We start from the raw sequence: 144,179 nt of genomic DNA, 5'->3' as shown, positions 1-144,179 counted from the left end.
CTTCAGGGGATGAAGACACTAAGAAGCAGACAGAAATGAAATGATCACACCGCGATGACCACAAGCCCACCGCAGAAGAGGGCTCAGCTGGAATTTGGAAGGGAGGGCAAAGGGACTTGCTGCTATAGGATGCTTGTGCATCCCCAAATCCCACATTAAGCCTGACCCCTCAGGTGTTAGCCTTTGGAGGTGAGTGCTTGGAGGTGATGAGGAAATGAGGGACTTTCGTGGATGGAATGATGATTCCTGCGGTACCGGGGATGGAACCTCACACGTGCTGGGCCAGCACTTTACCCCTGAGCTGTGGCCCCAGCCCATGAGTAGGATTATTACCCTTTAAAAAGAGGCCCCATCAGGGCAGGGTGGTGCACGCCTGTGACCCCAGCAGCTAGGGAGGCTGAGGCAGGAGGATCGAGAGTTCAAAGCCAGCCTCAGCAACAGGGAGGCACTAAGCAACTCAGTGAGACCCTGTCATTAAATAAAATACAAAATAGGGCTGGGGGTGTGGCTCAGTGGTCAAGTGCCCCTGAGTTCAATCCCTGGCACCAATAAATAAATAAATAAATAAGGCCCAGAGAGCTCCTTTGTCCCTTCCTCCATGTGAGGACACAGCAAAATGACAGCCCTCTGTGCACCAGGAGCCGACCCTCATCAGACACTGAACGGACCCTCAGTGGAGGACTTCAGCCTCCAGAACTCTCAGAATAAATCTGCAGCTTATTAGCTGGGTGGCCTATGACCCTGTGCTAAAGCAGCCCGAATGCACTCAGTGGCTAATGGGTTCTAGAAAGAAAAAGGCCAAGGCTTGTACCCAGCTCTGCCATCTGCCACCTGAGTGGCCCCAGGTGATCATGTCACCCCTACAGGACCAGGTCTCCCCGTGGACAGCACGCCTTTCATGGAGTGGCTGTGACAACCAAGCAAGGAAATGTAGGAAAGGATGCGAGGGGACAGGGGAAGGTCCTCGGGAAAGAGACACGCTGGTCCACGGCCATTAGGGGCAAGCTGGCTGTGACTGCCGTGACCTACTCTCCTGAGCCCGACACCTGTCAAAGCAGCAGCTCAGCAACACCCCGCCCAACCCAGGGGCCCCGCCCTGCACCCGTGAGACACCTGTGACTGGTTTTGCAGGAAATCTGCCTCCAACATTCAGATGCCAATTGATACTAATGTTCAGATGAAGAAGGAGGGCCACGCCCTTCGTGCCCCAGATCAGCTGGCACGGCCACCCCAAGTCTCTCAGGGCCAGCTCCTCAAGGAGCAGTGAAGGTCTTGCCCAGGGGTCAGCCTTCAAATCCAATCCAATTCAGCTGGAGCATTCGTCTGCCCAACACGGATTTGTCCGAGCCTCCGCATGCAGGGTGGGGCTGGGGGGGTCACTGTGGGATTCAGAATGTCCTCGAGGGTTTCGTCCCCCTCACTGCTTCTCCATCGTCACCAGTCCCCGTTCATCGTCCTGGTTGCATCCCTCGGGACAAAATTCAGATCCACCTCCTTGTGGTGACCTCTCCTGATCCAGACACCCCGCCACTGTGTTCCTACATGGCCCCACCATGTGATGTGCTCTGTCCTGAGGTTGGCTTCCTGGGTGGCAGCCACATGCCTCCTGGTCTTCCTGTCTCACTAGAGTGACCTTCCTGGGAGGTAGGTAATGGCCTTTTACACACACATATGCACACATATGTACACACACACACACACACACACACACTGCCAATCCAGTGCTGCAAAATAGAGTAAAAGCTTCATAAGTATAGGTGGCGTGGTTATTTTTAAACCCAGTTTCCCAATTACAGATTCAAAAAAAGTGCTGAATCTGAAAACTTGGTCCTGAATATACAGACAAGAGTCCCTGCTCTCTGTTCTAAAAATATCCAGCCAAAATTGTCACAAAGGCCACGGATAAAAAATACTCTGCAAAGCAAAGCACGAGGCGGGACTGGTGTCATTGCTGGGGGTGGTGTTGCTGGTGTCCTTTGATGGTGAAGATGATCATGATAGAAAGGCACTTACGCTCGGCTAGAAGAGGGGAATGGCAGGCAAGAGACCTGGATTTGACTTTTTTTTTTTTTAGAGAGAAAATCTTTTCTTTTTTTTTTTGTAGATGGACACAACACAATGCCTTCATTTTTATGTGGTGCTGAGAATCGAACCCGGGTCCCACCCATGCTAGGCGAGTGCTCTACCGCTGAGCCACAGTCCCAGCCCTGGATTTGACTTTCAACATAACACTAAGGCCTTGGACCGACCCTGTCGACTCCAGCAGCACGGCCATCTGTAAACCAGGAGCGGCATCCCATCCACCTCTGAAAGCCTTTGCAAGTCACTCTGACTTGGTGGCAAGCCTGGAGTCCCCATCACACCTTCCTTCCAGACCCAAGTGCCAGTTGAGTTCAATTCTGAGATGGGTCAATAGCAAGAGCCAAGCCTCCAGCTCCGCAAGTGTGTCCTTGAAGATGTCCCCAGTGCTCCTCCACATATGTTCTCCGGACACTCATTCCCTCACACACCCTGCAAGGCGCATGCCGGAGATGACCCCGCCACGACTCTTAAAGCAAGGCATACAGTCACCGTGTTGCTGATGCTCTAAGTCACTGTCACCCCTCAAAGAGCCCCAAGCTGTGGTTCACTGTGAAGAGCCACATGGAAGTGGCCTGGTCACGGCGTGGCACACATAACACAGTGAAACACAGGCTGTTAGCATGCTGAAAGCAATACACACTGGGGGTTCCCCAGCTAAAGGAAATAGCAATCCCATACCTCACCCCAGAGGCCAAGTTTTCTGGGTCATTTGGCCATGGGAGCCTGGTCTCACCCCACTCTGAACACTCCCTCCACCCACAAGGGGTGCAGGGGAATGGTGGAGGACACGTGGGCATGCATCTCTCTGGTGGATCCCAGCCAAAGCATCACGGGTCCACTGGAGGAGACGCATTGGCCCCTGGGCCCAGCTCGGGAGCTCCTTGTGTCTGAAGGGGTAGGAAAAGCGAAGAGGAGGAGAAGTATTTCAAAGCCCCCAGTAGACTTAGAGCCAAGCAGACCCTCCCATCCCCCACCTACCCTTTACCAGGTTCCTCCAGGAAATCTCAATGACCTCTCCCAGACCTTTCTGCAAGGCTCTGATGTCACCTCTCACTGCATCGTGATGGCTCGTTGTGCGCCCATTCCCTGTTTTAATCACTTGCCATAAATTAGAGAAATTCGGAAATAGAGTCAAGTCAGAAAGACGTCTTGGCTTGGGCATAGCAAGCAGAATCGAGAAGTCATGCACCATTGAACACGGAGGGGTTAAGTGAAGATCTATGAGGGGAGGCTTCCACACACCCACGTGCCCTTCGCTTCTCGAACATTGACAGGCAGGTTTGGTCTGAAACCCTGAGGAGCCTTTGCTGGGGAAATCAGTCGGAGAACCCAGATCAGGAGAAAAGATCACAGATACTATATTTGGAGGCTTTACAATGAGACCCATTTGTCCTATAGTGATACTCACTGGTCAACAAGCTCCACCCACCAATTTTTTAGTGCCTTGTCCTTAAAGATGGATGGGCAGCCAAGGAACACCAGCCATTTAAGAAAGTTCTTCCACAAGCCAGACAGAGACCAGAACAAATCCCACGAAGAAACTCACAGGGAGAGACAATTCAGAGAGCAGAAATAAACTTGAAAGTCCACAAACACTATCTCAGTGGTAAAAAGAGAGTAGAATGTACCCATGGAAAAAGAACAGGATGCTTGAAAAAGGAACACTCAGAATAGCAAAACAAATACAGCAACCGAACTAAAAAAAGAAAATGAAAAAAAAAAAGGCAGGAAAAATCATTAAAGAAATAATAAGAAGAAAATAGTTGCCAAAGAACAACATTTTTAGATTTTTAAAGGCTAGTAAACAATTCATACATTTTAAATTGAGCCCCATTCTGAGTAGCATGATGACATCTCCTGCTGTCTCACTCTATTCTGCCCAGGATGTGAATCATCCCCTTGTCCAGGGTATCCACACTGTATATGCTACCCACCCATTAGTCACTGAGTAGTTATGTCAGTTATCAGAGGGATTGTCGTGGTATCTCAGGTTCAAGTAACCTTTATTTGACTTAATGACCCCAAAGCACAAGAGTAGTTATGTTGGTAGTTGAGCTATGCAAAGAAGATATAAAGTGATTCCTTTAAATTAAAAAAGGTAAATATACAATAACATTTGAGAGAGAATCACATTTACATAACTTTTATTACAGTGTACTGTGATAATTGTTCTATTTTAGTATTAGTGACTGTTGTAATCTCTTACTGTGCCTAATCTATAAACTTTATCATAGGTAAAAAAAATATAGAATGTATAGAATTTGATATTTTCTGTAGTTTTAGGCATGCATTGGACATTTTAGAAGGTGATCCAATAGATAAGGTGGGATCTCACCCCTCCCTCCCCACCGCCCCCCTTCCCTTCTCCTTCCCTCCCTCCCTCTCCCCACCCTCCTCACTGCTTTGAATCCATCATGTGGCATCTTCCATCAGCACCGCCCAGTCCCTCGGCTCCAGCAAGCCTGGCTCTCCACATCTCTCCTGGGGAAAACAGTAGCCTCCTGCTCGTGCAAGGCTCACCTGGCCTCTTAGCTTTACTGTCACTTATGTGACCATTCTCCTCATTATTCCCTCCATTAAGAAGGCAGCCTCCTTGGCCTAACCTACTTACTTCATATCACTATGAAAAATGTTTTTCAATTAAATTAAAATATTTTAAACTTCTAGAAGGACTGACAGTTCATACTCTAAATTAAAATGAAAGTCACTGCCCCAACAATACCAGTGGGAGGCCCAGTGAGACAGACAGCCAACAGGCCACACCCCATCCTCGGGCAGAGGCCACCCTTTCCTTCTCCCACCCTAGAGCCCAGCACAAGGTCCCTGCCGGATGGCGGGTCCTAGTGAACGCAGGACAGATGAGACAGGGCCATGTCAATGGTCGGGGTCCAGGACTTGGTGACACAGGCCAGCACCAACACATCCTCTTGGGGCCCTTCAGGCACAGGCCACTGGAAATGATCTGGAGCCTTTCATCCATCAGCCCAGGGCTCCCTAAAAACTGGGTGTCCTGCTCCACGACCCTCGTCCCACTTCCTGGGCCCAGCCTCCTGCACGGGGGAGCCAGGCTGCTCGAGGGACTGGAGGTGTCTGACTGGGGTCTGAGACAACACAGGCGCTTCCTCTTCTCCTTACCCCAAAGAAAACCGCGAAGTGCCCCCGGGCAAGTGGGATGCAGCGTGCACTGGTGAGGATAAGGTTGAGCCTGTCCCCTCTCCAGGGCTTTGTAAAAAGGGAAGCAGCCTCTTCCTGCAGCGAGTGACAAGACACAGTGGGCTCTGTCCACCCCCTATCTCCTTCCGTCCACATCAGTAAGAAGCAAGCTGCGAAGCCCAGGGCGTTGACCCGCCTCCTCCTGACCCAGGGGTCCTGCTCCTGTTTAAAGATGAGAAAGAAGAGCAGGAGGAAAAGAGAGGAGGAGAGACCCCCGTGCAGTACAGGCGCTGGTGGGAGTAGGGTCATTTTTCATTTCTTTCTTCTTATTTTTTAAACCAGGACTGAGGCCCCGGGGCCTCGTGCTGCTGAGCCCAGGCTGCACCACTGACTACCCCAAGCCCTTTTCTTTCACTTTAGTTACATTCATTTATTTGCCTATTTGTGGTTTATAGTTTGGCACAAAATATAAAAAAAAAAAAAAACCCTCTGGAGTTTTACTTGTTTGTCTTGTGCATGAAATGAAGGGGCAGAGGGAGGGATTTCACCGTCAACCCTTGTTGGCGTTCATTTCTTGAACCTGAGGGCAGTTTTTCTTCTGGTTTCTTCTTCTCGTTTACATTGTCTTCTCCTTCTCCTGTGGCTTTGCTTGATTTCTGAATAACAACAGAATCTCCTGTGTGTTGTTTTGAAGATATGAGGAGGGCTGGGCCACACCAGAATCTAAAGTGCTCATCCCTGAGCGGTAAGATCTGGGCACTCTTTTCTCTTGTCTTTTGTTCATCTCTATTTTCCAAATTTCAACCTTGAAAAGTGATTTCTTGCATCAGAAGGAAAATAGAGGCCTGTGCATCTCACTTCCCTCTAGCCACCCTGCCATGTCTGGAACACCCCAGATAGTTCCCCAAACTCCAGCAAGACCCTCTGAGCTCAGGGCCCTCTGAGCAATTGCCTCAGATCCTCTCTCCTCCCTTTCACTGTTGCAGAGGGAAACAGAGCAGAGTGGCTTTGGAGGGCCCAGCCCGCTCTGGAGTTCTATTCTGCTTCTGAAAGGACTTGGAAGTTCAGTTCTCCCTGGTTCTTGGTTGGGTTGTAAACTGCACTTAAGAAAGCTTTCTGCAACTGTTTTTGGTTTTTTCTTTTTAGTTCTGATCAACACGTTTATTTTCTCAATAGATTGTAGGATCTTTGAGAGAGGAACTATTTCTGAGTCACTTTTTTAAACATCTCTCATACTGTCTATTAATTTACCTGGAACGGAAAAAAGTGCTTCATCAGTCATTCAACAAACCTCTACTGGGGGACCCACTGAGTGCACCTAATTCACTGAGACCCTGGGCAGTCCTCCAGCATCTTCATGCATGCAACTATTTAAATGGATTAAAAAATCCAAGCTCACCTCCTAACCTTATCCTACTGGAACCTGGGACCGACTGGTAGGAGCAGAGAGATGGCATTCATATAAAAAAGAAAAAAAGACTTTAGAAGCATCCTTGCTGATTTCTGGAAACCTGATTGGAATCCTCCATGAAGCTCCTGGCGATGACACATTCCTGCCACGTGCCATGTGGAAAAACAGAGGCCGTGGCTCGGGTCCAGGGTCCTAATTCCTGCAGGGCCTCAATTGTAGGCCAATCACTCATCCTTTCCACAAATATTGATTGATTACCTACCATGGGCCAGGCGCAGACTTGGCTCTGGAGGCGCACAGATGAAAGCTGCGGTCAGTGGACAGAGAGAAATACAAGCGGCCAATTATGCAATATGAAATCCCTGGGAAGGGACGGCCAGAGAGCACGGCGGTGACAATAAAGGAGCCCTCTGGGGCTTTCGCGGAGTTGGCACAGACAGGGCTGCAGCCCACAGCATGTAAGGAGGCTTCCTAGCTGAGTCTCAGAAGGAGGAGAGGAGGGGTACAGGGGAGAGAGGACCCCAGGCAGACAGCACCGTGTGCAGGGGAGGCGGCCAGTCGGGAGGACCGGGGCCCGGGAGAGACGCTCAAGGGGGTGCCGGGGAGGGGCAAGGCTGAGCAGGAGCCGGAGCCGGCTCACAGAACCTGGTATGCTGGGCAAAGGGGCTGGAGACTTGTAGGCACTGAAGGATTGTATCTATCTAGTTCTTCAAGTTAATATAATACTTTAACACACATTATATGCCATCATTTACCTGTTAGAAATGTAATAGGTGTCTGTCTAGTTGTACCTTAAACATTTAGATAAAGAATGAGACACTAATCTCTCCTTTATCTCTTCTAGGTTTGCCAAGTTTGCTATGTCCATGGGCACTGGCTACAGTTAAACTTGGCTTTCTTCCTGATTTTTCTTTTCCTTTTCTTGTCAGCAAATGTTTAAGTCTGTGGTTTCAGTCTGAGGGAGAGACACAAGGAAGTTAGGAGAGTTTCAAGAAGGAGTACGCAGTACCGTGGTCTGAAATTAAAGTAAAATAAAATGAGCTTAAAAACTCCTGATCAGCTGGGTGTGGTGAGACGTGCCCATAATCTCAGCACTGGGGAGGCTGAGGCAGGAGGATCACAGTTCCAAGCCAGCCTCAGCGAGGCCCTAAGCAACTCGGTGAGACCCTGTCTCTAATAAAATATAAAAAGGGGTTGGGGATGTGGCTCAGTGATTAAGCACCACTGGCTTCAATCCCTGGTACCAAAAAAAAAAAAAAAAAAAAAAAACCCTGATTATCCTATGGGGAAAGTAGAAGATTTGGGTCATTCTGGCAGGAACAAACTAGTGAGGCAGGTACCCAGGCTGGATCCTGGGTCCCCCTGGGCACCTCGACTCCTTCTCTCCCCAGGCTGACCATGACTGAGATCTTGTCCCCACATGAACCACAGAGCTCTCTGCCTTCCCGGCCACCAAGAGGGGGCTCTTTCCCAGAACGAGGAGCCATTGATGTGGTGACCCCACCTCCCTTCTCCCTGCAAAGAAACAACTTCCAGATACAGAATGTGAGAGCACCTCCCGCCCTCCGTCCCTAGGAAATGCCCGCATGTCAAGAGAGCCACGAGAACTGAGAGTGACCAACAAGGAGAGGGTGTCCATTGACATGGTTGGATCAGACATCAAGATGGGATTCGATTTTCTGTCTACTTCTGGATTTTAAATGCTCTTTCTCCACCTTGTACCTGGGAATTTTCACTCTGGCTAAATGTGACTCGCATCCGCCACCCTGGCTCCAGACCCCTGACCCTGGGCCCACTCATCCCCCCGCGGCTCTGCCGTCTGGTCCATGGGAAAGCTGCAGCCTCTCAGCTAAGCCCTGCAGAAAGACACAAACCCCACAAGAGAAAGATAGTGCCTCCCCTCCACAGGATGGTTCCAGGTCACTTGTCTATCAGCAAAACCCAGGGTCCTCTTAGCTGTATTCCAGTTGATGAAAACAAGGACAAATGCGAGCCATGGTTTATGATCTTATGACAGGTTAGCGGAAAAAAAAACAAAAACAAAACCCAGCACTACAGCCATCTGATGTCCTGCACCTGATAAGGTCCTGCTGTTGCTCCTCAGAGGAGCATGTCCTGCAGGGCAAAGAGAATGAAGTCACCCAGGTGCTCAGAAGAGTCAGGAAGGGCCAGGATGGGGAGACCTGTCCTCCTCACTGGCAGCATACCAAGGCTGTCGAATAGGTGAACGTAAAAAACTGGCTCTAGCCAGGGGCCATGGTGTGCCACTGAAATCTCAGTGCCTGGGAGGCTGAGGCAGGAGGATCAGCCAGCCTCAGCAACTTAGCAAGGCCCTAAGCAACTCAGCAGGACTCTGTCTCTTAAAAATAAAAATGAAAAAAGGGCTGGGATGTGGCTTAGTGAGTATGTGCCCCTGGGTTCAACCCCTGGGTATCAAACAAAACAAACAAAACTGACTCTACCATCAGGTATGATTTTGAGCAGTGACCTAACCCAATTGAGCATCAGTGTTTTTGCCTCTAAATGAGCATACTCTCAGTACTCACCTTCTTACCATTCAGGTGACTGTAGGGGCTCCATGTTTAATACAAACTACACTTTGAACACCCAGGCAGAGGAGCTCAGTCAACGTCAGCCATCCGTTCCCAGTACGTCTGCGGTGATTCTCAGCATCATTGATGGAGTCCAAACCCAACTGAGCTGGAAACAGGCTCCGCAGACTGAAGCTTCCCGGGCACAGAGTACACAGGAGACAGGGGCTGATGGAAACGCTCTGCAGCCTTCCTGGGGTGGGTCCCACTGCAGGGTGGGGGCGCACTTGCTGGTACCTGGCCTAAGTCCATCCCTTCAGGGCCCAGGACCCTGGGTTCTTGGTCCTGTCTGACAGACTTTGGGAGCAGAGTGGAGACCCAGGGAGGGAGGGGGAGGGGTCCCAGGTGGGTCCAAAATAATGAGGAACTTTTTTCAGTTTATTTTTCAACTGACAACTCTCTGAGGAGGGTTTCTTCCTCCTTCTTCCCTCACAGTAGCCAGCCTAAGGGGTCTGTGCTGAGAACTTCTGGTGAATCGACACCTGGTCTCTCGTAAATGCCCAATAAACGTTCGCTGAAATCACCTGGATCGTGACCATCTTCTGGGACGCGTCCTCCCGCAGTTGGCTCCAGGCCCCACCAATGATTCGCTGCCCCCTGAAAGGAGGCCTCTCCCTCTCCAGACAGAATAAACCTCCCAGGGCCTGGATTTGTACCTTGCCTGTAGTGTCCCCCAAGCCACTGTACACTGAAGTTATTTCTGAACACGACTTTTCCTACGAGAATATTTTCTCCTTGAGCGCAGGCATGAGGCCTGCAGCCCCCAGGACAACTAGGACAGCGCCAGTGCAGACCCAGCCTGGGGGCGGGGGGCGGGGAGGACTCTGGGCAAAGCAGAAAATCTCTGCTTATGGAGAGTTCAAGGAGGGGACAGCCACTACAGGTAGAAGTGGGAGGAGCCGGGAAGCTAAAACCCGCAAACAGGAAGGGGTGGAGGCAGCACCTGGCAGGACCCCCTCCCGTGCTGGGGTCATCCAGGTGCCATTTAAAGGAGCCAGAGTCCACCTGGCCAAGCCCAGGTAGGGCCATTACTGTCCGTATGTCACCCACCCGGCAGCCAGAGTCAGGCACACCCCGGGCCCAGGAGGACTCAGAGACGCGTCCCACTTCCACGAAGGTTTTCAAGTCTTGGTGTCATGATATATTCTCAACCGGGGCCCCAGTTTTCCATCACCATGGCAACAAAATCCCCTGCAACAGGCGGCCGCCAGATGATTCCATCTTATCCACGGAGCTTGTGCCCAGATAATGGAAGATTTACTCCGCCATCAACCGCCTGAGCTGTATTCGGAGGCTCCAAAACCATCTGGATGGTTTTATCCTGGACTGGCTTCACCTGGGTGGGCTCAGAAAGGGCAGTGGCATTGCAAAGCCACCATGGGGACAAATTCCTGCCCCACCAACGATCCCTTTGACAAAGAATGGAGAGGCGACAAGGCCGCCCGGTCTGTCCCTTTCCCGGAGCTTACTCAGGGATCAAACTTACGTTAGGTCACACGATTGATCCTTAACTTATCAATGTTCATCAGCAGTATCAGCTGGGAATTCAGGACTCCTGACTCTGCCTTGCAAATGGAGGAGCCATGAACCCTGAGCCAAAGGCGCTTTAGGATAACACAGGGAACGTGGACCAAGTCAGCCACTGGGTCTAACCGGCGACCTCGGCAGACTGCCCCATACGGCCACTAAGGCCACGGCTGATGGCCACAGGACTTCTAGGACTCCCAGTGCCCCCTGGCCATGCAAGCCCTCTCCCATCCCAGCTCCGAGATCTGCTGCAACTGCAGGTCTGTGACCAGGCTGTCCCCAGTACCCCACCCCTGAGGCCAGCACTGTGTCCCCTTGACTTGGGAGCCTGGGAATCAGCATGAATACAGTCACCTGGTTCTGAGAGCTCCTCCCTGGGCTGGGAGAGGGGAGAGGTAACACAGCCTGGGAGAAAATCAGGGTCAGAGTCGGGGTGTGACGAGAGAGAAGGGCCAGAGCAAGGAGTGGAACAAGAACCACGCAGAGGGCAGAAGGGGACCTCAGGAGGCAGGACGGTGACCTGAGGGTGCGGGGCAGAGGAAGCTGGTCCTGAGGGGGACATTACAGGTTAGAAGGGGCAGGGGGCCTGTCTCCAGCCCTTGGGAGAGAGCAGTCAAGTGCAGCAACAGAGACGGACCTTCAGTTCTGCCTTCCGGCCAGCTGTGCCACACTGGGTAGGTCACTGGCCCTCTCTGAGCCTGAGTGTCCCTCTGTACAGAGGAGCTGATGATGGTCCTTGGGCTGCCCACTGTGAGGAGGGACATGGGAGTAAAGGGCTTTGGCTGCAGGGATTCTAGTCATAATGAGGGAGCTGGTGGACATCATTAGACTTGCTATCAGGGCCCAGGTACAAGAGGAGGACCCCAGCCTGCAGCCCCGGCACCTCACTTCTCACTTAGGTAGGGCTCCTCTGCCTATTCCCCGTGTGTTCTTGGGCAAGATCCTTAACTTCTCTGTGCCTTTGTTTCTTCTGCAAAATGAGGCTCATTCTTCATAGGGTTGTTGAGTGAATTAAATGGATCAACGTTGGTAATGGACTTAGAACTTGATGGGTGGCTGATGTCCACACACACTAGGGGGGCCTCTTTGTCAAGGAAGCCATGTGGGAATGGACACAGGCTCCCGAGGAGAAAGAAGCCACCTGCGCAGCTCCTCCTGCCCCTGTCTCCACCAAGGAGAGAGGAGAAAGGTCTGGCCCTCCGGCCTCGTCCTCCAGCCTCGGACCTCGTCCTCATACCCGCTTCCCACAGCGGCTGCCGTTTAATACCTGTACCACGACCGGCCGCTAGAGGGAGCCCCTGTCCCCGCAAGGCGGCTCCGGAGACCTTGGCCTTGGCTGGGGGCAAACTCGCAGCCTCCACCTTCCCGAAGCCCAGGCACCGATCTGTGCACGATCTGTTCACGCCGAAGCTACAAGACCGGGGCCTTCACCTTGCCCGCTGTCCACTGAGCCAAGCAACTGCCCAGCCGGGGAGGCGGCAGGTTAGCCTAGCAGGTCCCCGGGGGCCCTGGACAGTGTGGTCTGCTCCCTCCACCTCTGGGGAACCGGCCGGACCCCACCGGGGAGGAGGAGGCGCGCTCCCCACCCCTCCCAGCTCTCCCCACCCCTCCCCAGCTCTTCTCCTCCACAGACCTCCAGGGCAGAGGCTGGGCAGGGGCTGGGGAGGCCATAGGCTCTGCTGAGGTTATTTCCCTAAGCAGGGGGCAAAGCCACGGGGAGACCTAGCCGCCCCGAGGGGCTGTTCCCCAGGCGCAGGCTGAACCCCGTGCAGGCATCTCCCTTGAAGGAACCCCGCTGGGCACTGCCGTGGGGGAGAGCAGCCCTGCGTGGGCATCCCCAGCACCCAGCACGGTCAGCTGGCTCAGGGTGGCCTGGGAGAGAAAGGGGAAGGAAGAGGGAGGGTAAAGCAAGAGGGTGAGGAAGAGAATGCCAACCACCTGCTCCTACCATGAGGAGCTGCCTCACCACGGCCCCCAAAGCCCCAGGGCCAGGTCACTATGGACTGAAACCTCAATAACCATGAGCCAAAGGAAACCTTTTGTCTCTATAAAATGATCACCTCGGGTATTTTGTCTCACACCAGAAAACTGACGAACAGTGACTGCTCTCACAAGCACAGGATGGAAATGGGGGGCCGGGGGCTGCCTCAGGGTGGAGGAAACTCACCAGCCCCACCTCAGCTCGGGACCAGACCCACATCCTCAATGAAAATGACCTGGCCCCACCACACACACTTGGTCCAGTGAAATGAGGACCAAACCTCAGTTCTGTGGTCTCAGTTGAAAGCCCAGAAGCCAATCTAACCATAGGAAAGACCCCAGACACTGGGGTCAAAGGTCGTGCTTCAAACCACCCGTGGATATTCCTCAAAGAAAAGAAAGAGGACATCTGAGAAATCGTCCCGGCTGAGAGCAGGCTAGGGACACACAACGGCTGAATGTCATGTGAGATCTAGATGGGATCCAGGACAGAAGAGGGCAAGGAGCAAGATCCAAGAACCCTGGATGAAATACGGACGGCAGCTAGCAGTATTATAACTAGTGCTGGATGACGCTGGCCCTCGGGGGTGACGGAGGCCATGTCAGAGGTTCACAGTCGGCAGCAAGGGGTGGCCGGTGGGAACTCTGCCCGAAGCACCACACTGTGGGACTGGAGGGGCCGAGCCTGGCCTCGTCACCAGCCTGATGGGTACAAGGACAGCCCGAGGGAGGGAGGGAGCCCGGGTGTGCGTGTGGCCCACTGGGCACATGGTTGGCAGCTGTTGGTCTGCAGATCCTCCTCCAAAGACCAGGAGGTGGGGCAGGGCCAGGAACCACAGCAGCAATGGCGGACAGAAGTCACCCACCCAGAATGTCTCCCTGACATTTTGTTTCTTATTTAAATATCTAAAGAAAATGACAAAACATTAAGATTTCATCAACCTGGGAGCAGAAACGCAGGTGCCCACTTGATTCCTTCCTCACACGTCGATGGTCACGGTCTCTAATGTCTCATGAAGACCATCCTGGGAGCCTTGGACTCAACGCCTGGGTCACGCTCTAGTCACCCCCAGCCTGCCGTCAACAGCCCTGCGGCCAGCATCTGGGGCGTCCACCCAGGTTCAGCAGAGCGTTTGCTTCCGGCTGTTTGAGAAGCAGCATCTGCTCGGCAGCCGCTGAGAGCCCTTGGGCAGCCGCTGAGGTGCTGGAGAGCCTTCGAGGGCGACCAAAGGACCAGAGGAAACTTCCTTTCCTCAGCAGGTGACTCTCCTCGTCAGAGGTCAGGGAAGCCTGAGGACACTTGTCCAGAATCAAACCTGCCCCAGCAACTGGCACCCAGTGGCACCCAGAAGGTCAGGGACACTCTGTGCACCCGTGCTAGGGCCCTGTCCTGTCCACACCCCAGGAGGGGTCTTCCTCCCTGCAGAGCACACCCCAGCCCCAGGGCTCCAGGGCTGCATGGTGGGGGCAGCAGGAAGCACCCCTCCACGCGGCTCCCCGAAACCCCTGCAGAAGGCCTTTCAGGAAGGATCTCACCGGCTTGGCTCCGTGTCCTCCCTTGAAAACCAAAAGCATCTCTCATCATCACAACCCCCACCCACACGTCCCCAGCCCCCCAGGGACCTCGGCCTCCTCCAGCCTCCGTAAAAGTAGGATGAGAACCAGGAACTCCAGGGGGGACTTCCATGTGGGGGAAAGACAGGAGGCTGGAGTGGGGCGGGGGGCCGTGTCGGCCCCGGTCTTGCTGCCCCACCCCCGTGCTGGACCCCATTCTCCCTCCACTCTGCCGGGCGTCCCCACTCCTGTGTGCCCACCCTGAGCACCAACAGGCTGCTGCACACTCTGCCCAGGCAGCAGCCAGCCAGGCCAAGGAACCCCACCCTCGGGAACTGACCCTCAGAGCAACAGGTGTGAGCAAGGAACAGAGCCACATCACATCTGCAGGGACACAGAGAACGGGGGAAGGCATGGGGGGCCTCCCTGGGAAAGAGCCCTGAGCAGAGGGACATCTGAGCCCTGTCATGGAGACAACCGGGGAGAAGCCGTTTAAGAAGGACCTGCGAGGAGGTAACAGAAGGTTCAGGTGAAAACCTTGTTACAGTTCTGGGAAAGCAATGTCATGGCTGCCGTTTCACAGAAGAAGAAACAGAGGGTCTAGAAGGTTGTGGGGCTCATCAAGACCACACAACCAGCATGTGTAGCTGAAGCCACCTAGTCTGACTCTGAGAGCTGTGCCGTGCCTTTCCCCACTGTCTACCAGTGTGAAGACACACACAGGTACAGGTACAGGTCCCTTAAATGCTCACATTTTAGAAAGCTCAGGCAGTGCTGGTCCACCTGGCTGGAGGATCCCAGGGCTGTGCCGTGCCTTTCCCCACTGTCTACCAGTGTGAGTACACACACAGGTACAGGTCCATGTCCCTTAAATGCTCACATTTTAGAAAGCTCAGGCTGGATGGCCCCGGGGACGTGGCAGAGCACACCACAGTGAAACGTATTAAGATCTCTGCTGTAAAACCCGCTTGTGGGCACACTAAGTAGGCTAAATGCAGCCGTATTACAGTCTCCGTCCAGGTGAGGCTGAGCCACCAAATCCAGGTCACATTTGATGCCAACTGACTTTTGGATTTCAGTGCTGGCTGCATTTCCACCGAAGGTGCAGCACTGTGAGTTCTAGAAACAATGGCTCTGTGAAGCCGGAGGAGCAAAGCCCCCTGGAAATCAGGCCATCGGCGTTGACATCCTGGCAGGGCCCAGCCAGCAGTCAGCAGCCAGGGCGGGGACTGGGTGCCCACTTCCTGCTTGGCAGACGGGCAGGGGCAGCCCTGAGGTGCTGGCAGCAGGCAGAGGAAAGGGGAAGGGAGGTGCAGGTCCACGGGCCACGCTTACAAAGGCCTGGGGGAGGCCCAGCTCACGGCAGAGGCCACCCAAAGAGCTTCCCTCTTAGCTCGCTGTGCCTGGCTAGTCCTGGGCTGGATTCGAACACCTCGCCGGAGCAGAGAAGCTCTAGGGACAGACACAGAAAATCACTTTAATTTAAATTTCTACAAAACCACCTTCCTTTCTGAGTCTTGGTCCTCCTGGGAGATGCAAGGCCATTCCGAGATCCCCTGGGGCTCCACCTCCCTCCCTGTGCTAGCCACCCTCCCCACTCAGCTCCTTGGAGGGGACCGCGCCTGCTGTAGGGAAAAGCAGCCTCCCGGCCAAGGTCAGGTTGCAACTCACAGCCGACGTTTCACCTTCTGCCCTGTTCATCATTAAGAGTCGTGTAGACTCTTGGGCAGCCGAGGCGGGGGACATGACGTAACTCTGGATTTCCTTGGAAAGTGGAGGAAACAGCCATCATCCATTCTACAGACGTCTGTGGCACCAGGAATTTGGGATGCGTCAATGAACAAAGCAATATAAATTTTTGTGCTCGCCAAATGTCAATTCCAAATATTCCACGCAAAGCTGCTGGAGTATTGAAGACAGGATACCAGCACGGGGCAAGGGACCCATCCTCCGACCCCAGGCCGTTGGTCACCGTGCACAAGAGCCCACTGCCTCTGTTTTAATCTCGCCTCTCTCACTGACAAAACTGTGGTTTTTCTTTGCTGTATTTGTTTTCTTGTAAAAAAAACATTTAAGACTGTAGTCACCATGAACATAAAGGTGCCAGTCTGGCCGTTTTTAGGTGTCCAATTCAGCAGTGCTGGTTACTTTCGCCCTGTCGTGTTTCTTCCTTAGTTTCAATAAGCCCCGGCTCCCTCATTGGTTCCGTGGGGGTGATGATAGTGGGTGACCGCGGGGATTACATAGGACAGTCCAAGCGGGAGGACCCAGCGCCGGAACCCAGCAAACATTAGCTGCTTTAGGCGGCCTCCTCCCTGCGTCCCTCCTGCTCAGACCACCTTCGAGGCACGCTGGCCACCTCTCAATGACTAACATGTCCCCACATTGAGTGCACCCCCCCATGGTGTCACCCAGCTCAGGGGGCCAATGTCAGATCTAGTCCAGCCTCTGGCCCAGCTTCCCTGGGGCTCATCATCCTGACGGGCAGCGGCCCCTCACCTGGCCGAGCTCCTGCACCAGAGAGCGGGTTAAACCCTGGGGTGGAGGCCCCGAGTCCTGCTCCAGGGTTCAGCAAGTGTGAGGAGCCCCAGGACCTGACTCCGCAGCCAGTGGCCTCCTCCTGAGTCTCCCCTCCAGCGAGTGCAGTTCTTGAAACAGAAAGCTCTTCCGGACAAACCCTCCATCATCCTCCTCTGCGGAAGACCCTGCAGCCCTGCCTGGTGCTCCAGGTCTACCTGGCCCAGTGCCCATGCTTCCTCCCCTCTCTGCACACCCCAGGCCTCCGCACTGCTGTTCCCTCCGCCAGGAAGCCATGGATCCCGCGCTCACCTGGCCCTGCACCTCACTCTCAAGTGCCCACCTAATTGAGAACCCATCTCCCCTCTGCCTCCCTCCCTCCCTCACTCCTCAGTCTGCTTTGCGTTCCTTCATACACGGCACCATTGCCTGAAATTAGTTTGCTTATTCACTTGATTATTATCGGTTATTGATTATTATCCTCAGCCATTAGAATGTAAGACCACAGGGCAAGGACTGGGTGCTGGTCAGTGTCCCCAGAGACAGGAGCACCAAATGTCTGCTGAATGAACAGACGACACGCACCTTCCCCAATGGCCCATGGTGTCTTCCAGGTCCGAACCTTGCCCAGGCCTCTGGCTAGGTTTCTTGCTCCTCTCCCTGAGACCACTCCAGCCATCCTCAGCTGACTTGCAGGTCACAGGAAGTGACCCAAACACTGACACTTCCAAGCTTTTGCACATGTGCTGTGGATCTGGAACATTCCTCCTCGCCGGGTCTGTCGGAGGACTTACGTTTACAAACCCAGCTCAAGGGCCTCCTTCCCGTGACACCTCCCCAGGCTCCTGAAGACAGAGCCACCTTGTGGCTCCTTTGTCTGGTACCACCCTCTCCTGGTCCCTGCCCCTCTCATGTCATTCAGATACTCCATCTGTGCCCTTCAGGAGCTGCTCAAGGTCAAGGCCGGGCCTCCTTCATCCTGCATGCGGGAGTCAGACTGGAGTCCAGCGGGAGAGCATGCCCAGGTGTTGGCTGAATGGAGGAAAGAAGGAAGGGGACCAGCCAACTCCACCAAGTCCTACTTCTGTTATTGTCACCCTTAACACAGCAAGAGTAGCTCATGCTTGTTGTCAATGCCGATACCCGAGTGTCCAGACGGAGCTTTCCTAAATGTCCCAGGACTCTCCCCAGCTGCTCCTGACCCGGGTTCTTCCTCCCAGGCAGCCGGCCAGGGGTTAGGGAGTGGCTTCTTGGCAGGGCCCTACCTGGGCGCTGGGCAGAGGAGGGAGGGCTGAGGCTGGCTGTGCTCACCACAGGGTCGACCTCTCCCCCCTAGGAGGAAAACCCCTCGGCTTTCCCCTCTTCCCAGAATTGAGGAAAAACATGGGTGTGGGGGGGCTGCTTCTTATCACAGCAGAGTGGCCAAATACAGATTTTCCCAGGAAAGTTGGTAACGTAGTGAAACGAATTGGTTGAATGTTCGACCTGTGTGGTTTCTCAGGCTTTATCAGAAACTCTGAAAACAAACAGATTCTTTCCAAGCCTGGACCCCTCCTGGCCTTGGTGTTCCGCTTCTGTGGAAATCAAATGCAATAATTTGATTTCGCAGGCCTGGCCCCCTGTCAGGTCCTGACCCTGCAAACTTCTGGTTTAAAAGGTGACATCTGAGGCTGGGGACTCAGTGGCAGAGCATTTGCCTAGTGTGCTGGGTCCCAGACCAAGGACCTAAAGAAAGAAAAAAGTTGGCCTGTCATGTAATTCCACTACAGAGAAAACGTGCCCTGATGGGCTCTGAATTGTTAGAAAGTCATCTTTTCCATTGAATATTGTGATCTTAAAAGGCAATATTTTTACTCTGAAAAGAAGCCCGTGAGATAACAAGACTAACGGATAGACAAGCAAAGACCAGGCTTAAAGTGATGATGATGGTGATGTTGAAAACTAAGATGATTTTTTAAAACCAAGAAAAGGCAAGTCTGGCTTGGTGCCTTTTCCAGACTTACAAATGTTAAATCTGCAAAACTTCTTAGGCTGATACCCAGCCGGATCTGTGGCTCCCCCTAGTGGCCGGATGCATTTCTGCATAGACCACTTCACAGGTGTTGGGGACCCAGTTTCTGCCACAAGGCAGCCCAGGAACTAAGACCTGTCACTAGCTTTCTGGAGTCTACTTTTTTTCTCACTGTCACTCCTCCCCTACTTTCCCTGTTCTCTAACCCCCAGCTCCACTTCATCAACATCCTCTCCCATAGGTTTGTGGTGTGTGTGTGTGTGGGTGTGTGTGTGTGTGTGTGTGTGTGTGTGGTGCCAGGGCTTGAACCCAGGGCCTTGTACATGCAAGACAAGCACTCTACCAACTGAGCTATGTCCCCAGCCCCTCTCATAGGTTTTTAATAACCAAATAGATCAAGTTCAAACTTTAATGTGCATAATAAATTATATTTGTCCAGTAACCAAAGTTTATAATTTGCTTTTGCTCCAGTTGTCTGATCCTATCCTTGTAAGGTAGATAAACTCATTTTACAGTCAAGCAGCTTGCATATCAAAAAGGTAAAGTGACTTACTCAAAATCACACAGTTAAACATAGCACTAGGAATTAAATTAGGATATTCTGAGTCCAAATGATAAGGTTTCCATTTCCACTACAACAGATTTTGAAAGGGGGAAGTTAACTATTAATATGAAATTCAGAGAGGTAGTAAAGAGGAGTTAAGTTTTATCAACATCACATGGGGGAATAAAGTATTTAAATGAGACAGTATAACCAGAGAGGATTGCATTGCTTCTCACCACATCTGAGGGGCTGATTCAGAAACGTCCGTTAGTGCTAAGTTCCATGACATACAGGATATTGTAAAAGCAAGTTTTGCCCCAACTGGTGGTTGGAACTAGGAATTCAAATGGCCTGGGACAAACGAGAGCTCTCCGTGAAGCTGTGTGGGACACTCTCTCCAGTGTATTCCTCGTGAATTCCAGCGCCCTGGACAGATGGCAGCCCCTGGCAGGCAGGTCATCATAACAAGGAATTTCCCAACTAGGGATATCTGAGGATAGATCCCAGGGACCTAAAGTCAGTCCAAGTACCAGAGGCTCTCAGTGCCAGAGAGGCCCCACCGCCTTCCTGCTGTGCTTTGGTAGACATCTCGGGAGGGGATGTCAATTGGTGTAGCCATTTTGAAACGTGTACCTTGCCACCCACTCCTGGGTATATACCCAACAGAAATGCCTAAGTAGATTAACCAAAGTGCACCTATGAGAATGGCATAGCTAGCCAGTCTCAGTGGTGCACGCCTATAATCCCAGCAGCTCGGGAGGCTGAGGCAGGAGGATTGAGAGTGCAAAGCCAGCCTCAGCAACAATGAGGTGCTAAGCAACTCAGTGAGACCCTGTCTCTAAATAAAATACAAAATAAAGCTGGGGGTGTGGCTCAGTGGTCGAGTGCCCCTGGGTTCCATCCCCAGTATCCCCTCGCCAAAAAAAAAAAAAAAGAATGGCACAGCTGTCCCCAATGACCCAAGCTGGAAGCAACCCAATGCCATCAACAGTGGGTGGAAGACAGAGCAGAAAGGCAAAGATATGAAAAATGAGAGAAATAAGACCAAAAAAAAAGGAAGAGGATCCCTTTATATAAATTTCAGAAAAAGAAAACAGACCAGTGAAGAGAGTTAAAAAATCAGGAATTTTTTTTAAAAAAATTCCAATACAGCAAAAGCAATTCTAAGGGGGAAAGTTTACAGTAATCAACACCAAATCAAAAAAACAAGCAGAAAGATCCCAATGGACAGCTCATGGCTGCACCCGGTGGAAACCAGAAGAACATGAACAAACCAAACCAAAATTAGTAGAAGGGAAAAAACAATAAGAATCAGAGCCTACGTAAATGAAATAGAGACTAAAAAAGACAATGTAAAAGGTCAACAGAATGAAAAGCTGGTTCTTCAAAAAGATCAAGAAGATGGACAAATCCGTAGTTGGACTAATCAAGAAAAAAAAAGAGAGAAAGAGCGCACACTCAGATGAAATCAGAGTCAAAAAAGGTGGCTTTCCAATCGACAGCCCGGGATGCAAAGGGTCACCTACCTGTCAGCAGACTTGATAGGCCAATCCCTGGTCGTGTACACCCTACCAGACGGAATCATGAAGACACAGGAAGTCTGAGCAGACTCGTAACCTGTAATGAGATTGGATCAGTTAAAAGATTTCCTATCAAAGAAATGCCCAGACCACGTGACCTCAATGTCACTTCCACCAAGCACCAAAGAAAGGATGATACCAGTGCCTCTTTTTTCTTTTTTTTTTTTTTTTTTGGTACTAGGGAGTGAATCCAGGGGTGCATACTGAGCTACATCCCCAGCACCCCCCTTTTTTTTTTTTTTTTTTGCATTATATTTAGAGCCAGGGTCTCACTGAGTTACTTAGGGCCTCACTAAGTTACTGAGGCTGGCTTTGAACTTGCAATCCTCCTGCCTCAACCTCTGGAGCTGCTGGGATTACAGGCAGGTGCCACTGCGCCCGGTCCAATTCCTCTTAAATTCCTCCAAAAAGCTCAAGAGGAGTGGATTCTCCAAACTCATGCTCCAAGCAAGCACTCCCCCAATAAGACATAACAGAGAAAGAGAACTGTAGGCCAATATCCTTGACGGCACAGAGGCTCAGATGGTCGCCCAGTTCCAGCCGATCAAAGGCGGCAGCAGCACACTATGACGATCACTCCCCGGGGTTTCAGTCAGACCAAAAGACTTGACAAGGACAATTAGAAACAGAAAGGTTTCTCTTGGAGCTCAGGGTTTCAGAGGGGTCAATCCACAGACGGCCGACTCCATTCGGGGCTCAAGGTGAGGCAGACCCTCATGGCAAAAGGGTGCAGAGGAGGAAAGGGGATCGGGACATGGCCCCCAGGAAGCAGAGAGCGAGCGTGCTCCACTCAGCAAAAATGTGACCCAAGGGCACCACCTTCCCCAGCTCACCCGCCTGCCTGCAGTTGCCACCCAGCTGACCCTTCCGGCGGGTCAGCACCTGGTTAGGTCAAGACTCCCACAGCCCAGCCAGCTCACCTCCGAAATTTCTTGCATTTTCTCACACATGAGCTTTTGGGGGACACCTAAGCTAAACCACAACAACCATGAGCGAGTGGGATTCACACCCGGAACGCAAAGACAGGTTGATAGACACACAGCACACGGCACACAGCACACAGGACACAGCACACAGCACACAGCACACAACACACAGCACACAGGACACAGCACACAGCACACAGCATACAGGACACAGCACACAGGACACAACACACAGCACACAGGACACAACACACAGCACACAGCACACAGCACACAACACACAGCACACAGCACACAGCACACAACACACAGCACACAGCACACAGCACACAACACACAGCACACAGCACACAGGACACAGGACACAGGACACAACACACAGCACACAGCACACAGGACACAACACACAGCACACAGCACACAGCACACAGCACACACAGGTCAGTAAACACCATCCGCCCACCAACAGGAGGAAGGCCCTGCACCAAGCCAGCACCAAGGATGCCTGACACTTAAACAGGGAAATCTGCTTTGATCAGAAAGATAAATAATTGAACCCAAGCAATGAGGAGAGGCGGTGGCAGGTCCCCGTGAAGGCAAGGTGGATGGGGCCCCGCTTCGGCTCCCACCTGAGTGCTGCTGGGGTGGGATCGCCGGCCCCATGTCAAAGATGGGGAGGCTGAGTGGCCTGGTCGGTTCTCGGGGCACTGTGGCTGCGCCACAGTCTCCCGGCCGAGCTCCCTGAGCACCTGGTGCCATGGGGGCCTGGGCTGAGGGCTGGCCTGGAGGAGGGGAGGGAAGGTGCTCACGCTGCGGGCACCCTGGGTCCCCGTGGACAGAGGTCGCTCAGGAAGCCTGTGGACAACAGGGGGGACCACAGACAGAGGAGCCCCAGCCCTGTGTCCAGGGCTGCACTGCTCAGTGAACCCCCAGGAGCAAGCCATCCAGAGAGTTGGCTTCTGGCTCTTGAATGCGACCGTCCCTCTCTTCTGAGGTTGCACTTTCCAAGGCTCCAGTTACCGAGGTTAACCACAGTCCAAAAATATTATGGAAAGTTCTAGAAAGAGACTTCACTCCCATGACTTGTTGTTGTTGGTCTCTTCCTGTGTCTCATAAAACTTCACCAAGGCATGTATGTATGGTTAAAACAGCAAACTTGGAGTTCAGGCCAGGGTTGCAGCTCAGTGGTTGAGTGCGGGCCTCACGTGTGTGAGGCACTGGGTTGGATCCTCAGTGCCACATAAAATAAATAGACAAAATAAAGATATTGTGTCCATCTACAACATACACCTGGAGTTCAGGACTGTCTGAGATTCTAGGTATCTCCCGGGGGTCTTGGAACACCACCACCACCACCAATAAGGGGGCGAGGGGTGCTCCTGCATTTCAGGGTGTCCTGGTGAGTTTCCAAGTAGAGGGCCTGAAGAGTCACTCCCGTGGGCAGCCAAGAATGCATTGAAACCAGACTTTATCCATGAGGTGATCGGGGACTCTTTAGGTCCTTGATAATTTCACTCTCAACAGATTAAGCGCCGTCCTTGTCCTTGTTCCCACAAACCTTTTTGCACAGTACATCTGCTTAGCAAATCTTTTTATAAAAAATTTTTGAAATTCCAACAGTAAGATCAAAACTTCCCTATTAAAAACGAGCAGGATCTGAATCTGTGAGCTCTGGCTCTGTGCCCAGCCTGCGCTCACGGCCACTCCACACCTGGCCACACCGAGACGGAGGAAACACAGCCCCAGAGCCCTGGAGCAGCTGCCGGCCTGTGAAGGAGAGGGCGGGTCAGCGAGACCTTCGGGGACATTCACCGGGATGTGGCCAGGAGGCCCCGAGTCCTTCAGGAGAAATGATTTCTGTCGGGCTGCCTCCCGAAGCCACAGAGCATCGGGGCGTTCCCTTGGTCACCAGCCCCAGGGTGAACCCGGAGCAGCCAGGACACGGCTGGTCCCATGTCAAAGGAAGAGCAGGGCTTCCTGTCCAGGACTTCGAGACAGAGAGACAGAGTATCCAGGAGGACAATGGTGGGACTCTGACCCACAACCTGCCCAGGAAACGGAGCCAGCCCGCTGTGAGTCACCCGCAGGGACTGGATGAGCTCTAGTGACCACCCAGGAAGCTACGTGATAACTTCTGTAGCAGTCGCCCCAAACTCCACAGACCTGATTAATAACCGACAGCCTCCCTGCCCTCTGCTCCAACCAGACAGCCCCTGAGCCTCCCTGAACCACCCACACGGTCTGCGTCTGCGTGGGCTTCTGCTCAGCCGCCTGCAGCCTCCTGCTGGGGCTCACCTCCACTGCCAGGCACCTCCTCCCCGGTGGCCTGAGTCTTGGACAGACACACGGGAGGGTGACGGACTCCCTCCCTGGGCAGCTCTGAGCCCAGGGCTTGGGCCTGTTCTCGTTTCATAGGTCTTAAGGGTTTAACCAAGCATGGCCCCTAGGAGCTGGGCCCTGTGTGGCTGCAGGTCACATGCCTAGAAGACCCCCTGCACAAGCAGCACAAGCAAGCAAGCTGCTGCCCTCTGCAGGGACTGCCAACCACCTGCCACATCCGCAGACTCTGGAAGGGGCGCACAGACAGCCCCTGTTGTTGGTCTGTGCTCCTTCCTGGCCCCAGGCCCAGGGCTGGACTGCTGGGCCCAGGAGTAGCCATAGGTCTGTGTTGTGCCTAGACTTCCTGGACGGAGGCATTCTCCACTCCCTGCTTCTAACCCTGCTGCCAGCGTCTCCCACAGAGCACCCTCAGATCCTCACGAGGCCACGTGGCTGCAGAGAGCGGCTCCCCCTTACCTTGGGTCGTTCAGTTCCTCTGACCGGGTGCTGAGGGCTGGGAAGCCTGCAGCTTTGGCTGCCAGCAGCCGAAGGTGGGCTTCTCAGGCACCAGGGGGCACTGCAGTTTCCAAACAGGACTCATGCACAGGCCCCATCAATTTCAGAATTAGGACCACCCAGGGGCACTGGTATTAGTGAGGATCAACAACCAGGCACCTGGAAGTGTCTGTCCTCAACTCAAGGAGTTCACATGCCAGAAAGGAAATGTGCATGAACCACAAGTAAAGGGAACAAGTGGTAGATGTCAGAGATGTACAGCCAATGATTGAGAATTTTGGTCTTATCCCTCTCTAGCTGTGTGGCCTTAGTCAAGTTACCTAACTTCTCTGTGCCTCTCTGTCCTCCACTGCACAAAAGATTAATAAGGCTTCCTTCCTCATGAGTAGTGCATTTAATTTAGGGAGTCATCCTGGTCGATGCTTAATGAATACATGAGTTCCATGAGAACTCTGTTGAGCTGCAGGTGCGGGCCAGCCAGGGATGTTGGGGGGAAAGCTTGGAGGAGTGAAGGGAGGCTTGGGAAAGCATTTGAATTTCTCCATCGAGGACAGAAAGAGTGAGAGCAAGGGACAACAAACCTTTATTCTTGTACTTTAAGTGATACCCTTCTCCCCGAGGGCTGCCGCTCCTTTGCGGTTTGCTTCACCTGGAACACGTGACCGTCTTTCCTCAGGATTCACAGTGCATCATCTATTCAGTGGCCTCCTGGCAGCAAACACTGTCCATCCTTTTGGCCTCTGCAGATGGGACAGACCAGGGGGGATGTGTCACCTGCCTGTTTCCAGATGGAGCAAGACTAGCTATAACTTAGCAGGACATTTAATCAGGCATAAAGGACACTTAATTCAGGGCCATCGCGCTCACTTTGGAACTTTCTAGGAGGTGACAAACCGGACTAGACTCTTGCAAGATGGAAGGCTTTTGTTTTCCTGAATTGCTGAGCCAACTCTCAAATGTGCCCCTTGGATTGCCATTTCTCAGATGCAAACTATGACACTTCCTGCTCCATCCCAAGATGGTCTCACCCAGCCGAGTCCCTCGTATGTGAGAAACAGGATAATGAGCACGTGATGCCTCATTGGGTGTTAAAACGCGTGATGTTCAGCTGTTGATTATTCTCTGTCACTGTGTCATCTGGTCCCCAGCCCCCAGTGAAGGGGCCCCGCTAGTGACTTTCGGGTCCTTACTTCGCAGGATCACAGGCTCGTCCCCGCGGTGTTGAGGACTGAGCCTTCTCTGGTCCCCGAGGGTCTCCCTACTGCAAACTGCCCACCTGCCTCCTGCTTGGCTCGTGTGTTCTTCCTCAGAACTGTTTCTCTTCCTCTCTCCAAACTCACTGCCTTCCCCGAGGACATTTCTCACTGGAAGTTTTTGTTCCTCTGCAAAATGCAAAATGATCTTGACAAATGGGGAAACGGGGCTGGGGAACACTCAGGCCATTACCCTCGTCCCCGCCTGAAGAGCTGGTGGCCTCTCTGCAGATGGAGCAAGCCTGGGGGAGGAGGAGTCCCGGGGACACATTCGGCCCTGCCTTGCCACCATGCCCGACGGCGGGGTGGGACACCCGGGTCCCTCCCAGGCCCACACCGGCATTCCCAGAGCTTCAGGGACAGAAGTCCTAACCTCACTTGAGGCCACCTTCCCTGCCGAGCTGATGAGGGAGCTCCGTGAAGAGTGAAGCCCGTGAACACACCCGCCGTCACTGTCACTGGCCTGTGCCACAGACAATGGTGGTCCTGCCTCTGCAGGAGCCCAGGCCGGAGGAGGCCCAGGGCAAGGCAGCCGTGGGGGGGAGCAGTGAGGGGAGGAACCAGCGCCCAGTGGACAGAGAGCGGGTGTGGGGTGCTAGTTTCATGCCCAGGCCCTGCGCTGAGGCCGCTGCACATCCCATCCCGCCCAGGGCCATGGAGTTATTGTTGGTCAGTGCCCACCGCGTCTCAGTCTCCTCATCTGTGAAGTGAAGCTAAGAGCAGCACTTGCCTGCAGGACTAGGGCGAGGTTTACTAAAGTGATGGTGGACGTACTCAGCAGGGGCTCCATCACCATCAGCAACCAGCGCCATCTGGAGTCGGACAAGCTGTTTGAATCCCGGCGCTGTCCCCTGCTAGCTGTGTGATCTGGGACAAGTCACAACAACCTCTCTGAACTCCTGTGAGGTCAGCAACTCCTTCACTGCAGGCATGCGCAGAGCATGTGAGGATGCTACTAACGCTTTGCTCCCATGACCGACTTCAGCCTAGAACCTTGAAAAGCCAAATGGAGACAAGGAGAAAGCCTGAGGTGGTGAGCAGGGGCAGGGGCAGGCCCTTTGGCCACCAGAAGCCTGGGGGCTGGGCTGGCCCCACGCAACACAGCATTGTGGGGTGTGGTTGGGCAGATCCAGAGATTCCCAGGTCCTGCTGGGTCTAGGCCCCTGTGGGTCTGCCGAGTGGTGAGCTGAAGCCCAGTGCCACCTCTTGGAAACAAGGACAAAGCACAGGCCTGTCCTGCCTCGTTCCACATGGCCAGAGCTGCTGGACTAGGCACTTCCTTTTGAGGGCTTCAGACAACCTGGGATATGGCTGGCAACTTGGACCATCCTGACCCAGAGCTGGGAGGCTCTGATGTGCCTTCACACAGGCATGTCCACACGCCCCGCGTTGTCCTGACCTGGCCCTTGGGCAGCGGCGGCTCAGGCCACTCTCCTGAGCAGTCAGCTCTGGCTGCCTCCTCCCTGGGTCACATGACATTGGTTCTGTGATCAGTGCACTAAAGATAAGAACAGCAGCCGTGTATGCCAACCTCCCAGGGCGCCCGGAGACAAGTGTGGCTTCCAGGTTTAAAATCAGGCCAGAGCTTGCCTCCCACTCTGTCCAGTCCCTCATCTTATCTTCCAGGTGTCGGAAGCACTGAACTGTGGCTGGTAGGGATTAGAGGGCATTGCAGTGCTTGGAGGTTGGCTGGCCTTTTGATTTTGCTTTTGTATCCTTTATAAGCATGGTGTCTGTGACCTGCTCCTCGGCAGCTGGTGTGGTGCTGAGAATTATAACTCTGCCTTAGCCCCCCTGGGCTTCAATCCCAGCCTCACTATGTACTAAGTGACCTTGAGTAAGTGACTGGCCCTCCCCTTGACCTCTCAAAGCCCTGGGACCTTGGAGGCACACGAACTTCTCCTGGCCACTTCTCACCATTATCCTCTCCACCATGGCTACTGTTTTCTTTTTTCGGTGACTTTAACAGCCACATGCACAAGCCATCCGAAACCCTGTTTACTCAGTTCTGGACCTATGTGCCAGTCCGCTTTCTGTTACTATGACAAAATACCTGAGATGATTAAATTAAAAGGAGGAAAGGTTTTTTTTGGCTCATGGTTTCAAATGTTTCAGTCCATGATTGCTTGACTGTCGCTCTGGGCCTGTGGCAGTGCAGTACATCATGGCGGGAGCAAGGGGTGGAGGAGTCTTGTTCACCTCACACAGCAAACCGAGAAACAGGAAAGGGGATCCCCATATCACCCTCAAGGGGTTCTCCTGGAGGACCTCACTTCTTTCCAGGAGGCCCCACTTCCTAAAGGCTCCACCACCGCCCAGTAGCACCCCAGGCCTTTAACAACGGGCCTTGGGGAACCTCCGATCCAAACTGCAGCAGCCTGCTCAGCTCCAGTGTTTGCCCTGCACCCCCTGCCAGCCACCTCCTGCTGTGGTTTACGGTCATCACCAAATATCACCTCTGCAATCTTCTCTGCCAGTGTCCTGCTCTCTGGCCATAATTTCTCCATCTCTCTTATTCTGAATCTGCACGATTCTCCTACTTTCTAGCCCACAGGCCCTATCACTACCACCACCCTACCTACTCCTTTTGAGCAGCTGGAGAAGACACCACTCACTGGGCTCACTCTAACTTGTACCACGAACCTTGGATGGCTCGAGGCTGACACTTCCTCAGAGAATCCACGCCCGTGCGTAGGCGGCAACTGCACGGCTTTCCTCTCAGAATCCCCACTGAGATCCCAACAGTGGCTACGCAAGAAAATCGCACCTATTGCCAGGTGTAGAAATGCCAGCATCTGCCACCACCTGCTCCACCCTAAAGCCAGCACCCCCACTGTCACATTTTAAGCCCTTTTTGCCTTGATACAAAGATATTGTTAGAATGAATTTTAAAAATTAAAGAAAAAAAGACTTTGTCTCACGTGTCCCCCCCTTTTCTCTAGAACGGTCAATTTCTCCCCCACTTCAGTGAATTCCTTCCACTGAGGTTTAAACATGCACCGTATCGTCCACCTCCGGCCACTCCATTTCTCGCCCCCTCACGGCATTGGTCTCCACCCCTCCCCCACGTCCAGCTCGCAGACATTCCGAGAAGGCTCCTGCCCTCCACCTCCTGGGGACGTGTCTGCAGGCTCACCATCCACTCACAGCTTTTCAGAGATCCAAGCCAATTCTGTCACCCTTTCTCCACTTCCTGGCGGCATTTGATAAGCAGACTGCTCCGGGCTGATGGAACTCCCGTGAGGACCAGTCACCTGGGTCTCCTCTGCCACCTGAGCCATCTGAGAGCCTCTGCTCTAGCGCAGCAGAAAACAGGGCCTACACCTCGTAGGGCCACAGAACAATGGCGTCAGCGCCTTCACCAGCCACACTGACCGTGGATCTGAATTCACATCCCATGAGAAGAGACCATTTCTTATTTATTTATTTATTTATTTATTTATTTTTGGCTGGTGGAGGGTGGTACCCAGGATTGAACTCAGGGGCACTCGGTCACTGAGCCACACCCCCAGCCCTATTTTGTATTTTATTTAGAGACAGGGTCTCACTGAGTTGCTTAGCGCCTCGCTGTTGCTGAGGCTGGCTTTGAACTCTCGATCCTCCTGCCTCAGCCTCCTGAGCTGCTGGGATGATAGGCGTGCACCTCCATGCCCGGCTAGAGACCATTTCTTATCTATACTTTACCCTTTAGACCTCTCTGTGCAACAACTGGGCAGACAGCAGTGTGGAGGAGAAAGGGCAGGGCCGTGGTTCCAACGTTAGCCATTCTGCAGAATCAACCAAAGTGTGACCTTCGTGAGTGTGGCTCAGCACCTGGCTGTGCATCTGATCAGGGCTCCTAAACACCCAGTTTTACTACCCAAACTGCAGGACAAACACAATTTAAAATAACAATAACATCTACCCTGTAACAGGAATCAGGAAGGCAGAAAAGAACAATAAAAGTCTTGGGTCTCATTGGAAAATGTGAGAACAGTGTCAACTCAATGGCAGGAGACAGGAACAAACTTGTGTCCTCCTTTTAATGTTTAAAATACAGCAAGTGAGTAAGTACCAGTTTCATTCCTAGTCCTGTCACAGGACAGATTCATCATCCATACGGTGAAAACTACACATCGCACTTGTCTTGGAGCGCGGAGTTCAGCCCGCATACACCAGAGGAAAAGTGACATTCATGGACTGTAATGACTTATTACCAGAATGGCCCCTAAATACCAACTCAGCATCCACTACTCAGCTGAACATAATCTTGTTAGGGCTGGAATGTGGCCCTAAAGGATTCATTTCTACATGCCGCAATACATAAAGAGTTGGGGCACAATCACGCCCTCCCTCATCTACATCAGATTTGTACAGATGTGGGCATTTTGCCTGTGTGATTAACCACCAGTTAGGCTCATTTCTAAAGAAAAACATACACCAATTTTCAATGCAATCTGGAGAGCAACTTATGATCTTACAACAAAGTAATCACAAACATCTAATTTCTAAAAAAGCAGCTTACATTAAAAAAAATTATAGACCTTAGTGGGCACAAAAATGATCAGGTGATTAAACCATTTTAAAATGGTTCAAAATGCAGCCCTGGACATTGAGTGGATTTCTGGGTGTCAGGGTTTTTAGCCCCCACCCCATTCCCCCTTGACCTGCAGGAGAGATTGGGGGAGCACGCCTCAACCAGGACGGGCCAAGAAAGGTAAAGGTCAACTGGCCACCCACACCCAGCCCTCCCTCGCCAGAGGACAATCAGACGCGCCAGGGAGAACAGTCAAAGCAGGATCTCCTTTATTGAGAAAACACACAGCTAATATAATGTACAGGAGCCAATCAGGGTAAACGTCAGCAGGGTGGGGAGAGTTCACGTGTACACCCATCCTACAGGCAGTAATGGGAGACCTGAGCTGTCCGAGCTGTCCGTGAGGGCAGAAGGATTCTGAGCCTATCCTAGAGGTGGTCTGATTCTTCATCACAACCCATGGCAATGCCTTCTGGCTAATCGCTAGGTGCTCTCTTAGCCACACGTGGCCCCAGGACTGGGAAGGGGGTAGCAGCCAGCAAGTTAGGTTTCCTCTTTTCTGATGCAATATGTCCCACATTACATCATGCCCTACATCTGGGTACAACTTTCATAAAAATGTCACCATGTTTAAGTATCAGCAGGTTATTTTTTCTCTTTATTTTATTTAGTGACAGAGTCTTACTGAGTTGCTCAGTGCCTCACTTTTGCTGAGGCTGGCTTTGAACCCACGATCCTCCTGCCCCAGCCTCCCGAGCTGCTGGGATTACAGTTGTGTGCCACCACTCCCGGCTTCTCTTCATTTTTTAAATGCTGTACAGTGCTATCTTTAATGTGCAGTCAGCTAAGGCCAGGCTATGTATTTGCAGAGTAGAAAGCAATGTTGCACAAATTCATTCTTACGGAAAACTGGCATCCAGCTTAGCTTCTTTCCTTTTTAAATGTGTAGGTATTTAAAGACAAATTATTTCCATCAACATCTAATACCAGGATTATACACACTCTAGAAATTATCCTACGGGGGCTGGGGAGATAGCTCAGTGGTAAAGCACCTGCCTAGCATGCATAAGGCCCTGAGTTCAATCCCCACCACTAATATAATTAAAATATAAATTAAAAAATAAACAATAAAAATTATTTTTAAAAAATTACCCTGCTGAGAGGAATGTGTGATGCAGAACCTGTCTATGCTTCCACGATGTTCGTATATGTTTTTATCATAAATGACAAATCTTTTAAAACACTTGAAAAATACTCTAGAATCTAGTAGTTTATTTTTAGGCTATCTAAAGTAGGTGGTTTCTTTAGCAAAGGGCTTAATGTGGGTGAAAAATATACCAAAACACTTGTTAAGTGAAAAGTTAGTTCTAAAAGAACAAATTATCATTTAGGTTCCTGAGAAACTCATTTTCTTCACTGTTTTAAGTTGAGCAATCACTTAAATTTCAATGGCAGCTTAAGAGAAATGGACTGTGTGAATGAACTTAAGATGTATGTATTCCACAGGATGCGGTGTAGGGTTTTTATATAGGATGCCACCTATAGCCATACCCAACAAAACTGATAATGCAGGCATCTATCACCAAACTTTTTATACAAGCAGAAATCAAATAGAATTTAGGATTGCTATAGTGTTGATTTACTTAAGATGTCCCATGTGTATGTAACCAATATTCCTTTAATAAATTGTATTTTATTCTTAAAAAAAAAATGTAGCCCTGGGCCTGACCCTCATGTTCTGCATGAGCTTGAAGTGGAATCCATGAATTTGCATTTTTATTCATTTGTCTGGGCAATTTTGATATAGAAATGTTTTGTTTCTAGAAGTTCTAGTTTGCTAAGAAGAAAAAAATTAGAAGATAAACACTGATTACCTACCATATTAACAACTCATTTCCTAGAGCTAATAAACACAAGCTTCTGAAGTTTTAAATTTTTTTCGGTGCTGGTAATTGAGCTCATGGCCTCACATACTAGGCAAATAATTTACCACTGAGCTATAACACTAGCCCCAAGAATAGACAATTCCTAAGAGATCATTTCTGCTCTAATATATTCCTTACTTTCACCTTATTTTTATTACCTTGACAGTGTGATCCTAAGTACTAGCTCCCTGTGCTCCATGAGAAGGAAAAATAAGATGGAGGGTCAAAAGCAGACGCTGTAAATGTGAAGTCTACAGAGATAGATAATTGTCACAACTGCAAAAGCTATCAGAGAAACCGGTTAGCTCCAGTGCAATCATGGAAGGCAATCTCAGTTACAGCACCCTTTATTTACTTGGTTTTTTTTTTTTTTTTTTTTTACACTAGGGATTGAATCTAGGGACACTTTACCACTGAGCTATATCCCCAGTCCTTTTTTTTTATTTTTGAGTCTAACAGTAGAATTTATTCAAGTGGAAATGGGAACAGAACTTCTGCAAGGCAATGGGGACCTGGTAGGGGGTTGTCTTTTTAACTTTTTGAGACAGAGTTTTGCTAAACTGCTGAAGTCCACCTTGAACCTGTGAACCCCTCTGGCCTTTGCCTTAGCCTCCCAAGCTGTTGGGATAACAGGCGTGTGCCTGGCTCACAGCATCCTTTAGAAATAAGGCTTTACCACGTCTTGCTGAATTCCCTAAAAAGTATGAAAAAAATTGGGTTAGATGCATATAACTCCCTTAGTCATGTTGTTAAACTCAAGGCTATGCCATAGTCACATTTATATTAAAATGTTCTGAATTAAGAAGATAGAATGTTTTAGAATTTTGCTGAATGTAAGATTTTTATTTTGGAGGAAAATCAAGAACACAATAGGGGGGAAAAAAAGAAACACCAAAAAGCTACAAAGCCAGAGAATTGAAAAGACTTATCACAGTTAAGTCTGGCCAAAATAATAATTTTATTTAAATCAACACAATTTATTCTGGAAAAGAACAACACAGAACACTATAAGTATGAAGTGCCAGTCTTTTTTTTTCCTGGTGGTGCTGGGGATTGGGCCTTATGCATTTGAGGCAAGCACTCTAGCAACTGAGCTACATACCCAGCCCAGAAGTGCCAGTCTTGATCAGGTACCAAGTCATCAACCACCATGCTCTACAAGTGCCCCTTGTACAGTCCTCACATCCTGAGATAGGCATTCGATGGCCCAATGCACGAGGCCAGGTGCCGAGAGATCTACAGTGAAGCTCCACTTCTCAGGTTCCTCCATGTCTCCACAGTTCATCTGCTTGTTCACTAAATTCAAAATTCAAATGCAGTACTTATGGCTACATATACTAAATGATAAAATTGATTCTAAATATTAAAGCAGTGCCTAGTGGTATAAAAAATATAGCATACATCTAAATATACAATGATAAACAGAAAATTAACTCTATCTATAAGTCTTATTAAAACTTAAAAGAGCTTTGGTTATCAATTTAAACTTTACTTGGATTTAATACAAATCCAGTTCCTAAATATTTGTTACATATATTAAAAGCAGTAATGAAAACCCACTCTGTCACAATAGGAATGATCCACTTCAATTTGACATTACGAGAGAGTCGACCTCAACGCCCATCCCTGGCTCAAAAGAGAAGTCTGGGAGTTTAGGTTTCAACTTATGCCAATGCCAAAACCACAGGAAGCAAATGTGCATATATAAAAAAAATCTATTGAATGTAGAAGTCATATGGGACAGATAGTAATAACTCACTTCTTACACCGACCATGAATCAAGACATTTATGTACTTTACATATTGATCAAGTTTAATGCCTATGATGTATAAGGCTGCAGTTCAATATGCTTGGTCTCCTGAAGATGTTGGCCTTGCACCTGTACACCACACACCAAAGTGGCTTCCATTCAGGGTTCCCCTCAAACCCCAGTGGAGGTGCCCTGTAGTCCCATAAAAGGATGAAAGTACAACTTTAGTTTAAGATCTTAACTGGTGTTATTTTATAATTCTAGAATTGGGCACCACTTCATCCCATAAAATAGCACAGTGAAGCTCCACTCCACTGAGCAGAAGTTGATTATAAAGCCTAAGAAGGGCTGATTAAAAAAAAAAAAAATAGAAGCAAAGAACAAAAAGCAGACTGATCATTTCAAAGTTACAGGGAGACAGAAAAATAGTATCAGGTTACTTTTTGGTAAGGATTGAGGCAGAGAGAGTCCCAGATGCCATGAGAATGGAAACTGGCCCGTTTGGAAATTTTGGCTATTACCTCAGGCTCTTCAGATTTCTCTAGGTCAGATAACAAATTGGTTTCAGTCTGATGACAAGGAACTTCAATATGGGCAGTCTGTTGGGGCCAGTACAGGAGCCTAGTCCAAAACAATGGCCTCCTGTAATTTTTTTTTTTTTTAACAGTATGTAAAACTCAAGTGTAAGCTGCCTACCTACTATTCAACTGACAAACTACACAGCATATAATCAGGAAAGCAGCTAGAGATATTTAAAGCTTTAACAAGTGATTCTTTCATTTATCAGTGAGTTGGTATAAGAATTCATACACAGGCCTTGAGCCTCTCTCTCTTGCTTGGCTCACTCTGCTCTACCTTATAGAGTCCTACTTTCATCTTCAATTAATCTGTACTTTGCCTGTTTAAATAATAATAATAAATCATATATAAAATGGAATACCCTTTGAAGGTCACATAAGAATACTATCTTTCTGAGCCATTTGCAGTGGCAGATACCTGTTATCCCAGCAACGCAGGAGGCTGAAGCAGAAGATCTCGAGTTCAAAGCCAGCCTCAGCAACTTAGCGAGAACTTGTCTCAAAATAAAAAATAAAAGGGCTGGGATGTGGCTCAGTGATTAAGTGGCCCTGGGTTCAATCCTTGGTACAAAAAAAAAAAAAGGAATACTACTCTACAGCATTAGGAAGTCAACACTGGCTACGCACTGATGCTAGATTATGGATCCATATTATTCATGTTCCCAAGTAATCACCAAACAGGGAGCTACCAAGTCCTTAACCAAGTCATAGGAAAGAGACACATCTAGACACTGCTGATTCAGAGAATTGAGCACAAAGGAACGTAAGGAGAAAAGATAACCCTGCGGGTATCAAGCAGTGTTTTTGCTAAGTCATAAAAGGTAAGATTCATCATGGGCTTAGAGTAAATTGGTATAATTTATTTTAAAACAAATTTGAATGTATTCTAGAATGAACTATAAGGGTAAAATGGAAGTAAGTTTTTAAAATATTAATTCATTAAAATTTCCAGTAATAAATGACTATTTCAATTCTTCCTCATGTAAGAATAATTCTGGACATCTTTTTGACAGAAAATTTGCCTTTTTTTATTCACATTTAATTTGTGTTTTCTTTAAACTCTAGCCCCACACAGAGTATTAAAAAGAAACCTTAGCAAAAAATCTGTCTATTGCAGTGACCACACCACTAAGAGAAGAAGAAACAGAATATCAAAGAAATTAAATTTACTGTTTATTTCTTTGTTACACAAAGAAAAATGGTCCAAGACATCTCAGTCCACGTCCTGTGAAACTGCTCCAGACCACTACTGGCAAGCTGGATCACGAATCCAGCTCAGGGTCAAGTTTTTCCACTTTGATGACGATCTCTGGGGCCAGAGCAGAAGCGGCCGTGTGCTGGGTCCCCACCTCCGGTTCGGACAGCGTCTCCTCCTTGATCTTCACGGGCTCACTGCCAGCCTCCTCCTCCTCATCCGAAGACTCGTCCAGCTCCCATTCATCATCAATGTCCATTTCAAAAACTCTCACGTGACGGAGGTTTGAACTTAACTAAAGAGGAAAAGGCAATATGAAGAATTTTTAAATTAATGACTTAACAAATACATTACATAAAAAAGGAATCAGAAACCAGAAACTTGAAGAATGGTTTTACAGAAAGTTATATTCCTACCAATTTACTATAAAACTACTAAACTCAGTCTTCATTTTATATAAAACATACAATAGGGGCAATTGAAGCAGATTATTATCCTAACTACATTTTAAGTTTTTTTGCAACAAGAGAATTAAATAGCTAAGGCCACCACAAGCTCATCACCAATTAAACTGTAAATCACACAATGTTTCAACAGAAGGGCTTTTTATCATGTATCTGAATCTGAAGAAGTTTCCACAGAAGCAAGGTCCCTCCTGCTGGAACTCTTAGTGAACAAGTTGCAAATACTTACCACACAGGACACTTTTCGAAAACCATTCCCAGCAACATACTGTGCTTTCATACTTTCCAGTAACCTCCAGTGCTTCTCGAAATGCATGGTACGTGTGGGAATGACACTACATTGTTCATCTAGCCTGGAGGGGAAAACCAACCCAGGAATCAAAAGGGGATCCTCTTTCCCTGGATCACAAGGGGTGGCACCAGGGGCAACTGTAGGTTCTAATTGTACCCATATTCTCATTTCCAACGTATTAAAAAGGGGGCAGTTGGGATATGATTCTATAAAAATACTGTAATTCCAAACAGGCACAGTATCATCTTAGTAAGATTTTGATTCCTTTTCAAGGAAAACAAAAGGCAACTTTTGGGTGGGGGTACTGAGGACTGAACTCAGGGGCACTCAACCACTGAGCCACATCCCCAACTGTATTTTTTGCATTTTATTTAGAGACAGGGTCTCACTGAGTTGCTTAGCGCTTTACCATTGCTGAGGCTGGCTTTGAACTCAGGATGCTCCTATCTCAGCCTCCTGAGCCCCTAGGATTACAGGAGTGCATCATGGCACCAGGCTGGAAACATTTTTAAATTAGAGAAGGGCTCTAGTTACTTAAAAATCTCAGTCAACTAAAGTTATCTCAGAATTGGCTGTGTATTCTCTGCATGGGTACTGAGGTTCCTAATTCTAGAAAGTACTAAAGGCACATCTAAAATAATTAATTCCAAACTAGGGTTAATACTACCCTTGAAAATAAAACTAAAGAGAAGTCCCATTCATCCTCTACTTCAAGGAATTTCCCATACTATCTCAGCAAATACTCTGGATTTATTATTAAAGCAAAGGGACAAGGAGAGCTAAATCAAAGTCAGCATTTTTGAATAAACAGTAGGAGTATCGGGCCGGGGCTATGGCTCAGTAGTACAGCACTTACATAGCATGTGTGAGGCACGGAGGTCAATCCCCAGCACCATATAAAAATAAACAAATAAAATAAAGGTACTGTGTTCATCTACAATTAAAAAACATATATTAAAAAAAAAAAGTGGGAGTATCCCCCTCAGCTGCCTCTAAGGTTACCCCTAGGAACTAGAAAACCATTATCTACCATATCTGTAAAAACCTGCAATTTTTGGTATATGTCAAAAAATAGTGAATTTTTGTATCAAGTAGACAGTCTTACTAAAGAGCTAGTTACCTTGTAGAGTACGTCCCAGTGAACTGATATTCTGCAGAATCTTCACTGTTGTATACTAAAGACAATGGCAACTGGACCAAGAGCCTGTCTCTTCCTTCACGTCCTATAGTGTCTTTAAGAACCACCGTTACAGTTTCATCATCATAGAACTGTGCATCTAAACAACTGTAGGTGCTAGAAGTGAAATCAGTTTTGTTATATCAAAAATGATCAGGACTACTGAAAATACTGTATGCATAACATTATACTTGTACCAAGCAGAAAAAAGGTAAAGAATTAAGGGATATTCTTGATAGTGGACAATTAAAACATATCATCAGTTTGTAATAAAACCTTTTGTACTAATTTTCATAAATATAACTAGGCCTTACAAATAGGTAATAAAAAAAATCAGGAATCAAAAGGATCTTCTCTCCCTGGATCAAAGGGGTGGCACCAGCGGCAACTGTGGGTTCTAATTACAGTACTAAAAAACTCCCCACATCAACGGCTAAGCCTTAAGCCTGTGAAAATTCCCCCAGTGATGCCTTATGTACACCTTAAGTAAACAGAAAACCAGAGTAAAACCAGACTTAAAAGTAAAAATAGGATTTCACACATGAAAAAGGTATAGTAACTCCAAAGACCTTATTATAAAAAAAACCTTGTGTGTAAGGAAGAAAAGAGTGAGAAAAAGACCAGCCTGCGATTGTGTCAGCTCTTTACCCTGAAACCCTCAGGGATGGCTTTGGTACTGTTACCCTTTTGTATCCTAAAAAAAAATCCCAGCTCAGTGAGACCATCACTTTACTTTTTCTGTTGGTAACATGAATCTGAGCCCTGCAGGCCGTCTGGCTCTTGGAACCACATTACTTTCTTAGTAGTAGACAGGAAACTCAAAAGAATGAATTCTTCCTATGAAAACACACCACAAAAATTCTTGCAGGATAGTAAAAGTCTATTCAATTAGAAGTTGAATTATTTTCTGCATATAAATATGTAAAGAACCTGGCCCCTCTGTAGAAAGTAAGAGCCCTTCTGCCCATATCATCTCTGTACACAAGTCTGTCCACACTCCTCTGTGACTGCATTAAACTAAACAGACACATACAAGCCCACCTCACCAGTATCATCATCCACACAAGGTCAAGGCTTACCTCCTCCTGACTTTTTCAGTTGTGGCATATGTGAAGCTCCCAAATTTAATACCAATTAATCCATTACTTACAGATCTTGAAGAAAGAAAAGGGAAAAGACTTTGTGGAACAACTGGATAAAGCCAATAATCTAAATGCTTAGCAGCGTTAGTATACTTGATTGGCAGTGTTAGCACACTTACCTAAAACCTAAATCTCACAGCAAAACAGCACTATTCTCACTCTAGAATACTGGTAACTAATTTAAACACCTAGATATTCAAACCAACTTGGTTAAAATCCTATAGTTCCCAAAGTAGCTAGATTCCTTAACTAAGGACCTCTGGAATGGCCAAATTGTTTTTCTTTGGCTACATCTTGGTCTCAAAAATTTTTCTTTAAATTGAGATTTAAAACTATTTAAGGTATTAATGGCATTCTGAATATGATTTACCCTTTAGAACTTTCACTTTGGGTTCTCAAAACAAGTCTCTGTGAGCAAAGGCCTCTGTCCAATGAAAGGCACACTTAACCTGAGGTAAAAATTCTTTCACTAATTCAGTTGTGAACTTCTAGAAGTGCATGAGATATCCTCCTGATTCTGCTGTCATATTTTTCCTAACCAGGGGGAAATACCACATACAATGGTTAGATGCCAATATAAAATTAAGTAACCTAGAACAAAAAGGAATCATATAGCCTCCTAACTCAGTGTTATGATCTTAATGTTACTGTGAAAAATATGACTGAGAATAGTTAAATGACAAACCTAAAGGCGTGAGATAGGTTAACTATGGAAATTCTGGAAGGAAAGCTGTATATGTTTTATTATAATAAAATCCCATCTCTCTGACACAACTTCAAGTTAATACTTACTGAGAAATATCAGTATGTCTCCTTAAGATGCACATTTTATAAAGTGAATCTTCTAAAATAGTAAAAAGAAGATAATGTAGATTTGAAGTTTTATTATTCCACCTAAAGAAAAAAAGTTAACATTGTAATATAGTATTTCGTTATCTAAGCTTGGAACAAAATTGTACTGTTCACACAAGCTAGGGGAGAAACACAAACTTACAGAAAAGGAAATTTCAACAATCTACGTGTAGAGTCCTCACTAAAACAAAAAGGGAAAAAAGGTAAGAAAAATTTAAACAGGCTGCTAAATTATACTACCCAACAGGACAACAGAATTACCTTCTTGCATCTCTGTATAAGGGAATGCAGATTGCTTGATTCATTGATTTTCCAATTACATCCTATATAAAATAAGATTTAAAAACATGATTAGAGGGTCTAAGTAGGTAGCTCACTGGAAAAGCACTTGCCTAGCATGTGTGAGGCCCTGAGTCTGATCCCCAGCACTGCAATGAAATAAAATATACTTAAGAGCACTTACATGCACAGAGATACTCTACAGAAAAGTATAACTAAACATCACTGTTCAAGGGTAGTAAAAAAAAGAAAAATGATCCATGTCACCAAACCTTGCACACAAGAAATCTTAATGACAATTACAACAGTAAGAAAAAGAGAAAGGCAATTTTGGGCTGAAAAGGACCGTGGAGCCAAGCACATGGCAAGTGAAGGACCACCTCCCTCTAGTCTCAGAGCATCAGTGGTTTATTTATTTGGTAGTAAATATGAGTTACATCAGCTCAGTAACTAAGACTTTATACTGAGTTTGTTCTGGGAGAATAAAATACTACACATGCCAACACTTTAATATATATTTTTTTAATTTACATAAGAAAACAACAAGATGGATAAGACTGAACCACATGAAACTGCCATTGTTGATAGCCAAAACCAGCCAAATGTCAGCATTTTCATATTGTTCACTGGCATAACTGTGGTCCTTTACACAGTGAGTCAGGTTGTGCAGATATTCTTGCTCCTATACAAAGACATGCATTCTTTCAAACTTACTGCTGGCTTTTGCAAACACTGATCAATAATGTTCTCCATCCGCCTTTTCACGAAATGCAACGACTTTCGAGGATAATAAGGAAACAGCAAAGGACTTTCTGGTTTCAAACAAAAACAGAAACAAAACCAAAGGTAGAGCAAACCAACGAGTAGGAGAAAGTGATCTACTCTTATAGCCAGCCTGCCCATCTCGTGGTGGAATTCTCACTATTTTTTCACACACCTCATTAAAAATGACCATGGCCTTCTGCCTCCCATCACCTTCCTCCCTCCACCCGCTTCCCCCAGGCACTAAAAGCAACCACACTAGTGCAAGCTTGGCTCCACCAAAATCCAACAGTAGGTTTCTGTTGGCCATAAGAGGAAAGGAATAACTTGGCAACCATAAGCTCCTTCTTCCTATCTTGGCCATGAGAGAAAGATAAAGGCAATGCAGTGCTGTTTTGGAAGAGTATGGTCCTAAACCAAAAAGGAGACAAGAAACCAGCTGTGTGTAAACAATCTCCTCACTTTTAAAAAGGCAACTTTATCAGTAGAAAGTTAGATATAATTATTTCTGCTGCTTACAACAGCCGTATGAAGTATACATCATCATCTCCATATTACAGACAAAAAAAACAAAGGGGCTGAGCAGGTTTAGGCCACTGCCTGATGTGGAAGAAGTGTCTAGATCTTCGAATCTACGCATTCTGACTCTGCAGCCCAGTGTCTTCCTCGGTGCTCTGTAGGTCACCTGATACAGCATCCCATGTCCCAGCCGAGCTGGCCAAGATGCATTTTCATCATGTTAGCATTTTAAGTCCCCAGGCAATGACAATGCTGTGGCACAAAGAAAGACATGTGGTCTTTGTCCTCAGGTCTTGGAACAAAGCTCCTAAAACCTATGGAATTTCCTGCTGTGATAGGAGGTCTTCTGTTCCAATGAGGCAATTCTGGAGTCTCTTAGACAGACTTTGGCTGTGGGCTGGTTGCTAAGAAGACCAAGCTGTGACCGAAGCTTGGGATTTTCAGCTCTATCCCCCAAACTCTGAGAAGTAAAGGGCTGAGATCAAGTTCAATTACCAACGGCCAGTGTTTTAATCAATGACGTTCATGTGATGAGGCCTCTATGAAACCCCCAAACAATGAGGTTCAGAGAACTTCCTGCTGACACTGCAGACACCGAGTGCTGGATGGGCATGGAAGCTTCTCCCTCTGTACCTACTCTGTGCGTCTCCTTCTAGCTGGCCCTTCCTGAGTTGTATTCTTTATAATAAACACAGTGAGAAACCACAGTGTTTCCAATTTTTTTGAGCCACCCTTGCAGATTATTTAACCTGAAAGGGAAGGGGAATATGAGAGTCCCCTGTAGCCACATCAGAGATGTGGGTAACCAAGGGACCTGGCACTTGTGATTGCCACCTGAAGTGAGGGCAGGTTGTCTGGTGAGACTGAGCCCTCAACTCTGTGGAGTCTGCGTGAACTCCAGGTAATCAGTGTAAGACTTGAAGTGAACTACAGGACACTCAGTTGGTTTCAGGAGGGAAAAAAATATTTCAGTATCAGCAGTAAATTTTAGAGTGTTTTCTATCTATCACAGTAAGGGGTTATGCCTCATTTGTTATTTTCTGTTTCTCTAAATAAAACGAACACAAAGAATAAGTCTGAATAACTTAGGTAAGTATTACAAACCATTAGCCAGTCTTAATTAAACATAAACATAGTCAAAGACTACCTAATTCATGAAGTACCTTTAAGATGGCTGCTGTTCTGCAGAAAGTCATACCACTGGTTTCCTTCCGTGTTAGGGGGTGACACAAGATCATCATCTTCATCTTTCAAGTACTACAGAGATAAAAATTTAAACTTAATAAAGAAAACAATAAGACCTTCCAAAATATTTGATATTTTTCTATGTAATCAGTTAACCAATTTTACTGCCAAGAACTCTGAAAGTTCACCATTTCCTGAGAATAGGAGGTGACCAAAATTTGCTACATGTCAAACATTTAAACAGACTGCACAACACTAAAATATCACTAAAATATTAGAATGTGATAGTTACAGAATGCATAAATTGAGCTTAAAAGTTTGTGTTTCATTTTCATGAGCTTATTTTAATTTTATAAGTTATAAATTAGTTTACAAGTACCAACTATCAATATGATCTGTGCTGGCTGATTTCAAGGTGTAGACACAGATCCCATGATGCTTTCAGGGATCATGAGGTCAACACCAATGTTATAATAATGCCAAGAAGCCACTCACCTTTTCACTGTGTTGGTGTTTGCACTGATGGGAAAAACTGCCATTTTTTGAGTACGGGTAGTGGCCTTTGTTGAGTACGGGTAGTGGCCCCAAATTACACCAGCAGCCACTGTATCCTTTTTTGCCACATCATACATTGTTTCATTTATGTTTTATGGAACTATTAAATTGTTAATTTTATCAAATCTCAACACTTGACTACAAACCTTTATTATTCTATAGGATAGAATTTGGAGGTATACACAAAGCACTTTTGTTTCATTCCAAAGCAAGAAAATTATCTTGGAAGAGTACTTAATGAAACCATTTTAGTTATTAAGCCAGGCACTTTTTTAAAAAAATGGAGTTCGAGCTGTCTCCTGTTAAGCTGAACTTCAGAGGCTTGCAAAAATACAAAACACCATTCTTGACTGACATTTTTGGTAGTTATTTCATTAAAAATATTTATATTAACATGTAATTATAAATGGAGCTCTTATTTTTAGTGAATTAAAAATTTAATAATTTTTATATTCTATTTAATTCCTAATAATATCTACCATTTACAGACAACAACCCACATAACCCACATAAACAAAAGCTGTTTGGGATCCTCAATAATTATTAAGAATGTAAGAGAGTTCTGAGACCAAACAGTAAAATAACCAAAGAGCAGCAGTTATTAAGCTATCAGGGCAAAACCACTATATAACTTGGTGTAAACTTTGGATAGTAAAGTACATTAATGAAGATTAAAAGTCAGTTTCTAAATATCAAACTCAGTTAATCCAAAATCCATACCTGACCAACTTTTTCAACATTGAAATATTTTCCTTTTCGATTATAAAGGTCTGGAGCCTAGAAAGAACACACAGTTTAATTCTTAAGTAAGCTCAAAAGAAAAGAAAAAAACTAAAGTTTAAGACAAAACCTTTAGAAGGAGCTGTGAGTAGCAGTTACTCTTTTCTTTCATGGATTAAAAAACATATACACAAACAGAAGTTCATATTATAGACTGTGTGTTTAATAAATAAGTACTACCATTGGTTAGTTCAACAGTCTAAAAAATGAGTTGTTAGAGACTTTAATTGAGTTAAATTTGATTATTTCTTATCATTGCCAGGTTTATTGCAATTATTTTCAAAAAAGCAGCATTACAGTAACACCAAATTCCTACCTCATTAAAATGTTCAGTAAGAAATTCAGCAACAAACGTGATATCTTTTTGAGTCATCTATCAACGACAAAAAGAAAAACAAATCAAGATAAAAGGAAGCATCCCATATTAAGTTACAGTTAGGAGCAAGCAGCTCTGGTGCACTACTGCACAGGAGGGTGATTGTAGGTACCAATCATGTACTCAAGAGTCTGAAAGGCTAGGAGGATTCTGAACATTTTCTCCATAAAGAAATGATAAAATCTGAGGCACTGAGTATGTTTTATCTGATTTAAATATTATGCAATGTATTCATGTATCAAACATTACTTGGTACTCAGTTTGTACAATTTTTGTGTTTTTATGTATCAGCTAAAAATAAATTTTAAAAATGGTTACTGTCTCTGTAAAGAAAGCCTCCCAATAAAAGGAATATTATATAATAATAAATGTGACTATTTTACTATCTACTAAAAGGCATGAGGGGAAACAGTTCCTTCAAAGAAATAGAATATGCAGCTGTGAAAATACAAACTCCTAAAATTCTGATAATGTAATTAAACATTTTAATTCTATTTCTCAATCAGCTAATTCAACACCTACAGAACTCTTTGTGGCCTAAGGCTGTCATTTTAAGCCTTGTGCAAAAAACTCCTTGTGCTGGGGGCCCTCCTTTGGGAAAGGAGACCGTAAATCCTTCCACCCTGACAAGTCACCTCAACCTTGGTGAAGGACTGCAAGTCCACAGTCATGCTTGCGACACTGTGGGCCTTGGCTGCTGGCAGCGATCTGACCTTTACCCCACCCTAGTTCTTCTAGCACTCAAAAACTTGCACATTAAGATCCCTCCAAATGATTACATGTTTTATCTCTCAAAATAAAGTTAACAGCAATATAAATATTTTTAAGTGTCTTTAGCTTTTGCCTGAATAGGAAAAACTTTAAAGAGCAATAAATAAGAGGAACCAGTCAGGTGTGGTGGCGCATGCTTATAATCCTAGCTTCTCAGAAGGTTGAGGCCAGTTTGGGCAACTTGTCCCCCACCCCATCTCAAAATAAAAAGAGTTGGAGACATAAGCAGAGTACCACTGGATTCAGTCCCGTTACTTACACACACACACACACACACACACACACACACATTTCAAGGGAGCCAAAGAATACAAAAAACATAAAGAATACAAATATACTATATGGATTATAAAACCGTATGAAAATTATAAATTTAGACAGCCATAATTAAAGGTATTCTGTAAGATGAAAGAATATACATATTTCTTTTTAAAAAGTCTTAATGGATCTATCTGATATCTACAGCCTGACATCTTGCTAACCAATAACTGTTTTGCTGGTCACCAGATGACCAGCAAAACTAAGCTCAACCAGGACATTACCAATACATTAGAAAAATATAGTTGTCCCTTTGTACCCAAAGGGTCCTCCTTAGGCCTCTTTGGATATTGACATCTAGAGATACTCAAGTACCTTATATAAAATGGTATAAACTCAATAACAGATATACATCCTCCTATATACTTTAAATTATATCTAGGTTATTTAGAACACCCAATACAATGTAAAGCCTATATAAAGATGTTACATATTGTATAGGGGGAAATGACAAGAAAAAGGGTATGCAAATGTTCAGCACAGATGTGATATTTATGCAGAATACTTTCAATCTGCGGGTGGTTGAACCCACTAACTAGAGGATAGGCAGGGCCCACTGTGAGCCTGTACATTACCTTATTCAGCTCAGGAAGCACATGGTCTTCTGTCATTCTCAACATTGCTGGAAACAAAGTTAAAAACTACCTTTAAAGGAAAACTAGGTACATAATTTCAATTATAGACACATTTCAAAGATAGAAATGTGTTTCCCTGGACTAAATCTCCTATTTTCAACAGTTTCTTTTACTAAGAAAAACATTATTTTTCTACTAAAAGCATGAAGAATTTAAATCTGATTCATATTTCCAGAGTCAAAACCAGTCTAACCATTCTAAACTATTATTTTTCTTTTTCTCCTTCAACTCAACCTGTTGCCATTCCACACAAGTCTACCTGCTGTCTTGTGTTAACACTGTGTGCAAGGATTCCTCTTTTTGCCTGTGATGTTTTCTGACTTCAGATCAAGGAATTCTTTCCTCCAAAGTCTTATGATACCAAAGAAATGTGCTTATTTCCCTTGGCCTTTTTACTTACACAAAGACATTTTCAACAAGAGTTATAAAACACACACATATTTATATACTTCTCTTTAATTCAGTACATGCAGCAGCTGACTGTCCTTTCATGGGGCTGACCCCATTCAGCACTGTACTTGGTGTGTGTCCACCTACATGAAGACTAAGCAGGTGCACTACCCAGGGTCCCACCTGCTTGAATCCACTTCTTCCCTGTGTTTGGTGAGTAACAAGCATGTCAGAGGGACTTCTGCAAATACAGATTTTAGGCCCTGCCTTCGTGGAGATTACAATTTACAAAACAGACCACCAAGGTTTAACAGCTATTGTTGGTGGCAGAAGCAGGATTACAATTAGGTGTCCAGTTCTGCAATCCAGTGTGCTTTCCCCAGTGTCATCGTCTCATGACAAGGACTGAGCAGTAATCCATTTCTCTTCTAATCCTGATTCCTATTGCCGTCAGGACAAGCAATTATAGAAACTAAGTAAATTACCTCCAATAACTATAACTTTTCTAACCAAACTATTACTTTTGTTAAAGAAAGACTCCTAACATCTCAGTTTTAACAATGTAATTCATTCTGACAACCAGGATCACATTCTGATTCCCCATTCTGACTAGTGCTTGTACAATTTTTAGGAAAACCTAAGAATTTCAAGCATCAAGATCACATTTAATCTTTAATCAAAAGCAATTTTATTAGGATGACAAACATGAAATCTTTTTTTTATAATAACAGAACTGAAGATAAGGACATCTATTTAAAGGACACCAGCATATTACAAGTAATTTAGCAGCTATTTCACTCTTTAGAATTTGAACAAATATGGGATAAATTCCATTTGTAGCTAAATCTTGCATATGCTGAGGGATATGTATAGAGTGTTATTTCAAGGATACTAAGAGTTCACAAAAATAGCAGTATAAATGAAACTAAAGAAGATGTATATATACTGTAGAGTAAATATCTAGACATTTGGTATCAAATCAGTAAGTTAACTAAACTGGCAACATAAATACAAAGGCAGCATGGAGATGCAAAGACCACTGTGGTCTGCAAGCTATCAAGCTGGGGCCTCACTGCCCAAGGGTAGCGCCCATGGAAATGTTCAGTTCTGTGCTGCCAATGACCATGTCTCCTAAGAACTGAGTGCAGTCAGACCGACTATGAAACTAAGTAATTTTAGACAATTTCTATCAATTTAAAAGCCACTTGTGGCTGGTGGCTACTGTCAAGGGCAGCAGTGATCTAGAGACAGAAGAACAAAGTATAAAACAGGAGCTACTCAAGAGCTTTAAAAAAAAACAAGTGCTGGGGGCTGGGGTTGTGGCTCAGTGGCCAAGCATGCCACAATAACTAAAAAATATTAAAAAACAAATAAACAAAAAACAAGTGCCCAATATATAACAGGGTCTGAAAATGTTATTTCAACCCACAAAGCATTCGAAGGTTTAAAAAAAAAAGAAAAGAAAAAGGATGGGTCATCAATGAATGACAGGGGCAAAAGATGTTGCAAGTTAGCTCTATTCCTTCTGTGGGGAGGTAGGGCTGGTCATATGTTAATAACTACTGAAGGTGGCAGAAGGGGACAAAGGGGTTTATTTGAAACTTCACTGGAGTAACTAAAACAGTCTAAGATGATACTCGCACATTTTTTTAAAGTGTTAAAATAACGAGAACATAACTTACCTACATAGAGCCACCGAAAAAATGCTTTGAAGTTTTTCATACTGCTATCTATAACTCTAAGAAGATAAAAATAAATCAGAAATAGGATTATTATGTGGGTTTCATGTATCATTGCTCAATTTGTCATGGAATATAAAAATCCTTACTGTTCTATTTTATTCTATCTGGATGACATTTAAGTCTTTGGAACAGCAGATTTTACAAATCAAACACATCCCTAAAAATAAAATGTCAAAAAAAGCAAATCCTGATTCTTTTTAAAAACAAAACCAATAACTCACATTCTAACTGGTTCTAACTTCCTTGCTGTAAACTGTGTAATAGTCTTTCCTGACATTCAGAAAAGTATGAAATCCTTTTGTAACTTTGCAAATAAAAGAAATCAGGAAAAAAAGAGTTTTCAGTATCATTCTCAGTTTAAAACAAATACTATTGGTCAGTTAGAAAAATATTAACTCCAACAAGAAAATCATTATTATAAGTTTGTAGTACATTAATACTTTTGATATCAACAAATATTATTTTCTCAAGTTAATTTTCCAATCTGACAATAATATCTCAAAAATTGAATGTTCATGGGCTTTATACAAATGAACCAAAATTAAGTTATAAATAAAAGTCATTTTCATTTTGATGTAACTATTTCTGAATGCAAAGATTGGCATTATTTTTAAAAATCTCTTTAAGCTCACATCTATAAGATAATTACTCCAAACAAATTATACCTCCACTTTTCACTCCTGTCTCAAGATTCTTTCCAAGCATTAAGTTTCATAACATAACTGGAGAGGTGGGGTCAGTATTATACCCTCTTCTGTTTAAAATAAATTACTTGAAATAAAAAATACCACAACATCTCCTATGTTATGAGACAACAAAAACAAGCCTCTCTTACAAGACTCTCTTTCCCAAACAATACCCTCATCCCCTTCCCAAGCAACCAAGCTAACAATCAAAATTATCACTGCTGATTTATTTCTCTACTTGTAACCTATAATAAAAATGCTACATCCTACTTACCTGAAAGTAACAAGAAATTAATGTACCTTTCATTCATATTGAAAGGTGATCACACACATAAAAAAACAAAATATTTGCTTTCAGCAAATGTGGTAAACCAAATACTTCAAAATACAGGGAAAAATAGTATCATTTTAACCCTTATGAGTCTGTTTTTACTTCTTTTATAGGTTGCTTCTGTATTTCTGAATCACAGCTAATGCATGTATCTACTTTTACCTATTTTGATTTCCCTGGACTCTGTAAGCCCTTCTTATTTTCTTCCATCAGCTGTCTTTGCTACATCCTTCCATTCTTTCCCTGTCTGAAGGGCAATACTGCACCCCTGGAAACCCCTCTGCCCAGAGGCCTCCTGTAGCCTGCATCCTTGTTTGTCTGCGCACTGCGCTCCTGTTCCTGTGCAGCTGCCACACCGTACCTACTTTACTGCTTGCATGGGTTAGCTCAGGGCTTTCAGGATCACCTGGTTCTTTCCTTAATCATTTTCCTGAAACGCATCCTTCAATAACTTCACTCAGAAAGTAGATGTGGAAGATAAACTTTTTTGTGTTATTTCTCTGACCCTCATTCTTAATTCAAGATCTTAGCTGGATTTAAAATTCTAAAGGGGAAATATGTTCTTATGTAACTTTGGAAGCACTGCTCCATTATAGTAGATTTCCTGTTAGTGATGGAGGATTTCTTGCTTCCTGATTTCTCACTTCTTAGAAGGGCTGTTTTTTGTTTCTTTTTGTTTCTTATCTCAAAGATCACTCTAAGAGGTTTAGTCTTTATCTTAGTATCTTGGAATTTTACAACACATCTGTAAGATGTGGGTCTTTTCATTCATTGTATTGAAAATAAGAGTTATTTCACATTGAACTCTATTGTATTATTATTTTGATAATTTACTCTCCTCCCAGTCTTTTTAACTAGACTTTTGTTCTGCAAATCTATTTGGACAGATATTAGACTTCATGGATTGAATCCCTCAGGTGTGAGGCTGGATGGACAGGAAAACACAGTTTTAATTTGTAAGATCTCTGTGCTATTTATGTATGTTTTAATTACTTATAAGCATAATTTTGATGAAAATTTAAAACCTCACTTTCAGAGAATTAAAGACTAGATTCTTATTTAAGTGAAAAGTGAGTGTTCTCAGATCAGTGATCCTAGATAACCCCATTACTTACTGAAGAAGTTCATTTGCCTTGAGTATGAAAGAACCCACAGCAGTAATAGCATCTAAAGAGAAATAAATAAGTATCACTTATTGAATAAGTCAGCTATGTTTAATGCATTCTACTGAGAAATTAAATCATCACCTTCAATTCCTGTAGCATCTAGTCCAAGAGGCTCATATTTTTGCTTCCATGAAGCCATTCCTTTCAATTCACTCAAATGGTACAATAAGGACTCTGAGCCACTAATAAACAGCAGAAATAAATATCATTACTATCATCAAAGTGGTAGGGAGCAACTACTTTATCTGAATATGTCTAAGTTTTCAAAAACAAACAAAAACTGAAGGGAACTTTAGTTTTCTTTCTACAGGAAATAATTCTCAGGCTGGGGTTGTGGCTCAACGATAGAGCACTCGCCTAGCACATGCATGGCCCTGGGTTCGATCCTCAGCACCACATAAAAATAACAAAATAAAGATACTGTGTCCAACTACAATTAAAAAATAAATATTTTAAAAATCTTTAAAAAAAAAGAATTCTCAAATTCTCATCACAGGTTTGAGGTCAGCCTCAATAACTTAGCAAGTCCCATCTCAAAATAAAAAATAAAAATATTGGGGATATAGCAAAATTGTCAAGTGCCCATGGTTCAACCTCTAGTATCAAAACAAAACAAAACCATAGCAGAAGCATCCAGTCATCATGACTGAGAAAATATACACAACCACAAGATTAGATTTTGTTAGATGAACAGATTATGTTCCACAGTTTAACCCAGTCATTTCTGGAGTACAGGGTGGGGGGGTGGGTAGTGCTGGGAATGAACCCAGGGCTTCACACATGCTGAGCAAGCACTCTTCCACTGAGCTACATCTCCAGCTCCAGTCCTACCTGGTACTTTTATCACAACCATTAGGCTATCTTGTTCACTCGACTATCCAACATTCAACAAATATTTCTTAAGCTCTGACTTGATGTTAGGCACTGTGCTTAGATGCTGAGGAAAAATGAACAATGGTGCCCCCTTGGCACTGACAGGTCCCAACTACTACGATTGCCTTGAAGGAAAGGCAGTGGGTGAAGGCATAACCGAAGAACATGATCTAATCTGGAGGTCCAGGAAAGGTTTCTCTGAAGGAATCTACCCGAGAACAGATGAGCGCAAGCCGAGAGCAAGGTGAGAGTGTTCTGGAAAATGAGAAGGGCATTAAGAAGGCCCTGGGTGGGAAACTAAAAGGCCACTTGTGTGGGAAAAGCAGAGAAGTAGTACGCTAATGGCCATGCAAAGGTCTTGGCTCTAAGAGCAAAGGGAAGTTCTCAAAAGAGTTGGCAAAGTTCTCAAAACGTCATTAGATCCACTGGGGAAAACACATTCAAGGGATAAAGTGTGGGCTTGAAGAGACCAGTGCAAAAAGTGTCATGGAGCTACAAGAGGACTGGAGTTAGGTACTCAGCATAGTTCACAAAACTAACTTGAATATTCAGCATCCACTTGCTAACTGCTTCACTAAAGTAGCTGTGGACAGAAGTAGCATGAGACCTAGAAGATCCAGGAGCAAGTTTTAGCTATGACTTTAACTACCAGCCAGCTGTAACACCAATTCTGAACTTTAGTTTCTTCCTGTGTAAAATGAGGATAACCAGAACAAACTGCCAAGGTGTTAAAAGAAAAAACACACTCTATGCATTTACTTAAATTCATTGCTCAAAAAAGGGTGTGTGACCTATTTTAAAATATATCTCATGCTTAACTGGAAAAAGGCCCAGACAAGATTCAGGGTGGTAGAAACAGAAAATTATTTGACAAAGCAGAACTATCATTGTTGACTCTCTAAATCTTGGGGTATGCCAATATTCCCCTCAAATGGCAATGGAACAATTTTAGCTAGAAAGGCTCAAAAACAAAAATGCCAAATTGAGAAAGGCTGCACAGAGAGACTAATGACATGTACACATGGATAAAAATACCAAAAAATTCTACATCACCTTCATACCTCTGTAAGTGACTTATAACCAATTTTTGTATACTGGAATATGATGACTCTATAGACTGGCCAAGCTTTTTTAAGCCCTAATTAAGAGAAGAAAATATATTTAGCATACAACTAGGACACTATATTCCATTCCAAAAAAGAAGAAACTGAAGAAGGTATTCATAATACATAAATACTTCAACAGCACCTTTACTGTTAACTGGTTCATCAAGAGGGTCTGAAGTTCAGCACTACAATGAAAAAGAAAGTGTTTTTAGTCATTTTTCCATTCAAAACTAGAATCCATTGTTTAAAACTTAAATTTCAAAATAGAAACAAATTTTGAAACAAAGTAAACAGAAGGAACTAGCCCAACAAAAATGAGGGCTTTGGTATATTCACAAAGGGACAAAAACGATACAGCCCAGAAGCTAACTCAAAATGTAAGAGAATACACCGTATGCCAAACCAGCACCTCAAATCAGGAAGGGAAGGCGAATACTCAATAATCACATGGACAATGATCTAATCACTTATAGAAAGAAAGAAGCTAACCTTTCACAGCAAACAACCGGTAAACCACATTTAAAACACATAAAGGAAAAACCACAAGCCATAAAAAAAAACTCTAGATAAAGATACAGGTCAATAATTGAATTTTTTAAGATAAATCTTTTTAAGGTACCAGAAAGATTAGTTTGGCTACATAAAAATTTCAAAACGTTTATCCATTTAATAAATACACATGCATATACACAACCACATTTACATAAAAAAACACATGAAAAAGCCCCAAAAGATATACACCTGAGGGGATCTTATGTACTGCAATTTTCTACTTTTTAAAAGGAATCAGGTTATTTTTGAAATAATTACTGTTAAGAAAAGAAAAAGAAAGGTGGGGGTAGGGGGGTAAGGGGGTGGGAGCAGGAGCACTATCCTGCTTTTATTACCTTGCTTTCCCCCACAACAACAAATGCATGAATTCATCCTGCACAGATGTGGTAGTGTTTTTTTCCTGAACAAAGCAAAAACAATTGTGATATATACTCTATAAATTATAAGCATGTTTATTCAAAATCATAGGGAACACAACCCTATTTCAACATCTGCTATTCCTCAAGCCCCACCTGCTCCACTTCACAATCCTATCCCCACTTAAGTAGTACCAATGGGAAGAGAGTTTGTTATGGTTTGGATGTGACTTGTCTCCTGTGGGCTCATGTATTGAGGCTTGGTCCTCAGTGTGGTGATGCGGAAGTGGTAGAACTGTTAAGAGATGGGGTGTAGTGGGAGGTGGTTAGGTCATTACAGATACTGCCCTGGAAAGACATTAAGGTAGTTCTCTTGGAACTCTGACTAGTTTCCGCAAGAGTAAGTTATCCTAAAAGGTAAGACTGATCCCTCCCCAGTCTTTGGCTTCCTGTCTTGCTGTGTGATTCCTCTTATTCATACATATGTTGCTGCCATGAGACTCTCCTCATGAGAGGAAGAACATGTGGGGATGCACAGCCTTGGACTTTCAGCATCCAAAACTGGGAGCTGTTATAGCAACAGAAAACTAATACATAGTCCTTTTCACAAATCTGAGAAAATAACATATGAGATTAGACTAAGCCACCTGAAACAAATGATTTTAGTCTTTTATAAATCAGACTGATTTTTCTTATGTCCCTCATAGATAGAGGATATGTAGATAGTAGGCACTCTAACTCCATGGGAAACTACAATTACATTACCTGCACAAACTTAGTGAGACGAGAATCCATCTGCATCAGTATTTCTTCCCATGCTTCACACATACATGTTAGTGACAAATTTATATACTATTAGCAAAAAGAAAAAAATATTAAAACAGTAAAAAATACTTAAATAATATGTGCTTCTTATGTAAAGAGTCACAAAGAAATCCAGTATTTACTTTCAATCACTCTTTTATCTCAGTTAAGCCAGAAAAAGAGGAAATCAGAGCTAATCTTTGGTAATCCCTTAACTATAAAACATTTAATGATTCTTTGAACTTTATAATAAAATATCCTTAAAGCTTTTTTGGGGAGGTGGGGGTGAGTATCCATTGACTGAACCCAGGAGCACTTTTTTATTTTTTTTTTAGAGACAGGGTCTTGCTAAGTTGCTTATTAGGACCTTGCTAATTTGCTAAGGCTGGCTTTGAAATTGCAATCCTCCTGCCTCCGCCTCCCAAGCCGCTGGGATTATAATCGTGTAACATCACACCTGGCTCATTCTTAAGTTTGTATCTGGTAAAACAAATATCCTCAAGCTTTTTATATGTTTAATGCATAGTGTAAAAATGCTGATTTGTTCTGCTATTCAAATATTAAACAGGACTTTTTAAAAAAGTATTGATCTCTAGAAACCTCTGATGCCAAGTAAATTAAGGATCATAATAGAACAAAATCCATGTCCACAGTTCTCTGTGGCTCCTCCATCCAGACCTGAATCTAGCCTAACCTGCATCCCACTCTAACAGAACACTGCAGAAAAAACACTGTTGGGTACAAAGCCTCGAGTCTTTGCACCCTTCTACTTGCACTCTTTTCTTTCAGTACTGGGGATTGAACCCAGGGGCACTCCACCTCTGAGCTATACTTTCAGCCTGTGACATGTCTTGTTGTGTCACATCATGTCACGTCATTTTTGAGACAGGGCTTTGCTAAGTTGCCTGGGCTGGCTTCAAACTCAAGGTCCTCCTGCCTCAGCCTCCGGGGAGATGGGATTACAGGCATGTACCACCCCCACCTCCCCAAAAAAGCTTTAAGAATATTTTATTTAATGTAAGAGCAGTCAATATGTAAAACTGTTCTCTTGATACCCCTGCTACTACCACAGGGTGAACAAGGCTAGGCTGGCTCGTTGGAGAATGAGAGATATGAAACAGAACATAGCCATTCTAGCCTAGGCCACAGATTGGGCATGACCAATCTGGATGAGAAAAGCTACACCAGGCCCAGATCACCAGAATATGCTGGCTGAGCCCATCCAAACTGCTAATCTCCAGAACTGTGAACTACTACAGGATGGGTTTAATATAAGCAGAAGCTAACTAGTTTGGAGACTATGTTTCCACAATACTTTATTTGTAATAAAGTACAAATGAAATTTTATTTATGGAACATTTAAAAAGATTAAAACCATTCCTTTTCCTTTTCTTTTGGAAGTGGTAAATAGGGTTGGGTGGAAATAAATTCTCAATTAAATTTCATTTTCTTGAATTCATGAACATTATGAGAGGATTGGTAGACATCCCCTACTGTAGATAGCTTTACAAAATAAAATTTTTAAGTTTTCTCTCTATGTAACTTTAAAAGCTTACAGTAAATACAAAAAGTAACTATAAATACCTGTAAAAGAGCTGAAATGTGAGTAAACTTTCTGGCCATTCGAGTTACTTCAGGTAAGAAGGAGTACAAGAGATTGGTTTCAAGCTATAAAATAAAAAGAAATAAAGTACATCACAATCAGATGCATTTGCTTCTTTCAAAGACAAACCTTTTCTTGCCCAGCTAAAAACAATTCTGTAATTAAAGAGAGTCTAGACCTAACTATTATAAAGACCATATCAGAATTCCACCTGCTTTGAGCATAACACAGTGAGACTACCAGAATACAACCTTAGGATTCCTATGTGTGATGGTGCGCAGATCACTCTCTGGTCATCAATCCCTTTTAGGTAGCTATAAATATGATAATCTATTTTGTAACAGAATTATGAGGAAATTAAAAATAATCAAAAATGTATGTCAAAACTAAATGGAAGTAAAAAAAATTAAAGGCTATTGATAAATATACAGAAAATATCAATGATCTGTGAGTTGTCTCTCAATGAAGTTGTCATTAAAAGATAACTATTATGGGGCTGGGGCTGTAACTCTGATAGAGCACTTGCCTCATAAGTATGAGGCACTAGGTTCGATCCTCAGCACCACATAAAAATAAATAAAGATATTGTGTCCATCTACAACTAAAAAAATATTTTTTAAAAAGGTATCTATTACAAAACTCAGAGAAAGTGATAACTTTTATCATAGTCCAAGTGAAATCATGGTGATCATAGCTTCTCAGGCTCATGATGAGGAGCAAACACAAACAGCCATTGCAGTGGTAGGTTCTCTGACATGCTGGATGCAACAGAGACTGCTGGAATGCACCACACATACCACATCTTGCATCTTTTCTACTTTTTGAGAGTTCACCTGTACTTAGGTTTAAGTGGCAGAGATATTTAAGATGAAAATTTGGGGAAGATTTCTTGGCAGGCAAAGCTATAATGCAAGTATCCTATGGGAGACCCTTCAAAATTTTCTCATCTACAATATGAATAGCAAACAATAAAAAATGGGTTTTCCCCAATATTAAATGTTCACTTTGCCCAAGAGGTTATGTGCTGGCTAAGAGCACAGATGCTAGAACTAGACTGCTTAGCATCACCTTCTAATTCTGTGACATGGAGTAAGTTCTAGTTTCTATGGGTGATCATGTACTTATCTATAAAACAGGGATAATCATAGTACTTACCCATTAGAGTGCTGTGTTTGAAGCACTCAGTCATAGCACATGTTAAATGATCAGTGACGATTAGCCTTTAGAACTATCTAGGACAGAATCTTAAGAAAGCACTTGGACCAAAGTTACACTGGTATAGAAAGCAATTAATATGGTCATCAACAGACCATTGAAACACTGTTTTGATGAAAATGATATTGAAGTACTTAGGGAAAATATACTATTTAATGTAAGAACAGTCAATATGTAAAATTCAGAAATTTCAAGTATTTTTAAAATTTTGCTTTGGTGACTATTAAAGTATACTGAGATAGAGGTAATAAAAAAACCTATAAAGGCTGGGGGTGTATCTCAGTGGTAGAAAGCATGTTTAGCATATGCAAAGCCCTGGGTTCAATGCTCACTACACACACACACACACACACAAAAAAGGAAGGAGAAAAATTCGCCCCCAAAACAACAAAAAAGCCCCTATAAGGCCTAAGAAATATATAATTGCTCTCTACTGTATCAAATTTCAATACTCACCTGAAAGTATGAAACTTCTGAAGCACCGCTGGTAGAAACCTCTGTGACCACCGATAGCGACTTCAAATCACTTGATAAACATAATGCAAGACAAGTACCAGCAATCTGTAAAATAGTTATCAGCCACCCTGAGTACACGGGGTATTACCACTAGGTCTCATCTGCTTATAATACTGAAAGCAAAAATTTAGAGTTCTGAACAATTAAAAACACACACTCCTGGTCCCTGCCATAGCCAGGACACAGGTAGCAGGTGAAGGTTGGTGTCTGCCTGCATGGGCCTTCCCAGTTGAAAGAACACACAAATACCCTGATCCCTGCTCCTCCTCATACCAAGTGTTAAAAGAACCAACTATTCCAAAGTGCCTGTATTTTCTACCCCTTTAGGGAATAGTAAGATTTTAGAAAACTATGAAGAACAAGTGAAATGGCTAATCTGAACTGTCAACTAGACTGGATTAAGACATGCCAATGATTAAGAGGCTTCTAAGTGTGTCAATGAGAGTGTGTTTAGAAATTGGCATGTGGCATAGCACATTGAAATGGAGACCTTCCCTAAACATGGGCAGCACCTTCCAATAGGATGATGGCTTGGATGGAATAAAAATTGGGCGAATAAGGAAGCATAAGCAGATACAAGCTCGATTCTTCTTGAATGGTTCTTTTTTTTTTTTTTTTTTTTAAGTTGTAGATGAACACAATACCTTTATTTATTTATATATGGTACTGAGGATTGAACCCAGTGCCTCACACATACTAGGTAAGAGCTTTACCACTGAGCCAAAATCCCAGTCCTTGAATGGTTCTTGATTGCAGCTGTTATTGTCTGAGGATATCATACTCTCGCCTCTTCACACTCTTCCAAAGCGGACTCTGCCAGCAATTCTCCAGGGAATTTTCAGAAGCATTTGATGAGCCAGTGTAGAACCATCGATCCCTCTTATTCTGAGGCTTTCAGCCTCTTGCACCGCACAGTTACTGGTTCTTCCAGCTCTCCAACCTACAGACGGCCACCGTGGACTATCCAGCTTCTGGTCATATAAGCCAACCTAAGCCATTCTCTTTTATAATTATATTTCCCATTGATTCTGTTCCTCTACAGAACCCTAATACAACAAGATTTAGTAATAGTGGTAGATTTGGTATTAAGCTTAAAATTACTTCTGATGACTTTCATTATATTCCAATCACAAATTCTAACTCCTATCTACTGCAAGCTAGAAAAAAATCATAATCAAGTAGATCATACTCATCTTTTGGTTAAAGATAAAAACTTGACAAGTTCCACCAATAGCTCCTGATCTCTATATACATCATTTTGCTACTATTTAATCTTAATAAGACAATTATCCTCTGAATCTTCTGGGAATGGTGGTGCATGCCTATAATACCTGCAACCTGGGTGGCTGAGGCAGAAGGATTGCAAGTTGAAGGTCAGCCTCCAAAACCACCCTGTCTCAAAGTGGGATATAGCTCAGTGGTAAAGCACTCCTTGGTTAAATCCCCTGTACCACCAAAAAAAAAAAAAGGAAGAAAGAAAGAAAACAAATTGGTACAACCACTTTGGGAAGCAGTATGGAGATTCCTTAGAAAACTTGGAATGGAACCACCATTTGACCTAGCTATCCCACTCCTTCGTCTATAACCAAAGAACTTAAAATCAGCATACTAGTAAATGACAAAATCATGGAGTTTACAGGGAAATGGATGGCACTAGAGCAGATTATGCTTAGTGAAGCTAGCCAATCCCTAAAAAACAAATACCAAATGTCTTCTTTGATATAATGAGAGCAACTAAGAACAGAGCAGGGAGGAAGAGCAAGAAGAAAAGATTAACATTAAACAGAGACATGAGGTGGGAGGGAAAGGGAGAGAAAAGGGAAATTGCATGGAAATGGAGGGAGACCCTCATTGTTATACAAAATTACATATAAGAGGTTGTGAGGGGAATGGGAAAATAAACAAGGAGAGAAATGAATTACAGTAGATGGGGTAGAGACAGAAGATGGGAGGGGAGGGGAGGGGGGATAGTAGAGAATAGGAAAGGTAGCAGAATAGAACAGTTACTAATAGGGCATTATGTAAAAATGTGGATGTATAACCGATGTGATTCTGTAATCTGTATTTGGGGTAAAAATGGGAGTTCATAACCCACTTGAATCTAATGTATGAAATATGATATGTCAAGAGCTTTGTAATGATTTGAACAACCAATAAAAAAAATGAAAAAAAAAATCAGCATACTACAGTAACACAGCCACATCAATGTTTTAGCAGCTCAATTCACAAGAGCTGAATTGTGGAACCAACCTAGATACCCTTCAATAAATGAATGGATAAAGAAACTGTGATATATATATACACACACACACACACACATACATATACACACACACACACACACACACACAATGGAATATTATTCAGCATTAAAAGAGAATAAAATTATGGCATTTTATGGATGGAGTTGGAGAATATCATGCTTAGCAAAATAAGCCATTCCAAAAAACCAAAGGCCAAATGTTCTCTCCAATACGTGGATGCTGATCCATAATGGGAGGGTGGGTGGGGGTGGTTTGGGGAAAATGAAGGAACTTTGATTGGGCAAGGGGGAGGGAGGGAGGGAGGGATGGGGAGGGAGGGATGGGAAGAGGGGTATGAATGCAGGAAAGATGGTGGAATGAGATGGACATCATTAACCTAGGTATACACATGACTTCACATACGGTGTGACACTACATCATGTAGAATCAGAGAAATGAAAAGTTGTGCTGCAATTGTGTACAACGAATCAAAATGCATTCTGTTGTCATATAAGCTTAATTAAAATAAATAAATTTTTAAAAAAGAAGAAACTATCCCACTATCCACTGTATCCTCTATTTAAGAACTGAAAAATCTTGGTTTTATTCTCATTCCATAAGTAAACTGTTATATATTCTATGATAAACAATATAGAACATTTTTAAAGAAAAACTTACCCCTGTGACTCGAGCAATTTTGAACATTCCATAAGCATAGAGCTCAATAAATCCAGAGCTTCCTCCAAGGACAAGAATATTCAGCCTAATTAAAAATAATGCAAAAAGCTGAGGACCAACCAACAACAGAGATGATTCAGTTCTTAAACCAGAAAACATGGCTACTGTTCCCACATAACCCACATGCTAACACTGCCCCACACAGGGAACAAAAACCAGACAAATCTACTACCACTCAAGATTTATTGCATCCAGGCTATTCCTTTTCTTTCCCCAAAAGAACAATATAAATTTTCTGTGCAGCCTAAAGAAAAACCAGTTTATAGTAAAATAACATTAAAAATCATATTTACATGCAATCAATAACAAAACAATCCTTTTTCTGGCTAATTTAAATTGTCATCAGTTTTATCATTGATAGACTCTACTAAAAACAACAGATATTAACATCACTATGTTGTTTAGTGGTATTAATATCAACAATGAAATAACATGACAAAGGACTTGCTTGAAACTTCTGAAAACTGATTCAAATATGAAATATCAACTTAAAGAAATCAGAATTATTTAAGGTATCTGCAAGATTTACCTGACATCTCCCAAGAGCTTTATAATTTCATCAGAATTTTCTTCACTAAAATACAAAAATAAATATGGTCATCTTTCAACTATATCTTCAAATAATAAAATATTACCTTACTGGAAAATGAAAAAGGTTTATCTTACCTAAATATTTTTGAGGTGCTGCTATAACTGGGGGAAAACAGATAAAGATAAAAAATACTCTTAAAAGAAATATATATATATATATATATATTTTTAATGCATAAGAAAATTGCCACAGTATTAAAAATAGAGGACAGAGAAATGTGGAAGATTAATTCCAAAGAAACAAAACTATGATACTTACTTTTTTGGCAAGGTGGGCAGCTTAGGTAAGAGAAGATTTGACTCATCCTCAGCATTATAAAAAGATGTTAATACACTAAAAAGGAGGAAAAACCAAGCATTATAAAAATATCAAAGAGTTTACTTCTTTTTTCGCTAAAAATATACATTTCTTTTAAAGACTCTTAGTTTTTTTAAAAATATTTTTAGCTATAGATGGATACAATATCTTTATTTATTTTTATGTGGTGCTGAGGATCGAACCAAGTGCATTACATGTGAGGCAAGTGCTCTACCACTGAGCCACAATCCCAGCCCAAAGAGACTCCCAGTTTTATAAAACTTATCAAGTAAAAAGAGGCCACAATATCTTATCATCATAAAACAATCGTTCTAATATCACAAATGAAAAATGCAAAACGAGGAATTTGTTATTTTTGTAAAATAAATCATTCTATACATTTCACATTTATAGAAATGAATAATAGTAAGCAATTTATCCACAAATGTAATATGCTTTTATGTACTTTCAGTTTTCAGACACCAACTGAGGATTTATGACATCTTAACTCTCACATAAGAAACCACACTAAATGTACAAGTGTAAAGAGTAATTTTAAGGAACATTTCAATCATTCTATCATTTGATTATTGGTTTATGGCTTACATACACCCGGTGGGGTTGATAACCCAGCAGGTGTGAGAAAATACCATGAATTTTGAAATAGTCTTATGTACTACTTTTCTTTCCCAAGTCTACCTCCAAATGAGGTTGGAAACAAATGAGTGAACAAGTGAAACGTGTGACTTGGGGTGACTTGCGAAGTATTTTTTCCCACTTCGACACATTATAGATGAGAGATCCCAGAATCTCCACATAACATTTCTAAGCTGTTAGCAGACACTGTGTTAGGAATATACTCTGCAGGTAACTGGGCTGGGACGTGAACTGCAAGGCATGCTCTGCTCCTCCCACTTCTAGAAAGTCACATAACCATTTGTAATTCTTTTTTTTTGGATTAGACTTTAGCATTTCTTTTTCTTTTTTTTTTCCCCCTCACACCATCTCATTTGTAATTCTTAACAGTTAGGACTTACAACTCATTTGATATTAACTTAGTGAAACTTAATTAAAAAGGAAAAGCTAATGAAAAGAAAGCTAATTTCCCTCAAAAGAAAAACAGTTTTCTTCCTTTCTTCTTTTTAACATTAGTCATAACTCAGTGACCCTTCAGTCCACCTTCACTGCAGCCTGGTGCATTGCTTCACTACACACACTAAGGCAAAATACTTTCACCAAACAAAGGAAACTATGAAAACCATGGGCATGGAAAGAACCTGTTCAGTGTCACAACAGAATGCTCAACTAAGACACAAAAGACTCCAGACCAAAAAAAAAAGTGAGACAGAAAACAGAATCTCAATTTTAATTAATGTTACTTGAAAGTATAAAATCATTGATATAAACTACTAAACATGAATGAAGAGAAAAATTGTGACCATTCAGGCACTGCTGCTCCAATAATAGACTATTTTAGAAGAAAAAATACCCAGCACAATATTAAAGCATTTTATCTTGATAACCTTAAAACCAATTTATTTTATTTACTTAATTTTATTTATTTACTTAGGTACTGGGGATTAATCCACTCCTTTTTAAGAAATGCCAGCCTCAAACTTATGATCCTCCTGCCTCGACCTCCTGAGTCACATGGATTACATTAGTATTATTATATATTATTAATTATTATTATTATTATACCAATTATTATTATTACCAATATTATTATACCAATTATTATTATTATACCACCATACTTGGCGTAAACCAAAATTTAAATGCAATGTACACTGAACACTCAAGACAAGTGTTTCCCCATTTCAAAACATGAAAATTTCCTGGGTATGCTATTGTTACTGCTGGTAGTGTTCTTTTCTGATTACTGTACCTGCTTTCTACAGTCACTTCCATCCAATGCATACAAGAAACCGGAGCCTCCACAGAAAAAGAATGCAAGCTTTCAGGCTTTTCTACATCACACAAAATAATTTTCTTGGTGTCAGCAAGAGCAAAGGCCAAAACTAAAACAAGGGAAAAAAAAATCAAAAAAGATTATGTAACATTTGCAAAAAAATAAATGGGTATTTCACTTAATGCCCAGTTGGACTATTTTAAGCACATCCTAATCATAGGAATTAAACACTAAAGATATCTTTGCACATATATACATTATTATCCAAGTTTATTTTCAATTGCTCAAATTTCATAAGCAATCTACTTTCTCACATATTGTCCTTAACATCTTAAACATCAAAAACTCTGGACTGCAATCTTACTGTCAAGCAGAAAATACAAAACGGGTCTTAATAGATTAAGAATTAACTTATCATCAAGACATATGGGTCCTATAAACATGTCCAAAAGATAGGAAGTGATTCCATCTGCTGTATTCTTGAAAAGTCTATTTATGTGTCTAACCCAGAATAGTAAACACCACCACTGAATATTGATGAGTCTTCCTCCTTTGACTGTGGCTGAATAATTATCTACTATAGTTTCTCTACATAAGTCACTACTATCTTCCTAACATATCCAATTTAAGAATTTCTAAACAGAGAGCAATGAAGTTTCACTGCATACCGCTACACATAACTCTGCTGGATGTGGGGCAATCTGAGCCTCCTGTTTTAAAAAACAATGTAAAAGTATCTTGAAATGATCTTTCTATAACAAAAAACACATTTTACTGTCCAAAAACATGAAATGTACTTTAAGAAAATGATAAACTCATCTACTTGAGCACATTTCTACTCGCTGGCTTTCCACTTTTGAGATCCTGGTTTTATGATGATAGTAACATCTTGAAGACCTTAAGGTCCTCAAATTTTAAGGCTTTGGGTGTAAGGGCGGAGGGGTGGTACGTCGCTAACATGTGCAAGACCCTGAGTTTGATCCCCATTATGGCCAAAAATAAATAAATAAAAAACAAACAACCACAACAAAAGTCCCCTAATTTTACACATATTCTATACACATTGTGGGCAAAATGACTATAGAATGGGTATAGTGTTTTGGAAGCATTTTATGAAATCATACCAAGTTCTTCCCAGTCAGTGTTCAGAATGTTTATACAGCACTGCTTTATAAAGCCAACAACTGGAAATAATATACAGGTACATCAAGAGGGATATATTTAGTAAATTACAATATATAATAAATTAGCATGTTGTCATTTAACATTAATGTGTTAAATTTATTCATGCTGAGACAAAAAAAGAAAAAAGAAAAACTCACACAGTAAAACAGCATGCATCAAATAACTTCTTTTGCTAAAACCCTACATACAGATTTCTATATGTACTTATTTTATCAGAAAATGTCAGAAAAGTGTTCACCAATTGCTAAGTGATAGGCTTTCAGGGAATTTCTAGTACTTATGTTTATTTAGAAAAAAACAAAAACAAACAGTGAGGAGCACATATCATTTACTTCAGAAAAACAATATACTTTCTTCCTAAAACACCAATAATACAAATAAACTTTAGGCTTTAGGATTTACAACATTTTACTGTATAGTCTACATGTGTATAACAGTTCATATAAGGACTGTCACTATAAAATAACACATGGAAGAAGAGTTCAGTAATCAAAGCCATACCCAAACAACAACAGAAAAGGTACCACGAGGAAAAAGACAGCACAGAACTGCAAGAAACGGAGTCAGAGCTAACAGTCGTTCAGATGCAGTAAATAGACACACAGAGAATGTTGATGAGCCACATAATTAGTGCTAAAATATACTCTTGGGAGAAAAAGGCCAAGGTGGCACTGAACTGACTGGTAAATGACAGGTGGTACTTGGGTCAAATGGTGCAGCACAAGCACAAAAAGGAAAGAATCAAACCAAAACATTTGTATACTCCATTAGATCTCACTTCAAAGTTATCTTTGCCAGAGATATCTGCCAAAGAAGGAAGATGGTAAAATTCATCTGAGTTCTATGAAAAATTGTTAAAGCATTCTAAAAATTTAAAATCCACAAACTTATAATTTTAGTGTAAACAATTAATTCTTTCTGAAATAAGCTTTTATACAGAACATTCTTTATGAAAATAAGAAAGTTATTTTTTATAATATTATTATTACGTTTGCCATCTGGTCTCCAAGCCAGACAGGTTACTTCCTTTCCTGTATTTTCATTTGGTGGAAAACTCCAAACTCGATGAAAACTTGCAAGTCGATGAAGTAAAACCTAAGATAAAACAGATAAAATGTCAGAATTAAAAATCTATTTTAAAAAACAAAATAAAGCTAGACCCCCCCCAACATAAGTCTTTGAACACTTATCATCTACTGAGTAAAATATTTAACTATCAGAGGAACAGAAGACAAGTAGGTGAATGAACATAAGGCATTTTGAAAGAAAACGATAAAATAAGCATTTCAATTTAACCCTGTACTTGCACATTTTTCTTTTATATCAACAGATTTACCTTTTAGAAAGGAATAAAAAGACTATCCAAGAAAAAGACAACAACAACAAAAAAGAAACAAAGAACATAAATAGCACTTAAAAAGTAGCTGTAAATAGTAAAATAATTAAACTCTGGATCAGACAATTTGGCATCTAATTTCAGTTGTATCACTTTCTAGCCATGGATCTTGAATAAGTCACTTACCCAGTCTACATTTGCGTTTCCGCACCAGTAAATGCCCACCTTGTAAGGTCACTATGATGCTCCGGGGCCCCTTGAGCCTCAAAACTAAACCTGTCCTTACTATATAACCAACTATTGGAAAAAAAGAAGAAAAGTCTCAGGAATGCATGAAAGGACCACTCCCCATCTCCTTAGTCCCCACACATGAAGCCTCACTAGTCTCCTGCCTTCCCTCACAGGTCAGAATGCCCTTCATTCCTGATAATATCAATCACCATTGGGAACCCAGGACTCCCAAAGAATCGCTCACACCTTAGATTTGATCCTCTTGTCTGGAATTACCTACACTATTTCTTTCTTCTGACACTCTCCCTCCATGTCCTTTGCAATTCATGATCAATCGGTCATCTTCAAAACACTATCTTCATCCTTTTCTCTGAAATGCAACTCTCACCTGAGGCTACTGCTTCCCTGTAACATTGCAGCTGGTGGCCGTTTTGTATCCCATGTCCTGTGTAGTCTTTCTACTGGGCTAGGAGATGAAGTAGGTATCCTCCTTGATTCTTAATACCATTTCTGGATGACTTCTTTAAAAGCTCCAAACATATGACAGACCCCTAGGCCATTCTTCTCATTCCTTAAAGAGCTGGTCTCCTTGCTCACTCACATTTTCCAAAACTACTCATTATTACATTTGGTGACCATTCTCAGCTATCTCTCTCCAATGATCATATTTCCCTACTTCACCACAGCCACTCCTAGGTGCACGCCCCGAGCCTGGTCACTCCAACAGTTCACAATGCTGTCAAAATCTGTTTCAAACTTCCATTCCCACTTTCCAGCTGATCTCTACTAAGATCCAACTCTAATTCCTCAACCTCATCAGGGTGTACAATCCTTTGATTCTACTACCTATTCAATGTCACTCACCCTGAAGTACCCTCACTTGCCTCCTTGATCAGGTTAGAAACCAAGATTCATCACTATGGTCACTGCATTTGCATGTAACTTCAACTCCTTTGCATCTCTTTGCCACACTTGTGAAACAACAATCCTGCTTAAGCCCAATCATGTCTGCATCCGCAGAGCAAAACAGAATGAAGAAATAGGTACAAGCATACTCACTGCTTTGTCTACTAACCTTCCATAGTCCTTAATATTGACAAGCAATCCTATTACATTTCCCAGACCCTCCTGTCTTGTCACCTTTTTCACACCTCTTCTCTCTCCTCCAAATTTACTTCTCGATATTCACTCAGACAATGCCCTTTGCTGCTTCTTAGAGAAAATGGAAACAACAGTGCCCACTATCATATACCCATCTGAATGCTCTTGATGCCCCAGTATCTACCTTCCTTCCTACTACCACCACTGTATTACCTGTAAAGCTCTCTAGAATCATGATAGAATTCCAAAGCACCCTGGCAGAAGAGAGACTAAAGACTCACGGAGAGCCTTAAGAAACTAGACATCATACTGATACACTGAGTCAAGGCAGATACATGGTAATGCAGTTTTACAGGCTGCTAAGTTTCTGCGGCTGCTAGGATTGCCTTACCACCTAGTTTTCAGATTTTGGCTACACATAACACAACTTTACCTGCCCAAGGAGGAAAGATGCATAAGTGAAGGTTTCCTTACAAAATGGCTGCCAAATAAGACTACCCTTTAGCAGAAAACCATCTACAAACTGGTTATACAAGATAAAGCATAATATAAATGACTAGAAACGCTGACAGCGTTCACACATATTGTCAGGAATCCAGACACACCATTCTTTTTCAATTTAAAGGTACCTTCAAGTGGAAAGTGGCCATCCAACCTAGGTATAAAAAGTTGGACAACAGGACACAGAGCCTTAAAATCTCCCCTATTGGTAGCTACACCATGCACATTTGCAGTAAGGCTTGAGAACAATTTATGTTTATTCTGTTATTAAACTGAAAAAAGACTCAGGGCAGGTTCAAGAATCTACCACCTCCTTGCTCCAAAGTGGCACATCATGCTTTTCAAGAAACAAATCAACGAATGGGGGCGACTTGAGGATGCAGGGCTATGTAGTTGTAGCGAAAACTTCTCATGACCCAAAATACAGGAAACTGGCATATAAATAAACCGTCTTTGGCAGATACAGTCCTTCACAGTTCCACTACTTAAAAGTTGACTGCCGCCTTGGAGCAGGGGCGGGGCACGCAGGTGGGCCGCCAAGCGCAGGAAACGCATGACACTCGAGCAGTCTGGCCCACGGGAGCCGGGCTGGGCTGGGGTTCTTGACCCAATGCCAGTGGACCCAGCCGGCTCACTTACCTCGCCCGCGGTGTTGGCCAAAGCAATGAGATCCCGCTTAGGCGACCAGACCAGGAAAATTATCTCCTGGGGCAGCTGCTTCTCTCCCACCACCCGGAAGGATGGGAAGCAGGTCGGAAAACGCAACATAGGGGCGGCCCTGCAACCACACCCCAGTCAGAGGGCGGCGGAGCCCTCGGCACCGGCCTTGGGCGAAAAGCCAGACTCCCTGGGTCCCTGGGAAAGCCGCCCTGCTCGGCCAACGCGGCCCAGCAACCCTTCCCTCTCCACCCCGCCCCGCAGCTCGCTCCGGGAACTTCCGGCGCCAGGGAGTCCTCGCGAGAGGAAAGAGGTGGCGGGCAGGCGGGAGGGCTTGGGGCGGTCGGCGTGTTGACGGGCGTGCCCGGGGGAGGAGCTGGGCAGGGCCTGGGCAAGGGCGGGGGCGGGCTCGGGGCGGAGCTAGCGCCGGGGCTGGCCCGGGGGCTGATAGGGACGTGTCTCTCGGGCCACCCGCCAGTCGTGTGTGGGTGTGCTTTCAGGTCTTCGCAGTCTTCAGAGTAATTCATTGCTATAGGGAAAAAGATCGTCGAGGATTTGGGAGCAAGGCCTTAGAGACGCTGTAAACTTTAGGTCCTTATTAGCCAGGAGTCCTTTAACAGGTCTTAGTTCTCAGTCCTGGTTGCTCAGCAGAATTTTAAAAAGCTCGCCTCCCACCTCCCAGATCAATTAAAGGGATTAATACCGAATGGGACCCAGTATTTATTTTTTTAAAAAAATATTTATTGTTTAGTTGTAGTTGGACACAATACCTTTACCTCACTTATTTATTTTATTTTTTTTTTTTTTAATGTGGTGCTGAGGATCGAACCTAGGCTCTCGCAAATGCAAGGTGAGCGATCTACCGCTGAGCCGCAGTCCCAACCCCGGGAACCAATGTTTATTAAAATCCTTTAAATGACTCCAGTTTGCAGTTAAGGTTGGGGGAGAGCCTGCTTAAACTCCTTCACATGTGCAAATAATACTTTGATTCTTCGTCCTCTTTAAATATGCACCTCACAAGTTATTGGTGGTAGCAGCCCACTATAATAAGTGAGGGCTATGGGCTCACAGGTTGATCCTCCAGCTAAGGTTTTATTATGTAAAAATACATGGATACATGGACTCAACCCAGAAGGCTCCTAGCCTGGCAGGTGCTCCTTTATAAAAATAAATAAATAGATAGATAGATAGATAGATAGATAGATAGATAGTCAACATGTTCAACAGTTCCCACCTAAGAGAACACCCTTGAGGAGCAGGCATTAGATTCTTCTAGCAACAAATATGCAAGTAGCTGTTACATGTGCCAGTGCCAGGCACTGTTCTTATCTCTGACTCAATGCCTTCCCTGCTCCCTTTCAAACATAGGCTTTCCTACTCTTGCCTTTGCTGCAAATACCTTAACATGTCTCCCCAATTTTTCCAGATTCAACCTATCCAAGGTGAAAATGGACTTGCCTTTGTTATTCATGAAATGCATTTTCATGTGTTGTTTTCATTAATGATTTGGGGCAGCAATAATGGATAATTATATGATTTGTACAAATATTACTAGTACAGTGGGGGTCCAATACACTCCACTTAATGTTCTTATGAAAACTGAATGGCCATTTTTCTGGAATTTAACCTCAACATGAACCCCCATACAACACATAAAAGTGACTGTTCCAAGAGGTATCAAAGGACAGAAGAGAATATAATTACCTGCATACCAACCTTCAAGGAAGAGTATGAATTTCCAAGAAGGCCTTTCAACACAGGAAACAGTGAATAGCCTTATAGGAGAATCACCCATGTAATGGTTACTGGAAATGCTCCCAGTAGGACAAGAATTGTTAATACAGTGTTTTCCAGCCTTTTCTTTCTCCTCTGATCCCAAAAAAGAGATTTCGGTTTCCTGGGCACAGTAGCACATGCCTGTAATCCCAGCAACTCAGGAGGCTGAGGCAGGAGGATCAAGATTTCAAACCTAGCCTCAGCAACTTAGTGGGGCCCTGAACAACTCAGTGAGACCCTATCTCTAATAAAATACAAAAAAGGGCTGGGGATGTGGCTCAGTGGTTAAGGGCCCCTGTGTTCAATCCCTGGTACCAAAAAAAAAATGATTTTGGTTTTACTGTTTATTTGTCTTTCCCATCAGGAGGAAAGAGTGCTTTGTCAAACTTGCGCATTTGCACCTTTGTGGCACAGAATCAAGAAGAAAGGAAGCCCAAGACTCAGGTGGTGCTTTTTAAGGAAACCACGGCAGGAGAGTAGAGATATCTGCAGACGGGGGAGGAGAATGGAAGGAAAAATGGACTCTGTAATTCCATACTCTTTACATTCTCCTCTAGTGTTGGGAGCGGGTGCAAGAACTACCTTTCTATAAATAATTATTTTTCTTGGGCTAGCTCATGCCAGTGGCATATTTTCATACCATGACAGTACAGGAATGGATTTTTGAAGGGCTAGGTAGCTGCAAAAGAAATTGGGAGGGAAGGGAGAGTGTGACAGAATCTGATTAGTTAAGGCCTTAATTCTTAGGACAAGGGCAGAGAGTTAGAATGGGAAGGACTAGAAGTATAAAGACAACAGGAAGCCTAGTTAAAGGGATGGTGAGGCAGTTTCCAGAAACATTCCTGAAGCAGAACTGATTATTCATCAGGTTGGAGGAATGAAAAGGAAGGGAATAGTTGAGAGGCAGGCTGGAGTATGTGAGTGCACAGGCTCAGGAAGCAGAGGGCTGGCTGTTACTGACTCAGGGAGCGGGGGTAGTGGAGCATGGGAGAGAGTAGAGCAGAGCAAAGAAGTTCGGTGAGGACTGTGTTAAGGCAGAGATGTAGCATGGAAATCTATCTGTGATGCCCCAGGCAACTTGAGAGGCACATGATGGGAGAAGTCAGGGTCTGAACAAAGCTTTGGGATTCCCACATCCAGAGATGGAAGATGGAGTTGTATGGGAGGTGACCAATGCAAGCCATGTGAAAGGCTATTCTGAAGTCATGAAATGGATGGAACACACAAAATAAACAAATTGTGAATTTGCTGGAAAAATAAATAAATGTAAAAGTTGATGCTGGAAGCTCTCTGTTCTACCATAGTTACATTCGTGGGTAGGGGGACAACTGATTCAAAATGACAAAAGTAGGGCTAGGAGTGTAGCTCAGGGATAGATCTCTTGCCTAGTGTGTACAAAGCCCTGGGTTCTAGTACCCCCCCAAAAATCCTGGCACAAGTAATATGTGTTGCCTCGTGTAAATTAAAAGTCCAGCAGTAGAAAAGACTTGAAGACAGGCTGCAAGCAGCAGCAGCAGCAGCACCCCAAGGCTGGCTTACCCACTGGAGAGAGAATGAACACTTCCTCAACTAGGAAACAAAAGTCCTGAGCTTCATTGTGACCTTGAACTCACCCCTATCACAAGCCTAGCCAGAACTAACTACTGGTGGATACAATAAAACTATCCTGAAGAATACTATCTTTATAAACATAAATTGGTATTTGCAACATGTCTGTGAAAAAGTCTGGGTTGCAAACAGTATATATTTCCAATTTGAGTTTTGGGGGTACTTTCAGCTGAGTCTCTATAACTACATGTAAGAACTATATTCGGAAGAAGAGGGAAATTCTAATGGTGGTTATCCCTGGTTGTAGGAGTACAGAGCTTTCAATTTCCTCTGGTTTCATGGCTCATATATTAATTGGAAAAATAATAAAAAATTAATTTAAATTAATTTTAAAAATTAATCCTCATTAAAGCATACAGAATGACTAGGCGGAGTTCCTCTCATTCTCTCCCATTCCTGGCCTCCCCTTCGGCTGATGCTCAGGCTTGGTTTCTTAGAGCTCACCTGCTGTTAACCCTCTGCTAGTCTGCAATGTACCAGGCAACTCAACAGTTGAGACTCTTGGGACCATCTGGCTAATGGGCTAAACTCACCTCTCTGAGCTCTGAGATTTTCTTGCTCACTTTTGGTGCTATATTCCTCAATCTTGCTGAGTTAACATTTATACTACCACGACTGAAATCAAACAGTAGAGATTTTACCTTCACTTTATTGCAATGACCTTCTAAGTTGACCCTCAAGTAATTAAACCATGTCTTAATGGTTCCAACTAAAATCACATTGAATAAGTAAAATCAGATTGCCCTTTGCATTTGTGAAGCTTTCCTTACCTAGGCACTCTAAGTGTACTAGCTTCTGAAGTAGCACATCCGGGGTGCTGAGGCCATAAAGTAGTCTATAATGGCATTTCCACTTAGTGAGTTGGTATTTGTGAACACCTAATTCCAGGAAAATGTGTTAATCTGGCTGACTGTTTCCCACTAATTGATATCACATACAATGCAGTTGAAGATCTCTGGTATCACCTTGTGCAAGGCACAGTTCTAGGAGCTCTAGTGAACAAGCCCAATGGCCCAATGACACCCACAGGTCCCTGCCATCAACAAGTTTCTAATACCTATAGGGTAAACAAGTTCATAAAGTCGTTCTACTATAGGGCAGGATTTAAGGACCTTAAAAGAAATATAAAAGCTTCCAGATGAGGCTACCAATCTTCCTTCCTGCACATGCCCACATTTAGAACCTCATGTTAAGATGGGCCACATATCAACTCCTAATCCCATCCAATATTATTTAGGTCTGCTTTCCTTTTTTCAGTCTTTAGAATAAATAGACAGGAGCAAGTCCTTTCCACATCTTAGGCATGCCTACCATCTCAAAGCCTCTGGACAATTCTATTTTTTCCTCAGATTTTTATTAAGTACCTACTAGGCATTTAATAGGCATAGATAAAGGCTGGGATTGTGGCTCAGCAGTAGAGTGCTCGCCTAGCACAGGGGGGACCCAGGTTCGATCCTCAGCACCACATAAAAATAAAGGCATTGTGTTGTGTCCATCTACACCTAAAAAATAAATATTAAAAAAATAAGCATAGATAAAATGTGTACTAACATTGAAAGCTCAACTCTTTGGGGAAAATAAAATAAATGGTACAGAACACTGAGGGGTCCAGAGAAGAAGATACTGGATAGTATGTAGACTCATGGATTCAGAAGCCAGGACCTGAAGACTCCATAAGATTTCAACAGATGCCCACATTCCAAGCAGGAAGAGCAGTATAGTATGAAAAGAAGGCAGCATATTACAGACTAAGGATCAGACTGATGAAGAAAAAACTGCAGCGTCTCATGGAGAGCCTGAAAATATGATGTAGTAATTCATTAAATTTGGTAATATAAGAAGCAGAATGAAATTTACCTGTAATTATTTATTTAAAATGTCAACTTTTAAAAAGCTTACAAATTTTTATCTGTCAAATTTCAGACATTTTTTTCCCCCATTGCTGTTTTAGTAGGTATCTTAATGTTCAGAGATTAAGTCCTAAAAATTGGTATTGAGTGGGCCTGGGGCTCAGCAGTAGCGTGTGTGAGGCATGTGTAAGACACTGGACTCAATTCTCAGCACCGCACATAAATAAATACAATAAAAGTCTATCAACAACTTAAAAAAAAAAAAAGGTATTTGAGTATAAGAACAGAATCACCTAATTCCTTAATTCTAATTTTCTAAGGTAACAAAGTTTTAAGAAAAATTACTCCTCATTAGAACTAATACTCTATTTCCTCAATTCTAAAGTTGTACTCTTTCTGCGTCTCAATATTTCTAAAATCAGAAAAATCTAAAAAATTAATATATATAATTAATAGAATAATGTTTCTTTTTTTCTCCCCAGGAAAGCTATGATAATTTTTTTTTTTTTTTTTAATTTTGGAGATAGGGGTCTTGCTATGTTGGAGACTAGCCTCCAACTCCTGGGCTCAAGCATTCCTCTTGTCTCAGTCTCCCACATAACTAGATAGAACCACACATACCAGGCTTCAGTAGTGACTTTACCATTGATGTTATCTTAAAATTAAGGAACATGTAGATGAAAATAACCACTGATCACAGGGACCCAATTGTTTAGTGGTCAGAGTCAGGTATGTCTGAGATTTTCAGAGGAGAATTCAAAGTATTTTACCAATATACAGTGAACACCATAAAAGTCAGGCAATATCCCTATCCAGGCTTGATTCAGAGAGGGGAACTCAATGATTTTACAGAGTTTATGTCTCATCCAATCATCTCCAGATCTGCCTTTCCTGTCATCACAGCAATCACATACCAAAGGGAACAAGACAAGGCTATCGGTGTAGCTCAGTGGTAGAATGTTTATCAAGCATGCATAGAGTCCTGGGCTCATCCCCAGCACTGCCAAGGGTGGAGAGTGCAAAGAAGAATTCTCTGATGCTTATTAAGTCCCAGAGTTTTAACTCCTATTTTGAGGTTGCCTGATGTACACCACTACCCTATTGCTCTGGGCCATGCTTGAGTATTTCACATCATGCATTAAACAATCTTACTTACCTAAAATTATAATACCAGATGAGGTGCAGTACTCAGAGGGCTTGAGATAACCGAAAGTAAAGATGCCTTCAAATCAAATTTAAAACAGGTGTTTGGGAATAAGTCACTAAGCAAATATAAGTCATTCAAAACTGTTCAGTCTTAAGGAGATAATATCAGATAATGTCTATTCTGGGAGTTCAAATGACTCCCTTCAGAGCTAGGCTATTGGACCAGCAGATGCCATTAAGTCCCAGGAGCAATCTTCATCTGTTGACAGAACTTGTCAATGACAGAGGAAAACTGAGAGCCAGGCACATGTATCTCATTTAACGTTATCACAAAAAAACATGAATCAGGTGCAGTAACACACACCTGTAATCCCAGCGACTTTAGAGGGATGAGGCAGGAAGATCGAAAGTTCAAGGCCAACCTTGGCAACTTAGTGAGACCATGTTTCAAAATAAAAAATAAAAAGGGCTAGGGATGTAGCTCAGTGGTGGAGTGCCCTGGGTTCAATCTTTAGAATGGTGACAGTGGTGCCTGGGGGAGCGAACCTGAGTTAATATATACTGAGTTATAGCTATTATGCTCCACACTAGAAGAATGAAGAAAATGGAGTTTTTAGAAAGTGAGTAATTTGACCACGGCCATGCAGCTGGGAAGTGTTCATCAAGACAAGAGTGAGGATTTTAATTACAATGCTCCCTTCTGCTACCAACCGCTATTCCAAAGAGATAAACTTACAGCATTGGTTAAAAGACATTGAAGTGACAGCAAGTCATGGTTCTAAACATCTCATTCACCCAATATTTAAGTGAGTCTATACCATCAAGGACAACTACAAAAAGTACTGGAAAAATAAACATTTAATAATAATATCATTGTGACCTTTATATATGTAGAGTGCCTTTCCAAAAACTTCTTTCCATCATCAGATTCAACTGAAAAATAACTGTAAATTGTACTTTTCTTTGCAAGAGGAGTTAAGCCACTGATTACTATTTAACAGAATATTTTCATATTTAAACACACTTTTATGTTCAATATAAACAAAATTTTACAGTTTTTTACTTTCACTTTCTTCTGAAATCATCTGCAAAAGAATGCTGTATGCCCACTTTTCAGGCAAAGGAGGTTAAAATAATAAGATTGGGAGAGATTTAGAAGAGAAAAGGCATGCAGAGTGCACCAGTAAACCCAGCTCAGGATGGAATAGCTCCCCAGGTCTCCAGAGAGGCAGAAGGGGAAGGAGAAGCCAGCAAATGCCACCTGCCTGTTATTGAGCTTAGAAAGGTGCATACGTTTAAAGCGACTGAATTTAAGTCCAGTGTGGCACTTTCAGAAAATGGCATCAAAGGTTGAACTATAAATCTTTCTTATTCTCAAGTCACTGGACATTTAAGAGCAAAGATATTGATGGGCTCTCTCCCTCCTCTTCTTTCTCCCTGTAACAGATGTGTGATTCATGGATCGTCCTTCTGTGGTCTCCATTTTCATCTTATTACTTTTTCTTTGCTTCTGCTTTCTGACAGCTCTGAAAAACAAGGTGCTAAATTATTTTATAGAATGAGCACAGTGAATTATGTAATTATGGTGAAGTTTAATTAACTAGCTACCAAATAGGAAAATAGAAGGGAAAGAATTTGCTGTATTGTAAGCATAAATCCTCAATATCCCAACCATAACAACAAAGAAACAGAGGCCTGACCGAGCAAAATGCTCGAGAAAAGACATTTCTTTAAAAGATGACTACTACAGATTTAGAACAAGCTATTTGGGACAAACACACCATGAAGGTAAATAACCACACCAACGAGTGAGTTCGTTTTTGGCTTTTGCTTTTTTTGGTGTATCTACACTGCTCAACTCAGCACTTCAATCTCCAAATGCCTGAATTATACTTTTTAGGACAGGGATTAATACATATGGCATTAGTACAGGTAGGAAAATGAAAGAGCACATTGGAAAAACTGACACTTGAAAAGGCCTATTTTTATAAACCCTGCAGCTAATTTTCCTTCCCTCTGCAGGTATAGAAATCCTGACAAGTGCCACACAGGAGGTCCACCTTTTGTGGTCCCTATCTTCTTGAAGACTAGTTTCAAAATGAACAGGCTGGAACTCACTTCACCCTCTCAAAACACTACACTACATCAGACAAAACAGATCCCTTCTGCAGGGTGCAGTGGCTCACGTCTGTATTCCCAGTGGCTTGGGAGGCTGAGGCAGGATGATCACAAGTTCACAGCCAGCCTCAGCAATTTATCGAGGCCTAAGCAACTTAGAGTCTGTTTCTAAACAGAAAACATTTAAAAGGCAAAGGGCTGGGGATGTGGCTCAATGGTTAAGCACCCCTACATTCAATGTCTGGTACAAACAAAACAAAAAACAGATCTTTGGGCTTGGGTTGAGGCTCAGTGGTAGAGTGCTCGCCTAGCATGCACGAGGCACTGGGTTCGATCCTCAGAACCACATAAATGTAAAATAAAGATATTGTGTCCACCTAAAATTTAAGATTAAATATTAAAAAAAAAAACAAATCTTTTTGTTTCTGGTGTTCTCTGAACTAAGTTACATGCAATCTGTGTCTGGGAAAGATTACTGGTGCATTCATTCAACGTCTCCAGGGTAGCAAAATCATGCTGTTTATAACATCAAGAACCAAGGAGTGGGCTGACACTAATAGTCACTGGCACACATGGAAACTTCCCTGGCTGCCCAGGAATATCAATCATTAGAGTCTACCTCTCATAAGCCACAGCAAACTCTGCCCTTCTTGGTCTTCCCAGGACAAAACCTGGGAGAAGAACTTCATTAATAGCACATAATCCTTAATGAATCAAACTTAAGCCTCACTTTTTGTTCAATCAGCATGGTGTTTGTTAGGTGTGGGGAACACAAAATTGAATGGACATCATCTTTAAGGAGCTAGGAAGGAAACTAAGCAAGGCAGATGTCACCATTCCCCCAACAACTTTTAGGTGAAGAAATTGAGGCTTTGAAGTCCTATATCATCCAAAGAGGAAACAACAGGACCAGCTGATTTAGACCCTGTGCTTTTAATCACCTTGATACATATACTCTAAGTTACTGAAGTAAAATGCTAACCATACAGTAGTCACTCAATAAATATTGGCTATTATTAGTAGTTTCACATGATCATTATGTGGAATTTTGCTTGACAACATTACTTTTTTCCACATTTAGATTCTGCACTATGGACTCGGATATCTCATCAGTTCGTAATAAAAAGTCCTTATAAATTTCTTCTCTCCCCCATCCTTCTTTTTTAAAGAGGATAATTTCCAGATAAGTAATGATTTAGCAAATTTAATGAAGTAAAGTGTTTCACTAATAGCAAAGTCAATGAACCATGTGTTTCTATATACAAAATTTAAATTTCTCTTCAGTTCATCTACCCATAAGTAAGACTAAAAATGAACCAGATCTCACTTGGGAATATAGTAAACAAAACCAGAAGGAAAATATTTACAAATATTCATTTGTAATGTAAATAAATAAACCTTCCAGAGATAAAGTCTTTTAACTGTGATGAACTGATTGAGTATAATAACTTAACTGTTTTATTCTACCTTAAAATTAAATTGACCTAGTATCTGTCCTCTAAATGCAAGGATTTATGTAACTGATAAAACGAGTTTTAACCACAAGAGGGAGCCAGCACCATTCCAGTTCACACCTAAAGGAAAATTACCACTTAGAAGAAACAAAGAATGAGACAGTTGTAAAGAGCATAAGTTTGGGAGACCTTTTACAACACATGCGATAAAAAGCTATTAAAACTATTTTGATAAAATAATAAATAAAATACTATTATGATGAAAAAATAATCTTGCCTTGCCAATTTCATTATGAACATTTTTTGAAAGAAATAACAAGTTTAGGAGAAGAAAGTAATAATACTATTTAAGAATTATCAGGAAAACCACATTTCAAGGGATTTGCTCTTAGAATTAAAATTGTTATAATCTAACATTGAAATATACTAGATGATTTCCCCCAATGAAAACAACATTAGTATCAAATACACTAGTCATTTAAGAAGCAACAAAGAGCCTACAGTTACCAAAATGCCAACGCAGTTTCTATGTATGCTAAGTTCACAGAATTAAAGGCTGAACCTGTCACTTCTGTTTCCACCCAAAATTACACCATAAATTATGCAATAATTCCAGACTAAAAGTCAGAGGTTTCTAGGGAAAAACAAAAGATTCATTTAATTATTGTTTTTTAGATTCTACTCTACCGTGGTCTACCTAGTGAAAATAATTAAATTTGAAAAGAGGCAGTTTAAATAGCAGGCAGAATTCAAGTGGCTGGACTTTAATGGAAAAAAATTTCCAGTCTGGTGAGATGGCACACACCTGTAATCCCAGATACTAGGGAAGCTGAATTAAGAGGACTGCAAATTCAAACTCAGCCTCAGAAACTTAGTTTCATTAAAAAATAAATAAATAAATAAGAAGGGGCTGGGATTGTTGCTCAGTGGTAGAGCGCGAGCCTCGCACGTGTGAGGGCCTCGCACGTGTGAGGGCCCCCGTCCTCAGCACCACAATAAAATAAATAAATAAAATAAAGGTACGATACAAAAAAACAAAAACAAAAACCCTAAGAAACGGGGATATAGCTCAGTGGTAGAGAGCCTGTGGATTTCATCCTCAGTACCACAAAAAATACTAATTTCTACTGGGGGGGAAAAATAAATAAACAAGTAGAAAATAATCATAATCATAAAAACTTACTAAAGCATCAGATATTTGTAATACTAATCTAACCTAATGGATTTTCATCACAAATCATATGATACAGTTCCATATTTTTATCCTAATTTTGATTTTGACATAAATGTTAAATCTGGCTATCTGGTAACCTGCAACTAATAACAGTGATATTAAGTAGTTTTTGCTTAAAAAAAAATCAATAAAACAAGACAACTTAATCCCTAGAACCTCTTAGTTTTTTTTTGTTTTTTTTTTTAAAGTATAATCATTAAAATTCACCCCATTGCAATAACAGTAGTTTTTCTAAGTTTGGTACTGTCACTGGTATAACTTTTGCTCTGAGTTACAATCAGTAAGAAATAATGGTGGGAATAGTGAAAATAATCACAGGAAAAAATAATAATAGAAATTTAAATATTTAAGTATTAAACATGTCTCAATATTTTCGATGAAACTGGATGTATTTTAAAGAAATAACTTCATTTCCCACTGCGTGGAATCAAATGAAATGCCTCCTGAAATGCCTTCTCTATCCTTTCCACCGTTGTATGTCTGTAACTGATCTGTGCCTCAAGGCCTGACCTAAATATCTTGTCCTTCCATAACGCCTGAACTCTCATTCCAAAATTATGATTCTATATGAACCACAGATGTGAAATCACCTTCCACCTCATGTTTGGTTATTTCTGTGTTTCACCTGTAAAGCTGGGAGCTCCCTGAAAGCACCCTTTCAGACCACTGGGCATTCTCCCTCCCCCATCTCTGTGAACAATGTCATGGCAACAATAACAAGTTGGCACTTTTGAATCCTCTGGATGCCCTGTACTTTTGTAGATTGTTCCATACAAAGTACACAAAGAAAATTTTTTCTAGTAATTAAAAAATTCAACTAACTTGTTAGCTTTCTTAGAGGTGCCAATGTTAGGACAAGTACTGCGTTTGTGATCTAATTCACCACAAATAAAGCAGCCATCTTTCGTGCCCTCACAAGAATGATCTGGAACAGCACAGTGATTGCAAATGCTACAGTGGATCCAGGCTGTAAAATAAAAATTGAAGTTTTAGAAGTTCACTCGATATAACTTTTAATTTTATTGACTTTTAAGGTAGAATGCAAGAATAGCATTTATTTTAAATGTTGTGGCTGGTTTGCACAGCTAGTTTAATTTGGCTAAAGAAACCAAAGAGGGTAGAATCCCACTTAAACCAGGTAACTTCTGATTTACAAGGCAACAAATTCAGCCCTTCCTCAAAAGTCATGAGCTGAGAGCCAGTCACAGTGGTAGCTGACTGAGTAGCATAGTGTCCTATTTAAATTAGTCAAGTCAAAATAATAATAATAATAAAACAATTAGTCAAGCCAAATGCCACAGTGAAACAGGTTAGCAGTCATCTCTCCCCATGGAAAACAAAACATACAGGTTGGTAATTATAAAGATTAAAAAGCAAATAAGTTATATCAGGTCTCTACATTAATTACTTTTTCTTTTTAAATGCAATGAAATAAAAATACTACTTAGAGGAAGAACTCAAAAATGTTTACAGAGAGCTCAAACACCAGTCTCAATACTTACAAGGCTTTACACACTTTTTGCAGAGAAAGCAATGGTTCCATTTCCTGCCATCCTACAAAAACAATTTTTAAATTATATTTGTTATTAAAAATCAAGTTCCACAATTAAAAATTAAAATGCCTTATTAAAATCTATGTAAATTATTCATTCCTTATTTCTCTCATTCCTGGGCTTCACAATTAAATACTCTGATTTTAATTTATGCATTTCTCTACTCAATTCAAATGCCTCCTTGATGGGCCTCAATTTCCTTAACTGTGAAATTAGGAGATTTATCTAAATGATCTTGAAAATCCACTCCAGTTCAAGCAACCTAATCTGTACAAAGAAGGATTCATAATGAAAATTTCAAGAGAATTAATGATTCATAATTTTATGTGTCTATACTATATAATCCTTAATGACATTCATATTTGAGAGCTTTAAGTAACTTACAAAATAGATTATGGATTACTATTTGAGTAATATTAAAACTGTGAAGTAAAATATATCGAGAAAAGTACATAATACACATGTCTAATTTAAGGCATATTTTAAAGCAATACTAAGGAAACCCACCAGGTCAAGAAGCAGATATCACCAGCACCCAGACCCACCCCAGGTGCCCCTTACCGTCGGTGTCCCTCTTTCCCCAAGAACAACAAATGGTCTTTGAGATGGTCATTTCCCTGCTCTTTTTACGTTTGCCATTTATATGTGCATCTGTAAATAATAATGTTTTATATTCCTCCATTTTAAACTCTACACAATCTGGGCGTAAATACAGATCATTTCTAAACTAAGTGAAAATATATAATCAAAAGTATTTCTATAGTTAAAAACAAGTAGAGTACAACTATAATGCACCCACAAAAAAAGTGGGGGAAAAAACAAGCATGATCAGTAATAATTTTTCTAATATTTATATAAATACAGCCTTTTCTTGGGAGAATAATTTGTGTTTAATAGTACCCCCCTCCAAAAAAAAAAAAAAAAAAAAAAAAACTAGCATCCTTTTTCTAATGTGGAAATAAACAAAACTGAAGGGGCATTCTACCTTCCTAAAAATGAAATAGGAGGTTTATCCATAATGCCCAAACTTGGAAGCAACCAAGAAGATGTCCTTCGGTAGGTATCTATCTGGTGGATACAGTCATTATACAGTCATCCAAATCCAAAGAATGTGCCACATCAAGAGTGAACCTTCATGTAAGTCATGACTCATGGTGTTATGAAGTGTTGATGGGTGCGTGCATCTACTGACAGTGGGGCCTATGCTTGGGAAGGTGGGTAGAAAGAACATGGGAAATCTCTGTACCCACTGTTCAATTTTGCTGTGAACTTAAAGCTATTTTAAAAAATAAAGTTTATTAAGACAAAATAATAAATAGGAGACATGACCCTTGTAGTCCTTCCTTATCTGTAAAAAGTGAAGAGTAACTGTACCTACCTCATAAAGCTGTTGTGAGGATTAAATGCATTAATCCATGCAAACTCAAAGCTCTTAGGCAAGGGCCTGACATGTAAAAAGTGCACCACACATGTTATTAGTTATTACTACAATTAATAACAGTGATGGTATCCATAGTTCAATGCCTTATTTGAAACATAATAATTTTTCCCTCAACAGACATACAAATCTAGTACTACAAATCTAGTACTCACTTAGTGACTTATTTTAAAACACTCCTAATTTTATCAGTTACACAGTATCATATGAAAATGAATTCAAGTAACTGTTGATGATGATGAAGGCTATTAAGTACTTTTAAAAGCCTGTTGTACTCTATAACTAGAAATAAAGTACTATTGTATTAAAATATACTTAGCTGGCAAGGATGGGGGGTGGATATACACTCAAGGACATTGCTTATTGGACTGCAAATTAGTACAACCACTCTGGAAAGCAGTATGGAGATTACTCAAAAGACTGGGAATAGAACCAGTCATCCCACTCCTTGGTATTTATCCAAAAGAACTAAAACCAGCATACAATAGTGATACATGTATACCAATGTTCACAGCAGCACAATTTACAACAGCCAACTTACGGAATGTGCCTAGGTACACATCAACAGACAAATAGATGAAGAAAATATTGTATATATACAAAATGAAGTTTTACTCAGTTACAAAGAATAACAACATTATGTCATCTGTTGGTAAATGGATAGAACCGGAGACATCATGCCAAGTAAAATAAGTCAGATTCAGATATTCAAGGGTCAAATGTCTTCTCTCATACAAGGAAGAGAAGGAAATAAAGGGGTGGGGATATTCTTATAAAAATAGAAGGGAGACCCATAGAAGAGAGGAAGGGAATCCAGTGAGACAGAATGGGAAGTACTGAGGAATGAAATCTACCAAAGTATGTTATATCCAGGTACAAATATACCACAAGGAATTCTACTTACATGTATAATGACAATGTACTAAATAAAATAATAATAATAGAAGAAAGACTGGTAGAACAAGTGAATGAAGGAGGGAGGACAGGATGGAAAGGGAAGGTACTGGGGAAGGAAAATAAGCAAACTATGTGCATGGACAAATATGACATATCAATTCTACTATGTATAATTACAATGTATCAATTAAAAACAAAATTTTAAAAGGAGTCTTTTTATAGATTAAGAATTAAGGGCCGGGGTTGTGGCTCAGCAGTAGAGCGCTCGCCTAGCACGTGCAAGGCCCTGGGTTCGATCCTCAGCACCACATAAAAATAAATAAATAAAATAAAGGTATTATGTATAACTAAAAAAATTTTAAAAAAGAATTAAGAAAAAAATACATTATATAACCAAACTGTACCTTGGATGTGCAAGAATCACAGTGCTCACAGTGTTGATTCTCAAGAGAAACATATCGTTGACACAGAGGGCAAAATCTAAAGAGATATGAAACAACTGCATATATTTATTGAGATTCACAGAGTAGATAAAAGTTTACAAAGCACTTGTTCCAGGAATTGGAGGTAATCAGAATTCAATTCAATATGAAATTATCGACCAAACTCAACAACAACAGAAAAATGAAATGACTCAATATTGAAAGCACTTCACTGTTTTAGTTACACATAACCATATTTTCAGTGACGTGAATTTCAAAGTCCTATTGTGATCTTACCTGTACCCTTCTTCAGTAGGAAGGATTATTTTGTTGGGTGGAATGTTTGTAAAAATACGCACAGGAGACTGTTTTCGACCCTTCTTTCCATGTTTATAAAGTGCATGATTGTCATAATCTACCTAGAAATTTGAAAAAAATTAAGGTAAAAAAATTTACTCAAATGAGCCAACATTTACAAAGCTTTTCAATCCAATAAACAAACAAGCTAATGCCAAGATGCAGGTTAAATCAAGGTACTTAATAAGAAATTCTTAAAAGTAACAGTTCACGGGCTGGGGATATGGCTCAGATGGTAGAGTGCTTGCCTTGCATGCACAAGGCCCCGGGTTCAATCCCCAGCACCACAAGAAAAAAAAAAAAAGGAAGAGCTTCTTACTTAATAATTAACAGCCCACAGAGTCCTCTATGGCAGTACAATTTCATCATAAAAAAGGTAAAATCTTTCATGACAAACTCATGTTATCTAATACTAAAGGTACAATAATCTTTTACCTAACACAACAGACTTTATTAGAAAGAAGAATTTAGCTTTTGGCCTTAAAAGACTATGCCTTCAAAGATATATGCTAGCTTTTTGGAGACTGAGTTCTTGTATGTGAAGTTGGCTAGATGTCAGCTTTCAGTCCACCAGGTCTCAGGGCGGCCTCACTGTGACCTCCACTCACCACAGGCCCTCTAGCATTCAGGCAGAGCACAGACTCAGGGGTCAGACAGTGGCTTTCCCAGTTACTTGTTATGTGACCTTAGGAAAGTTTACATATTTTCTATCAGTAAAAAGAGGGTTTTGGTTCCTGCCTTAAGGTTACTGTGAAGGTTAAGTGGGATTATGTATGTAAACACTTAAACTAGTGGGGGCACAAGGTAGAAAGGCAGAGATGAAGGGAAGAATCCACAACTAACAGGTGTTCTCCCCACAAAGACTATTTCAAACATGTACCTCTCCTGGCAAGATCCCTAACTCAACTGGCAGTTTCAGATTATCTTAAAAGTAAACTGAAACTGGGCTAAGGATATAGCTCAGTTGGCAGAGTGCTTGCCTTGCATGCACAAGGCCTTGGGTTCAATCCCCAGCACCAAAAAAAAGGTAAACTGAAGCTAACAAGCATGATTTCTACCAGCTTCTCGATTCCATCTATTATCCATCGAGTCTATTATCCACACACTTCTCAATCTTGTTTACAAATCCACTTGGCTCCTCAATCCATCTTTCTTTAGATCAGTTATTCTCAAAATAGATCAGTAAGATCAGCATTCCTGGGATCTTATTAGAAATGCAAATTCTCACCCCACCTAGGACCTAGCAAATTAGAAACTGAGTGGAGCTGAGTAGTCGGTTTCAGCACATCTCCCTGGCAAACTCAAATTGGAGAACCAATGCTTTAGATTATTCACAAGAAGACCGTGAGAATACCATTTTTAGGAGCCCAATACAGGTGTATTTTTTTTTGGGGGGGGGGGTACTAGGAACTGAACTCAGGGGCACTCAGCCACTTCAGCCATATCCCCAGCCCTATTTAGTATTTTTTATTTAGAGACAGGGTCTGAGTTGCTTAGCACCTAGCCTTTGATGAGGATGGCTTTGAACTTGAGATTCTCTTGTCTCAACCTCCCAAACCGCAGGGATTACAGGTATGCGCCACTGCGCCCAGCCCAATACAGGTGTGTTCTAACTTTCAAATAAGGTATAACGAATTGTTTTGATTCTGAACAAGAATACACTTAAGAATGTACAAGAGACCTGGTCTGCAAATTGGCTATTTAATAAATCACAAAAATATAAGGAACTGACAATGAAGAAGGAGATCTTTGAAGATAGATTCCTAGGTTCTCTCTCTAGGGCCTTGCAAGTTTAATGCCAATGCCCATCAAATTACAGATGAACACATTTAGGAAGGCCCGTCAACAAGCTTCAGTAGTGGAGGAAGCTAGGTAGAAAATGAGGAGCCTCAATGGATGATGTTTAAAAAACCCCAGGGGTTTCTGGCTGACTGCCAGCACTGTGAGCCCTCAGTCCCTCCTAACTGTAGAGTGTAGTATCCTAACAAGGGAAGTAACAGGTGGGACGGCATTTGCAGCCCAGCATTCAGTCATTACATTTTAAGAGACACATTGATAAAACTGGCTCATTTCTATTGAAAACAATGGGAATGAATCAGATTTACTGTTAACAAATTGGGGGTGTTTATTCCGAAAAGAGAAGACTGGGAGGGGCGGACAGCTATTTTACAACTGAAGGGGCGTCATATGGAATAGAAATTAGACTTATCCTTTATTGCCTCAGAGAATACAACTAGGACCAATGGTTAGAAGTTAATGGGAAGCATATTTTATCTCAATATGAGAAAATTTTCTAACGATTAGGGCTATTAAATAAATTGAGTTGCCTTGTAAGGCTATAGGACTCCGCTGGCTGAAAGCACTCGAGTGAAGCTAGATGACTGATCGTCATGAATTCAGCAGAGAGGATCATTACATTGGGAAGTCAGCCCAGGTTACCTCTGTTTCTTTCCAACTTTCAAAATTCTGTGAATACATGTTACCTATTACAGACTAAGATACGAAAATAGATTCTACTTCACAATCACCTTTAAAAAGTACCATAAGTACTTTGAAATCGTTTTAATGATTTAAATTCACAACTTTTCCCTAATGTACCACTGTGGATTTGAATATACAGTTCCTTATTTAAATTCAATAAAGATATTTTGAACATAAATTTATGAATGTCATAAGAAAAAAATCTGAGGGAATCTTATGAACATTTTCCAATGTTGGAAAATAATACTGTGGAAAGGTTTCTGGTACTTGGCCATCCTATGCAATGCAACAGATAGCAGATGGAAGACAGAGAAAAAAAGAACAATTTCTTTATGGGTACCCAAGGAGTCAGAGAATGTATGTGTCAGGAAGGTGGCTGATTGCTTGATTTTGCATAACCTAATTGAGATTATTATTATTTTTAAATGCGGGTTTGTTGTGCTAATTAACTATAAACATATGGTATGTAAAATGCATGCTGCTAGGGCAAATTAATGTACCTCTAACATACATCCATATTTCATAGATTCATCCACACAAATAAACCTCCTGTGGAAGTGCTGTAAAGCAAACACAATTTTGCAAATTGCACATCACTAGTGGTAGAGCTGATACACCATCTTCCCATCATTATCCCTGACATTTCACTCACAATGATGATGAGAGGCATTTTCAAATAGAAAATTTCTCCCACGAAACTGATTAATGTGATGAAGTACTGTATAGAAATGAGGGAAAGCACAAAATCTCTGCAATTCCTAGCTTTTAATTTGATCTATACGCAAATATCCTCTGTAACATGAGGGTGAAACTAGATATATGGAGAACCAAGACATTCAGGTCAACGAATATTTGTTTTGCACCTACTGTGCTCCAGGCATTATGTCAGGTACAAAGATTAAAGATGGAATACAAGTACTCCCATGACGCCCTGAGGACTGTTCTTTTAACTTCAACAGACACCAAAGGTCCCAAATGCATTTCACACACCCACCAGCTTCTAGTAAATCTTTCAGTTATATTCCCCGTATCTTAGGTAGCCCTTAGTTAAAATTCCCATGTGTCTCTTACCCCGCTTTCATAAATGTTTATTATATACTGAGTTTCAAGGTTTTATTTTTTTTATTTATTTTTTTTTCAAGGTTTTAGTTGACATCTTTTAATGTGCAATAATTTCCCAGAAATTCCTGTCAAAAGAGTTTCTTTTCTGACCATGAAGCTAATGTTGAAAGTTTTCTACGCAGCTCACTTCACAAAAGAGTAGCTTTGACAAAAGCAAACAGCTATACCTTCCACACTCCAGGTAAATGTCCCAGGTTAAACAGAAACAAGAGAAAAGAGAATGTTCAATGAGGAAGAGACGTGAGATCACCGGATTCACAAGTGGTAACTTTAGGACATGAACACTGCCACTCCCTGACTCTGAATCGATGGCAGACATCACTATTCAATCATGTTACTCTGCTGCTTGAGGCTGATAGCCTCAACAAATCCAGAAAGTCACTTCCATTTATCAGATTTAGCACTAAAAGTGAAACTTATTTACCATCCCTTTTCTGGTTAAATCTTTCTTTTTCCCAGACACAACTCCTCTCCCCTCCACTCCGGTACTGGGGATTTAACCCAGAGACTTTATAACTGTAAGGTACATTCTCAGCTCTTCTTATTTTTTTATTTTTATTTTGAGACGAATCTTGCTAAATTGCGGAGGCTGACCTCAAACTTGTGATTCTCCTGCCTCAGCCTCCGAAGTAGTGCCACTACCCTTAGCTCAATCATTTTATTTTACAGGTAGGGAAACAGGAACCTGGAAAGATCAAGTGACTTCCCCCAAGATTAAATAGCCTCTAAATGACACTGACTTTAAATCAAAATTTCTTTTCATTATTACATCCTTCCTTTATAATCTGTCCTTCATAATAACTCCTGGTTTTCTAGGTCTTTGATAACTATTTTATTCTGCACTTATCAAGTGCTTTATCACAAGCCTACATAATTTATATTTTATGAATATTTGTATCATTTATTCCTTCCATTTATCTGAAAAGTATTCCTAAAAAAGAGATTTAATGATTTTGGTTTTTTTATTGCACTGTGGCTTCAGGGCTTACAATCATTTTCAGCAATGTCAGAAAAACATGCCTAATCAAGATCTATGGAGAAAGATCTGTGAAGAAGGAGAGAAGACTCAAATTTTTCATTTGATAAAGGCTAATATTAAAGAAAAAAAAGTACCAGAAAATGAAGTTAAAGTAACAAAAGAAGAAAGCAAAAGGCTCAGAAATGAAATAACAATACGTCCAGAGACATTTTCAAAAATAAAAAAGAAATGCAAAAATCTCAAAGGGAGATACAGTAAACAAGATTAATATACCAGGATATGTAGTGAAATCAGTTTCTCCAACATGAGCACATAATGAGCAGAACTATTCTTACTCTTAGTAGGACTCATGAAAAAACTTAGGTTTTATAGATTTTATTGTCACTCGTCTTTCAAAAAAAAAAAAGACTTTTTACCCTGTCAGACACATGATCTAACAAGAACCTGTGTGTGTATATGTGTGCGCACACATGTGCACACTCACTAGGTTTGAACCCAGGGGCACTCTATCACTGAGCTACATGACACTTTTTTCTTTTTGAGGGAGAGTCTTGCTAAGTTGCCCAGAGGAGCCTAGAACTTTTGATCCTCCTGCCTAAGCCTCCCAAGCCACTGGGATTATACGCATGTGCCACTGTGCCCGGCTGACCAGAACCATTTTTCTTCAATACACTGAATTGTTTATAGTTATTTCTTTCTTTTTTTAAAGAGAGAGTGAGAGAGAGAGAGAGAGAAATTTTTTAATATTTACTTTTTAGTTTTCGGTGGACACAACATCTTTGTTTGTATGTGGTGCTGAGGATCAAACCCGGACCGCACGCATGCCAGGCGAGCGTGCTACTGCTTGAGCCACATCCCCAGCCCCTATAGTTATTTCTAATAAACTTGGGCCTTGCAACTATTCATCAAACTATCCCTGGATATTTCCTCAAGTTCTTGGTAACACAGGTTGCCCGAGTAAGCAGCACAGGAGGTTATGCCATTTGAAACTCTCTTAGCCACTGCTTTAAAGAACTCCTTTTCTTGCCCCTGTTATCATTTCAAACTCTTGTCCATCATGAAAACACTTATCTAAGTATAGATGCAACCATTATCTGAGGGACCTTGTCTTAGCCAATTTTTTTTTTTGGGGGGGGGGGGGTTGGGTGATGGTACTGGGAAATGGAACTCAGGGCACTGAACGACAGCCACATTCCCAGCCCTATTTTTTTTTTTTTTTTGTATTTTATTTAGAGACAGGGTCTCACTCAGTTGCTTAGCACCTTGCTTTTGCTGAGGCTGGGTTTGAACTCTCAATCCTCCTGCCTCAGCCTCCCAAGCCACTAGGATTACAGGCGTGTGCCACCGCACCCAGCTCAGCTAAATTTACGTCTCAGATGTCATGTAAAAAACAGGGCCAGAGGAAGAGATTTGCCTCATCGTGGGACTAACTAAATGACAACATTGCTGACAGCAATAGCCTCTACTCTACACTTGCAAGGGTTGAGGACGGGGTTCAGGCTTTTCGTGCATCCTCTCTGAAGCAGATATTCGTTATCAGTGTACTCATTTAACAGGTACGATGAGTTTGACAGAAGTCAAGTAGTCAGTCCAGGATTAAAACCCAGATCTCTTCAAATCCACAGTTCATGCTTTTTTCCATTTAATTATCCATCTGACATACATGGGGCACCTACCAAGTGCCAAGCATTGCACTAGATGGTGACTTACTGCCAGAGGCAGCAGGTGCTACTGGAAGCTGGAAGGAGTTACTTAGTTAACATCTCCAGGATACATCAGCTATCTCTGTATCACAAATGTCAACTCTAGAAACAGAAACTAAGACAAGAAACAGAAAACTGGATGCCCTAAAAAGGAGAGTAAGCAGCTTTGAGAGGAATTATGATGTAGTTTTTGCCTGAAGCAGAGCTCAAAAAGTCAAGGTTAAAATGGCTTATGCTATGCATTTTGGAAAGAAACCTGTTAATATGAATGGCTCAATAGCTATAAAAAATGCCTATTAAATTTGAGAAAGTAATCTCGGTTTTAGAAATCTATTTCAAGGAAGTTATATAAAAACTAGAAAAAATTATATGCATTAAAGTTATTTACAGCAGTGTTATTTACAGCACCTTAAAGGTAGAGAAGCAACCTGTAGTTCAAAAAGAAGGCTGTTAATGAAATAATCTAAAATTATTAAAATTTGTATTTTTAACAAGCACCTAGGGATTATAGACATTAAGAACCACAGGACAAGTTATACATGGCAATAATTTTAATGTATGACACAGCTCAAAGTATTTTAAATTACTAAAATCATGGACAGTCTTTGTCAGGATATTTATTTAAGCAAAATATCCATTCCCCAACCATTCCAGAAGACAAAATATTTACTATACCTGGTAATCCAGCATGCAAAAGCTGGGGAAAAACTGACAAATTCGGGACTCAAAAAAGTAAGGGAAAATCCAGAAAATGGGCAGCTCTTTGTGACTCTCATCTAATGGATCACAAAAAAGAAAAAGAAAAGAAGATAGCAATATTAAAGAAAAAACAAAACAAACAACTTTAATTGAAAAACTTTTGGTATTGGTAGAAATTTCAATCATGAAACACATTTCTCTCTCATACAAAAAAGAGAATGTTTACTACTATGCCATTTATAACTTGACCTTTCCCAAAGGTTAATGGAAATATTCTTTTATATCTAAAACAAAACACTGACTTTATCCACTCTGATTAATGGTCTTAGGAACAGCAAATATTGAAATGTGTAGTTGTCTGATAGTGTTTCAGATTTTGCTTGTACTGTGTCCCAAAACACAATAGTTGTGTAGCACAATTAATGGAGAAGCTTGATCCCGCAACTCCTGACTTTCTCATATTTATCATTTCACAAGCTAGAAGCTGTATCTTAAAAATATGAATGTACTACCTAATTAGATAATTACGTAAAATGCTTTGAAGTCCTAATCCACTCTAAAGTGAATAATTGTCCCCATTCATTAACCCACCTCTAGGGCAAGAATCTATGTGTCCTCAATAACCACTACTACTAGCCTACTGAATGTCCTATTTCCACACATCTCTTGGCAAGGTTCAGAGATCTGGGCCTGAGATTGGGTGGCCTCTTAAGAGCTCTGGGCAAGACTTTAGGAACAGGAAATGTAAGGCCTGTAGGGCAGACATATGTCTACTTTATTCACTTATGTATTCCTAATACCTAAACAGTATCTGGCACACAGCAGCCACTCAGTAAATATTTATTGAACAAATGACAAGCCATTGATGTTCTTCCAAAGGTATTTTACCTAAAAGCCATTTTAAAAACATATGATTAGGATAATACAAAGTGTACTACGATAATGAAGTCTGCCCCATCAGCAAGCAAGTGTGTTTTTAAAAAGAGAATAGCCCGAGACATGCATTTCCTATCAGTGCTCTGATTCACTGAGCTTGGCTAAAATTTGACAGAAAGTAGATACTTGTTTATTTTGTAGTCAGTAAAAAATTACACACCTTGGCTTTGACCTTCTTTCCACATAGCAATTAACTTCTTGAATGTATTAGCCAGAGGTTCAACCAAGCCACCAAAAGGAGGGTCTGTCACCAGAATGACTCCTTCACCTTTATCTTCCTGTAAAAATGCTCTGCATACTTCAAGGGCAGCCTGCAACAAATAAAATAAAAATTCATTTCTAAATTAGGACTGGAGAGAGGCACTTTATCCTATTTGGAGGAGAATGCATTAGACTCAGTCTCACTCTTAGTCCTGGAAACTTAAGGGAGTCACCCTGCCACTGCAAAGTCCCTCAGTGACATCCAAAGCCTGTCTTAGCCTGCCCCCCTCACCTTTCAGATTTTATCTTTGGGTTCCTTGATAAGCAGGTTTTTAAATTGCAAATTCAAATACCATCACTATCAGACAACTACACATTTCAAATGGTTAAATTAAAAAACTAAATTTAGTAACCTAAAAGAGAGAAACTCATTACCCATGAAAACTATCTAAAATGTTTAATTCAATTCAACAAACAGGAGCAGGGACACTGCTAAACCCTGGGGACACAAAGAAGAATAAGACAAGTTTTTCTCCTATCTGACTTGTCCACCACCATGAGTTCAGTTCAATAACAGCCACAAATTACCAGTCAAAAATGTTTTTGAGGATCAGATAAATGACAGGCTTATTTGAACATGCACAGTAAGTAAACAAACAAGTTCTCAACACAAAGCCAGGCTGGAAATGCACCTTCCCAAAAGGATGATGTAAGTGTTCCGTAAATGCAAAGCCAACGTTAGCTAGGATTTTTATCATCTTTTGCTCTGGGTGAAGTTAATAAGAGCTATACCTATCATATCATCTCCAGTCCACTTGGAAGCCCTTTTTCAAGTACCCGTTTACAGAAGTAAATTGGCACAGGACTTTAAAGTATAATGGCATTTTAAACTTCAATAACTACATGTATGTTCTAATAAAATATATATTGTTCTACTACTAAATCAAAAGAAGATCCAAATGATTCAAGGGACAAGGATGACCTCCCGGTAGAACTCCTAAAGCAGAGGACGCACATCAAAGTATAGCCATTTCACTAACATGAGCAAGGACATAAGACACAGATGAAATTGAAACCCTCTAAATTCCTTAGAGTTAAAAATAGAAGGAAAGAAAATAAAACAAGCTGTTTTATTTTGGATGTGAGGTATCCCCCTAAAGCTCATATGTGAGACGATGCAAGGTTTAAAGGGGAAATGACTGGGTTACAAGAACCCTAACCAAACCAGCACATCAATCCTGAAGGGATTAACTGAGTGGGGACTGAAAGTAGGTGGGGTGTGGCTGGAGGAGGTAGGTACCTGGGCGCATGCTCTTGGGTTTATACATTGTCCATGCTGAGTGAGAGTCTCCACTTCCTAGTACAAGGTCCTGAGCTGCCTCCTCCTCCATACCTTTCTGCCATGATGTTCTGCGTCATGTTATATCCAGAGCAACGGAGCTGACAGTCTATGGACCGAGACCTCTGAAACTGTGAGCTGTAAATAAACTTCCACCTCTAATTGTTCTTGTCAGTTCTTAGGCTACAAAACAGCTAACTAATACACAAGCTAGCAATGCCTAAACTCCTAGCTTATTAGAAAACATAAAAAATATATATTTTTTTGCAGGTAAGAATCAAGAATCATGGCCTTCATGAGTTCTGAGGGTTCTAGTGTTGGCTACCTCTAGGAGACAGAAGTTGCTTATGCTAAGGTCCACAGCAACTGGGCTCTTCCCTTCACCTCAGTTCATTACAGGGCGTGCCTGGCATCTTAATTAGTTTGGCATCCTTGAAGCCCCCTTACCATTAAGGCATATAACATCTTTTACACTGGGTTGCTATGATAAATCCCTGTGAGGGGAACTCTTGCTTTTTAAGCAACTGGACCAGAAAGTGCTGAGGTACAGCACCTGAGTGCCCTGTGAGCCACAGAGATGCTGGTGAACAGGCAGATATTTTGCCAAGGGATGGCAAATCTCCATGGAGAAACTTTTCCTGCATAGGCAGGAAAAGACTGATGAACAGTCTTCTGTAGATCAATCTCTACAATTGCAGGGCTAGCTAGAGGCTGCTGCTAAAATACAGAGTAAGGAAAGATGAGGTGGGCCACTATATTCTTTGAGCAAAGATAAAGTGGGCCTCAGCCATAGCAGTTTATCTGACTCATTATTTCAAAAACTTATTACAAGGTAATTCTATAAATTTTCAATAGTAAGTTGCAGAGTTTCCTAGAAAAAGGCTAACAACATGATACTTTTTGAAAATAAGTGAAATTTCTAGCCAACAGTTTTTTAAATGTAATTTTACCCTTATTTGTATTTATTATTCAAAATAAAAAAGGAAAATCATAGTTTGGTATTAAAAACAAATACCGAAACACCCTAAACCACTCTGCCTACTTTCCCATCACTGTCATGACCTGTCCTCCCGGCTGCAGTTTGAAAATGGCCATCTGGACTCCCCCACAGCAATATCCCACCAGCTCCACAACAGCCACGTTTCCAGACATCCCTTCCAAGCCTCCCTGCTCTGTTTTGGAGGATGGGAGAGAAATGGCTGCAGGCTGTGCACAAGGCAGTTTTAGCTCCTCCCTCTCGGTCCTGTTTCCACTGGGGCAATGCCTGCACAGTGCCCTCCTTATCCCCCCTTTCCCACTGCCACAGCCCTTGCTGAGTAGTCCCTTATGGTACAAGGTCAAGCAATTTTAAACTCCCCACCCTCCTTCACACTCATCTGATCAGTTCTCAAATCCCAGTTATCACTAACCACATAAACTCTGGGAAACAATGAAACACATCTAATTCTAAACGTTATTTATTTCAGTACTTTATTTTAATGGCTATCGTGGCTGAAAAATAATGTGTCCCAAAGCTAAATTGTTTCAAATTAAAAGAGTGCTGTATTTATTAAATCAGGAGACTCATTTTTCAATCCCAACCAATAATATAGTTTTTGTTTTCATTGAACCTAGGGCCTTGATAGAAAGATAACAAAGGAGATAATCCTGAATTTGTTTTTCTGAAATAAGAAAAGCAAGAAATAAGGGTAATAATCCTTACCTTTCCATCAAAGAAATGATGGTTAAACATGTTATAATAGCAAAAGCTATCTTCCATATAAAACTGTGAATACCTGTAAAATAATTTATTATTGGAATTACTTGTCCAGCCACAGCCACACAGTAAGTAAATATTAACTAAACTACATTTTTTATTTAATTAATTTATTTATTCTAATTTGTTATATATGACAGCAAAATGAATTTCAATTCATAGTACACATATAGAGCACAATTTTTCATGGTTGTACACAAAGTAGAGTCACAACATATCGTGTTCTCATACATGTACTTGGAGGGTAATGATGTCCATCTCATTCCACCACCTTTCCTACCCACATTCCCCCTCCCTTCCCCTCACTCCCCTTTGCCCTATCTAAATTTTCTCCATTCCCCCCATGCTCCCTGCCATCCCCACTATAGATCAGCATCCACATATCAGAGAAAACATTCAGCCTTTGGTTTTTGGGGACTGGCTTATTTAGCATAATATTTTCCATTTCCATCCATTTACCTGCAAATGCCATGATTTTATTCTCTTTTAATGCCAAGTAATATTCCATTGTTTATAATACCACAGCTTCTTTATCCATTCATCTACTGAAGGGCATCTAGATTGGTTCCACAGTTTAGCTACTGTGAACTGAACTGCTATAAACATTGCTGTGGCTGCATCACTATAGTATGCTGTTTTTAATTCCTTTGGGTATAAACTGAGGAATGGGATAGCTGGGTCAAATGGTGGTTCTAGTCCAAGTTTTCCACGGAATCTCCATACCGTTTTCCATACTGGTTGCACCAACTTGCAATTCCACCTAAACTACACTTTTAAACTACAAATCACTTTCATAAAATGAACTTCATGATTTTTAGTTTTTTGAAACAAATAACACTTTCTAAAAGTTTCAGGGACTCTTAACAATGAATAATGAACTGAAATTATTTTCCCAAGTTTAATAAACCAGTGAGAAAAGTATAGACTCCTCATACATGAAACACACATGTTCCTGTGGACCAGGAGACTATATATAAGCAACTGGATTACTGACAGATTATTATACAATTTAAACTTTCAGTTGGTTAGCAATTAAAATATATCTCTCATGGTTAATAATTTTAAGGAAAACACTAAATCAACATTTCTGTGCTCCAGCTGTTAATTATTTTCTTCTGTGGTTAATAAAAAAAAAAGAAATAATGCAATTTTTCTTGTCTAATGCAGATTAGTTTAATAAAATATGCTTCTCAATATCAGAGAAAAAGAAGTATGGGCATTCATGTTTATTGAATTAGTACCAGAAAAGAGGGACATTTATTTACTGAATGAACTATTTTATTTTTCTAATGTACTACTTTAAAATGCCATCATCAATGAATGAGAATAACAGCTTTGGGGATTAACATTTTATAAATTCTTGCTAATTTACCGGGCTAAACTCTTACCAATTATGGTTTAAATTTGCACTTATCTGATTACTTACAAAGCTGAGTTTTCTATATCTCTTAGTTATATCTGTATTGTTTTCCCCATTTATGCAAACAGGTCTTATGGTCTTTTGTGCTGATTTCCAAGCTTTTCATACAATATAGAAAACTTTGTTATCATAAAAGAATTTTGAATGTTGTCTGTTTTAAGTAATTCATAGATGAATCACACCATCTTCCTTGGGATTCACAAACCATTGGAAAGAATGAAAAAATCAGAGCCACATTCTTTTTCATTTGAAATCTGACCAAACCATGAGAGTGGCATTTCTCTGCTTGTATGGTTACTCTCAGTCACCTGCCCCGCCCATTACCAACTGAGTGTCCACCATGAACACTTAGGACAGACAGCCCAGGCTTATTCCCTTCCTGTTCCACTGAGGTCAAGAGCACAGGTTCTACAGTCAGACCCCTGGTTTCAATCTCTGTAAGCAGTTCCCTTACACACTGGGCAACCACAGGAAGTTAGTGAACCTCTGTGAGCTCCAGCTTCTTCATCTGAAACATGGGGAAAATAAGTTTTTACCTCAGAGGACTTCACAGAATAAATGAGATAATGTATGTAAAGTGTTTCATACTGGCTACATAGAATATACTAAAATGCTAAATAGTATTTTTTTTAGTAAATATCAGCCATGAAGATTTATGTCTTAATGTATCTTGTGTTACAGAATTACTTTTATGTTCAACAAAATATAACCTAAACTTTTTTCTTCCTAATTTGTGGAGATAGAGTAACAGCTGTTCACTATTCTCTGTAAAATATACTGTAATGTCATTTATGATACTGTTAGCACATCTGCTAATTTCATAAAACATTAATTTGCACTGAATAAACAAAAGGCTTGGATAACTGAAAAATATTTAAACCACATATTGTAACCTAATAAACATTCCAGAATCTGTAAAGCAATGTTAATAATCACCAGTAAACAAATACATCTTCCTATTTAACTAAATTTTAAATACCAATTTTTTTAAAAAGTACTTCAATACTAGCACAGCTATGGGTCAACTATTATTCAAGGATGTTCTTGTTTCTTACACTGCCTTGGGAGTAAAGCAAAGGAAAACAGAATCCCCTTCTAATTTAATCTCATTTTTTTCATTTCTTGACAGAGATACAAGAGTTGTTTTTGAAAATTAAAAGAGAAAATTTGATTTGCCTAAAATTCAGTACAGCACACCTGTCCAAAACATTCTGGGCAGCAGTGTGCAAAGCCAGAAAGAGGGGGAAAAAAAAGCCAAGAGACTTCAGTTCTCAGTTTCCATCAAGTACAAACGAGGGAGCATAATTATTCATATTTTAAATTATAAAAAAAATCACTCAACATTCCCCTCTTAAAATGAAATTGGTCACAAAGAATTACTCTCTCCATTGAATAAAGCAAATAAAACCAATCAGAAAAGCATGCACTTGAAACAGCTCAAAAGGACATTCATTTAATTTGGCCATTCATTCTCTTTAAATGAGAGTCAGTTACCAAGTGTGAAACATGCTCTACCCACAGGAAATGTAATCAAGAGCTGACTAAAATTAGTTCATAAAATGAACCTAAGAAATTCATTTTTTGATATAACTTTATTTGGATAATAGTTTGCCAAATAGAGTTTCACATCTTTCATGCTAAAATTAGAGCACATAGAAATCCATCTTAGCAAATGTTAACTTCATATCTAACAACCCCTGAAAAGGCTATTTATAGTCCACATGGAGAAGGCTGGAGTTGAGGCAGTCCTGCAGCCTGGGACAGATCTTACATCAGGCAATGAGAAACCAGAACCAAAGTATCCAAAGTAATTATTCATTGCCACTCATACTCACTAGATTCTTTTCCTGATCTAACTGTGTGTAGTCTTTGAGAGAAATCTGAACCAACCACAGCTCCATCATACTGTAAACATAGACCACACACGGGGTACACTCCATGCCCCCAGATATTACAAAAGACGAAGTAAGTGTGAAAATCTCATGTTCAAGGACTAAAAGACCAAATTTCTTTTTCTTTTCTTTCTTTCTTTCTTTTTTTTTTTTTGATGGGTGCAGTACAGGGAATTGAACCCGATAATACTCTACCACAGAACCACATCCCCTCCCTTCCACCAAGCCTTTTTTTTATTTTGAAACACAAAGTTGCCCAGGCTGGCCACTAACTTGCAATTCTCCAGCCTCAGACTCCTAAGTCACTGGATTTAAAGGCATGTGCCACCACACCTAGCTGGAAGACAATATTAAAATAGCAATAATCTCTAAATTAATCTTAAACCATATGCAAAAAATCTCAGTAGGGTGGCCACAGTAGCACTTGCTTATAATTCCAGTTGACTTGGGAGGCTAAGATAGAAGGATCACAAGTTTGAGGCCAGCCTCTGCAAAGCTTAGCAAGACCCTGTTTTATTCATTTTTTGTTTGTGTGTGGTGCTCGGGATCAAACCCAGGGCCTTGTGCATGCAAGTCAAGCACTCTACCAACTGAGCTATATCTCCAGCCCCCTTTTCAAAATAAAATATAAAAAGGGTTGGGGCCATAGCTCAATGGTTGAGCACCCCTGGGTTCAATCCCTAGTACCACCAAAAAAAAAAAAAAAAAAAAAAAAAAAAAAAATTGTAGATATTGACAGGCTGATCCTAAAATCTACATGGAAATGCAAAAAAAAAAAAAAAAAAAAACAAACAGAATAATTAAAACTACCTTGAAAAAAACAAAGTTGAAAGACTCACATTTTCCAATTTCAAAATCTACTATAAAGCAAAATATATAAATAAAAACTATGTGGGACTGGCATAAAAATAGAAACAGACTAGTGGAATAGAGTCCAAAAATAAATCCGTATACTTATGATCATTAGTTTTGCTTAAGATATGTAGGCCATTTTATTCATTCATTCATTCATTCATTCATTTATTTTCTGTTTGTTTGTAGTGCTGGGTATTGAACCCACAGCCTTGCACATACCAGGCAAGTGTTCTACCACTGAGCTACACTCCTCAGCCTGGTCACTTAGTTTTTAGTAGGGTGTCACAACAATTCAATGGGAAAAGAACAATGAGGAGTCACATGCAAAAGAAAGAAGATGAACCCCTACCTCAAAGCACGAATAAAAACTGGCTAAAAACAGATCTAAGACCTAAATGTAAGAGCAAAAATTGTAAACCCTTAGGATTAAACATAGATATAAATATTATGACTGGATTTAGGAATCATGTCTTGCACATGACACCTAAAACACAAGGAGGAAAACTGGACTTCACCAAAGTGAAAAGACAACCCACAAAAAAAGGAAGAACATATCTGCAAATTGTAAATTTGATGAAGGTTTAATATCCAGAATATATTACGAACTCTCTGAATTCAACAATAAAAAGGTAAACACTTAAAAATGGGTAAAGAATTGAATAAATATTTCTCCAACAGGTAAACAAATGGCAATGAGGAGATACGCTCAACATCACCAGTCATCAGTGATTGCTAATCAAAACCATAAAGAGCTGCAATTCAAAAAGATGAATAGTAAGCATTGACAAGGACATGAGAAATTAGAACCCTCATACATCCTGGTGGGAACAGAATGTGGCATGGCCACCTTGGGAAACAGTTTGGCAGAGCCTCAAGAAGTTAAACCTAGCCTGGCACATTGGCACCCACTTACAATCCCAGAGACATGAGGATTCAAAGTTTGAGGCCAGCCTGGGCAACTTAGCAAGACCCTGTCTCAAAATAAAATTAAAAGGGTTATGGATATAGCTCAGTAGTTAAATTTCAAATTTCATCTATGGGTTCAACCTTGAGTATCACAAAAAAAAAAAAAAAAAATGGTTCAATAGAGTTAAGTTACCATATGACCCCAGGCAATTTTACCTCTAGGTATGCCTGTTATGTGTCTTCTCAAAATTCTTATGTTAAGTCCTAATCACCAATACTTTGAAATCTGACTATGAGTGACAGAACCTTTGAAAGATGATTAAGGTAAAATGAGGCCTTTAGAAAAAATTTGGACACAAAGACATCAGAGATGAGTGTGCATTAAGGACCGCGAGGAGACAGTGGTAAGGCAAGCCAAGAAGAGGGGACTGAGAGAAACCAAATGTGCTGACACCTTCATCATGGACTCCCAGCATCCAGAACTGTGAGAGAACAAATGTCTGTTGCTGAAGCCACAGACTGTGGTATTTTGTTTTGGCAGCTCTTACAAACTAATACAATACACAAAAGATCAGACTACATGTCTATTTTATACAAATATAAAACTCATACAAATGTTCATAGTAGTATTACTATGTCAAAAAGTAAAAGCAACCAAAATATCCATCAACTAATGAATGGATGATTAGTCAGCTTTGTGTCACTACAATGAAATACCTAGGAAGTTAACTTTACATTGAGAAAAGGTTTATTTAACTCATAGTTTTACAGGATGAAAGTAATTTGGTGGCCATCTCTTAGTTACATCATGTCCTAAAAGAGATGGAAACGGTGGCTGCATGTGCAGACCAATGTAGCAATTTGACTATATCAAAACAGAAGCGGGGGTGGGAGGGCAAATTCAGGCTTTTATAACAATTCTCTGTGAGAATTGCCAAGGAGTCTCACAAAACCTGCCTTCCAAGGGCAAACCCTGACCAAGGACTCCCACGAGGCCACTCCTCCAACTTCCCCTAGCACCACCCTGGAACCTAAGCCTTTAACTTATGGACCTCTGGATATCTTTAACACCCTAACCACAGCAACGGGTAAACAAAATTCCCTATATCCATACAGTGGAATATTATTTACCCATAAAAGAAAAATGGAGTACTGATACATGGATGAACCTTGAAAAAATTATGCTAAGTGAAAGAAGCCAAACTCAAAAGATCATCTACTGTATGATTCTACTCATATGAAATACTCAGAAGAAATTAGACCACGGCTGCCCAAGGCTAGGGGTTGAGGGATGGGAAGAGACTGATCACTAGGAGAGCATTTCTTTCAAAGGTGATAAAAATGTTCTGGAATTAGTGATGATGGTTCTACAACCTTGACAAGATACTGAAAACTACTGTTTTGTCAGTGTTGAAATACATTTTTAAAAAATAAAGAAATATGCTGGGGCTGGGGATGTGGCTCAAGTGATAGCGCGCTCGCCTGGCATGTGTGCAGCCCGGGTTCAATCCTCAGCACCACATACAAACAAAGATGTTATGTCCGCCGAAAACTAAAAAATAAATATATATATTAAAAAAGAAGAAATATGCCTAAAATATAGCAAGTGGAAAAAAATACTATATGAATCTACTTTTAAAAATGTTTATATGCTTAAAAAAATGTAAAAACCCAAATCCAGAATGTTTTGGGTGAATTAAAGATCGTTCTCCTTTAAAAACTAAGATAATATAAACCAGATAGTCCTGCAATTTGAACAATTTCCTTGACTCTGTGTGTGTGTACAGAATAAATTTACATATATATGTTATATACTTACATATGTAAATATAAACAGACACACACATATATACATTTGGGGGGGACGGGTATGGTATGGGGGATAGAACCCAGGGTTTGACACATGACAGGCATCTTCTTAGTTTCTTTCTGCATAAATCATTCCAACACAACTATTTTGTGGTAGGTGGGGGATACTAGAAATTGCACCGTAGGATGCTCTCTAGCCTTTTTTTTTTTCTTATTTTTTAAACTTTGTCTTTCTGAGTTGCCCTGGCTGGGCTTGAACTTGCAATTCTCCTGCCTTGGCCTCCAGAGTACTGTGATTACAGGCCTGAGGCATAATGCCCAAATCCACCACAAGAAATCTTGCCGTTACAAAAATCAAAATCATTATATGACTTTTAATGTAACTCAAAGAACTATATACTATTAGAAAGATAACACTGTATGCTTTTCACTGAAGGTGCCAAAAGTAGGAGAGAGTGTTCTTGAAAACTGTGTATTTTGTCCTGAATTATTTGATTATGGACATCTGGTTTGTTTTATTTATTTATTTTTTTCTTCTCTCTAGCAATTGAATCTCCCCTCTTTCAGTCAAGCACCTCTTACCTATGGAAAACCTACTCTATGTGGCTGGTCCAGGGCTGGCCCAGGCACAGTGATGGCTGTGACCCAGGCAAGCTGACTGCACTCCCTGAGTTCTGCTGCTGCAGACCCTGGGAAAGACGGCTTCTTTCCACCATCACACTGGCAAGCTGAGACTGTACACATTTAACAGTGCTGTCAACAAAGTCCCAGCATACAAAGGAAAACTGTCTACACAGAAAAAGAACAGGAGAGAAAGAGCACTAACGACACAATGTGAGGCTTGGGTTCTCGCCTGGACTGAGGCCTGCTGGGTCCTAGACCCCAGGAATGAAAACCAATAGTTCCTGCACATGATTAGATTTCTGGAACCAACCAAAGATTTCCAACTTGTATGAGTACCTTACTCTAAATATATAAATAACCTGGAAACAGTTTTCAATTTATCTGAAAACCTTTGTGGCACAAGAGGGGAGGGCAGAGGGAGAAAGAGAGAGAGGGATCACGAGAGAGATGATAGACTACATAAGAGAGGCTTATATACAAGTTCAAAAGCAAAGTTATCCCCAGAGGATAACCTAATTTTTAGAGCCAGACTACCTGGGTTTGAATCCTGGCTTAGCCATTTACAAACTGTGACTTTATTTCACTTCTTTGTACCTCGGTTTACTCATCTGGAAAGCAAAGATAATAACAGCCTCCATCCTATACATTATGAGGAATGAGTTAGAATACACCTGACGTGGGACACACAATTTAGAAAATACCAGCTACCATTAATATCAACATGATAAGAACCCAGTAGTCAAACTTCTACCTTTAAAACAATGCATTTATAGTAACCTTAGGAAACGAATATAGAATTTTTAGAAAAATTGACATACCCATAGGGTGGAATATTTTCTGGTATAAAAGTAATGAGGTTGTTATGCACTAAGATACATATGAGTATTGAAAGAAGTCAGACACAAAGGTCATTAATGAGTGATTCCATACCAAATGTCCATAACGGACAAGCCATAGAGACAAAAGTGGTTACCAAGGTAAGTGAAGACAGGGTTTATTTCCAGTGTGATGGAAATATTCTAGAAGTAGAGAATGATAATGATTCCACATACAGTGAATACATACAAAACCCACTTAAAAACATGATATGAATTCTATTTCAACTTTAAAAAACTAAGTTGTCTTTACAAAGAAATCTGTATTATCATTTTGCCAAGGATCACTTGTGTTGAGCAGACTTTAGCTAACTGTGCTAGTCCTGTTAACAAGAAATCAATAGATAACAGGTAAACGCTGTTAATGAGGAATGAGATAGTATAAGTAAGGTCTAAAAAATGCAGTTGCTTATTTCAAGCAACATAAAATTGATTTAGGGACTGGGGATGTAGTTCAGTGGTAGAGCACTTTCCTAGCATGTATGGACCCCCCACACACACCAAAAAAAAAAAAAAAAAAAAGGAAAGATGGAAGGAAGGAAGGAAAGGGGAGGGAAGAAAGAAGCAGAAAAAAATGACTTAGAAAGCTAAAGAAAAATAAATTACAAAAGTAATACTGTTTAATGTAACATTTTACACTTTAAAAATCAGTCTGCCCTGTTTTTAGGGAGAGAAAGCATATCTGATTTCATAGATTCTCGCCAACAAATACTGGAATATTGGCCAAATATGCTCCAATTGGATCTAAATAAAAAGATATACCATGTGTGATAACGCATTAAGAACATGTTCTTGTTCTCGAATCTTGTGAAAGATTATAAGATGCTAAGAGCACAGTGTATATATAGCCACCATGAACTCCTGGGATTCAAACAATTATAGAAACCAGGAGGAGTATGTTCAGTTCTGCAGAACACAGGAACAGGAGGTGAACACAGGTGCCGTGTGTTAGCAACCAAAGGTCAGTTTCCTGGAAATACCCACCAGCGGGGCACCTTGGCATATTCCTTGCTCTGCCTCATCGTGTATGACCCAACACATCAGAGGCGACTTAATTATCACATTCTTCCACAGGAATCAGATGCTAGCCAGTCCTCTGCCTTGGGACCTGTCCATTCCCTTCACATCAGGAGTAGCCAGTGAGCCAGTATGACATTATCTGGTAAAATATATTTTAAAATGTCTGACCCCACTTCAAAGATCTGCTGATGAAACAAAGTACTAGAAATCTTTATTTATTGGTTATTTGTCCTGTTTACCTTATTTTTTTAAAATCATTTTTTAGTTGTCAATGAATCTTTTTTCATTTATTTATATGTGGTGATGAGGATCGAATCCAAGGCCTCACACATGCCAGCCAGGTCAGCACCCTTACCACTGAACCACAACTCCAGTCACTGTTTATCTTAATTTTGAGACAGGGTCTCACTAAAGTATATAAGGTCTCTGTAAATTACTGAGGCTGGCCTGGAACTTATAATCCTCCTGCCTCAGCCTTCCAAATCACTGGGATTACAGGCGTGCACCACCACACCCAGCAAAATCCTAGAAATGTGATCTTTGACCTTAAGTACATGAGAAGAAACTTCCTTCAACAGAAATTCACCTCTAGGGGCTGGAGTTGTGGCTCAGTGGCAGAGCCCTCACCTAGCATGCATGAGGCACTGGGTTCGATCCTCAGCACCACATAAATATAAAGATGTTGTGTCCACCTAAAACTACAAAATAAATATTAAAAAAAAAAAAGAAATTCACCTCTATGTCACAACTAAACACATTCATAGAAAAATATCTAGGAAGCAAAGAGAGAGATCAACTGCTTCCCTACTGAAATATGGAAGATCACATATTGAGCTTACATGATTAAAAAGGTTCTTCATAACCAACTACTATTTTTAATTGTTAATTAAAAGTTGTGTCAGGCCAAGTGTGGTGGCATACACCTGTAATCCCAGCAGAAGGATTGCAAGTTTGAAACCAGTTTCACCAACATAGCAAGATCCTTGTTTCAAAAGTAAAAATTAAAAAGGACTAAGGATGTAGCTCAGTAGTAGGGTACCCCTGGGTTCAATCCCAGTGCTGAAAATAAAACAGGAAAAAAAAAGACGTGTCAGATTATAACAATTAAGAGGAGAAAAACATAAAAAGAAACAGGAGACAATAAAGGAGAATAAATATTACATTTTGTAAACCTACCGAAAATCAATGTCCAATAAAAGGCTTTTAATATGAGGTTTCTTATCACCTGGTTCTGTCAACCTGATCAGCTCATGCAACCTAAAGCAATTAGCAAAAGCAAATTCAGTAAGAAATTACAAATGTCATAGTTAATAAGCAAACAAACAACAAAATCCATCAACTTTCTCTCATCTCTCTGATATTTTAATGAAACTCCAAAGAGAACCTGGCAGGCTAACCAAGGCTTCAGTTTTGCAAATACTTTTAAAAGGGCTGAACTCTTTTGAAACAAAGATATTTCATAATTTCATGTTTTAAACAATTCTGATCTCAAATCAGAAAGCGCCTCCTATAGAAGTATGTTTTATTTATAAGGAAGTGTCTCTTATCAAGTATATCAAAAAGAATTTTACAAAGATTTCTCTCAAATGGAATACAGGTGGCAAACTCAAGAGAGGGACCCTGTTTTCCACCTCCTTTGAATACTCAAAAGCTTCATGCCATACCCTACATAGGCAAATAACAACTCCATGCATCTCCCCACAGTTTAAATAATAGTGACAGAAAAAAGTTTTTAACAATCATAGAACATACCTTGGTGTTCCAACACACAGTACTCTTCTGAATCCCAGGGCAGAAAGGAGGTCTACTAGGAATTGACAAGTCCGATCAGCAAACAGGTACTGGGCATTTGTCTTCTTGTTTTCCAACGGATAAAGGAGTTGACTGGGCCTTCTTAACTGGGTGACAGAGACATCACCCACCATCTGATGCTCACGATGATCCCCCCAGTCATCTGGTAATAGCAACTGCTGACAGCTCCGACAGAACTTTCTCTGACTCAAGGGCAACTCAATAAACCTCAAATACCTTCAAGACACAATGAAACACAGAGTAGTAGTATATTTTAGGTTTGTTGCTATATTATATAACGTCTCTGTAAATTACTGAGACTGGCCTGGAACTTATAATCCTCCTGCATTTAGGTTTGTTGCTATAAAGACAATGTATTTTTGCTATTTTTAGTACCCAAAAAGTATTCTTATTTTTATCCTAAAAAATACTGCATAAAGAAGCAAAGGTAAGAAAAATCTGTAGAATGATGGCTAGAATTTATGTCTAGCTATATAGCTACAAAGTGGATACGAATCAGCAATTTCATAAGAATTGAGATGCTCCAATTTAGTCACTGAATGAAGATCAATATCCATTTAAAATGTGAATATAATATATTACTCAAACAACTTAGTAGTAATGGCAACTACTATCATGTTTAAATTTATTGACAAATCCATGTGTTCTAACTTTGAAGCGTTAAACAGTCTGGCTCAAGTTGACAGTCATTTTAAAATGAGAAATTAAGATCATTCTTCAAGTTCTTATGGCATACTTAGAAAGAAAAACTACCTCCTAAAAGAAAAGATGTTCTCTTCTGCTCTCAGCAATACTGATGGAGGCTGAAGCAAGCATAAACCCTGACAGCAAGACAATATGTAAAGCCTTAAAAAGAACCTGACTGATGTCCCACGTGTTTTCTCAAAAGTCACTCTGATACTTGATTCCAAAGTTACCATTTCTTTTTTTATTTTTCCGTTCATTTTACTAGAGACCATCTAAGAAAGAAAATGATAATCAAAGTCAGAATGTTTTAAAACTGCTGATTTGGGGGGCTGGGACTGTAGCTCAGTGGTAGATTGCCTGTCTCACATGTGTGAGGACTGGGTTTGATATCAGCACTACATAAAAAATAAATAAAGAAAGATATTGTGTCCCTCTATAACTAAAAAAAAAAAATTTTAAATGCTGATTTTGTATATGTGATGAAAACAGAATAAAAACACAAAAGGAATATAAATAAGATTATTGGTGACTACAGAGGATGAGAAATATCTAAATTTAGGCATGTTAAATAGTGCACTAAAGGATTCTACAATTTAACAAGAGTCCAACAGTTTGAATGGAACTAAATTTGGGGACTATAATGTAGAACCTGTAAACCTAATAAGGAATTGAGTGAGTATTAAAACTTTTTCCACTCAAGCAATTTCATTTCAAAGCACCCACAGCAGTGACAAATAGATATTCTGAATGGCTACAGCAAGAAATCAGCTACCGTGCCAGCAATTTAAATGTTTCGATTTCTATGATAAGTGTTCTTTTGACAGATTTATCCATGACTAGAAAAAAAAAAAGAGAGATGGATATTAAAAGAAACTTCTTAGTAATTCAAAGTAAGAATGTCAGTAGGAAAGGGCCCCCAAGACATGAAATGCAAATGGAAAGCATCAGAAGCCCCTCCTCAACAACAAACACACTTCATTTACTGGTACTCCCCTTCAACACTAAATGGTACCTATTGAAGATTTCCACATTCGGCCTTGACAGAGTAGCTAAGGCTAGATTTACCATCCTAGCCCTCAAAAAAAAAAAAAAAAATGTTTTGTTTTCATTTTCAAAAAATTTTTAAGCAGACAAAATATATGAAACAACCGTTTTAAAATATTGGACAACTGATAGCCCAAAGTAAAGCTCAATTAACTGATGTGACAGAGTAGAGAATTTGGGCAGCCTAAGACAGCCAGAACTCAAGTGCAGAGCACTCCTCACAGAGTATGTGAGAGCAGAAAGCTGCACACCAGAGAGGAACAGGATGCGGTGCAGGAAAAGGGAGCACACTCCCAGGTTTACTGATGATGCCCTCCACACATACAAGTGGAGAAATACCAAAGACTAAGGAGAGAACCACTGGAAAGGAGCAAGTGAAAAAATTGCCAGAACACTCACACAGGTCCCAAAATAGTTTGTCCACAAATAAGCCAGAGAGCAAAACTCTCAAAATGCACAAGCAGTGGGTCAAGTGCTCAGACGGGTCCTGCCTCAGTGATGTGGAAAAACATCCCCGCAGGTACCCTGGTGCACCCCTGTGATCCCAGTAACCTGAGAAACTGAGGTAGTCAGGTCACAAGTTCAAGGCCAGACCAGGCAATTTATTGAGACCCAGTCTCAAAATTAATAATTAAAAGGGCTGGGGATAGAGCTCAGTGGTAGACCACTACTAGGTTTAATATCCAGTACTGCACAGGAAAGGGGGGGAAAAAAAAACAGGCCTGGAACTGCTCTGTCCTGCCTAAAAAAAGCTTAACAACAAATTTTCAAAAGCAGTCCAATGGCAGTTCTAGCTCCGTGGGAGATCACTTGCCTTGCACATGTGAGGCACTGGGTTCAATCCTCAGCACCACATAAAAATAAAATAAATAAAAATATTGTGTCCAAAATTAAAGTATTTGTTTAATTAAATAAAAGCATACTTTTTCTGTAAAGGATGACAGTAAATATTTTGAGCTTGACAAGCCATATATTTTCTCTGTTAAAACAGAGAAATTTTGTTGTTTTAGCACAAAGCAACCACAAAGTAAATGCAAATGAATAGACCTGGCTGGGGCTGGCCTACAGCCTTGGCTTGACAGTGGACAAACTATTCTGGACCCTGTACGAAGTTCAGGAGATCCTATTCAAGAATATCGAACTACCAAAAAGTATTTTAACAGTGTCCCAAAACAAAGGTCAAAAATATGTAAAGGAGAGTTGGGGATGTGACTCAGTGATAAAGCAGTTGCCTAGCATGGTTGAGGCCTTAAGTTCAATCCTCAGCACCACAAATTAAAAAAAAAAAAAAAAAGTAAAAGAAAAAAATATCCAATGTGCAACAAGGTAAAATTCACTTTGCCAGCACCCAATCAAATACGACTAGGTAAAGCTGCTTCTCACTCTCAAGAGAGCCTGCATTCTCCCTTGAATGTGTATCTATCTTCCTAAATAAACCTCTGTGCCAAATAAATAAATAAATATTATCAGGTAGGCAAACAGGAAAACATGACTGTGACTATGGGGAAAAAATAAATCAATCCAAATCAAACTATAAATGACAGGTGATATAATCAGAAACAGAGGCCCTTACCGTAACTACATTCCATGTGTTCAAGAAAGCAGAGGAAAGCAAGGGCCTGACCGTGACAGGCGGGGCTGCAGCTCAGTGGCAGAGCAAGTGCTCAGCACCCACCAGGCCCCAGGTGCCTTCCGCAGCTCCAAAAAAATTAAAAGTAAATAAAATAATACATGCACGGAAATATAGCAAAGGACCATATCAAACCTATAAATTTTTTTAACTGTCTGAAATGGAAAAAAATAAGCTATAGATAAAATAAAAATAAACAGAAATTTAGGGCCTACAGAAGAAAAGATCTGTAGTGAAGGAATGCTGTCAAAAACTATCCAAAACAGAACATCAACGGGCCCCAATAAGAATAAATGGAGTCCCCAAATGGGGCAGAACAGAAGTTCTGGAAAATATTGTGGACGAAAATTTTCAAAACTTCTCAAAAGATCCAACAAACTCAGACAACCACAACAGAAACACAAAGGAAACTACAATATACATTAAAAAATTATTCAAACTCAACAATAAACAAAAAATCTTGAAGACACCTTATGTACAGAGGAACAAAGAATGACATCAGGTTCCCCACTGAAAACAATGCAAATAAGGGGAAGTGGAGAAACACCAAGTCTACACACAGTCTCCCAGAAACCTAAAGAGAAGGAGCCTCTTCCCAATGCATTCCATGAGGCCACCATTATTCCAACACCAGAACCAGAAAGAAAAGAAACTACAGACCAATATACCTCATGAACACAAACTCCCAACAATTAACAAATATCACAGATCAAAACCAGCAATGTACTAGTAAGTAAATAATCATGACTAAATATAGTTAATCTCGGAACATAAGGTAGGAATGTAAGGTTGGAATGCAAGGTTGCTTTAATGAATAAATTCGATCAATGGAGTCACCATATTAACAGTCTAAAAAAAAGAAAAACCAATACACCAGATACAGAAAATAGCCCTTGAAAAATCAAGTATCCTATGACAGTAAGAATTTTTTATTTATTTTAATTAGGTATATATGACAGCAGAATGCTGTCACTGTACACAACTGCAGCCCAACTTTACATTTCTGTGGTTGTACACGATGTAGCATCACACCATGTGTAGTCACACATTCCACCATCTTTCCTGCCCCCGTGCACCCTTCCCTCCCTTCCCTCCCCTTTACCCAATAAAAGTTGTAAGAATTCTTAAAAAAAAAAAAACAAAAGGAATCAAAAAGAACTTCTACAGTCTAATAAAGATCATCCAAGAAAAATTCACAACTAGCATCATACTGATGAAGGTCTGCTTCACCTCCCACTCAACATAACTATAGAGTTTCTCACCATCTAATGAAACAAGATAAAAAAAATAAAAGGCATAGATTGGAAAGGAAATATTAAAACATCTTTATTCACAGACATGTAGAAAGTCCTAAGGAAATCTTCAAGACACCTGCTAAAACTAATATGCAAGATTGCAGAACAAAAGATACACAAAATCAACTGTACTGTTACAGACCAGCAACAGACAATCAGAAACTGACATTTGAAAAGAACACTATCTAAAACAGCATTAAAATATATGAAGGCTAGGGGTGGTAGCACACACCTAAAATTCTACTACATAGGAGGCAGAGGGATAGCAAATTTGAGGCCAGCCTGGGCAACTCAGAGAGACCCTGTCTCAAAATAAAATAAAAAGGCCTAGGATTGTAGCCCTTTTATTAAGGACAAAATGGACAAAAGATGTACAACTCCAGCACACTGAAAATTTAAAAACATTATGGAGAAAAATTAAAGATGGGATAGTAAACAGAAAGATAAACCATGGAGAAAACTCAGTATTTTAAGATGTATCAATCGCAATCCCAACAAAGCTTTTTGTAGAAACCAAAAAACTCATTCTAAAATTAATATAAAAATGAAAAGGAACTAGAATAGCCAAAACTACTCTGTAAACATACGACAGTTAGGAAGATTTAAACTACCTGATTTCAAGGTTGTGATGAAGTCACAGTAATCAAAACTATATGGTATTTATGTGAAAACATACACTTACACTTTTCACATAAAAAGAAAAAAATATCCAATGTGCAACAAGATAAAATTCACCTTGCCAGCACCCAATCAAATACGACCTTTGACTTCTGTCAAAAGAACAGAATAGTGTCCAGAAAAAGCCACACACATATAGTCAACTGGTATTTTACAAAGATACTGTAACCAGCTGAATCATGTCCATCCCTCACTGCCCATTAAAGATGTCTACATCCTCAGAGAATTTACGAATATCTTATATGACAAAAGGGACTTTGGTTATATGATTAAGTCACAGACCCAAGACTAAAACCTAAAATTACAAACTTTCTAGGAGAATATAATAATGACTTAGATTTGGCAGGGTTTTTTGTTGTTTGGTTTGTTTTTGTTTTTGTTTTTATGGTACTGAGAATTAAACCTGGGTGCTCTACCACCAAGCTAATCCCCAGTCTTTCTTATTTTTTGAGACATGCTCTCACTAATTTGCCAAGGCCGGCCTTAAATTTGCAATCTTCCTCCCTTAGCTTCCTGAGTTGCTGGGATTACATAGATGAACACAAAAAGACTTCTTAAATAGGACTTAGGCACAAAGTATAAAAGAATCAATGACCTAAACTTCTTCAACAGATAATATATGGGGCTTTGGGTATAGTGTATGCTTAGCATGCATGAAGCCCTGGGTTCAATTCCAAGCACAATAAACAAACACACACACACACATACACACACCTCATAAGCAGCAAAGGAAAAATTAATTGAAATTTAAAACTTTTGTGCATCTAAGAACAGCATCAAGAAAGTGAAAAGGCAACTCAAAAATGGGAGAGATATTTGCAGATTATATATTGAGTAAAAGAATGACATTACAACATATAAAGAACAAAACTCAGTAATAAAAAGACAATTAGTCCAATTAAAAACAACAAGGAACTAAATAGACACTTCTCCAAAGAAAATACAGTTAATAAATACAACGAAAAGATGCTCAACATCATAAATACAAAGCAAAACCTCAAAATTATATCACTTCACAATGGCTACAACTTTAAAAATAGGTAATAATACATGTTGAAGACGTCCGAAACTGGAATCCTCATACACAGCTATTGGGAATGTAAAATGGCAACCACACGGGAAATCTGGCCATTTGTAAAAAGCTGAACATCATATGATCCAGCTATGCTACTCCCAGCTATTTACTCAAGAGAAAGAAAAGTGTGAGTCCATACAAAAACTTATAAATGAAAGTTCACCAGAGCTTTATTTGTAGAAATCAATCACTAGAGGAAAACTAAATGTCTTCAACAGGTGAACAGACATGTCTATACAATAAAATCTTACTGGGGAATAAAAGAAATAAACAATTGACAAATACATCAACATAGATAAACTTAAAAAGAAAAAAATGATTCTAAGTTAAGGAACACAACCCCCATTAAAAAAAAATGGTATAAACTATTACAATCTCACTTATATAAATTTCAAGAAAATGCAAATTATTCTGTAATGACAACATGCAAATCAGTAGTTTATGGAAACCCTGAAGGTGAAGGGATAAGGGACAATAGAGCAGGAAGAAATTGGGGATATAATGGTTATGTTCACTATCCTGGCCATGGTGATGGTGTCACAAGTAAATGCATATATCAAAATTCATCAAATTGTACATTTAAATAAATGAAATTTATTTTACACAAATTATTATACCCCAGAAAAGCTGAAGAGATAAAAATAAAAAGTTATTTATGGAGGAAAATTAAAGATGAGATAGTAATCAGAAAGATAAACCATGCAGAAAACTCAATATTATTAAGATGTCTCAATCGCAACCCCAACAAGGCTTTTTGTAGGAAAAAGCCCTAACAACCCACAAATCACTAGTGACCAGAAATCCCTTCTTTTCCAGGTCATTTCCAGCTTACATCTGCCATCCTGGAGTTCTATCTGGTTAGTGCCCCTTTCAGTTTCAAAGAGTCCAGATTTGGATTAAAATTATACAGTCACCCTGCATAGGACCCCCATCATCTTGTGAAAGTTCAGTCAAATTTGAAAAGTGCTATATCAAAAAGAATGTTTCAATGAACTTAAAATGTACCAAATTTTTAAAATACATGTTCTCTCAGAACAACAGCCCTGATTGGAAGTGGCTGAAATACCAATTCATTATTCTGAGAACTGGTTAAAAAGAACAAGAGAAGGACTGGGGATATAGCTCAGTGGTCAAGTATATGCTTGCCATGCACAAGACCCTAAGATTAATCCCCAGCACTGCAAAATAACAACAAAAAGAACAGAAATTAGACATTTATTTTGTCTTTCCCCACATAGCCTGTAACATGGAAAGCGAAGAATTCATGAGATAAGGTTTCTTTATAAAAGAATTACAGCCAGTCATGATGGCACATTCCTGTAATCCTAGTGGCTCAGGAGACTGAGGCAGGAGGATCAAGAGTTCAAAGGTAAAGGGTTAAGCAACTCAGTGAGACCCTGTTTCTAAATAAAATACCAAAAAGGGCTGGGGATATAGCTCAGTGGTTGAGTGGCTCTGAGTTCAATCCCTGGTACCCCACCACAAAAAGAATTACAGCTCATAAAGGATAAGTCTCTAGGCACTGATCATCAATTACCTCAAAAATCACTAGGAGAAAGGCTGATGATGATCTGTGAACTGTATAATGGCTGGTGTAGGTTGGCTGATACCTGAACACATGATCAATCAATCCCAGTAACACAAAGAACGGCCCAGTGTGGTGGCCCATCTGTAATCCCAGCAACTCGGGAGGCTGAGGCAGTAGGATCCCAAGTTCGAGGGCATCCTCAGCAACTTAGTGAGGCTCTAAGTAACTTAGCAAGACCATATCTCAAAATAAAAGTTTTTTAAAAGAACTGGGGAGGTAGCATAGTGATAAGTTGCCGTTAGGTTCAGTTCCCCCATATCAAAAAAAAAAAAAAAAAAAGGTCACAAATGTAAACAACTAGAGATTTTCATGTTATATAAAAAGAAGTAGAGATTAGATGGTGAATTCTAAAAGCATAAACCAGAAGAGCTGACCACAGCTGCTGCTGGTGGGAAAAGGCAGGCGTGGAGACAAGAGATCTTGGTTACTCTTTATTCAGCCTCACAGCAGAACTGCAACAGACTGATTTTTATTGAGACATAATTCACACACTGTACAACTCAGTGGTATTTAGCACACTCAAAACGTTGTGCTGGGTCACCACAGTCTAATTCCAGAACATCTTCATTACCCCAAAAAGAAACCTCCTCCCATCAGTAGCTGTTCCCACTGCCCCACCCCAGCCCTTAGCAGCACTAATTCACTTTCTGTCTCTACACATTTTCACACTCTGGATGTTTCACATAAATTGAGTTACACAGTAGCCACATATAGATTTTTATCTAGAACTTTCTGATTAATTAATTAATAAAAGATTTTTATCTAGAACTTTCTGATTAATAAGACTTTTCATTTAAAAAGTAAAAACTGCTTTGAATCTTAGCCAAACAGAAGATGAATGAAGACACTACAGCCAAAAGGCATCAGTGGGCACTGAATCCACTTAGCCAGATTCAGACTGGGCAAATGAGGGAGCTACAACTGCAATACAAAATGTGGATAAGACAAATCCAGATGAAAGGAGAAGAGAAGGCAGGAGCCAGTGTAAGCACAGTGATTTTCTCATGTTGTAAAATGGGTCATGGGCCAAAACATAAAATTGAAAGCTGAAAATCAAGTTAAAAACAGTTAAGGGCTGGGGATGTGGCTTAAGCGGTAGCGCGCTCGCCTGGCATGCGGACGGTCCGGGTTCGATCCTCAGCACCACATACAAACAAAGATGTTGTGTCCGCCGAAAACTAAAAAATAAATATTAAAAAAAAAAAAAAAATTCTCTCTCTCTCTCTGTCTCTCTCTCTCTCTTTCTAAAAAAAAAAAAAAAAAAAAAAAAAAACATTTAAAAGCAATTTTGAAGACATAAAAGTTAACTCTGAAAATAAATAATTAAAATCAGCAGTAGTTATGGAGAAGGAAAGACAGGAAGCAGAGATGTACTACATCCATCATTTCTCAGTTTTTAGAGGAACAGAGACAAAAGAGAAAAGGATTAAACATACTATAGAAAGTTAGGAAGGCAAAACTAGAAAACACAGAAGAAACCTCATGAAAAAAGAAAACACAGATCACATAGTTAACTTGAGCAAAAAGAAACAAATAGAGAACATAAGCATTGTAGCAAAACTAAGATTACACATCCACTAAAGCCTGTCAGACTGGGTCACAAAGCAAGATTTAACCACCCAATTTCACCACTTCTAAGATGTGCATTTTTTCACGTTTTCACGTGCATGATATTGGGTATGGTTGATAATTGCCATCAGCTAGGCAGAGGAAATGGCGCAGTTCAACTGTATGCCCACATGCAAACTTAGTCCTGGCTCCTGACACTGCGCTGTCTCCAGGCAGCTCTGGGCAACCCCAGAATCACAGGAAGAGCTCCCTGCCGTGGCCACCTTGTCAGTACCAAACACATGACTGCGCATGCTCTGAGTATCCAGACAGAGCAGCAGGTCGTGCATCTGGCTGGAGAAGTACGTGCTCATTGTGGACATCCAGCACAGCTACCAGGCTTTGCAGGACCTGAGAAAAGGAGGAAGATCCCACCCCACAGGTGACGCAGATGAAGTTACATCAGATTCGGATACTCGAACATAGGCAAAAGGACTACTCAGCACACACTGTAACACCAGATGAAGGCAGAAGCTGCAAAAACACTAGGAGAAGAGGAAAGAAAGTCCTGAGGTAGAAAGATTCACCCACCACAGGGACCTAAGTTTATTTTCAAAAGAAGGAAGAGTGCAACACTGCTAAGCGAACCTCCACTTACATGATGCATCTTTGGACCTTGTTGATACCTCCTTCAGGTACTTTCAAATTGCCCTTAGGAAAGCTTTACTGCTAATAAAACTTTTCTTGACAAAAAATAAACTGGGATCTTGGGCATATATCTCCCTTCAAAATCACAGCATCATCACTCAACTATACTACTTTAAATTTAATATTCAGACACAAGGCTTTTGAAGTTTGGTAGAAAAACATGAGACTGTTAAGCACTAAGGATTACTCAGTGCTCGCCCCCATCTTATTCGTATTTACAGCACATGCCCTGGGGGGAGAGGAAATTCATTCTGCGAATGGCTCAGCATGATCACAAATTGCAGGCTAGCATTTTGAAATGTCATTTTTATTGATCTCCATTTGATGTTCCATTTGCCTTTCCTGGAGTACACAAATTATGTTTATGGCATTTCTCTAATAGCAAACCTTGAAAATCTAAGTTAAATGAGCTCTGAAAAAAAAATAACCAAATGAAATATCAACTAAACAAAATTATCTGGATGCACATAAATTAACACTGATTTTAGCATTCGAATTTGTCTTTCCTAAGACTTCATAGGTCACAATAAGGGTGCAAACATACTACACAATAGAATATTAACACATTTCAGAGCATAACAGGCAGCTTAAAAGCTTAAAAAAAAAAAAGGAAAAGCAAATCTCAGGCAGAAAATTTACATCTGTCAATTGAACTCCTATAAAACATAAAGCATGAAGCTGGGCCTTGTGGCACATGTCTATAATCCCAGTGATTCCAGAAGCAGAGGCAGGAGGATTCCAAGTTTTAGGCTAGCCTCAGCAACTTAGCAAGACCCTGTCTTAAAATGTTAAAAGAGGGCTGGGGATATAGCTCAATGGTAGAGTGCTTGGGTTCCACCCCTGCCTACTGGCCAAAAAAAAAAAAGCATGATTCAAGGAGTTGAGATTAGAAAAATAAATATCAAATCCTATTCTGCAAACTAGAAACCTGTGCAGCACTGCAAATTCCATGATTTTAAAAAAATAGTAACAAAAGTCAACTTATCTTGCCAGTTACCATCGTGCCTTTCTAAAAATTTCAAAAATAGTCAATAAAAAGCTCTTGTTAGTGCCCAAAAAGAGATGAAGTTTGTGTTACATAATAGGTTTAAAGTTTAAATGCAGTTTAGAATTTTCAAATCTAGTAGCTCTTGAATAAGCTAAATTTATAAATGAGTTATATGAAATTAAATTATACACATTAAAAAATAATCTCAAGTAGGAATACATCGTACTTGGGTCCTTTTACATACAAGAATAAACTGCTAGTCTCAAACTGAAGACACTTTTAATAGGTAATTAATTAAGGATTTGACTTTAAAAAGCCAATTTTCAGTAGGATTTATCTTAAAGCACCACAAAATTTCAGAATGACTGATTTCAAACTTGTACCCCACATAAAGCATGTAAGAAAGCCCAGAAGAATCACTTAGAAAGTGTCGCAGTGAAATCAATGACAGCACATTTCAAAAACCTTCAACTTCTACTCATCTTCCAGCACCTGTTTGAATACTGTGTCCTTAAGCTGTTTACAAGTTCCTCACTTTCCAGAGCATGTAGTCTTTTCTATGAATACTGCTGATGTTTAACATAACCTTCCTCATTCTGTATAATCTTTATATATATATATATAATATGTATATATATCTCAACCCATTACTAGCATTTGAAGTTCTTTATTGAGACTTCAACAATACCTGATGAACAAATAATTGGATGGATGGATGGAAGCTTCTAGAAACAAAAGCCAAGGTCACAAATGGTTTCAGGGCTAGGGATATAGCTCACTAGGTACAGTGCCTGCTTTGCATGCACAAGGCCCTAGGTACAAGACCCTGGGTTCAATCCCCATCACCATGAAAGAACAAATGGTTTAAGATGTTGAAAACAATTTTATTAAGACAAGCTTTCAAGGATCAGCACAAGATACATTAAATTATGATCCCCAATAAATAATCTTTTGGAAATCCTCTAAAACTTCATAATTTAGCAAGTGATTTATGTTTTAATTAATATATGTATTTCAAAGATTCTTTATTATCACAGCTGGGAACATGGCTCGCTGATAGAAGACTTGCCTAGCATGCTGGGTTTGATCCCCAGCTCTGGGAAAAAAAAAAATTCTTTATTATCAAAAAAACACATTCTGACAGGACAAAGATAAGAACAGTGGTTTAGCTCTGGACTAAAATTTTATCATACAGGGAAATAAGAACACCTAGATTTTTTTGAATTTAATTGAATCACTAATATCCTTTTGTAATAACATGAAAAACATGCTTATCAGATAAAAGTAGGGGATAAGGGCAAAGTACAAGACTCTGTTTACATTATGACTACAACCTTGTAAAACAAAGAAAACGGCACAGCAAAACTCGCCAGCCGGAATTTCTACAAAATAAACAAAGCAATAGGTTCAGGGGTGTACATAGTGTTTTTCCTCTTTCCTACGTCTTCAATATTCTATTTTCTCTCATGATAACCTCATCATGGTATAATACTATACCACTCCTTACCTTTTATCTCTGTACCTCCTAACATGAAATCATTATATAACATTTACTAATCACTATCTGTTTTTATGTTTTAAAATGATGCTTCAGAGTCACAGAGTCACAACTCAGTCATTCTTGCAGCGTGAACTTCAAGTTATTTAACTTCTGCAAGTCTCAATTTTCTCATCTAAGTAAACTGCCTTGGCAGGATTAAATATCATCTCAAGTGAAACATCAAGCACAGTGCCAACCTCACAAGAATGCTCACTTTACATTAATTTCCTTCCAACAGTTTTTGTTGTTGACTGAATTCCCATGCAGTAAGAAGACCTCTCTGATTAAGTACAGTAGTTAAGAGGCGACCACATTATCTTAAGAAAAGCTTTGTCCTTAAGAGGGCTTTAAAAGCTAAGAAGCTCAAGGCTGGCATGGTAGCACATGCATGTATTCCCAGGGACTTGGGAGGCTGAGGCAGAAGGATCATAAATTCAAGTACAGCCTCAGCAACTGAACAAGGCCCTAAGCAACTTAAGTTGTCTCAAAATTTTAGAAAATGGAATGGAGATGTAGCTGAGAGGTAAAATACCTCTGGGTTCAATCCCCAGTATCAAAAACAAATACAGCAACAACAAAAAAGAAAAAGAAGCTCAGGAAAATTATTTCAAGCAGATCTCAGTACTCCTTTGCACTTAGCCAGAATGAGACCCCATAACCCTGAATATAAGCAGCCTGGGTAGCAAGAGGAACTGTCATGAAACTGCAAAACCTTTTGTCATTAGCAACCCAGATCTATTTTTATCATCATCATCATCATCATCATCATCATCATTTGCAGTACTGAGGACTGAACCCAGGAGTGCTCCACCTTTGAGTATACCACAAGTCTTTCTTATTTTATTTTGAGACAGGGTCTTACTAAGTTGCCCAGGCTGGCCTCAAACTTGGGATCCTCCAGTCTCAGCCTCCCGAGTCACTGGTATTACAGGTGTATGCCACCACACCTGGCTCAAACCACAGGCTTCTTAAGGAGCTTCTTTCAGCATATAGAACACCATGCCTTTGACACCGGAGAGTAATGAACTGCACTCACAGATTTGCTAAGAAATTAAATCTATGACTCAATCTCTAATTCACCCAGTGAAACATCTGAACAAAGCAGATTCTTAAAAACAGATATGTATAACTTTAAAAAATTATTTTGGTTTAGTATTTCAAGAAAGAAACATTACAGTAAATCTTCATGATATTGGATTTGGCAATGACTTTGCAAAGGGAAGGTCTCTTTGTTTTTTGTTTGTTTTGCAGCACTGGAGATTGAAGCCAGACCTGGCACCTGTTGAGCAAGTACTGTACCACTGAGCTGCATCCCCAGTCCTTGCCAATAGATTCACAACTCTGATATCAAAAGTGTAAGCAACAAAAGAAAAAATTAATAAATTGAACTTCATCAAAATTAACATCTCTTACGCATCAAAAGAAACCTCCAAAATGGGCAAAAATATTTGCAAATCCCATGTCTGATAAGGATATAACATCCAAAATATATGAAGAATTCCTGTGACTCAATAATAAAAAGTTACCACAATCCAGTTAAAAATGGACAAAGGACTTGAACATACATTTTTCCAAAAAAGATATAAAAGTGAACAATGCACACATGAAATGATCAGAAACATTAGTAATTAGGGAAATATTTTTTAAAATCAAAAAACTTCTGTAATACCAGCTTTTGGGAGGTTGAAGCAAAAAGATCATAATTTTGAGGTCAATCTAGGCAACCAAGCAATGCTTTGTCTCAAAATAAAAATCAAAAGGGGTTAGGCATATAGCTCAGTTGTATAGTGGCCCCAGGTTCAAATCCCAGTACCATAAGGGAAAAAAAAAAAAAAAAGAAAGAAAGTGAAAAAAATCAAAATCATAACATACCAATTCACAACTACTAGGATGATAGGATGGCTATCATCAAAAAAAACTTCCAGCATTGGCAGGGATGTGGAGAAATACCCATACATTGCTATAGGAATATTAAAAAGGTGCAGCCACTATGAAAATGTTTGTCAGGTCCTCAAAAAACTAAACAGAATTATCACATAATCAGGCAATGCCCTAAGGCATCTATCTATCATGAGAATTAAAAAACAGATTCAAATAGGCATTTGTATGCCAACTGTCACAACTGTCAAAAGGTGGAAACAAACCCAGTGTTTGTCACAGATGAATGGATTAAAAAAATGTGGTATATACATATAATGAAATATTATTCAACCATAAAAAGAAATGACGTTCTATCATACACTACAACATGGATGTGCCTTGAACACATTATGCTACGTGAAATAAGCCAAAAGAAAACATTGTATGATTCACTTACATGAGATACCTAGAACGGTCACAGTCATAGCAACAAAAAGCAGACTGCTTAATGATTAATGTGAAAAAGTTTCAGTTTGAAGTGATGAAAAAATTTAGGAAATATATAGTGCTAATGGTTGCACAACATTGTGAATATAATTAATGTCACTGAACTGTACACTTAAACATCATTGAAATGATAAGATTTATGAGATAATATATATATATATTACCATGATGTGTGTGTGTATCTCCACAGTAAAAAAAAGGAAAGTAATTTAAAAGAAGAGAAAAAAATAAAAAAGATATACATAAACAGCTAAAATAATAAAGAAAGATGATGCCATAGCAGTACCTTTCCACACACTGTGTTCGGGACAGAGGAGGCTGACATCTTTGGTTATGAGCTTCTCTCGCAGCAAGTCTAGCTCCTGACAACTGAAAGACAATATAAGACCCACTGAACAAATTATCAAACATGTTACCACTCTAGAAAAACTGGTATCAAATTCTGCAATCCAGGAGCAAGAAATTTTAGCAGCAGAATGTTATAAACAGCATTCATTTGAGGGAAAACAAATCACATAAAACTAGGAAGATCCTATGACAGTCTGAAGCAACACCCGATATATTAAAGCACTGAGAAATTCGTTCTTACAAAGTGATCCTAACAGGTCTACAGAAGAGTGGTAAAGAGAGCATCTTCCCTTAAAACTAAAAAGGCTGAAAATTCTCTAGTCAGAGCTTTCAGAAACTTTAATGGGAACTGAGTCCAAGAGGATACCAAGCTTATAACTATTTCTCCAAGTGCCTTCCTCAGTCACCTAGTAGATATAAAGGATATTTAATGCAAAAATAAAAAAAAAATTTTTTTAATGTTTTCCTAATTCTAGGAATGATAACCTTGAGTCTTCTGGGAGAAATCTACACAGTATTTGCAAATGGAATGCTTGGAATTGAATATTTGTGCACCCCCCAAAATTCACATTTTGAAGCCTAGCCCTCAATGAGGTACTGGTTGAGCATCCCTAATTTGGATATTCAATACATATCTAGAGCAGGGTTTGGGGAAGTAATTAGGTCATGAGAGCTAAGCCTTCATGGATTGGAGTTAGTACCCTTTGAAAGACAGCGTAATCACTCTAGCATGCACATGCTCTCATATTCATATTCATCCATCTCCCACCCTTTCTGCTATGAGAACACAATGAGAAGAGAGTCATCTGCACACCAGGAAGTGGGCCCTCACCAGACACTGGATCTACCAGGCCTTCATCTTGGACTTCCTGGCCTCCAGAGCTCTGAGAAGGAAGTATTTGTTGTTTAAACACACCATCTAGAGCATTCTTGTTACAGAAGCCCAAGCTAAGACACAGAGAACCAGTCACCCAATACTAACACCTCAGCAAATCTTGAGGTGTGGTGATGCATGTCTATAATCCCCACTTCTAGGCAGGCTGAGGCAGAGGGATCACAAGTTGGAGGCCAGCCTGAGCAATTTAGCGAGACCATTACTCAAAATAAAATATATAAAAATGACTGGTGGCTACAGCTTAGTGGTAGGATGCTTGCCTAGCACACAGGAGGCCCTGGTTCAGTCCCCTAGTACTGGGGGTTGGGAGGGATTCAACTCATTAAATGTTCAAACTGTATTTCCATTGGTTTAGACATTCTCAGTAAAACTGACATTCACTAAAACTAAAAAGTTTATACTCAGAAAATTGTCATACCTTTTCATCTTCCCATTGAAAAAAATTACAGTCTTTTCTATCTCTACAGGCTGAGCAGGCATAAAACCTTCGGGTTTCTTCCTTCCCTCGGTTCACCTTGACAAACAGAAGAGTGGGTCCTAATTCCAGAATAGGGAAAAACAAGTCAAAGGACAGTCATCTACAAAGTTCTTAGTTTTCATTGCCTTAAATAAAAACTTGTTTAGGCTGTATGCACAATTTATCATAACTAAGTCCTCTGCTCTTTTTTTAATATTTATTTTTTTAATTGTAGTCTGCTCTCTTTAATAAATTTCCTTTTTCCAGACACGGACTACTCAGTAGAAGTCATTTTTAAAAAGTGGTCTCTACGAGACAGAAAATGCCATGGCCTGTACAGCTGCCGCCTATGTTGTCAACGTTACAAACTTTCGGGTCTTGAGAATGGAAGGATGGAAAACCTGCCACCTCCAGAGCTTTACTGAGCTTTTATGGTAGGACACACCCTCTCTGTAGGAGTGAGAGGAAAACTGGTTCCCAGGTTCATTCTGCCCTTCTCCCTAACTTTCTTCTTAAGACAGCAATCCACAAAGATGCCACCAAGTACTTGTCCCCGGGAGTCACCCAACACCACGCAGCCCTCCGCCCACCCTGGGCCCTCTTCACTGCCAACAAAGACCTAAGAGCCCCGGAGCCAAAACCACAGCAGCGGGGACTTGGGAGGGCTTCTCAAATAAGTGGACAAACACGAGGTCCTGAAAAAGGGGCGTTTCTCGGCATCACACATGGCAAAGGACAAAATCTCTTCCAAAGAACAGTCCTAAAAGCCCACAGCACTTCCAAGCCGCCCCGCGATCCCGGCGCCGGGCCGCGGGGCCGAGCCCGGACGCCGACCCACCGTGAGGGCAGAGCGGGGCAGCCGCGGCAGTGTCGGAGGGGAGCGCCAACTCCACTCCGGAGTCCCCCTGCCGCCTGGCGCCCGCCTCAGCCTCCACGGAGGCGGACCGGTTCCTGGGGGTCGCCATCTTCCCACCGCCGTCCCGAAAGCCTCAGTCTGCGCCAAGGAGGCTGAGAAGGAGCGCCGCCCTGACTCGCAGCCACGCACAGCGCCCCCGCGCGTCTGGGAGGATCTGGGGGACCGCCGCGCGGAGGCCACGCCCCGACATTCCGTCCCCGCCCTCCCTGGGCTGCCCCTCAGGGGTCCCCAGCCGCCCGCTCCTTGTTGGACCTTTGGCAAGGGCTCCCCTCTATCTGCCTTGTCTTAAGCACCTTCTTTCATAAGAATATAGCCAGGAGGTGAGATGAATCTTTGGAACAAAGATTGGCTCAGATTGTAGGCCCAAAAGGCAGCGTCCCCACCAAGAGCAGCTAACCAAAAACTGGAACAGCTGCAGCAGCTGCACTTGATGGAGACTTCTGTTTTTACCAAGTGACTGTGTCGTCTCCTCAGTCTCGGACAATATTTACAGATGTCCATTATAATTGCATGCTCACTGACATTGGCACATCAGAAAGAAAGAAACTGTCCCTATGTGCCAATGATACATAAGATTGTCTACCTAGAAAATGCCAAAGAATGTACAGTTTTTACAACTTCCAGTTAAAAGTGAGTTTGGCAAGGTTGCAGGATATGAAGTAAACATACAAACATCAATTGTAGTTCTATATACTAACACTAAGAATATCATTTGCAATTGCTCAAATAAAGGAAATATGTATGACTCTAACATAGTATATACAGAAGTCATGAGCAGAAAACTACAAAATGCTGATGAAGAAATCAGGGATGACAGAAATAAATGTAGAGGGATAGATACTGTGCTTTTTATTTGGAAGACTCAACATTATAAATATGTTATTCCTCCCAGGTTTAGGGCATGCAGGTTTGGTGCAATTTCTCTCAAAATTCCAGCCAAATACAAACAATTTTATGCTGAAATTTATATGGAAATACAAGAGAATAGCTACAATAATATGATGTGAGGGTTTTGCAAAAGACTAAAGCGGGAGGAATCGATCTACGTAATTTCAAGGCTTACAGCTGCTGTAATGAAGACATACCACATGTGTGCACATGTGAGACTATAAATGAAATAGTTAAATGTCGTCTGTATTATTTAAAGAATTGATACACATACAAATTTAGCATGATCCATTACTATGACATATTATTTTAAAACTATTGCTCTTTGTCATTCACACTCTGCACATGTGCCAGTAACATCTGTGTCTGTGATGTAACATTTTTCTGAGGTATCAGCACAAGTTTTCAGACATCGTAATTTGTACTTCTACATCTGAAAGATAAGGAACTTTCTGCTCCCAAGCATGATGCCCCTTGGGGGAATTTTATCTCAAGACTTAACTACCCAGTCACAGTATCATTTATTTTAAAATGTCTTCTATATACATTTTGTGATCTGCAAAAGACTTGTTTACAAAATTTTTCATTGAACTTATGAAATCTTACCAAGAAAATTAGTTTCTGAATTTCTAAATTTCATTTGCTTGTTTAAATCATGCTGATTCTGTGAGGTGGCCTCTGTAAGCAGTTGAAACCAGTGTGGTAAACTTCCCAAGCAACAATCCCAACAGGTCTGGGGCTGGTGCTCGGTGGTGGAGCACTTGCCTGGCATGGGCGAGGCCTGGGTTTCCATTCCTGGTGTGGCACAGACACACACACACATACACACAAAGTTAATCCAGATAAAGTAAATGACAGAGTAGTCAGAGATAGTAAAGGTTACAAAAATAAGGCAATTATCTCTTTTTTGAGGGAAAACTTTGAAGAGAAAAAAAAACCCCTCACATCATATTTAGATACACCGTCATATTGCTTAACAACAGGATTTGTTCTAAGAAACACATCCCTCAGAGATTTTGTTGTGCAAACATCATAGAGGGTACTTCCACAAACTGGGAAAGTCATGCCATCACTAGGAATATAGATTTGGGGGACCATTGTCATGTATGTGGCCCATGGATGATGGAGAGGTCCTCTGGGGGTGGCTGACTGTCTGTGGTCAATAGTCAAGGTTGGCTACCGGCTAAGGAGGTCATGGGAGAGCAATTAGTTGTAAATGTTTCCTTTTGCTGCCTAATAGTGGTTTTAGTTCATATGGGGAAAATCCGGGAGCAGAGACACACCAGAGACTCAGCAGGGTTACAGAAGGAAACTAGAGGCACAGCTGAAGATAGGCCTTTGACTTCTGAGCACCAGGTGGACACCAACCACCCCTCCCGTCACACAGCATGGGATCCAGCAGCTCCTCCAGCAGAGGCTGGGGACCATCTGGTGAACTTCCAGTGGAGGCCAGGAAGTCTCACCCCTTGACTTGATTAAGGAAATAGAGAGGTGTGTGTTTTGAAAACTGTCAACTCCCAAATCTTCCTCCGATAAAATGGTTGAAGCCAGAGGAGCATTTTGTAGTTGGTGCCTGACCATCTTCTCTGTCTTCTCGTACCAGGACCCCCAGGACCACAGTTGTCCTTAGGGAAGCCAGCCCACCCCACTTCCAGCCCATGAAGTGTGAGAGGTACCAAGAACAACCTGACTGCCTTGGGTTTGGGCCAGTGCTAAAATGGCTTTGAGAGAGAGAGAGAGAGACCTATGATGCCTAGAGGTTTTATCAGTTCAGGGGCATCCATGACGCATCTGGGGGGTGCGGCTCTGCAGTGTCCACCGCCCAGACTACACCATAATTGTTACAGTTGGGACACGAGGTGTCTCCTGAACACTCCTGTGCTGTTGCAGGAGTGTTCAGAGGTGAAAGGACTGGATTGCAGGAGCTGTAGCCTCTTCAGCCCTTTGAATGGACTAACTGGTTGGAAACTGTAGGCAGGTGGATTGTGGCTGGAGGAGGTGGGTCCCTGGGGTGTGCCCCAGAAGGGTCAGGCTCAACCCTGGAACAGTGAGCCAGCATAAACGTCCCCTCCTCCGGGTTGTTCCTGCCTGGTTTACGGTCGCAGCAACCAAACCTGACTAACAAAGGCACTAGTGGCTGACGGATCCAGCTTCACCTTGGCCGGTGAACTCAGCTGGTGTGCCTCTTGTCTTCCTCGTGGGACCAGCAGACCACCGACCAGCCCAGGTGTATCTTTCTCATGAGGAAGGCAGACACACGACAGCCAGTCACTTGTGTCCTAAGGAGCCAAACTGATGTCAACGTAGGCTGAGGAGTTATGACCAAAAATGTGTGGTTTGTAACTAAAAACTCTTCAGATTATGATGCTCCTCTTATAAAAATGAAAATAAAAAGGAAAATAACTATTATTTTGTTTGAAAAAATCCTACCAATGTGTCCAATGCTTTAAGTGAGTAAACCACTGTATACACATATTAGTTCACAGGGGCCTCGTTGCCCCCACCCTCCAGGTGAGGAAGCAGGATCAGAGGCTCCAGAGCAGGAGGAGGTCAGCCCAGAGTCAGGCTGCCTTGCTCGAATCCCAGCTCCACGCGTCCTAGTTCAGGCTCCGACCTCACCCTCTGGGTCTCAGTTCCTTGTTCCATACCGTGATGATGACCATCATCCCTGCCCTTCTGAGGTCCTGTTAGGAAGACTTGGAGGGGGAAGCCCTGTGGGCACTCCTCAGGTACCTGGACTAGCAGCTCATATGGTCCTTGTCCCTTGTCATGATGGCTCAGGATTAGAGCTGAGCTAGGATCTGAACCGAGGTCTGTCCCTGCCACAGTCCTCCCCCTGCAGTCTCAGTGGACTGTCCTTTCTTTATGGGCCAGACAGGCTGCCTGCTCCTCCTCCATCCCACACCCCTTACCCCTTCGCTTGGCTAATACCTGTTCATTGCCCAGGTGGAGCCCATGCTGCCCTCCCCCTCCTTCCCTTCCCTCCTCCTTCTTTTTTCTTCTCCCCCTCTTCCTCCTCTGCCCTCCTCCTCTTTCTCCTCCTCCTCCTCCTCTTTCTCCTCCTCCTCCCCTTCTTTCTCCTCCTCCTCCTCCTCCCCTCCCCTCCCCTCCCTGTCCTTCACCCTCCCCCTCCTCCTACCCCCTTACTCCTCCTCTCCCTCCTTCTCCCCCTCCTCCTCCTCTCCCTCCTCCTCCTCCCCCTCCTCCTCAGTGCTGCTGTGACACCTGACTGCACCCACAGCGCTGTTGCCCCTGTACACAGAATCACCCCCTTGCTGGCTTGTGCACCCCCCGATCTCTGAGCCCTTTTGAAAGCAATCGTTGTGTTTTTCTTATATCAACAATACTGGCACATAAACAGATATTACTGATTAAATAACAACTATAATCAGATTTTTTTAAATCCAAGAACATATGAGCTGAAAGGTACCACTGAGCTGTCTCCTCTAAAGAATCTACCATGGGCCCTGCCACCTCCTAGGGGGCATTTTGGAAACACATGATGCCAGTGTTTCAAGCTATCACAATGATGGAGGGACGCTTCCTGTATTTGGAGGGGGACTGGGTGCTAAAGGACAGATAAGACTAGAACAGTCCCACACAATGTCTCACACATTTTTAGAGTCTAAACAGACATTTATTTAGATGAATAACCTGTTTATAATCACTTGAGACTCAAATCTAACTTTAATTTACACAAGGAATTTTTGTATAGTTTTAATGCCTCTGAATATTCCATGGTACAACCATTATGTGCATCCGGGGGACATACACTGTGTCCAGAAAAAGTTGCTTGTTTTGTTTTCCCCCTCACCACTGTGGAAAGTCACTGACCAAAACCAGCAACGTGGCTGGTGGTATCTGAATGCCCAGGACCATCCTCCTGCACCACCTGCACCTGTGGCTCCTCCTCTCGGGATCACCGTGTCCATCATGGAGCAAGTCATTCCAAATTAAAGCAGGAGCGGTCTCCCATGTGACTGCAGTTGGCCAGGCTTGGCAGCTCTAGGCTGGGCTCAGCTGGCAGAGCTGCTCCAGGCCTGGTCAGCCAGGCAGGGCTTCTGCTTGGATTGGACCCATACTGCTCCGTGTGTCCCTGTGGGGCCAGGCGGAAGGGGCAGCAGAATCCTGGAAGAGGCTCTCCTTGTGATTTTTGGCCAACGCACAAGAGAGCAAGTCCCACTGCACGGCGGATGTCAAGTCCCACTTCAGTCTTGTTTGCCATTATCCCTGCGGCCCATGCAGGAGGTGGAGATGAAAGAAAGTGATTTTTTTTGTTTGATGTGCTGGGGATGGACTGCGAAGCCTCACACGCGCTAGGCAATTGCTGCACCACTGACTACGTCACATTCCCAGGCCGAAAGTGAACAGTTTTGAACAAATATCTAATCTACCTCAGTGCTTTTTCGGAAATGATCTAATTTAGCTAGCCCTGATTTCAAACTGTCATCTATAAAGAAAAAAATTCTGTTTTGCCTTATTTAAGTTAGATCCAAATGTTCTCATTATAGCAAGTCCATGCCTCTGACAACCGCAGTGCAATCTACCCACGTGGTCATGCCTAAGTGTTTGTGTATAAAATAGGTATCTTACTATAAGTAACTGTTCTATTTTAAATATTTTTATTTTATTTGAAATTGAGTATATAAATACACTATTTTAACTGGGAATTTTAACTATGAATTTCAAGATTGTCAATGAGGTTTTTATGAAGAGGAGCCCTGAGCCCACCAAGATTGGGAACCACAGAGGTAATCCAATATAGGGACAGGGTGGGACAGTAGATTGAGTCAGAGAGACTGCAACAGGCTCATTAAAATCGGTGCAGTGGAGCAGGCCTGTAGTCCCAGCAACCTGGAGGACTGAGGCAGGAGGATTGCAGTCAGAGACCAGCCCGGGAAATCTAGGGAGATTCTGCCTCAAATAAAACAAAAAGATCTGGAGATATATCTCAGTGGTAGAGCACTTGCCTAGCATTTGCAATGTCCTGGGTTCAACTACCACCACTGCAAAAAAAATAAAAAAATAAATAAGAGTAAATGGTGGATTCAAAGAAGCAACCATTCTTGGTGATTATCAAGAATACAAATAACAGAGGTTGTGGCTCAGTGGTAGAGCGCTCGCCTAGCATGCACAAGGCACTGGGTTCGATCCTCAGCACCACATAAATTTAAAATAAAGATATTGTGTCCGTCTATAACTAAAAAATAAATATTTAAAAAAGAACACTAATAACAATAAATGTTGGTGAGGATGTGGGGGGAAAGATACACTCACTCATTGCTGGTGGGACTGCAAATTGATGCCACCACTCTGGAAAGCATTATGGAGATCCTTCAGAAAACTTGGAATGGAACCACCATTTGACCCACTCCTCAGTTTATACCCAAAGTACTTAAAATCAGCATAGTACAGCGATGCAGCCGTATCAATTCACAATAGCCAAGCTATGGAACCATCCTAGGTGCTCTTCAACAGATGAATGGATAAAGAAAATGTGGTATGTATACACAATGGAATATTACTCAGCCATAAAGAAAAATGATATTATGGCATTTGCTGGTAAATGTATGAGACTGGAGACTATCATGCTAAGTGAAAAAAGCCAGTCTCAAAAAATCCAAGGCCGAATGTTCTCTCTGCTATGCAGATGCTAGCACACAATAAAGGGCTGGTAGGGAAGAACAGAAGTTCACTGAATTAGACAAAGGGGAATGGAGGGAAAGGGAGGGGGATGGGAATAGGAAAGACTGTAGAATGAATCGGACATAACTTTCCTACGTTCATATGTGAATACACGACCAGTGAAACCCCACATCATGTACAACCACAAGAATGGGAAGCTGTACTCCATGTATATGTGATATGTCAAAATGCACTCTACTGTCACATAACTAAAAAGAACAAATTTTTTTTAAAAAAGAAGCAGCATCTGTTTTCTTGACTGACTTCATTTCGTCCTTCCCTCCCAGCTTCATCGCCTGCTGGAAGAGAAATCTGTCCCCCAAGCCCTGGCACCCGAGCCCAGAGAAGCCTAGCTGCAGCATGCAGGTGCCACCTGGCCAAGTTGTTTGCGTAAGTGTACCTCTGGGTGCCCTGCTTTTGTCCCTTCCCTAGATAACCATGGAGTTATTGTTCCAACCAGGAAGAAAGTTTTCTGTAGTGTTCCCTGTTTGACCAAAAATAGACTCCTTCCTGCTTCACCATGTCTGCTCCCTTTGTTAAATAGACCAACTTTTGGGGGTGGCAGATGACCAGATCTGATACCCCAGAGTCAGCCTCTGGCCTAGGACTTCAGTAATGACACCTCCCATTGAATCTTGCTGTCCTGTATAGAAGTTATGTAACTCCAGGCAAATGGCATAACCTCTCTGAGCCTTTCTCGGGCTCACTATGGAAGTAATGACACATATCTCTTCCAGGTTGTGGTAAAAATCAAATGTGATAATGTGTGACTTTCAGGATTCTGACAGGAAACAGATGACACACTCAAGTGGGGTACCGAGGTGGTACCAGTCTTGGCGATCCTTGTTCCGTTGGTGCTGAAGATTAAACATCTGAGAAAAGTCAAGCGTAGAAAGCAAGTTTTACTTAAGGGAGTAGACTTCTCTGGAACGCTGGGGACCACGAGAGTGGGTGTGTCTTGCCCTTTTATAGACCCCAGAACCCCACCTTCTCTTTCTTCTCCGCAGGAGTCTCAGGGCAAGCAGGAGTAGTGCAGGGGGTGATGGCTGGCTTGCGCTGGGAAGCAGGATCCTTGGAGGTGTTAGCGCCCCTTGGGCTGGACAGTGTGTTAGGGATTACCCAGGGATAACCTCTCTGCACGCAATCCTTCATTATCCACACTGACTGCCAGACCTTCCCACCTGCCTCAGTTTGATGAGGAATGTGACATTTCCTGTCCCCTCAGGCCAGGTGGGGCTGCAGGCAGATTGCTTTTTGGCAAAGAAAGCATATGGGGTATCTGTACAGAGGGCTCATTTTATACAATGATTCTCGTAACCTCCTGTTCCCACATTCTCATCTATTTGTTCCCTTACAGGGGGACTATTTGCCCAGGTTGTGAGTTAATTTCAGGTAAGCCACCCAAGGACCGTGCATGTCAGGCCATTAACAGCAGGGTGCCACTTCCACCCCAGGTCTATGCAGCCACGGGAAGACAGAAGTTTCTGGAAGTCAAAGGGAATAATTACTTGGAAAAAGTCAGCTGTACAAGACCAGCTATAGGTACAGTGGCCCTCAGTAGAGGATCTCAGTCAACCATGACAAGCCCACAGGGCAGAAGTCAGGAGGGACAAGAGAAATTATGGGGGGTGGGGGGAATGAAAAGACATCTCATGCTCAAAACTGAAAAAAGTAGTACCATGAAAATGTCTGCACTACCCAAAGTCAACTGCAGAAACTGGGGGTGGGGATCAACACTCCAGCCTCACTCTCTGGCCCTCAGAGCTTTCTTCATCAGGGCCTCTTATTGACAGAGGCAACCAGAAGTGAGAAGTGTAGGTTGCTGTCGTCCATCAAGGTCAACCTCCAGCACGAAGCAGAGGGGAGGGTGCGGAGTGGACTTGGCAGAGAAAACAGACCCTGTCCAGAGCAGCCTGGAAAACAACTAACAGAGCCCATGGCAAAGGAAGGAACCACACACAGCAGCACGGTTCCATAAGTAAGCAAAGGCCCACACACGGGAGTGTGCACAACACCACAGCCACAGGCACAGCAAGCCCCGGTAACCCGCCCCACTATAAGGAGCGCCTCCACTACAATCTAGCTGACCTCCTCCTTCCAAGTCTAAGGCTTTTTCTTGGGGTATTCCTCTGGAGGGTAGGAAACAGCCTGAATTTGCCCTACTCGTTCTGAAGGGGGAACATTCCACCTGCTGAGGATGGAGATTTTGGGGCTACAACCCCCCCACACTCTGACAGGCCCCAGAGATTCTGGGAGTGGATCTGGGCCTCCCAGCACAGGTGATAGATCCACATATGTGCATCCCCGCCTCTTTAAAAGTTCTCACCTTTGGAGATTTTGAAGATGAAACTTTTAAAACAATTAAGTTTCTTTTCTCTTCCTTCAAAGCTAGCTATAAATAAAACCTATTTTCTTACCAATTCGACTCTGAAAAATTTTGGAGCAGAAGGAATATAGGCCTGTGTCTTTCCCCAGGGTAGTATTAGACCCAGGTGGTATTAGAGCAGCTGGGTAACAATACCAAATTACTGCCTCAGCAATGACAATTTATCCTGAGCTGTAGACTTTTGAAATTTAAAATAAGAATTTTTTATATAAACAAGCTTTATTTACTTATTTATTTCAGTGGTAGAATGACACAATACCTTTATTTTGTTTATTTACTGTTTTGTGTAGTGCTGAGGATTGAACCCAGTGCCCTACACATGCCAGGCGAATGCTCTAGCACTAAGCCACAATCCCAGCCCTAAAATAAGGATTTTAATATTTGTCCCAAAGACTGTTAATAGGGAGCCGCCTTAGAAAACACTCTCAAAGTCTAACAAAAGAGAGCTTTATTTACCTGGCCAGGGACTGTCACCCACCCGTAGAGACTGATGCTCTGTGGGAGAACAGCAATTTCCTGGCCTGTGTCTTGGGAATTTAAAGGACGAAAACCACAGCTCAGGGGCTTCTCTCAGCCTCATGCAAGCAAGCAAGTTACAGAAGCTAAAAAAGAGCAGTTAGCTTAATCACATCTTGAGTTCCAACAAGTGGTCAATATCTATTTTAAAGTCAAGTAGACCCATAAATGAACTCAAACCCAGGATGCAGCTCACCATGACCACCACTATACCATATACAGTTGGGTACATTCTGTGGGGTACAGGAAAACAATTTTTATAAGACAGCTTTCATTTCAGTTTCTCAGAAACAGCTCTTGTAACAGTTTTTTGGTTTTGTTTTTTTTTTTTATGGAAGGCAGCAAAACGGAGTCTTAGACCTATCTATGACAGTTCTTGCTTTATAATTGTCTTATCTCACTTATCAAAATCTTAAGTCTATAATCTAGATTTTTTACTAATCTATAACCTATAACTTATGCTCTTGATTGTATTATCAGTTCACACCACAACAAGACATAGTAAGGGCCCCCCATCCAATTAAAGAACTGCACTTTTTCCTTTCAGTACTGCGGTCGAACCCAAGGGTACTATAACACTGAGCCGCATCCCCAAGATCCCTCATGGGAAGGAAGAAGTCAGATTCTAAGGTCAGCCACTCCAGAAATATCTGGTGTCAAATTGGTAGGAAAATAGTTTTTTAAATAGTTTTAGTGCAATAGTTATATATAATATTGGGTTCATTTTGACATAATCATATAAGCACAGAATATCCTAGTTCCCAGTACTAGGAAAATAGGATTAGGCTACCAGTCATAAACAGGTGAGCCGGGAAGGGATAATGAAGAGCCACTGAAAGTCACAGAGACTCTTATCTGACAGATAAGAGCCTGGAGGTGGGGGGCTTGGTATATTAGAACCTTCCCCAGCCTTAGTGAAAATTACCATTTCCAGGTCGGGATGTCTTTATCCCTTGTAAGCAAGTCTCCAGGACCCTCCCCTTTCACCAACACTATATCACAATGCCCAGTCACTCGTTTTAGTCAGCTTTCTCTATGGCTATAACCCAAAGACCTGACGAGAACAATTTGAGAGGAGGAAAGGTTTGTTTGGCGCTAACAGTGTTCGAGGTGTCAGTCCACGGCGGGCAGACACGTGTTCCGCAAGGCCCAGGAGGAGGCAAGAAGTCCTGGTGGAAGGGTGTGGCAGATGGAAGGGGGACAGGACCATCAGGAAGCGGAAAGGGCTTTCTCTCACCAGGGAAAACATAAACCCCAAAGGCATGTTCCCAGGGACCCACCTCCTCCAGCCACACCCTACCTGCCAACAGTCACCACCCAGCTAATCCACTCAAGTGGATCAACGAGCTAAGTCTCTCAAAACCCAATCACTTCACCTCTACACTTCCTTGCACTATCTTACATGTGAGTTTTGGGGGGACACCTCAGATCTAAACCATAACAACCCTGATAGCCAAGTCATCAAGACCCTCCGAAAACTTGATAGGGGCTATTCAAAGGCTAGTAAACTGAGGAGACAGGAATTGAAACAAAGATAGTGTCTCAATTTCCTTAAAAACTCCAGCTCTACGAGCACCATACCATCTTCTCTTAGCGGAAGTCCTGGGCTGTCAGTCAAAAATCAGGTGAAGTTGAGTGAGACTCTGGAAACTTCCCTGTGTAAGGCCTGAAAAATCAGCCTCTACCTCAGAGCAAAGCCTGTCCAAGGAAGGGACATCACCTTTGTCCTTGGAAAGACCCACAGAGCACTCCTAGGCACATTCCCACCCTGCTAAGTGGTTTATCTACAAATAACAGGAGAGATCTGCTGCGCCAGGTGTCCCTGATTCAGTCAGGCTAGGTGGGGACCCATAGCAGCCCCCTAGCAGCCACCAATCAGCATGAGACAGGGAAATACCTGGGATGCCAGATGACCCTCCCAGTAGTTTATGGTGGTTGATAACATGTTGGGAAACATGTAGTTCAGCATGAACACCCCTCTTGACTTAAACCAATCAGTTCAAACAAATCCCCCTCTTGTAGTAACCAATCAACCCTGCCCAACTTGTTCCCACCAGTGAATGTACTAATCATGTTTTAGAGTTATTTGATTTTCCCGCAGTGTGTGATGATTTGCTAAGAGATGCTATGATGTATGTAGGGGTCCCTGCCTTCTCCAAAGAGTGTATAAAACTGCTGCCAACCCTGGGCTCGGGGCCTCTCAGCGTCACCAGTTGCAGTGTGGGCGCGCGGAGGACCGAGCTAGCTCGCAATAAACATCTCTTTGCTGCTTACATTGATCTTGGTCTCCGGTGGTCTTTTGGGGGTCCCGAATTCGAGCATAACAGGCCCTTCCTTGCTTAGCATTTGGATGGCCATATTAAGTGACAGCTGCCATCTTCAGAACAAGTTTCGCTTTCCCTCAGGGCCTGAGAAAGACCACTCATACCAACCCCACACTTAAGCACCCCCATTAGGACTCATCCAGCTGAAATCCCTGAGCCTGCCCCATAAAAGCCCCTCTCCCCGCCTATGGAGAGATGGCCTTTATTTGTCAGCTCTGACAGATAAACTCTTGTGTGTATCTCTGCCTGGTCTCCATCTTTCATTTCTCGCTCACCAGTCTCCCAGTTCCTTACTTTCCTTTCACCCTGGGACTCCCAATAAATCTGGAGAGCAGGAGGAGCACTTCATCTCGCTTCCTCTAAGAGGACCTGCTCTCTCATTTGAGGGTGTCCTCCTTTCCCCTTTCCCATCCCTTCTGATAAACTCACGCCTATTACTCTGAGCAACATGACTGAAATCTTTCTGACTTGATTGCAAGAATCAGGGTTTGAAGGGAGGCCTCTGCACTGCCTGTTTCCCAGATGGCCCCAGCTTGGTTAATTTGGTTTCTGACCAGTTTCAGGGCCCCTCTCACTTAGTGAAGCTGTTTCTTCTGACCTGAATAAATCTTAATCTTTTGCACTCATTCTCCGTTATCCATAGATTTTATTTTTGGAGTTCATGAGACAAGAACCCCGGTGATTATAATGCAGAGGCGGGGAATTTGGTTTCAATAAATATAGTTTCAATACATTTTATTCAAATCCAACTTTGAAGATGGAAGAAATGAATTGCTTCAAAGGTTCCACTTCTAAAATACCTGAAAATCAGCAGAACTCTTAAAGGAGGTGTTGGGGTAAATACTAATCAGTGCCTAGGAGAGCTGGCAGTGAGATAAGGACTCTGAAGAATGCGATAAGGAAGGGAATGGAGAGAGGAAACTGGTCACTTCCCTTATCTCCAATCTTAAGGAGAGGATCTAAACAGAATGACCTTAGTTATAAAGTAAAGGAATGTTCTCATAAAACATCTGAAGAAACCACTTGCACACTGGGCACATGACCCATCCTATGTATTTCCCCTGCTTCTAGGTACCACGTGGATCCTGGCCCACTGCCCAGCAAAGAGTGCATAACCAAATAGCTAAAACCCTCCATCGCATCTCCCAAGTTCTTTTTTAGGGATTGGTAAACAGTATTTTGGGGTGTTTGCAGCCCTGGGTTGAACAGGTTGAGGCAGGGAAGTGACAAAAGGCAGGAAATACGCACATGCAGAGTCATTCAACCTGCTGTAGGCAGCCTATCTATGGGCTAGCTTGGCTCCAGTCTTCCTTGGCATGTCATTGGGGGCTCCGCTTCTCCAGCTTCCTTCTGTCAGCAGGAGATTCGAATGTATTCCCAATTCAAAGAAGGGCTGGGGACCCAAATTCAGTCTGTTTTGCCAGTCTTTTATTTAAATTATTTTTTATTTTGAAACATGTTCATGCTAAAATTTCTAGGCTCGTCTTGAATTTGCAATCCTCTTGCCTCAGTCTCCCAAGTATCTGGCATTATAGGCATTTGCTACTATGCCCCACAGAAACTGAGCTTTAGATAGAAATTCAGGACATTATGTATTTTCACCTCCTTGCAGAGGGCGTAGGGAGCAAGCTGAGTCTTGACTGGATGTTAAATTGCTTAGAAGCCAAGTTGGGACAGCTGCCACACTGGTTTAAACCAGTGCTTTGGTTTAAATGCACTTCCTGATTATCTTTAAGTACTGCAATTTAAAACAAATACTTGAAGGTAGAATAGTTTTCTGGAATGTTCCCCCAAACCACAGTGAGATAAAAGGCAATGTTGTTCACCCGGTGGTATCTAGGATCAAGCATGTGGTTAGACCAGTTCTCTCAACCATAGATGGTTCTGGATGTTTACACAGCTTTCTCACCCTTGGGTGGGTGAGGCTGCCTGGCTTTCTGCTGCTTCTGCAGGTCTCAATAGTTTCAGAAGCCCGACTGCCCGGGGGATTGTGTAACCAGAGCCTCTGGGACAGGCAGGTTCCTGGAATCAAAGAAAAATTCATCTCTTTGCTCACAGAGGTTAGCTGCTTCTTTTTCAAAGTGTGCTTTCAATTTTCAGATTAAAAAACAAAACAAAACAAAACAAAAAACCCACAAACTCACAGAAACAAAGGCCAATGACTGCCAGATTGGCATTTCACAGGTAGGCACAGATGCCAGGATTCTGACAGCTTTTGAAATTTCTCTTAGTTTCTCAGGAAGTAAGGTTGTTACAGGGAAGAGAAGCTCCAAAGGAGTATAGGAGAAGTTTCTGGAGAGAAGGGCAAATTCAGGGCCAGAGGGTTCTTGGCACTGGGAATGAACCCGGAGTGCCTTACCACTGAGTTCCATCTCCAACCCTTTTGAGACAAGGTCTCATTAAGTTGCTTGGGGCCTTGCTGAATTGCTGAGACTAGCCTTGAACTTGTGATGCTTCTACCTCAGCCTCCCAAACTGCTGGCTGGGATTACAGGCATGGGCCATTGTCCCCAGCAAGAGTTTTGGTTTTCTTCCAGAACTTTTAGCCTTACAAACTCATTAGCTCTTCTAGGTGTACATATGAGATTAAGATGAAGTCTCGCCTGTGTGTGTGCACCCACATGCACGTGTTTATGAGTAACATGCACTTATTTTCTATTTTGGAACCATTTGTTGAAAATCAGTTTACTATATGTGCAGGCTTTATTTCTGCGCTCTATTGAGAATATTGATCTGTATTGCTTATCCTTTTTTCTTTATCACATTTTTAGTACTTTACCACTAAGCTACATCCCCAGTCCCTTTTTTCGTTTGAGAGGGAATCTTGCTAAACCAATAATGATCTTGAAATTGTGACCCTCCTGCCTCAGCCTCCCAAATCACCAGGATAGGCATGTGCCACTATACCCAGCTGTGTTTATACCAATATGACAACATCTGGATACTGCAGCTTTTTATGTCTTGATATCAGGTATCTGAATAAGTCCTCCAACTTTGTTCTTGTCCATTTATCTTGGCCCAAACATTTCTATATACATTTTTTTTTTTTTTTTTAGAGGAGCAAAATGGATTTGGACTCATGGTTTCAGAGGTTCAGGCCATGGTTAGCTGACTCCATTCTCTGGGCCTGACATGAAGTAGAACATTATGGTGGAAGGGCAAGGTGGACAAAGGCTGTTTCTTCATGGTAGTCAGGAAGCAGAAAGAGATCATGAGTTAGAAACAAATAATTCCCAAGGCATAATTCCAGTGAACCACTTCCTCCAGCCACACCCCACCAGCTTACAGTTACCACCCACTAATTCATTCAAATTATTAATCCATCAAATGGATTAATACACTTCCTAGACTACAGCTCTCATAATCTAAATATTTCACCTCTTGCATTAATATAGGAGCTTTGGGGGGTTACTCATATCTAAACCATAACAGTGCACCCCTTGCCCCCAAAAGCTTACATCCATCTCACAAAGAAAAATGCTTTTGTACCATCTCTAAATGTCCCCATAGCCTTAACGGTTTTAGCACTGCCCAAAAGACCAGGTCCAAAGTTTCCTTTGAGACTTAAAGCAAACTTGTGGCTATGAACCCCTGTAAAGGTTCAAAGCAAGTTATGTGCATCTAATATATAATGACATAGAGTAAACATTTCAACTTAGGGGCACAATAAGAAGGGATGACACCAAAGCAAGACCAGGATTCAACTGGGCAAACAAGTCCTATAGCTTTGTATGTGGCCTCTCAGGCACATGGCAGCAGGATGTGATCCCCAGGGCAGACCCACCCCAGGACCTTGTTGCAGCCAACATGGTCTCTCTTTAGCCAGCAGCTTTTCTTGGCATAGATTTCATGTTACTGGTATCTCTTCATCTCAGAGGTCTACACTGTAGCTTTGTCTTTGTCTCACAATCTCACACATCTCCCTCTCAAAGGGATGCTCACAGTGATTCAAATCCTGCTACATGTTGCCTGGCCTCCAAGGCCTTTGAAATCTTTGGAAGTCTATGACCCCTTTACCTCCAGCATCCTTCATTCATGAATAACCAGCAGCATATGGATGACACCAAGGTCTGCCACCCACTTGAGCAGTAGCCAGGCCTCCTTGGACCATGGCTGCAGTGGCCTCTGAGTGTCTGGGTGGCTGAGCATCATGAAACAAATCCTGGGGAAACAACTTTCTAGGCATTCCTTTGTGAACAGGGTGCCCCAAGGTCTCTAAATGAGTTTTCACTTCTATACCCTTGAATCTGCAGGTGGGTATGGTCTTGTTGATTCCTGAGATGGCCTCAAGGAATCTTTCCTATTGTCTTAATTCAACATACTTAACTTCTCTTTAGTGGCCATAATCTCTTCAGAAATCATGCCTTCCTTGGCCCAATATTAGGTATGTTTCTTCTATGGCCAAACTGTAAATTTTTTCAAATCTTTCCTCTCTGCTTTTTGCTCCCTAGTCTCAAAGAACACCTGGCTAAAAGCTTTCAGCAACATCATGCCAAAACCTGAATGTTGTGCTGCCCTGAAATTTCCTTTGTTAGATTAGTCCACTGATTAATTCATACCTCACACAAAGTCTCAAGACAGACAAAATGTAGGTTAAGTTTTTGCCAGAATGTAATATGAATTAACTCTAGTGCAATTCCCCAAAATATCCTCCTTCACATCTGAAACTGCCTAAGCACAGTCCTTACTGTCTGCATTCTTATCTGCATTCTGGTCTCCTGAGCTCCCACCAGAATCATCCACTTAGCTTTGATTATAACATTCTAATCCTGCATTTCTCACTTTTCCAAACTCCTCCTACAAACCAGTTCCAATGACTTTGAAACATATGGTCAGGTGAGTCAGAGCAATGACTCCACTTCTCAGTACCAATTCCTGGTTAGTTAGGTTTTTGGTGCTGTGACAAAGATACCTGCTATGAACAACTCAGAGGAGGAAAGAAGTGTATTATTTTTATTGGTGCATAATAATTATACATAATGATGGGATCCACAGTTTCAGAGGTTCAGTCCATGGTCAGTTGACTCCACTGCTTTGAGCCTGAGTGAGGCAGAATATGGTAGAAAGGCATGGTGGAGGATAGGTGCTTACCTTATGGTAGTCAGGAAGCAGTTCCATATACACTTAAGAATTAGCTTTTTAAATTTTTTTACCTTAACAAAAAGGGTAAATTTAGAATTAGACAGCTGGACTCTGTTTAGGTGATCCTAATTTTGTTGGCAACATCCAAAGCAGCATAATCAGAAGCCATTCAAATGTATGCCTTCTTCTCTCCATCAGGCCTGATCAGGGTGTTAACCTTGGCCACATCAATGTCACAGAACTTCTTTACAGCTTGTTTGATCTAGTATTTGTTGGCCTGGACATCCACAATGAACACAGTCTTCAATTCTCTTCATGGATGACTCAGTGGTCATGGGGAACTTGATTACGGCATAGTGGTCAAGCTTGTTTCTCTTCCAAGGATATTTGGGCTGCCCTCTAGGGCCGCAATTGGGCCATCGGAAGGTAGGTGACATGCGGATCTTCTTTTCATGACTATGAGGGTCCTTCAACACTGGCTTCTTGGACTTCAAAGCTTTTGCTGGCTTCAACTTTGGGGGGGGGGCAGGAGCTTCCTATTTAGCTTACAGCACCATTTTGAGAAAAAGGTTAGAATTAGCTTTTGACAAAAATTTCAGATAGGATTTTTATGTTGAATCTACAAATTTGAGAATTGACTCTTGATATTTTTAATACATAAGTATGGCATAGCTCTCCTTTTGTTTAAATCTTTGAATTTTTTCCCAATGCTTTTATAGTTTGGTGGAGAGATCTTACTGCTTTATATAAATTATATATTTTTTACATTTTCTTTTATTCTAATATTGCTTGTTTGTAAACCTTGAAAAATTATTTTAATCCTAATTGTTGTCTTTGGTATTTTTACATTTTCTATATGTATAATTACATTACTCATAAATAATGAGTGTCATTTCTTCCTCTCTAACCCTTATACCTTGTACCTCTCTCTTTCTTACCTTTCTACACTGGTTAGGCTCTTCAGCACAACACTAAGAGGTGACAGCAGGCATCTTCCTCAAATTTCTGGCCTTATGGGAACTGTGAGAAGACAGAAAAATGGCCTCTGAAGATGTCCATATCTAGGGATAAAAGTAAAGCTGAAAGGGAGGAGGGGAGAGGAAGGGGGAATACTGGGGAATGATATTGCCCAAATTATATTGTTACATCATGTGCAGGTACAAATATGTAACAATAAGCCCCACTATTATGACTAATTACACTGCATCAGTGAAAATACGGAAAAGTTCACAGTTAAAATTAAGATTGTATGTTAGCAAATTTTTGAAAAGGGAAGGAGCTGATGGGTATAGCCCAGTGGTACAGCATGTGCTTATCATGCATAAGGCCCTGGGTTCAATTCTCAGCACAACTAAAAAAATGGTTGGGGTAACATTATCCTGTATTATCTCGGTGGGCCCAGTGTGAACACCAGAGTCCTTCAAAGTACGAGAGAATGGAAGGAGGGAGAGGCATAGTGCCTAGGAATGGGAGCCTAAAGGGAAAGCAATGGATTCTCCCTTCAGCCTCCAAGAAAGAGCCATGAGGACACCTTGATTTTAGTCCACTAAAACTTGTGTCAAGGCTTTTGAAGTTGTAGAACTACCAGATAATAAGTTTGTATTGTTTTAAGCCACTAAGTGAGTATGTGACAATTTGTTATAGCAACAATATAAAATATACAAAGTTTTAGATTTTTCTATCCTTAGTATGATGTTTTCTATTTGCTCTTGTGTTCCTTTTACTTAATTCCTTCCTTCCTTCCTTCCTCCTTCCCTCCCTCCCTTCCTTCCTTCTTTCTTTCTTTCGGTATCAGGGATTGAACTCAGGGGCACTCAACCACTGAGCTACATCCTTAGCCCTATTTTTAATATTTTATTTAGAGACAGGGTCTCACTGAGTTGCTTAGCCTCCCAAGCCACTAGGATTACAGACATGCGTCACCACACTCGGCCCTTCTACTTGATTTCTAAAACCTGTTTTTAACTCAATAGTTCCTTAAAGCTGTCAGCTCTCATTTTATCTTCTTGTTGCTTGTCCATCTCATTTTCTGATTTTGACGTTATTTTGCTCTTAGCTTCTATCATTTCTTAAATTTCTTTAGCACATTTAATTAAAATGTTAGATTGAACCAGGGATGATATCATGTACCTGTTCTCCCAGCTACTTGGGAGGCTGTGGTGGGAAAATCATTTGAGCTCACAAGTTTTAGACCAGCCTTGGCAGCAAAGTAAGACCTCAACTATGGGGAAAAAAATGAACTGTTTTCTTCTGCTTCATTCTTATGGTTGGGATGTCTTCATTTTCTATGGTTATGTTAAACAGATAGTTATCCTACTTCTTTTCAGAGCATATTGTAAAATGTAGTCATGTTTAATTGAGATGGATTTTCCTCAAGTGTCCTGTGCAGGAGGTATAGGTAGCCCAGTGATAGAGCATTGCTTAGCATGCACAAGGCCCTGGGTTCAATTCTCAGCACAGCTAAAAAATGGTTCTAGGGTTTTGTCAGTAATTACAAAAGTTATGTGTTTCACAACCTCTTTAGTACTTTGTGAATTCTCTTCCATTTGGTACTCTCTTCTAGCAGTAGTCTTCTAACAGAATTCTCTTCCATTTGGCAGTATCTGAACCATCGCTCCTCTATTGCAGGGCCATTCCCTTGGTGTGTTCTGTTTCCAGCAGTGTCTTTCATACCTTTCTTTCTGCAGGCTCCTTTTTACTAGCTGCCTATGGAATGCTGGGAAGCCTTCATCCCCCTTTTGATTGTGGTCTTTGTATCTATGAATTGAGGGAGATCCTCCTTTTGAAGCTGAGTAGATGGTAGCAAATTCTGGGTTCCCTGGCTCTTAGGTCATCATATGCTCTGCTTTTCTTCTCTCAGATTGCTCCTCCACACCTAGTGTTCCTATGTGATCTTGAGGCTCTTGATGGTTTTGATCCAAGCTACTCAAAGTACAGAATTAGAGAGATCATCTGTCATCTATTTTTGGTAAGATGGTATCTCGTGTATTTTTTGTTACCCTAACTGAGCTATGGAGATTTAGAAACCATTGCTACTACCACACTTCAGGTAAAATTGCTTTATTGATATTTTACTTTAGAGAG

The 144,179-nt window shown here is 41.6% G+C and overlaps 2 protein-coding genes and 1 pseudogene across 5 annotated transcripts; all 3 read right to left on the bottom strand.

The window, feature by feature from the left end:
• Positions 1–33,428: 33,428 nt before the first annotated feature.
• Positions 33,429–68,413, bottom strand: Anapc4 (anaphase promoting complex subunit 4). Of its 2 annotated transcripts, XR_013092194.1 has the most exons (29): positions 68,152–68,413; positions 65,333–65,438; positions 63,135–63,267; positions 61,208–61,282; positions 61,024–61,050; positions 60,887–60,931; positions 60,298–60,382; positions 57,317–57,421; positions 55,627–55,710; positions 54,004–54,090; positions 53,218–53,282; positions 52,473–52,515; positions 52,286–52,362; positions 50,433–50,533; positions 50,301–50,352; positions 48,109–48,164; positions 45,977–46,023; positions 44,253–44,309; positions 43,877–43,933; positions 42,580–42,673; positions 40,850–40,947; positions 40,118–40,179; positions 39,999–40,037; positions 39,797–39,898; positions 38,942–39,016; positions 37,806–37,979; positions 36,623–36,746; positions 35,905–36,224; positions 33,429–33,701 (listed from the first exon to the last, which is right to left on the bottom strand). XR_013092194.1 is itself a non-coding variant. In XM_076865121.1 (28 exons), exons 1-28 carry the CDS (start codon positions 68,278–68,280, stop codon positions 35,997–35,999), a joined length of 2,427 nt encoding a protein of 808 aa, XP_076721236.1. In that variant the 5' UTR covers positions 68,281–68,413; the 3' UTR covers positions 35,895–35,996. The 2 variants fall into 2 exon arrangements, 1 of the variants encoding a protein (XP_076721236.1); XM_076865121.1 differs by lacking the exon at positions 33,429–33,701 and having other exon boundaries at positions 35,895–36,224.
• Positions 68,414–75,389: 6,976 nt separating this feature from the next.
• Positions 75,390–124,269, bottom strand: Zcchc4 (zinc finger CCHC-type containing 4). 3 transcript variants are annotated; one of them, XM_076864876.1, is made up of 13 exons: positions 124,138–124,269; positions 123,261–123,379; positions 121,886–121,968; positions 106,392–106,667; positions 105,816–105,896; positions 95,185–95,257; positions 92,103–92,253; positions 90,983–91,083; positions 83,963–84,084; positions 83,648–83,723; positions 80,858–80,909; positions 80,178–80,322; positions 75,390–76,090 (listed from the first exon to the last, which is right to left on the bottom strand). In XM_076864876.1, the coding sequence occupies exons 1-13, from the start codon at positions 124,262–124,264 to the stop codon at positions 75,940–75,942; spliced, it is 1,557 nt and encodes a 518-aa protein (XP_076720991.1). In that variant the 5' UTR covers positions 124,265–124,269; the 3' UTR covers positions 75,390–75,939. The 3 variants fall into 3 exon arrangements, with proteins under 3 accessions (XP_076720991.1, XP_076720994.1, XP_076720995.1); XM_076864879.1 differs by having other exon boundaries at positions 75,390–76,075; XM_076864880.1 differs by lacking the exon at positions 80,178–80,322 and having other exon boundaries at positions 75,992–76,075.
• A 16,941-nt stretch (positions 124,270–141,210) lies between these two features.
• On the bottom strand, positions 141,211–141,652 carry LOC143406428 (large ribosomal subunit protein uL23 pseudogene; annotated as a pseudogene).
• Between the last annotated feature and the right edge of the window lie 2,527 nt (positions 141,653–144,179).

The sequence above is a fragment of the Callospermophilus lateralis genome, chromosome 8 (genome assembly GCF_048772815.1).
Source record: "Callospermophilus lateralis isolate mCalLat2 chromosome 8, mCalLat2.hap1, whole genome shotgun sequence".
In the NCBI taxonomy this organism is placed as follows: Eukaryota; Metazoa; Chordata; class Mammalia; order Rodentia; family Sciuridae; genus Callospermophilus; species Callospermophilus lateralis.
Note: the sequence above shows the minus strand (reverse complement) of the source record. Positions and strands in the feature narration are given on the sequence as shown.

Excerpts from the sequence above, each read along its gene's own strand:
- Zcchc4 (XM_076864876.1), bottom strand. The coding sequence starts at position 124,264 with ATGGCGACCCCCAGGAACCGGTCCGCCTCCGTGGAGGCTGAGGCGGGC. Across the intron at positions 95,258-105,815 it reads TTATTGGACATTGATTTTCG|GTATTCACAGTTTTATATGG; the intron begins GTAGGTTTACAA and ends ATTATTTTACAG. Across the intron at positions 80,910-83,647 it reads GTGATTCTTGCACATCCAAG|GATGGCAGGAAATGGAACCA; the intron begins GTACAGTTTGGT and ends TTGTTTTTGTAG.
- Anapc4 (XM_076865121.1), bottom strand. The coding sequence starts at position 68,280 with ATGTTGCGTTTTCCGACCTGCTTCCCATCCTTCCGGGTGGTGGGAGAG. Across the intron at positions 50,353-50,432 it reads AGATGCTACAGGAATTGAAG|ATGCTATTACTGCTGTGGGT; the intron begins GTGATGATTTAA and ends ATTTCTCTTTAG. Across the intron at positions 39,899-39,998 it reads TTGTTGAAATTTCCTTTTCT|GTGGAATAATAAAACTTCAA; the intron begins GTAAGTTTGTGT and ends TTTTTTCTTTAG.